This window comes from Zea mays, chromosome 9 (genome assembly GCF_902167145.1).
Source record: "Zea mays cultivar B73 chromosome 9, Zm-B73-REFERENCE-NAM-5.0, whole genome shotgun sequence".
NCBI classification, from domain to species: Eukaryota; Viridiplantae; Streptophyta; class Magnoliopsida; order Poales; family Poaceae; genus Zea; species Zea mays.
In genome coordinates, this window is record NC_050104.1 from 141,292,324 (window position 1) to 141,435,041 (window position 142,718).

At 48.6% G+C, this 142,718-nt stretch overlaps 7 protein-coding genes and 1 long non-coding RNA gene across 23 annotated transcripts; 3 read left to right on the forward strand and 5 right to left on the reverse strand.

The window, feature by feature from the left end:
• Nucleotides 1-25,617: 25,617 nt before the first annotated feature.
• Nucleotides 25,618-40,442, forward strand: LOC542659 (enhancer of zeste 2). Of its 15 annotated transcripts, none has more exons than XR_004852510.1 (17): nt 25,618-25,833; nt 25,953-26,066; nt 26,184-26,506; nt 26,996-27,157; nt 27,612-27,696; nt 27,807-27,944; nt 28,063-28,110; nt 28,185-28,256; nt 36,403-37,064; nt 37,193-37,343; nt 38,487-38,704; nt 38,890-39,016; nt 39,218-39,308; nt 39,402-39,449; nt 39,527-39,655; nt 39,742-39,819; nt 39,894-40,430. XR_004852510.1 is itself a non-coding variant. In XM_008660804.3 (17 exons), exons 1-17 carry the CDS (start codon nt 25,789-25,791, stop codon nt 40,080-40,082), a joined length of 2,676 nt encoding a protein of 891 aa, XP_008659026.1. In that variant the 5' UTR covers nt 25,618-25,788; the 3' UTR covers nt 40,083-40,442.
• LOC103639219 (protein trichome birefringence-like 6) lies at nt 40,379-43,218 on the reverse strand. The gene is made up of 5 exons (XM_008661991.4): nt 41,948-43,218; nt 41,653-41,845; nt 41,355-41,545; nt 41,063-41,221; nt 40,379-40,953 (listed from the first exon to the last, which is right to left on the reverse strand). Exons 1-5 carry the CDS (start codon nt 43,135-43,137, stop codon nt 40,623-40,625), a joined length of 2,064 nt encoding a protein of 687 aa, XP_008660213.1. The 5' UTR covers nt 43,138-43,218; the 3' UTR covers nt 40,379-40,622.
• A 2,028-nt stretch (nt 43,219-45,246) lies between these two features.
• LOC100277134 (uncharacterized) lies at nt 45,247-48,252 on the reverse strand. The gene is made up of 2 exons (NM_001371588.1): nt 47,669-48,252; nt 45,247-46,030 (listed from the first exon to the last, which is right to left on the reverse strand). Exons 1-2 carry the CDS (start codon nt 48,120-48,122, stop codon nt 45,471-45,473), a joined length of 1,014 nt encoding a protein of 337 aa, NP_001358517.1. The 5' UTR covers nt 48,123-48,252; the 3' UTR covers nt 45,247-45,470.
• Nucleotides 48,253-61,804: 13,552 nt separating this feature from the next.
• Nucleotides 61,805-62,276, forward strand: LOC109942343 (uncharacterized). Its single transcript, XR_002265107.2, has 2 exons — nt 61,805-61,843; nt 61,939-62,276. It is a non-coding gene; the product is annotated as an uncharacterized lncRNA (long non-coding RNA).
• A 527-nt stretch (nt 62,277-62,803) lies between these two features.
• Nucleotides 62,804-64,038, reverse strand: LOC100191831 (uncharacterized). The gene has a single exon (NM_001137255.1). The coding sequence runs from the start codon at nt 63,932-63,934 to the stop codon at nt 62,951-62,953; it is 984 nt and encodes a 327-aa protein (NP_001130727.1). The 5' UTR covers nt 63,935-64,038; the 3' UTR covers nt 62,804-62,950.
• Nucleotides 64,039-70,064: 6,026 nt separating this feature from the next.
• LOC110386945 (uncharacterized) lies at nt 70,065-71,360 on the reverse strand. The gene has a single exon (NM_001352128.1). The coding sequence runs from the start codon at nt 71,232-71,234 to the stop codon at nt 70,251-70,253; it is 984 nt and encodes a 327-aa protein (NP_001339057.1). The 5' UTR covers nt 71,235-71,360; the 3' UTR covers nt 70,065-70,250.
• A 1,439-nt stretch (nt 71,361-72,799) lies between these two features.
• On the reverse strand, nt 72,800-75,217 carry LOC100277228 (uncharacterized). The gene is given in 2 exon segments (NM_001150859.1): nt 72,800-73,790; nt 75,022-75,217. Coding segments are annotated over 2 exon segments (759 nt in total). The 5' UTR covers nt 75,095-75,217; the 3' UTR covers nt 72,800-73,104.
• Nucleotides 75,218-111,531: 36,314 nt separating this feature from the next.
• On the forward strand, nt 111,532-113,445 carry TENA2 (Bifunctional TENA2 protein). Of its 2 annotated transcripts, NM_001137979.2 has the most exons (3): nt 111,532-111,760; nt 112,532-112,746; nt 112,835-113,445. In NM_001137979.2, the coding sequence occupies exons 1-3, from the start codon at nt 111,617-111,619 to the stop codon at nt 113,148-113,150; spliced, it is 675 nt and encodes a 224-aa protein (NP_001131451.1). In that variant the 5' UTR covers nt 111,532-111,616; the 3' UTR covers nt 113,151-113,445. The 2 variants fall into 2 exon arrangements, 1 of the variants encoding a protein (NP_001131451.1); NR_183710.1 differs by lacking the exons at nt 112,532-112,746; nt 112,835-113,445 and adding an exon at nt 111,844-112,501.
• Nucleotides 113,446-142,718: the final 29,273 nt, after the last annotated feature.

A 142,718-nucleotide genomic window follows, 5' to 3' on the forward strand; every position in this document is an offset into this window, starting at 1 on the left:
TATGTGCTTTGTGCGGCTGTGTTCAACAGGATTTTCCGCTATTCGGATAGCACTCTCATTATCACATAGGAGTGGGACTTTGCTCAGATTGTAGCCAAAGTCCTTGAGGGTTTGCCTCATCCATAGTAGTTGTGCACAACACTGTCCTGCAGCAACGTACTCGGCCTCAGCGGTGGATAGGACAACGGAGGTTTGTTTCTTAGAGTTCCATGACACCAGGGACCTTCCTAAGAATTGGCACGTCCCCGATGTACTCTTCCTATCGACCTTACATCCAGCATAGTCGGAATCTGAGTACCCAATCAAGTCAAAGGTAGACCCCTTTGGATACCAGAGCCCGAAGCAAGGCGTAGCAACCAAAAATCTAAGAATTCGCTTCACCGCCACTAAGTGACACTCCTTAGGATCGGATTGAAATCTAGCACACATGCATACACTAAGCATAATATCCGGTCTACTAGCACATAAATAAAGTAAAGACCCTATCATTGACCGGTATGCTTTTTGATCAACGGACTTACCTCCTTTGTTGAGGTCGGTGTGTCCGTCGGTTCCCATCGGAGTCTTTGCGGGCTTGGCGTCCTTCATCCCAAACCGCTTTAGCAGATCTTGCGTGTACTTCGTTTGGGAGATGAAGGTGTCGTCCTTGAGTTGCTTCACTTGGAGCCCAAGGAAGTAGTTCAACTCGCCCATCATCGACATCTCGAATTTCTGCGTCATTACCCTGCTAAACTCTTCACAAGACTTTTGGTTAGTAGAACCAAATATTATGTCATCGACATAAATTTGGCACACAAACAAATCACCATCACATGTCTTTGTAAAAAGAGTTGGATCGGCCATTCTTGCCTTCTGTCATCGGGCTTAGGTTGCTTGGTGTACTTCTCTTAGGTTGGCACACAAACAAATCACCATCACCGGAATGCTCTTAGGTTGCTTGGTGTACTTCTCCATGTGCCTAGGGGTCCCTTTTATAGCCCCAAGGCAGCTAGGAGCCATTGAGAGCAAATCTGGAAGGCCATTCTTGCCTTCTGTCATCGGGCGCACCGGACAGTCCGGTGCACACCGGACACTGTCCGGTGCCCGATTTCCTTCCAAAAATGGCGCAGTCGACCGTTGCAGATCTGGGAGCCGTTGGCGCACCGGACATGTCCGGTGCACACCGGACAGTCCGGTGCCCCCTTCCGACCGTTGGCTCGGCCACGTGTCGCGCGCGGATTCCACGGCCGACCGTTGGCCCGGCCGACCGTTGGCTCACTGGACAGTCCGGTGCACACCGGACAGTCCGGTGAATTTTAGCCGTACGCCGTCGGTGAATTCCCGAGAGCGGCCACTTCGCTCGAGGCAGCCTGGCGCACCGGACACTGTCCGGTGCACCACCGGACAGTCCGGTGCCCCAGACCGAAACAGCCTTTTGGCTGTACACAACCAACTCTTCTCTTTTCCTCTTCTTTCTGTTTCTAATACTTAGACAAGTATATTAGTACACAAAACCAATGTACTAAGACTTAGAAACATACCTTTGCTCTTGTTTTGCACTTTGACCATCCATAATCATGAATTCACATTTAAGCACTTGTGTTGGCACTCAATCACCAAAATACTTAGAAATGGCCCAAGGGCACATTTCCCTTTCAGGGCCCTGGTCCTTCCTTTTATAGGCGTAAGGAGAGGATCCAGGTGTACAATGGGGGGTGTAGCAGAGTGCTACGTGTCTAGCGGGGGAGAGCTAGCGCCCTAAGTACATGTCGTCGTGGCAGCCGGAGAGATTTTGGCACCCAGCTGGTGTGATGTCGTGGCCATCGGAGGAGCGATGGAGCCTGGCGGAGGGACAACTGTCGTAGCGGTTGGGTCCTTGCTGACATCTTCTTGCTTCCGTAAGGGGGCTGAGAGCCGCCGTCGTCACGGAGCATGCAGGGCGCCATCATTGCCTATCTGGCGGAGCTAGCCAGATGGGACGCCGGTCTGGTTCCCTGTGGCCCGAGTCAGCTCGGGGTAGGGTGATGATGGCGCCTCCTGTTGACGTGGCTGGCCTGCGCTCTAGGTTGGGCGATGCGGAGGCTCCTCCGAAGCCGAGGTCGAGTCTGTCTTCCATGGCCGAGGCCGAGTCCGAGCCCCTGGGTCGGGCGAGGCGGAGGTCGTCGGCTGAGGCCAGGGCGGAGTCCGAGCCCTGGGGTCGGGCGAAGCGGAGTTCGTCGTCTTCTGGGACTTAGCCCGAGTCCGAGCCCGGGGTCGGGCGGAGCGGAGTTCGCCGTCTTCCGGGACTTAGCCCGAGTCCGAGCCCTGGGTCGAGCGGAGCGGAGTTCGCCGTCTTCCGGGACTTAGCCCGAGTCCGAGCCCGGGGTCGGGCGGAGCGGAGTTCGCCGTCTTCCGGGACTTAGCCCAAGTCCGAGCCCTGGGTCGGGCGGAGCGGAGTTCGCCGTCTTCCGGGACTTAGCCTGAGTCCAAGCCCTAGGTCGGGCGGAGCGGAGCTTCCTATGGTGCCTCCGGCGGGGCCTGACTGCCTGTCAGCCTCATTCTGTCAAATGGCACCGCAGTCGGATTGGCGCAGGCGGCGCTGTCGTTCTGTCAGGCCGGTCAGTGGAGCGGCGAAGTGATGGCGGTCACTTCGGCTCTGCCGGGGGGCGCGCGTCAGGATAAAGGTGTCAGGCCACCTTTGCATTAAATGCTCCTGCGACTTGGTCGGTCGGTGTGGCGATTTAGTCAGGGTTGCTTCTTAGCGAAGGCAGGGCCTCGGGCGAGCCGGAAATATGTTCGCCGTTGGAGGGGGGCCTTGGGCGAGACGGAAATCCTCCGGGTCGGCCGCCCTTGTCCGAGGCTAGGCTCGGGCGAAGCATGATCGAGTCGCTCGAATGGACTGATCCCTGACTTAGTCGCACCCATCAGGCCTTTGCAGCTTTATGCTGATGGGGGTTACCAGCTGAGAATTGGGAGTCTTGAGGGTACCCCTAATTATGGTCCCCGACAGTAGCCCCCGAGCCTCGAAGGGAGTGTTAGCACTCGCTTGGAGGCTTTCGTCGCACTTTTTGCAAGGGGACCAGCCTTTCTCGGTTGCGTTTTGTTCCGGTGGGTGCGCGCGAGCGCACCCGCCGGGTGTAGCCCCCGAGGCCTCGGAGGAGTGGTTTCACTCCGCCGAGGTCTTAATGCCTCGCGTAATGCTTCGGCTGGTCTGGTTGTTCCCTCATGCGAGCTGGTCGTAGCCCGGGTGTACGGTCGGGTCCCAAGTTCTCGGGCTGGTATGTTGACGTTGTCAACGGTTCGGCCGGAGCCGGGTTTGCGAGAGCAGCCCCCGAGCCTCTACACAGGGCGAGAGGGCGATCAAGGACAGACTCGGCTTTTTTACATACGCCCCTGCGTCGCCTTTCCGCAAGGAGGAGGGGGGAAAGCGCCATGTTGCCCTCGACGGGCGCCGAACATGGTGTCTCCGGTGAGCTGCAAGCGGGTAATCCGAGTGGATGTCCGTGCCCCGTTCGTTAGGGGTCGGCTAGGGGCCCAGAGGCACGCCCAAAAGTACCTACGGGTGATCTGCCGGACCCGGTCCCCTAGCGACGGGGTCCGAGGGCTCGATGCCTCCCTCTGATGGGATTCCGTTACAAGATCGCTCCCGCTGGTCTCGGAAATGTCCTAGGGTACCTCGGGAGCGCAGCCCGAGCCTTGGTTATGTATCGAACGTACCCATGGTCATCCCTCGCTCGGCGTCTGAGGCGGCTGTGAACCCTTCGGGGGCCAGCCTTCGAACCCCTGATCAGTAATGGGCACGGAGCCCGAGTAGCCTGAGGCGGCCGTGGAACCCTTCGGGGGGCCGACCTTCGAACCTCTGACCAGTAGTGGGTGTAGGGCCCACGCGATCTGAGGCGGCTGTTGAACCCTTAGGGGGGCCAGCCTTCGAACCTCTGATCAGTAGGGAGGCTCGGAGCCTGGTTCCTTCACGGGGAAGGACCCTTTTCGGGGTATCCCCCTTTCTCGGTCCCTGTTGCAAGAGAGAGAGAGAGAGAAAGAGGAAAAAAGGAAAAGGATACGAAATCGAACGACGCGGCGTACCTTTACTGGCGCGGTCATTATGGCGAAGGCGAAGCGTCGCCCGCTCCTCCTGCCAGAGGCGCCGCCTGTCCCGCCGCAGAGTTAATGCGACGGGGCGAGTGGTTGGCGGGGCGGCCGTTGTGCGTGCACGAGCCGTTCGAGGAACGGAACACGGGCGCGTTGTCTTTACGCCGTGAGAGAGGGTTCTCTCGCTGCCCGCGGATGGGACGTGAGCTTGGCCGATGATGTGACCGCTGCTCCCGCCCGCCTGCCACCGCCATTACTGCCGGCCCATTTTTGGCCGCACTGACCGCCGCGCCAGGCTGGCGCTGCTGGGTCGTGCGCTGGGTCGCCTCGAGTCGCGGTATTGGTTCCGCAGTCGAGGAGGCGTGGTGGTGGCGCAAGTGGCGGGGCAGTTGCATGCACGAAGCAGTCGGCGCGCCGGTTGTATGACGCGTGGGCCTGGGCCTCCAGGCTGGGCGTGTTGGGAGTCGGAGAAGCGCGCCCACTTGGCGCGGTTGCATGCCGCCTGCATGGCCGCCCACCCTTTCGCCCGCTGGTCTGGGCAAAAGTGGAGGGTCGCTTGTAACCGCTGGGCGGTTGTATGCACCGCGCGCGGCGGTTTGGCTTCTTCTGCCCTGAGTTGGCTTGCATGACGTGTGGGACCCAGTCCCCGTGTCGTAGGGGAGGACCTTAGAGTGTGTTGGAGAAGACTCAGCCCGTGATGGCTGGGGAGGCGAGTAGGGAGAACCGCCCTTAAAAGGAGGGTGACCCCCTTGGAAGGCGACCATGTCTTCGCGCTCCCTTATGCATCGTGTCTTTCCACCTCCCAAGCCCCCGGATGGGGGAGATCCGCCGTCTTTCCGCCTCGTCGTTGGAGGAACGCAACTCCGTGGGAGTTGGTACCTTTCAGCCATCGTTCGGCTTCAAGGATTTTCATCGTGCAGCCCGGTTGCACCCCTCCGCCGGCGGTCGCCCAAGATGGTGACCCCCAGCTTGATGGTGGGGGAAAGCGAGTCGGGCTGCGGCCTCTGCCCCTCCCTTAGCCTCAAGGATTTTCATCACCAGGGCTGGGGAGGGGAGAGTGCCGAGTTGGGGTCAGCCCCTGCGTGGGCGGTGGCCCGCTCCTTCACTCAGTGATCGAAGGGAAGGGCGGTCGTCGTCCGTGGCGCCGGCAGCTGCACCGTGCCTGGCTTTCGGACGCGAGTGGCTTCGGAGCCGCTCGCGGCGCCGGCGTCTGCCACGGCAGCTGGAAGAGGTTCTTCCGCCGACGAGATAGCCAGGGCCGGCCACAGACCGACCTCCAACTCTATGGCCTTCTGCCCGTCCTTGCCTCACGAGTTTGGGCATGGGCGGGGGCCTCTTGGCAGCAGCATCCGCCCTGAGGTCAGTGCTGCCGCTGTTCGACCCCCCGGAGCAGAAGTCATCGTCATCGCTGCCGCTGGAGCGGGCGACGGCGCGTCGTTCGTCGGTCTTCTGTTGCTCCGCAGGCCCTCCCCCATCGAGTGGGTTGTTCGTACCTGCGGAGGCGGAACCAGAGTTCCGTTTGTAATGGCACCTTGAGTGCCGGTGTTTTTGTTCATTGTGGCTGTCGGGGCCTGAACATGTATGTAGTGGAGCCGTGTTTTTTCCTCATTTTCGAGCACTAGGACTCGCCTGTTGGTTGTCTGAACCGCTTCACCAAGCGTGAGTCGCCCCGTGTCAAGGTGACGAGTGAGGTATCCGTATCCCGGAGGCGTAGGAGTCCCTCGGCTCGGTCGGCCTTGTTATCTGAGGCTTCTCTAGCTTAGTTAAAGGGACCCTCTAGGCCGCTCTTCGATGAGCCGAGGCTAGGGGTAGCGATATCAGCATGAACAGGGGCGGAGTAGGCTCGAAAATGAAACCTGGTTGGCCGGAGCCCAGCCGGGTCGTCCGTTAGCGGGACCGACGCCAGAGTTGACCAGCCGAAGCCTCGGGTCGGGCTGGCGCCCTTGGAAGATGGTTGGCCGAGGCCCCAGAGTGACCGGCCGAGCCGCCTGCTCGGGCCAGATTTCCGGAGAAGACCCTGGCAGCGATTGCCCGGGTGTGGCGATGACGTCGTCCTTTAGAGCGGAGATCCTTGGACCGCGTCGCCGTCCGAGGCTAGGTCGGACCTCGCCAAAAGTGTCGTCGATGCCGAGGGTGCTGCTATCCCCTTCCAGCGTCAAGACCCGAGCCTGCAGGATCAGATCGTCTTGTAGCGTGTGTCTCCTGCGGCCGCCGAGGCCAGAACACACACCCTCGCTGCGTTGTAAAGTTGCGTCTCTTTTCTTCTTGTTTCGAGTATCTGGACTTTTTTGTCGGCAACAGGGATGTTTGTGCGAGCGAGAGTTGCTTCTCGCGGAAGGTGATGAGTGAGGTATCCGTATCCCGGAGGCGTAGGAGTCCCTCGGCTCGGTCGGCCTTGCCGCTTACGCGCACTTTTACCCGTCCATGAGGCTCTGTTACCGACTCAGTCGAGAAGGCTCGAAGGATCACTTTGGCCGAAGAACTTCCGAACGTGAAGACTTGTTCGGTCCGCGGAACCACTTATCCGAACGCGAGTTACTTATCGCAGAAGGTGATGAGTGAGGTATCCGTATCCCGGAGGCGTAGGAGTCCCTCGGCTCGGTCAGCCTTGGCTGCTTACGTGTACTCCGTCGTTTTCAGGATCCACTTTTCGAAGTAGTCAAAAAGCACGAAAGACATTCTGGCAGAAGGGATCTCTTTTTTTTCGAGGAAAAAATTCGACGCAGAGGGGGTTCCCCCCCCCCTTTTAGCCCCCGAGGGAGGGTCGGGTTTTGCCGAGGCGAGGCCGACCCTTCCTTGATGACTAAACTTTGCGTGGGTGCGAGGTATATGAACAACTTGAAAACATCTTAAGGGTAGAAGCGACGTAGTTGTTGGATGTTCCAAGCGTTGCCATAGACTTCGCCTTGACTGTTGGCCAGCTTGTACGTTCCGGGCTTCAGAACTTTGGCGATGACGAAAGGCCCCTCCCAGGGGGGCGTGAGCTTGTGCCTCCCTCGGGCGTCTTGTCGCAGCCGAAGCACCAGGTCGCCCATCTGGAGGTCTCGGGATCGGACCCCTCGGGCGTGGTAGCGTCGCAGGGACTGCTGGTACCGCGCCGAGTGTAGTAAGGCCTTGTCCCGAGCCTCTTCCAGCTGGTCCAGCGAGTCTTCTCGGCTAGCTTGGTTGCTTTGGTCGGTGTAGGCCCTCGTCCTCGGGGAGCCGTATTCCAGGTCTGTGGGCAAGACAGCCTCGGCCCCGTAGACTAGGAAGAACAGCGTGAAACCCGTGGCTCGGCTCGGCGTCGTCCTCAGGCTCCAGACCACCGAGGGGAGTTCCTTCATCCATCGCTTGCCGAACTTGTTGAGGTCGTTGTAGATCCGAGGCTTGAGCCCTTGTAGAATCATGCCGTTGGCACGCTCCACCTGCCCATTCGTCATGGGATGAGCCACGGCGGCCCAGTCCACCCAGATGTGGTGATCCTCGCAGAAGTCCAGGAACTTTCTGCCGGTGAACTGGGTGCCGTTATCGGTGATGATGGAGTTCGGGACCCCGAAGCGATGGATGATGTTGGTGAAGAACGCCACCGCCTGCTCGGACCTGATGCTGTTCAGGGGTCGGACCTCGATCCACTTGGAGAATTTGTCGATTGCGACCAGCAGGTGCGTGTAGCCCCCGGGTGCCTTCTGCAAGGGGCCGACGAGGTCTAGACCCCACACCGCAAAAGGCCAGGTGATGGGTATCGTCTGCAGAGCCTGAGCGGGCAGGTGAGTCTGCCTCGCATAGAATTGACACCCTTCGCAGGTGCGGACAATTCTTGTGGCGTCGGCCACCGCCGTCGGCCAGTAGAAGCCTTGTCGGATGGCATTCCCGACAAGGGCTCGAGGCGCTGCGTGATGGTCGCAAGCCCCCGAGTGTATCTCTCGCAGGAGTTCCTGGCCTTCGGCGATGGAGATGCATCGCTGGAGGATGCCTAAGGGGCTGTAGTGGTAGAGCTCCTTCTCATCGCCCAGCAAGACGAACGACTTGGCGCGCCGCGCCACCCGCCGAGCCTCGGCTCGGTCGAGGGGTAGCTCTCCACGGTGGAGATATTGCAGGTATGGGGTCTGCCAGTTTCGATCGGGCGTGACCCCGCTTTGCTCCTCCTCGACGCGCAGTGCCTCACCCTCGGGGGCCGAGGGTACCTCGGACTGAACCGAGGGCGCCTCGGGCCGAGCCGAGGGTGCCTCGGGATGAGCCGAGGGTGCCTCGGACTGAGCCGAGGGTGCCTCGGACTGAGCCGAGGGCGCCTCGGGTTGAGCTGTGGGCGCCTCGGACTGGGCCGAGGGTACCTCGGGCTCGGGCGTGTCGTCGATCTTGACGGAGGGTTGACGCAGATCCCGGGAGAAGACGTCCGGGGGAACCGTTGTTCGCCCCGAGGCTATTTTAGCCAGCTCGTCCGCAGTCTCGTTGTAGCGCCGAGCGATGTGGTTAAGCTCGAGCCCGTAGAACTTGTCTTCCAGGCGCCGAACCTCATCGTAGTAGGCCTCCATCTTCGGGTCGCGGCAGTGGGAGTTCTTCATGACTTGGTCGATGACGAGCTGTGAGTCACCGCGAGCGTCCAGGCGCCGGACCCCTAGCTCGATGGCGATCCGCAACCCGTTGACCAGAGCCTCGTACTCAGCCACATGGTTGGACGCCGGGAAGTGGAGGCGTAGCACATAGCGTAGGTGTTTCCCGAGGGGCGAGATGAAGAGTAGGCCTGCGCCGGCTCCTGTCATCATCAACGACCCGTCGAAAAACATGGTCCAGAGCTCCGGTTGGACAGGAGTAGTCGGCAGCTAGGTGTCGACCCATTCGGCCATGAAGTCCGCCAAGACCTGGGACTTAATGGCTTTCCGGGGAGCGAACGAGATCGTCTCGCCCATGATCTCCACTGCCCACTTTGCAATCCTACCCGAGGCCTCTCGACACTGGATGATCTCTCCCAGGGGGAAGGATGACACCACAGTTACCGGATGAGACTCGAAGTAGTGTCGCAACTTCCGCCGGGTCAGGATCACTGCATATAGCAACTTCTGAACTTGTGGGTAGCGGATCTTGGTCTCGGACAGTACCTCGCTGACGAAGTAAACCGGCCTCTGAACGGGCAATGCATGCCCCTCTTCTTGCCTCTCGACCACAATCGCGGCGCTAACCACCTGAGTGGTCACGGCGACGTAGACCAGGAGGGCTTCTCCGGCAGCTGGGGGTACCAAGATAGGTGCCTTTGTGAGGAGTGCCTTCAGGTTCCCGAGGGCTTCCTCGGCCTCAGGGGTCCAAGTGAAGCACTCGGCCTTCCTTAAGAGGCGGTACAGAGGTAGACCTCTTTCGTCGAGGCGTGAGATGAAACGGCTCAGAGCCGCGAGGCATCCCATGACCCTCTGTACGCCTTTCAAGTCCTTGATGGGCCCCATGCTGGTGATGGCTGTGATCTTCTCCGGGTTGGCTTCGATGCACCGCTCGGAGACGATGAACCCCAAGAGCATGCCTCGGGGCACCCCCGAAGACACACTTTTCGGGATTGAGCTTGACGCCTTTCGCCTTGAGACATTGGAATGTCGTTTTAAGGTCAGAAAGGAGGTCGGAGGCCTTCCTTGTCTTGACTACAATGTCATCGACGTAGGCCTCGACCGTGCGGCCAATGTGTTCGCCGAACACATGGTTCATGCACCGCTGGTACGTCGCGCCCGCATTCCTCAAACCGAACGGCATGGTGACATAGCAGTACATGCCGAAGGGTGTGATGAAAGAAGTCGCGAGCTGGTCGGACTCTTTCATCTTGATTTGATGATACCCTGAGTAGGCATCGAGGAAAGACAGGGTTTCGCACCTAGCAGTGGAATCCACAATTTGGTCGATGCGAGGCAGAGGGTAGGGAACCTTCGGACATGCTTTGTTGAGACCAGTGTAGTCTACACACATCCGCCATTTCCCCCCTTTCTTTCTCACAAGCACAGGGTTGGCAAGCCATTCGGGATGGAATACCTCTTTGATGAACCTTGCCGCCATTAGCTTGTGAATCTCCTCGCCTATCGCTCTGCGCTTCTCCTCGTCGAATCGGCGCAGAGGCTGCTTGACGGGTCGGGCTCCGGCCCAAATATCCAGCGAGTGCTCGGCGACATCCCTCGGTATGCCGGGCATGTCCGAGGGACTCGACGCGAAGACGTCGGCGTTCGCGCGGAGGAAGTCGACGAACACTGCTTCCTATTTGGGATCGAGCCCGGAGCCGATCCGGATCTGCTTGGAGGCGTCGCCGCTGGGGTCGAGGGGGACGGCCTTAACCGTCTCCACTGGCTCGAAGTTGCCGTCATGACGTTTCACGTCTGGCACCTCCTTGGAGAGGCTCTCCAGGTCGGCGATGAGGGCCTCGGACTCGGCGAGGGCCTCGGCGTACTCCACGCACTCCACGTCGCATTCGAACGCGTGCTTGTACGTAGGGCCGACGGTGATGACCCTGTTGGGGCCCGGCATCTTGAGCTTCAGGTAGGTGTAGTTGGGGACGGCCATGAACTTCGCGTAGCATGGCCTCCCCAGTACCGCATGGTAGGTTCCTCGGAACCCGACCACCTCGAACGTCAGGGTCTCTCTTCGGAAGTTGGAGGGTGTTCCGAAGCAGACGGGAAGGTCGAGCTGTCCGAGGGGTTGGACGCGCTTCCCGGGGATGATCCCATGGAAGGGCGCAGCGCCTGCCCGGACAGAGGACAGATCAACACGCAGGAGCCCGAGGGTCTCGGCATAGATGATGTTGAGGCTGCTGCCTCCGTCCATGAGGACCTTGGTGAGCCTGACGTCGCCGATGACGGGGTCGACGGCGAGTGGGTATTTCCTCGAGGTCGGCACGTGGTCAGGGTGGTCAGCTTGGTCGAAAGTGATGGGCTTGTCGGACCAGTCTAGGTAGACTGGCGCCGCCACCTTCGCCGAGCAGACCTCCCGGCGCTCTTGCTTGTGGTGCCGAGCCGAGGCATTCGCCGCTTGTCCACCGTAGATCATAAAGCAGTCGCGGACCTCGGGGAACTCTCCTGCTTGGTGATCTTCCTTCTTGTCATCGTCGCGGGCCCTGCCACCCTCCGCGGGTGGCCCGGCCCTATGGAAGTGGCGCCGAAGCATGACGCACTCCTCAAGGGTGTGCTTGACGGGCCCCTGGTGATAGGGGTACGGCTCCTTGAGCATCTTGTCGAAGAGGTTGGCACCTCCGGGGGGTTTCCGAGGGTTCTTGTACTCGGCGGCGGCGACAAGGTCCGCGTCGGCGGCGTCGCGTTTCGCTTGCGACTTCTTCTTGCCTTTCTTCTTGGTGCCGCGCTGAGTTGACACCTCGGGAGTATCTTCTTACGGGCGGCCCTGGGGCTGCTTGTCCTTTCGGAAGATGGCCTCGACCGCCTCCTGGCCGGAGGCGAACTTGGTGGCGATGTCCATCAGCTCGCCCGCCCTGGTGGGGGTCTTGCGACCCAACTTGCTCACCAGGTCGCGACAGGTGGTGCCGGCGAGGAACGCGCCAATGACATCCGAGTCGGTGATGTTGGGCAGCTCGGTGCGCTGCTTCGAGAATCGCCGGATGTAGTCCCGGAGGGACTCTCCCGGCAGCTGCCGGCAGCTTCGGAGATCCCAGGAATTCCCGAGGTGCACGTATGTGCCCTGGAAATTGCTAGCGAAAGCTTGGACTAGGTCGTCCCAGTTGGAGATCTGCCCCGGGGGCAGGTGCTCCAACCAGGCGCGAGCGGAGTCGGAGAGGAACAGGGGGAGGTTGCGGATGATGAGGTTGTCATCGTCCGATCCACCCAGTTGGCAGGCCAGACGGTAGTCCGCGAGCCACAGTTCCGGTCTCGTCTCCCCCGAGTACTTTGTGATAGTAGTCGGGGGTCGGAACCGGGTCGGGAACGGCGCCCGTCGGATGGCCCGGCTGAAGGCCTGCGGACCGGGCGGTTCGGGCGAGGGACTCCGATCCTCCCCGCTGTCGTAGCGTCCCCCACGCCTGGGGTGGTAGCCTCGGCGCACCCTCTCGTCGAGGTGGGCCCGACGGTCGCGATGATGGTGCTCGTTGCCGAGGCGGCCCGGGGCCGCAGGCGCGGTGTTGCGCGTGCGTCCGGTGTAGACCGAGGCTTCCCGCATGAATCGGGAAGTCGCGGCATGAGGTTCCGAGGGGTATCCCTGCCTTCGGGAGACAGAGCTCTCGGCCCGTCGGACCGCGGCGCCTTCCAAGAGATTCTTGAGCTCCCCCTGGATTCGCCGGCCCTCGGTGGTTGATGGCTCCGGCATCGCGCGGAGAAGCATCGCTGCGGCAGCCAGGTTCTGGCCGATGCCACTAGATGCGGGTGGCGGCCTGACCCTGGCATCATCGGCGACGCGGTGCTGGAAACCCTGGGGCAGATGACGTATTTCTCTGGCCGGGGGTTGGCCCGCCCATGCCTGCCCGACGTCCCGGCGGATCGGCTCAAGCGCCCCTGCTTCCTCGTCGAACCTGGCCTGTGCCCCGCGGATTTGCTCGAGCTGTGGGTCATGGCCCCCCGCCTGAGCGGGGACCACATCTAGCTCCCGTGGGATGTCGACGCGGGGCACTGGCCTAGGGAGATCACCGTCCTCCGGCATGCCGAGATGATTGCCTTCGGAGGGACCCCCTAGATCGACGTGGAAACATTCGCGGCTTGGGCCGCAGTCCTCGTCGCCGAGGCTGCGGCTACCGTCGGAACAGTCGGAAAGGCAGTAGTCACATGCGGTCATGAAGTCCCGCATGGCACTGGGGTTGCCAAGTCCAGAGAAATCCCAACAGATGCTGGGCCCATCGTCTTCCTCGGACCCAGAGGGCCCGTAGGTCGAGACGTCCGTCAGCCGGTCCCAAGGCGACCGCATGCGAAACCCCAGAGGGTTTGGACTCGCCTTTACGAGAGTGTCCGCCAAAGCGAGGTCGCTAGGCGGGTTGAGGCTGAATCCAAATGACGTAGGATGGGAATCGGTCGGTACCTTTTGGTCGACGAGCGGCGATGAAGTCACGTCGGGGACTGACTGCACCGTCGTCTCAGGTGCGAGGGTGACGTCCAGCAAGCTCTCCGCGAGCGCGCTGGCGTCATCCGCTTGCTCGGGATTGGCGTGTCGCGGGGAGACAGCGCTCGCCTTCGTCTCAAACGCGAGGTCGACGCCCGGTGCGCCCCCCGTTGGGGTGCCAGGGCCGTCGGCTCGCTCGACAGCCGACGAGGCGCTGTCTCCTGCTTGGCCTTGGTTGCCCCGCCTCCTCCTCCGCCGGCGGGGGAGGGGACGGGGTGAGCTCGAAGGTTGCTCTCCCACCATGCGGGGAAGACGTCGCCGATTCCGCCGCCGGCGGGCGGGCTGCCAGCCGCCATTATCGTCGTCGCGCGGCGGTGGAAGGAGTATCATGTCGTAGCTGCCGTCGAGGGACATGAACTCAAGACTCCCGAAACGGAGCACCGTCCCGGGTTGGAGAGGTTGCTGGAGACTGCCCATCTGGAGCTTGACGGGAAGCTATTCGTCAACACGCAGCAGGCCCCTACCTGGCGCGCCAATTGTCGGCGTTTCGAGACCGGGGGGTCCCTGGGCCGACGAGTGAATGTCGACGCGTGCCCCAGCCCAGATGGGTCGAGCGCGAGGGCGAGCGCGAAGGGGGGAAGAGCGAGGCGGCCGGAGACCGGCGTGAGAGAGGTAGGAATCCCGTGGCCTTCGTGTTCGTCCCGCGCCCAGGTCGGGTGCGCTTGCAGTAGGGGGTTACAAGCGTCCACGCGGGAGAGGGAGCGAGCGGCCCCAAGTGAGCGCCTGTTCTCGTCCTCGTCCCCGCGCGGCCAACCCTCTCTAAGAGGGCCCTGGTCCTTCCTTTTATAGGCGTAAGGAGAGGATCCAGGTGTACAATGGGGGGTGTAGCAGAGTGCTACGTGTCTAGCGGGGGAGAGCTAGCGCCCTAAGTACATGCCGTCGTGGCAGCCGGAGAGATTTTGGCACCCAGCTGGTGTGATGTCGTGGCCGTCGGAGGAGCGATGGAGCCTGGCGGAGGGACAGCTGTCGGAGCGGTTGGGTCCTTGTTGACGTCTTCTTGCTTCCGTAAGGGGGCTGAGAGCCGCCGTCGTCACGGAGCATGCGGGGCGCCATCATTGCCTATCTGGCGGAGCTAGCCAGATGGGACGCCGGTCTGGTTCCCTGTGGCCCGAGTCAGCTCGGGGTAGGGTGATGATGGCGCCTCCTGTTGACGTGGCTGGCCTGCGCTCTAGGTTGGGCGATGCGGAGGCTCCTCCGAAGCCGAGGTCGAGTCTGTCTTCCGTGGCTGAGGCCGAGTCCGAGCCCCTGGGTCGGGCGAGGCGGAGGTCGTCGGCTGAGGCCAGGGCGGAGTCCGAGCCCTGGGGTCGGGCGAAGCAGAGTTCGTCGTCTTCTGGGACTTAGCCCGAGTCCGAGCCCGGGGTCGGGCGGAGCGGAGTTCGCCGTCTTCCGAGACTTAGCCTGAGTCCGAGCCCTGGGTCGGGCGGAGCGGAGTTCGCCGTCTTCCGGGACTTAGCCCGAGTCCGAGCCCGGGGTCGGGCGGAGCGGAGTTCGCCGTCTTCCGGGACTTAGCCCGAGTCCGAGCCCTGGGTCGGGCGGAGCGGAGTTCGCCATCTTCCGGGACTTAGCCCGAGTCCGAGCCCTGGGTCGGGCGGAGCGGAGCTTCCTATGGTGCCTCCGGCGGGGCCTGACTGCCTGTCAGCCTCACTCTGTCAAATGGCACCGCAGTCGGAGTGGCGCAGGCGGCGTTGTCCTTCTGTCAGGCCGGTCAGTGGAGCGGCGAAGTGACGGCGGTCACTTCGGCTCTGCCGGGGGGCACGCGTTAGGATAAAGGTGTCAGGCCACCTTTGCATTAAATGCTCCTGCAACTTGGTCGGTCGGTGTGGCGATTTAGTCAGGGTTGCTTCTTAGCGAAGGCAGGGCCTCGGGCGAGCCGGAAATATGTTCGCCGTTGAAGGGGGGCCTTGGGCGAGACAGAAATCCTCCGGGGTCGGCCGCCCTTGTCCGAGGCTAGGCTCGGGCGAAGCGTGATCGAGTCGCTCGAATGGACTGATCCCTGACTTAGTCGCACCCATCAGGCCTTTGCAGCTTTATGCTGATGGGGGTTACCAGCTGAGAATTAGGAGTCTTGAGGGTACCCCTAATTATGGTCCCCGACAAAGCTCCTAAGGGAGGCTTACAGCGAAAAATAAACGCTGATTCCGCTGAAAGTAAAAGGCGAAGAAGCTCCTAAGGGAGGCTTACAGCGAAAAATAAACGCTGATTCCGCTGAAGTAAAAGGCGAAGAAGCTCCTAAGGGAGGCTTACAGAGAAAAATTAATGTCAACCTTCGGCAAATATCATTTTGCACAACATTACATCATTACATCATTTGCATAACATAACATCATACATCATAGTGCATCAACAATGCAAGAAGGGGGGTCTCGATATTGGTATTCGAAGATTGTTTTGAAGAAATAGTGACAAGGCACAAAAAATAGTCGTTGAAAAGTTATACCATCGTCAAACTCTGAAATGGAAGGACCTATTGATTTTTGATTTTACAAGGATTGATCATTGATTTTTACGAAGCATGAAAAGAAGGGAAGGTGTTTTTTCGTCGAAGGCTCAAAAATGGTACGTATGTGATGTTTCATGCATCGTCAAAAATAGAATTATAAACAACTAAAATGCTATTTCCAAAGTTACACAATATTACACATGATACTCAGCAAGCATTACAATCTAAATGTTTTTACAGCAGCATTTAATCTTCCTTTAAGACTACTTCTGCAGCTTCATTTAGAAGCTGATCAACAACTCTATCCATGATGGCTTCGGCCATTTGTTTAATTTCGTCATCCCCCTTCGTGTGGGGGCCTGGTGATAGCTCAGCAGGTTCTGAGGGAAGAGAAGATACAGATATATTACTATTACAAACAATGAACAAGTTCGAAATCAAAAGGTTACAACGAAGAGTCAGTTATCACTAATTAATACCTATTTGCCCTTCGGGCTCTGCGCTTTTCTCAGCAGCCTCTGCTACCTTCCTAGCATCATGGATGCCTTTTTCACTTTTTTGAATGATTTCTTGGGCCATTTCTCGGCCGCCATTGTCCCAGATGTCGGTGAAAAATTTTCTACCAACCAGGCTTGCTTCGGCCGAGGGGTCTTTTATATCTTCGGAAGACAAGGCAGTTTCGGATTGTACTAAAGATTTCATATGATCGCAGCCTTTTCTTTCCAAAACAGTAGCAATCCCCCTGGCGCCTGAAAAAGCACATATGTCTCCGCGGCTATTCAAGATTTCCTCGAAGGCCTCGGCTTCGTGACTGATCCATTCAATCAGGCCTTCTGGATTCCCCCTTGTAAAATTTTCTTCGCTAGAGAATGCACCAACATTGGCGAAGCTGGATTTTATCTTTTTAACACACTCTATGGATTTGTCATAACACCTTTTCTTGGATGCACGAAGCTCTTCAACATTTATTTCCAAATGATTTGCCCATTGATCACTAAGCTCTCGTTTTGTTTCTTCAAGTATGCGTTCTTCTTTAGCTCTGGCCAGCTGTTTCCGGAGATCCTAAATTTCGCGTTTTTGGGCTTCAGCTTGAGCCTTAGAGGTAGCTTCGTCTTCCTTTATTTTATCCACCAATGTAAGCAGAATTTTATCTTTTTCCAAAGCTTCGTTCCTCAGCTTAATAACCTCTGTTCGTAGATTGTTGAAAGCAATATTATAGCTCTCGTCTTCGGCATTCTTTTGCGCTCTCAAAGCGTTGCTCAGTATTAAACCCTATATGAAAAAAGAATTAATATAAGAATAAAAGAATGATTCAAAAATTACAAATTTCCAAATATACAATTCTCATACCTTCAGACTATTATATGCAAGGCTATCCGCAAGATCGTCCTTCGTCATAGCACAGAGCCCAGCCTCAAGCTTCGGGAACCCCATACTTCTAGCCATCTCCCGGCAGACAGATAATTCTTTGTTGTCTGGGAGGCAGTATAAGAAGTCATCTTCATCTGTGTCGTTGAATACTAAGGCCCCTTTCGGATACTTCAGTTCTCGGGCATAGTGATTAGCTTCAAAAATTTCTTCTTCGGATAATTTTTTCCCCGAAGCATGTCGTACAATATAATCAAGTACTTTGGAAGATGCTTCGGGGGCAGCAGCGCCAGCTTCTTCAGCCAAAATTTGTTCTGCTATTTTTGTTTTTTCGGCTTCCAAGGATTTCACATTGGCAGGCTCTGAAGGCCCGGCTTCAATTTCAGACTGTTGCTTTGAAGCTTCGGCGACAAAGGCTTTAGTATGTACTTCGGAAGTTTTAACAATTTTCTTTGGAGGTGTGCTTGAAGATTTGATTGTCTCTAAAACATCTAGCACTTTAACCATCCTTCTTCTTTTAGGGGTCACTGCTGGACCCTTATGGCTTTTTGTCGTCTCAGTTTCTGCCGAAGGGCTCAAGATTTCTGATGTCTTTATTTCTTCAGCTCTCGGTTCTTCTATTTTTTCAGTCGCTGGCACTTCGGCCAGCACTTCAATATTTGGCAGGGGGGTTGGCTCTTTAGCTTCGGTGGCCGAAGAGGTCTCACCGGCAAATTCAGGCACTGTGGCCGGTTCAATATAACGTGGCCGGTGTGTGAGAACCTTTACCCTTTACCTCTTCGGCGCCGGCTCACTTGGAGCGGCTGAAACAGTTTCCTTCGCAGAGGATGGATTCTTTCTTTTTTGACCCCACGCTGGATAGCGGTAGTCGGGGTAGACAAACCCAATTGCATCAAATACTCGATTGAGCCTCTTCCTCTTTCGGCCTCCGAAGTCCGCTAATAATGCAGTATCTTCGGCCTTTGAGTATACACTAAGCAATTCATCACTGATGGCCTCAATACTTTTTAACCAGTCATCATCCGGCTCAACGAATTTATCTCCGTATTTAAATGTGTATTTCAGCCTGACTAGTCCGCCTTCGTCAGTTTCTTTAATGGTTTCCTTCGGCATTTCCCATTTTTCCACAAGTGGCCATACTCTGAAGGCAATGTGTTCTTGGACCAAATCCCTTGTCCCAATAAAAGAGCAAACAACACCGAAGGCTCTCTGGCATTCTTCGGCTGCTTCATTCATTTCCACCTTCGGCCTCCGTAGGCCGAAGCGTTGCCAGATGGGACGCATAATGATCCTTTTTATATCTTCCTGAGATTTCAAGTCATTCTTCACGTAAAACCATTCCATCATCCAGTCGTCGGGCCACCACTTTCGAAAGGTCGGCACGGGGCAGCTTGACCCAGACCGGGAGCCGAAGCTGTAGCAGCCGAAATTGTTGTGATACTGTTCTTTACCCTAGGGTTTTGTCTCGTACAATAATTCATGTATGTTGCAGAAACTTTTCGCATTAGGTTCCAAACCTTGGCTTCTCACGGCCCACACAAAGATATTCATCCTTATGATTGCTTCGGGGGTAAGTTGGTGAAGGTAGATTTCAAATATCTTCAGTATTTCTACAACAAAACTGCTTAAGGGAAATCGTCGGAATACCACGACTTCATTTTCCTCAGGAGTCGGACAAGTCTTCTCTCCTTCATCAGCCCTCACAACAGACAAGTCCCGGAAATATCTGCCCCTCATATTGACAAGATGATTTTCCTTAATACTTGATTTACCAAAAATCGCATGGCTTGGTCGCCAAGGTCGATCTTCGGAGTCTTCACCACCACTATCCACATCATAACTGTCACTGTCACCAGTATCTTCAGATAAACCCTCCAAAATTTCTTTAGTAATCTTCTCTGTATTAGTCTTCGACATTGATTGAAGAAAGCCCAGATGCATCTCCTCAGAAAGACTTAGCTTCGAATCACCAACAGCTTTTTTTATCTTCAGACATCCTTGCAAACGCTGAGAAAGTGCTCTCGAACCCGAAGCTTAAAAATCTAAAAAGCCAAGCAAGTGTTGTTGCGCGCAGGCTAAAAGTTGGGTGAGTAAAAGCAGTTGGCAAGGGAGCGTGCCAAATAAACTCGTGATGAGCTCTTATTTATACACCTAGTGCGTTGAAAACTGGAGGGTCCCGCTTGTCAAAGACTGTTGCTATTCTAGCAAAGAGAAGGTGTTTTTTCGGACCTTTGGCTTAAGGCCTTCATCCATATCGCAATATGAATTTATCATTACAGCAAATTAATATTACGAGGGGCTACTGTTGGGGGCCTTCGGCTTCCGAAGGTCCTCAAAAACATAATTTGACAATGTTTTCCAAATATGCGAGCAGGTATCTTCGGAATCAGGTTGCGGGTATACAAGAGCATGGTCAAGACGAAGCTTGACTGAAATGGAAGACGATTATGACGAAGGATGAAACGATCACGAAGCTATGTGCAGAAGAGCTTCGGCATGACAACAGAAAAGGGGAACCGACTTAAAGATGAAAAGCCAAATTAGACCTCAAAGAGTTACTATAGAGTTATTGATAAAAGTAAAGGGCATTAATGTAATTTTACACGGGCTGCGTCCCGTGCCTATAAATAGATGAACAGTACTCCCGTACTGTTCACGCTGACTTGGCATTTGCATCACGCTTGTACCCTTATTTTCCTTCAAGTCGAAGGTACATTTGTAATTTGTTGTTGTTTATATAAGTAAGATAAATAAAACTAAATTAATAATAATGTTCAAAGTAATCATGTTATTTTCCGTGTTTTGTGTATAAATCTCTCTTATCTTTTATTATGATTGCGAAGGTATGTCCTTCACAACCTTCGTCCGAAATTCATTATATCCGAAGGGAAATAATGTTCCGAAGGACGAAGGGCTTTGATATTTAACATTTTATGTTGCCTTGTTCTTAATTCATAGCATTTGAGAACAAGTCCCCAACACTTCTCCTTATCATTGACCACCATCCCCTTTCCCTTAGGATCCATCCCTTCGGGCGATTAGTCCCTTTCTTGAAGATAACGACTCTGATACCAATTGAGAGAACCTAGAGGGGGGGTGAATAGGTGATCTTGTAAAAACTTGAAACTTAATCCACAAAGCTTGATTAGGAGTTAGAACAGTAAAGCCAAGTGGCTAGAGAGGAGTTCTTGCAAAACACAATAACCACAAGAAGATCAACACAGATAGGCACAATGGTTTATCCTGTGGTTCGGCCAAGTCCAACACTTGCCTACTCCACGTTGTGGCGTCCCAACGGACGAGGGTTGCACTCAACCCCTCTCAAGCGGTCCAAAGACCCACTTGAATGCCACGATGTTTTGCTTTGTTTACTATATCCCGCTTGCGAGGAATCTCCACAACTTGGAGCCTCTCGCCCTTACAATTTGATGTTCACAAAGAAGCACGGAAGTAAGGATGGGATGAGCAACGCACTCAAGACACAAAATCAGAGCACAACACGCACACAAGTCACAACTTGAGCTCACAACACAACCCTAAGAGTTCTCTACTCAAATAGAGCTCTAGTTGCTATCACAAAGAATCAAATGCGCGGAATTGGAGTCTTGGTGCTTAGGAATGCTTAGAGAATGTTTGGTGTCCTCCTCCATGTGCCTAGGGGTCCCTTTTATAGCCCCAAGGCAGCTAGGAGCCGTTGAGAGCATTCCAGGAAGGCAAATCTTGCCTTCTGTCGACTGGCGCACCGGACAGTCCGGTGCACCACCGGACACTGTCCGATGCACCACCGGACACTGTCCGATGCGGATTTCCTTCCTATTCTGGCGCAGCCGACCGTTGAAGTCTTGGAGCCGTTGGCGCACCAGACAGTCCGATGCCCCCTTCTGACCGTTGGCTCGACCACGTGTCTCGCGCAGATTGCGCGGCCGACCGTTGGTCCGACCGACCGTTGGCTCACCGGACAGTCCGGTGCACCACCAGACAGTCCGGTTATTTATAGCCGTACGCTGTTGATCGCTTCCCGAGAGCGACGACTTCGCCTGTGAATGTCTCACCGGACAGTCCGGTGCACCACCGGACAGTCCGGTGATTTATAGCCGTACACCGCCATCGAAGTCCCGAGAGCAGCCAGTTGACAGACGCCAGCCTGGCGCACCGGACACTATCTGGTGCACCACCGGACAGTCCGGTGCTCCCAGACTGTTCAGAGTCTTGGCTGCTCAGCCAAGTCTTTTCCAAATTGGTCTTTTCCTGTTTCTAGACCTTAGACACAATACATTAGTCTCCAAAACAATGTACTAAGTCTTAGAAACATACCTTTACTCTTGATTTGCACTTCTTAAGTCTTTGGAACAAATATTACTCAAAGCATTTGTGTGGAGCACTTAATCACCAAAATCTTATAGAAATGTCCCAAGGGTACATTTCCCTTTCAGCCAGTGCCACCAGCTTCTGCTGTTACCACTGCTGTTTTGGCGGTGTCTATGACTTCTTCGGCTCCGGCAGCTCTGGCAGCACAACTTCCGTCTGAGTCAGTACCAGCTCCAGCTTCTACAACAGATCCTGGATCCGAGACTGACTCTGACCCACAGCTGGCGTTCGCTCTACTGCCTCGACCGTGACCGGATGCGTCCCCGCTGCCTCCTTCCTCTTCTGATATGTAGGTTCAGGTTCCCTTTTGGTGTTTGATGCCAAAGGGGGAGAGATATGATTTGTGAGAGCTATGGGGAGTTAGGGAGTTAGTAGAGAGTCATTTTGATGTAATATATGTGCTTGTTACACTCTGTACTAGCTTCACTTTTGTATGATGCTTTTGGCTCACAAACTCTATATATACTCTCGATGCTTATGTTGACTGTGTGTGTATTATGTTTTCACCTTATATGTTATCACTAGTCTTTTAGTTCTTGTTCATCGATTTGATTTCACTTTTATATGAACAAGAAACTTACGATGTCTATGCGCTCATTCTTATTATTTTTGGTACACACTCTTTCTATCAAAGATTACTGAGTATAACTAACCATCCTCTCTATTGACAGAAATTTCAAAACAAACTACTCTCACAAATCTTGTAAGGTTGCCATCAATCACCAAAAAGGGGGAGATTGAAAGCATCTAGGCCCCTGGTTGGTTTTAGTGATTAATGACAATGTAATGTTATATGTGACTAACGTGTGTTTTGTAGAGACAAATGGTAAGTTAGGTCGCATTACAGGTAGAAGTATTACAACGGTGAAAACAATCCTGGAGATAAGAACTCGAAGCGACGGCTAAAACGACGAAACAAAAGGTGAAGGACTACAAAGTCCAAGTGTCAAGGAGATGTGGACACTCGTCATTTAGTTAGATCTTTTATTCTCTTTTAGCCGTACTATAAAGAGGGGTTGTCGATGAGTAGTTTGACCAAGAGAGTTCTAGTGTAGTGTTGGTGCACATTCACACTCACATATAGTGCTAGGCGACACTCTAGAACATACACTCAAGTTAGAACGAAAACCGATTTGAAAAACAGCATATAACAAAAAAAATAGGGTTTCTGGCCTTGGGGCACCAGACTGTCCGGTGCACCCTCTGCCAGGTGGGGCCAAGCTAGCCCTGGTGAAGAGTTTTACCCCGAAGAAACCCGAGAGCGCCAAGTTCCCGAGTGGAATTTTAGTGGCGCACCGGACAGTGCACCGGACTGTCCAGTGTGCACCGGACAGTGACTGTTCACTGTCCGGTGTGCCATCTGCCCAACGGCTAGCTGTCAGAACTAGCTGTTGGAGTCGACCGTTGGCGCACCGGTGGCGCACCGGACTGTCCGGTGCGCCCATGCGCAGAACTTTGCTGGTAACGGCTAGTTGGTGGGTGAGGGCTATTTATACCCCTCCACCCACCATATTCAATGTCTTGCTGCCCACATTAATTCCAACACATTGGTAGAGCATTGCAAGCACCAAAAGCCTAGTGAGGAGATTAGAGAATCTTAATCCTGCATTAGTTCCTCATTAGCGCTAGCGAGAGCCACCTAGAGCACACACCACTTGCATTAGGCTTCTCTTGGTCAAGCAAAAGTCTACGACTTGTTACTCTTGGTGATTGGCATCACCTAGATGGCTTGGTGGCATTGGGAGCTTGGTGATCACCGTGGAGATCTTGTTGGTGACCCGACTCAAGTTTGTAAGCGGTCGTGAGGGATCCACCGTGCCGGAGTGGCAAAGGATCATCTCGTAGTGAGCACTTGGTTCTTGCGAGGACCAAGGGGGAGCGATACCCTTGCGCGGGTGCTCCAACGAGGACTAGTGGAGAGTGCCGACTCTTCGATACCTCGGAAAAAATTGGAGGAGTCTTCTAAACCTTGCTTTACATTCCGCACTTAATTCAAGCATTTTACATTATGTATTTGTTTAGCAAGTATTTGAAGTATTGTTCTAGCATTGTTGTATTTCTAGTATTATTCTCTTAGTGCTAGTTGTTGGGGTGAAGTTGGCCTCTTGCTTAGGTTTTAATTAGTGTTGATTTTTAGAAAAGCCCAATTCACCCCCTCTTGGGCATCGTGATCCTTTCAATGAGGACGCGTCAGGATTACGCTTCCGCTTGTGCCATTTGAGTCGTGAATATGGGAGTTAGGGCCACAAGCAATGACTATGGATGGGCAGTTCTGAGAAAGAAAGCAGAACACTCAAAGCAGGGGCGAATGGAACATACAGAAAAACAGATGTTGGAGGTTAACAAAAAATATAATGCTACTTAGCTTTCGCGTTGCGTCAATCGAACTAAAAAGGTTTTATATAAATTATCAATGACGCAAAGAGGTACAAAACCTGATATAATTAAGGCTCGCCCAATTCTTATACACTTCGGCGTAGAAATCTGTAGCTCCATATCGCCATTGGGTGTCAATTGTTGCGCGTGTGGTGGGGTAGTCGAATGATAGTGCACGCACGCTGCCGTTGAGCGGGGCAACATGGTGGAACCCATACACACAGAGCACTTGGTCGTCCATAAAACCCAGCGCGTGGCGCATCCCGCCCTCGTAGATCTCCCTTGAGTAGATCGAGTTCCACTCGCCGCCTCAAGGGTTGCACCCCGTGAAGCGTGTGACAAATAGGCGCCCCCACCACAGCTGTCCACCGCCACCTCGACTCCCTATGTCGGCAACAATGAGCCCATAGACAACCTTGCCATCAAGCACGACATGAACTCCAGTCGCCCCCTGCATGTCCATGTCCAACTGTGGCGTGTCCTTGGTTGCCAGTCGAGAGCCCAGGGGTGATCGTCTTGCTGCTCGTCGATGCTCTGTCCATCACGTCGTCGTAAGGAATTCATGCTTGGGAGAGGAAACATTGGATACGCTACCGATTGGGGCGGACAGTAGATCTTGATGCAATTGGTGGGAGAGGTTTTTCCAGACCACAAGCCATAATTGGATAAGCCACCTTTTTTCTTCACCTATCTAATAGAAAATAGAGAAGTGTTTTTACCAAAAAAAAACATCTGTCAAAATGTTGTTTGGTATGGCTTGTGGAAACAAACGCGAAGCCACAACAAAAGTCGGTGGCGAGAAGCCATGCCAAAGGGGTCTAAATATGGCTTCTGAGGCTAAAACCATGTTCTTAAGTTAGTGTAAGTTGATTTTGTTAGGCTTATAGAGAAAAATAATTATTTACAATAACAAATAAGTAGTCTATGTATATTTTATAATAAAGTCTAATCTTAATATTTTTTTTTGTATAAGTTTGAATAGCTTGGTTTAAGATACAACTAGAAATATATTTTTGATGTTGGATGGAGATATTATATCTATACCACTATATAATCTACCAGTTTAAACTTTGCAAAACCATACAAACCAAATCTGAAAGGAAAATGGGCAATTAAGCTATTTCTATAAGTTTTAGTGATTGAATGTATTTAAACTACATTTTATCTTAGCTAAAAGGTTAGGAAATGTATGAGCTAAAAATGAGACCTACCCTCCGCTCGACCTCTTTCAGCTATCGAGGTGATATTATTCGAAAGCGCTGCGTGTGGTTTTATATCATATTGAATTCAAATGTTTCCTATGCTCTATCTGAGACATAATGATCTACGCCACTTAACGACGCATGACGACAGTAAAACCGTGGAACTGTTCAGCCGGTGCTCCGTACAAGTTGTATGAGACGATCAGAAAATGTGGCTAGTTTAGAATATGACGTACCGATTGACGGACCATAGAACAGCCCCGCCGCAAACCGACACACGGCGCCCAACAGGCAGCTACGGATGCATCAGGATACTTATTCAGATGTTAAAATTTTGAGTTTCTTTCTTCAATTGTGAACAAATAACATATAGAATTTGCTATATAAATTTATATTCTTATTTTTAGCATTGAGGCTATTAATCTTCACAAAAAGCAAACATTAAATCCGTTCTATATTTTTTAAATAATTGATATAAAATTTAGATGTCTATCCCAATACGAATTCGAATGTTTTTTACTATCTTTACTGTAGGGAGAAAATGACGTACATAAAATTATACAAAAATTTATTTAAATACTTCATAATATTTTTAATAACATTTATGTCTATATTAAAATATTAGGTTTGTTATATAAATGAGATTTTTTAGGAACATCCCAGCAAGCTCGCCGCGGAGCCACGTGAGCCGTGAGCGCACCGAAACGCCCGCGCTAAAAACGGCCGCACGCATCCGAAGGCCACCTTGTGTCTCTGACAGCTGGACCCGTCCTCCCGATCGTCCCCACTTGTCACTGACACATAAACAGAGCCAGCGTCGGGGACCTTTACTGCCACAGAACGGAACAGAACAGAGGGGTGGGGGTCTTTCGCAACGCAAGTAGTGCTGGAGATTGGAGAGTGGAGACAGAAGGCAAGGGGGCCGTCGCAGAATTCGCGCCACCGCCCGCGATGGCTTCGTCCTCGAAGGCCTCCGATTCCTCCCAACGATCCAAGGTGCGCGTGGCCTTTAGATTCCATGCGTCCTGGTTCACCGGCCCGATCTCCCCAATCTGATTGGTTTCGATTATCTTCCCACTTCCGCTTCATGTTTCCCTGTTTCGTGTGCCCTGCAGCGGTCGGATCAGGGGATGGGCAAGGACGCCGCTGCCGCCTCTGTTGTCCCGATCCACGCGAACCTGACGCAGCTGATACGGCAAGTCCAATCGGGGCGCCTCGCGTACATCAAGGTGAGCGACTGCGCCCGTCCCCATCATCATGCAACTGAAATTTCGGGGGGAGTAGCGGCGGGTTTAGTTTTCTCAATCGGATGCGGCGGTGGATTGGGTGTTTGGCTCTCTTTGCAGGAGAAATTGGAGGTGAACAGGAAAACGCTGCAGAGGCACTCCTGCTCGCTGTTCGACGTGGCAGCGGCGGCGGAGGTGGCGTCGAGGGGCACCGATGGCGGCAACGCGCTGTCACAGCGCGCGGCGGAGAGACAGTGTGGGTCAGACCTGGCAAACGGGATAGGGGAGAGGGACGTGGTTTCCGTTCAGGAGGAGAACCTGGCTACCGGTACGCTCGCGCTCTCCAGCTCGGGCGCTACCGCGCAGCGGACAATTGTGCGGTTCGTGAAGCTGCCGCTGGTTGAGAAGATCCCTCCGTACACCACTTGGATCTTCCTGGACAAGTATGGTGCTGTTGCCTAACTTCTTCCTCCTTTCATCCTTTGATTACGTCCACTGGATAACCGATAATGCTTGCGCTTATACGATGTTCCAGACTAACATTGGAGTATTATAGTCATATGATAAAATATAAAACTTTTTAAAAGAACAGCAAATTTCCATACCCACTTTAGCTGTTAAAGCTCTATCAGCATCTGTCGTATTCGTTTTATATCTTTATCGTTGCACAAGTTATTGGTATTCTTGTGACCTTGTGTTCATATGTTTTCCAATGGGATGACCAAGGGCACTACTTTGTGATATTCATGGTCATTGTAAGGAGATTGGACTGTATGCGTGATGGGTCATGCAAGTACACTTGAGTTTATTTGCTTGATTAATTCTGTGAGTACTCATGTGATGCAACATTGTAGATATAACTTCTTAGAATAACTATTGCATCCTTTTTTTTCTTTTTGATATTTTACTATCTTTTAAATAACACAGCGCAGAAACCAAAGAATGGCTGACGATCAGTCAGTTGTTGGTAGGAGAAGGATATACTATGATACAGTTGGAAACGAGGCTCTGATCTGCAGTGACAGTGATGAAGAAATTCCAGAACCAGAGGAAGAGAAACACTTTTTCACAAAGGGAGAAGATCATTTGATATGGTAATATCCTCATTACAAATAATATGGTAAACTAAAGTAGAAAATATTTCAAATTTTAAGTAGATTATAAGCCCCCCCCCCCCCCCACCACACACACACACACAAAGTTATAACTTTAAGGTAAGATCCATGTATCAAAACAAGGCCACTACATCCACTGAAAGAAACCAGATGTGCGTTGCCTTAGTAAATTGGGTGGAAGGTTAGTTGCGAGGCCTGCTTGATATGCCAAATTTCCATATGTTTTTTCAACTCGAACATTATACATACCCTATAGGATTATGAAATATGCAGCATAGTATACTGAAAGTACAGTGGTTTAACACAAGCTCTACTGTACAGTTCACATTGTGTCTAAAACATGGAATTTAGCTAATTTTGCATACTGAAATGATAAATTCACCTTTATTTTTCTATATGAGTTCATGTTTATATGATTTTATGTAACTTACAGGAGAGCTACTCAAGACCATGGGTTAAACCAAGAGGTTGTTAATGTCCTTTGCCAGTTTATTGGTGCAACCCCATCAGAAATTGAGGTTCTCTACCTGTTTAATAAGATTTTTAAGTTAGTGTGCCCCTCCTTTTGTTGAACTTATAAGATGCCCAAAATTTGATAGAGACTCTGCTCTTTTCCTTAAAATGACAGGAAAGATCTGAAGTCCTATTTGAGAAAAATGAGAAGCACTCAGGATCTTCAGATAAGATAGAGAGCCGACTTTCTCTTGACAAAACTATGGATGCCGTTCTGGATTCTTTTGATAATCTCTTCTGCCGCAGATGCTTGGTACATTTCCACTTCTGGAATTCTGTTGCTTTTATTCCTGTTTTTAAGGCTGTGTTTTGCCTATTGGTTCAATTAAAATTTCAAGATTGAGATTTACCTGGTACATTTGTTCACTCAGGTTTTTGATTGCCGCCTTCATGGTTGTTCACAGAATTTGGTATTTCCAGTGAGTAACAGATCATTTTCATTTGAAATTTCTATTTTCCCCTGCCAAGTAAATGAAAATATTTTATTTGTCAGTGTGAGAAGCAACCCTACAGCTTTGACCCTGATGAAAACAAGAAGCCATGTGGTCATTTGTGCTACCTTCGAGTATGTCACCTCATGAATCAAATTTACTACCATATTGGATGCTCCTCCAATTCTAAATACTTGTTGCTTTAGCCTCTTTCACAATCGTCAAAATTCCTTTTTTTCTACAAGTATAACCGTGCTTATAAGAAAGAAGATGTGTTTATAATGTCTGCAACTTGCTGGGGATACCAGCTCATCACATGCTCTAGTGGTGGCACTGGCGGCGGCGGACACAGGCGTACTCGTCGGGGGCATAGACGGCGAAGACCCACTGGTGCGGCTGGTGTTGTGGACACCAGCGTCCCTCCCGAGGTGCTACCCCAACCCCCACCGGAGGCTGTTCGCGCCATTTCTCTGCCCCCTCCCCCGTTCCGGCGCTGCTTCTTCAAACGTTCTAGGAGGATTGCCCAGGCTGAGGATGACCTGCAGAGCGCTATTGTCATCTCCGTTGTGGGCATGGGGCGTTCTGGCTGTGCCGCGGAGGTCTCCGATGCGCTCGCTTCGAGATTTGATCTCGAGGGTAATGCGCTCGACCTTCGCCGGGTTGCACCGAACACTTTCATCGCCTTGCTTCCCAACGTGGAGATGGCTGATCGGTGGCTCAGTGGAGGTCAGTCACTCTACGTTCCTCCCCTTCGGATGCACATCAAGAGGTGGTCCCGTCAATTCATGGCTAATGGGGGAGGGACGCTGCCTCATCGGCTTGATATTGAGCTCCGTGGACTTCCGTTTCATTTGTGGGGTTTGCATACAGCCGAGCAGCTTCTCGATGGACATTGCCTTGTTCATGAACTACACCTTGACTCTGTTGGCGGTTCTGATCTGTCTACGTTCAAATTGAGTGTTTGGTGTGATAATCCTGAAGACCTGCCTTCATTATTGGATCTTCACGTGGAGGAGCCTTCGGTCCTGATTGGCGACGACCCGTCTCCCCCACGCACGGTGGTTTACCCAATTTCAATCCTTATTTCCCGCCCCGGGAACTCGCCGGAAGTGCTTCCTCCTCTCCATTTTTCGCCAACGCCACCAGATCCAGAGCGTCAGAATGAAGAAAGTGACCAGAATTCCAGAGGTCTGCAGAAGCGGCGTTTCAATTCCCAGTCTTCATCGGACCGCGCACCGGTTCACGCTCGCCTGGGGCCGCGCGTCCAACACTGCTCGGCGGCTGGCCGCGTTTTCCCTGCTGATACGGTTACTGCTCTGGTGACGCCTGCAATCCAGTCGGTCTCTTCCTTAATGGCAGTTGATGCCTCGCTTCCGACGCGGATTGACCCAGCTGATGATGCCTCGTTTCCGACGCTGAGTGCTCCAGTTGATGCGCCAGCTCTCCCTGTTACTTCGGTTGTAGGGCTGGCGGCGCCTGGACCTGCCTCGTTTCCTGCGATGGAGGGGCCAGCTAATGTGTCAATGCTATTGGATGCTTCGGGTGTTGTGCCAGCGGCGTCTGGCCCTGTTCTCGTTGCTGTTAATGCTGCGGATTATCCCCATGAAGACTGTTCGGAGTCCCAAGAATCTGCTTCTGCGCCTATTCAAGAGAAGTGCGGCCATTTATGCTCGGCGGCTGGCAGACCAGATATTGTCCCAATTGATGTTGGGGTTAATGCGTTGGTGGCACCTGCTAAATCCTCGGTTTCTTCCTTAATGACGGTGGATGACTCGTTTTCGAGGTTGGGGGGACCAGTTGATGCGCCAGCTCTCCCTGATGCTTCGGTTGTAGAGCTGGTGGCGCCTGGGACTACCTCGTTTCCTGCTGAGGGATTGTCAGCTGCTGTGCCAACACTCCCTGTGGCCTCGGGGGCAGGGTCGGATGTTGGTCTGGATTCTGCGGATTATTCACGTTTGGATTGTTCGGCCATGATGAATTGCTCCCGCATGGGGTCTGCTGCGCCATTGGTTCGGCCTGATATCCTTCCTGGACCCTCTTGCCCTCGATACTGCAAGCCCATTCTGGTTTATTCTAGGAGGGACCAGAGTCTGCAACATGATTTTGATTCATTGGCTGATAAGTCTGCCCCTACCAGTGGTAATGTCAATGTCTGTGATGTTGTTAATTCCATGTCTTCGGAACTGCATTCCCCTGGCACGCTCAGATCCTCTTTCAGTAACAAGGTCGTGAAGGCAGCTGCCCACATTTTACCTGCTCCTCTGGAAGTCAGACCTGGGAACCCAATTTCTCCAGCTGTGCCTCCACGTCGTAGTAGGCGCATTGCTGGGATTGGTGTTGAATTCCAGTCTGCCTTCAGTGATAGTCAATTCAAATTTAAGAAGAAAATAATGAGAGCGCTGCAGGTGATTGATGAAAACGAAGGCATCAGTCAGGAGGCCCTGGATAATTATTGTAGGCTTTTTGAGCAGCCCCTCCCTCCATCTCATGTCCAGGCCCTTGCTGCCCTTTTCGGATGGACACCCCCTGGATTGGCGGTGTGTTGAGCGGCTGTTCATGCCTCTATCCTGTTGGTCGGGTTCTTCTTATATTTGTTATCATGAATCCTTCAAATATTGTGTGTTGGAATGTACGAGGCCTAAATTCTAGAGCTCGGCAAGACTCTGTTCGTAATTTGGTAAACTCCTTTAATGCTAATGTGGTGTGTATCCAAGAAACCAAGATGGCTGAAATTTCTATGCATACCTCCCTGTCTGCTCTTGGGAGTAATTTTGTGCACAAATTGTGTCTTCCCTCAGTTGGAAATAGTGGTGGGATTCTTGTGGCCTGGAGGAATGAAATTGGTTCAGCCAGCGCTTCTCGGGTGGATCAGCACAGCGTGTCAATTCAGTTTAGTCCAAGTGATCATCCTCCTTGGTGGCTGACTTGCGTGTATGGACCTCAAGGCGACAGTAACAAAATTCAGTTTATGCAAGAACTTCGGGATGTGAGATCTGCGTGTCCTGGCCCCTGGATTCTTATGGGGGATTTTAATCTCATCTACAGAGATGAAGACAAGAGCTCTGGCAATTTTAACAGACAGCTTATGGAGAGATTCAGAAGGTTTATTAATGATCTGGGTTTAAAAGAATTGGCTCTGCATGGTCGGAAATTCACTTGGTCTAATCGCCAAGATACGCCTACTCTCGTCAAGCTTGACAGAATGTTTTGCTCATCAGATTGGGAGCAGCTGTTTCCTAATTGCCTTCTGCAGAGTGCTAGCACCGATGGTTCGGATCATTGCCCTTTGCTCCTTGGGCTCCAGGTTTTAACACATGGTCGCAGCAGATTTCACTTTGAATCTCACTGGACAAAATTGCCTGATTTTATTACAACAGTGGAGGCTGCTTGGAATTCTGTTCCCTCCTCCCCTTGCCCTTTTGGAACCCTTTCCAAGAAGTTTGGAGCCACCGTCAGGCGTCTCCAAAGCTGGTCCCAAAAAAGGGTGGGTCATATCTCCTCTCAGCTTGGGATGGCACGAGAAATTATGCACAAGCTGCAGTCTGCTCAAGATCTCAGACCCTTGTCAGGGCTGGAAAATTGGCTGTTGAAGCAGCTTGATGGTCATGTTGTGGCCCTTTCAACCTTGCAACGTTCTATGGCTCGGAGCCGTTCTAGGATTACCTGGCTGGCTGAGGGGGATGCTAACACTGCCTTCTTCCACCTCCACGCTAAATACCGCAAGGGCAAGAATTTTATTGGTAATCTGTTATCCGACGATGGTTTAATAAAGTCAAGGCATGAGGACAAGGAGGAAACTATAAGTGATTTTTTTCACAAGTTGCTGGGCTGTTCGTCTGATCGAGCTCATACTATTGATTTGGATCATCTCCAAATTCCTTCCCATGATCTCTCTTCGCTGGACAGCCCTTTCACGGAAGATGAAATCTGGAAAACAGTCCTTTCTCTACCTTCAAACAAGGCTCCTGGCCCGGATGGTTTTACTGGGAAGTTTTATAAGTCGTGCTGGCATATTATTAAAGGTGATATTATGGCGGCTGCTATGGCTGTTTGGAATGGAAATCGGGGAAATCTGGAACTTCTCAATTCAGCATACATTATTCTTCTACCCAAAAAAGAGGATGTATGTCATGTCAAAGATTTTCGGCTTATAAGCTTGGTCCACTCCTTTGCTAAGCTTATTACAAAGCTTTTGGCAAATAGGCTGGCCCAACACCTGGATAATATGGTTTCGCAGAATCAGAGTGCGTTTATTAAAGGCAGATCCATTCTGGATAATTTCATGCTTGTGCAACAGACAGCAAAGTTGTTTCACCAGAAAAAGTGTGCAAGGATCCTCCTTAAGTTGGATATCACCAAAGCTTTTGATTCTGTCTCATGGCCCTTCCTCCTGGAGGTTTTAAAGCATTTGGGTTTCGGGCAAATTTGGTGTGATATTGTTAGCATTCTTCTTGCTTCTGCCTCTTCCCAAGTAATGCTTAATGGTAAACCAGGTAGGAGAATTATTCATAGACGTGGTCTTCGGCAAGGGGACCCTCTTTCCCCCATGTTGTTCATACTGGTTATGGATGTGCTAGGCTATTTAATTAAGGAGGCTGCTAATGATGGTTTGATGGTGCCTCTGTTAGAAAGTTCAGTTCATAACCGTATCTCTATTTATGCTGATGATGTGGTGATTTTCCTCCACCCGGTGCCTCTTGAATTAGTAATCACCATGGACATTATCAGGATTTTTGGGGAGGCAGCTGGGCTCAAAGTGAATTTGGCAAAGAGCAGCGTTTTCCCCATCCACTGTACTGCTGAAAATCTGGATACCATTCATAATCTGCTGCCATGCGTTGTTGCCAACTTCCCCTGCAAATATTTGGGGGTGCCTCTATCCTTAAAGAAGCTCGGCAGACAACACTTTCAGCCATTCATTGATAAAATTGCAGATCGTCTTCCCTGCTGGAAAGCTGACCTGTTGACTAGAGCTGGAAGACTGATTATTGTCCAGACTGTCCTGTCTTCAATGAATATCTACTTAATGATGGCCATGGACCTTCCTTCTTGGGTTTTCAAAGCAATTGACAAGATCAGAAGGAATTTCTTGTGGAGAGGGAGGAAAGAAGCTTTGGGAGGACATTGCTTGGTAGCTTGGAACAAGGTTACAAGGCCAAAAGAATTTGGAGGCTTGGGTATATTAAATCTGCGATTGATGAATTGGGCTCTTAGATTACGCTGGCTCTGGCTGGAAAAAACCGATACTGACAGACCTTGGGCATCCTTTAAAATAAATGCTCATCCTTCAGTAAAGGCCTTCTTCTCGGTAGCAATCTCCTCGGTGGTGGGCAACGGCAGAAACACTTTGTTTTGGACAGATAATTGGATCGATGGACAAAGTCTATGTCAGCTGGCCCCTCATTTGGTCCAGATGGTCTCTTCTAGGGCTAGAATGAGGAATGTCCACGATGCCCTCATCTCAAGGAGTTGGGTCCATGATATTAGAGGAGCTATCACTGTAAATGTTTTGTCTGACTTCCTCAAGGTTTGGGACCTCACTACAGACTGGGTCTTAACACCAGATCAGGAGGATAAACATTGCTGGAGGCTTTCAAGCTCAGGATTATATTCGGCCAAATCAGCATATACCGGTTTCTTTCTTGGAGCAACAACTTTTAAACCCTGGAAAAGGATTTGGAAATCATGGGCTCCAAATAAATGCAAGTTCTTCATGTGGCTCGTGGCCCACGATCGCTGCTGGACAGCAGATCGACTTGCAAAAAGAGGACTGCCTCACCCTCAATTTTGTATACTTTGTGATCAAGAGGAAGAAACGATAAACCACTTGCTGGTTTCCTGTGTTTTTTCTCGGGCTGTCTGGTTTCAGATGATGAAATCTGTTGGGTTGCAGCATCTTGCTCCTAACCCTGCGTGCTCCTCCTTTGAAGATTGGTGGGAAGGGGTTGCTGCATTTTCTGCTGGTCCAGTAAACACAGGGCTGCACAAGGGCTTGAACTCTTTGATCATTATTGGTGCTTGGGCCATCTGGAATCACCGCAATAGCTGTGTTTTTAATGGTGTGCAGCCTAGTCAAAGCATGGTCATCAATTGGGTCAAGGAGGAGGCTCATCTCTGGTATAGGGCTGGAGCCAGGGATTTATCTAACATCCTTATGCTCCAGTAATTTCAGTAATTTCAGTGGGTATTCTTTAATTTTAGTCTCCATGGTCACGGGAGTAGATGTCTTTTGTTGTTGTTGATGTTAATTCTCTCCTTCTCCCTATAGCCTAGTGTTTGTGGGTTCGTGTGGAGTTGTACGAGGTTTCCTTGCCTCACCCTTTCTTCTTAATATATTGATACGCAGCTCTCCTGCGTTTTCGAAAAAAAAAAAAGAAAGCATGAGAAAATCACTAGTAGAAAGATTCTAGACTCAAAAGCAAACATGACACAGGCCACTGGACAAGATTGGAAAAGGAAAGGGGCTGTCTCCTCTCGCGCAACCTTTACATCAGCTCCTCTATATCTTGAGGCTTCTTTGTTCTTCAGGTAGTACACTAGTACTCCATTCCTGCCCATCTGTTCCACTTCCACCTTTGATATCTCGGCCAGCCCCAGTAAAATCTTCCATCTCTGCAAGTAGCTGCATAATTTGAATAACACTTCAGTTGGCGATTTTTTTTTCTCAACCTTTATTTTATTTTGAGTTGTCGACAATGCTCAAGTAATCACCGAAAAGAGAACAACTTCAGGTTATAATCTTTTTCCCCTAGTGTTTCATCTAGGAAATATTGCATGTTTGTAGGTGTCCTATCCTATCATAGTGTGTATTTGATGACCACCCAGCAGAATTTAGCTAAAACACAAAGGGAAAATACGACTTACAATTTCTGGCAATTACAGATGATGCATTTAGCATCCCCCTTTCCATTTTTTGTTCCAGAACTTTCAGCTTTAGGGTCATCCTATTGCTCCACAATTTCTTTCTTTTGCATAGAACCGCCTCATAAGGTCTTTCACCTATACATGGATTTGTTGAGTAAATCCCAGATTACTCCATCTTCCATAAGACACTATCTTCGTCAACATTCATTACCACTTCCTGTATTTTTTCAGCGCTCTGTAACTTCCTCTGCCCCAAAGGTTTCTCATAGAATCAAAAGGTGGAATAGTCATTTTATTCCCTCAACTATCTCCTCCCGAACTTCCATAACGACTGTTAGTCCTCAGTTTTCTTTTGGGCTCAGTTTCATCTTGGACTATCAAAGTGATCATTTCAGTTCTCAAACTTTGCATTTCTTGAAACAAGCAATCTGTTTTTTCTCTCCTGGGTTGATTCCTGTGTATAGTGGTTCTTAGTTTTTCTTGTTCCAGCCTCGCTCCGTCTTAGCTGGAGTGTTTCCTTCTCTTTTGTACATAAAATCTAACAGTGGGGGCTTCCCTTGCTGTTTTCCTGGTTAAAAAAAGGTTCAAAAAATCATCCATGAACTATCAAAGTGTGTTTCAGTCCTCATACTTTTCTTTTCAGCTCGACATCACACCTCGTCCTACGTGGAACACTGCACCATCATGTCTAGTCAGCTCCAGCACTTCCCGTGATTGGAGATAGAATAAAACAATATTCAAATAAAAACATCATTACCTTGTCAGCATAGATATAATTACCAAATAAATTAGATTAGTGATCTAGGATTTCATTACTATAAACGGTGAGCGCTGCTCTACTATCCTACTGTATGGAGTGGATGACGACGATGACAAGTGACAGTGTATTATGGTAAAAAAAACAAGTGACAATACATGTGAAATCAAGAGCCATTGGAGTGGAGAGTTGGCATATTGGATGGAGCAGCTATGCTTTTGAATGCAGCATAGATGGCCGTTATGTGCCAAGATGTGGTGGTGGTGAGCGGGCAGGTGCAGTGGATGCCTAGGGTTTCACAAAGGCAAGCAGAGCGAGGTGAACAGCCACAAGTTGGGCATCGACTGAACGGGGTGTGGTGTCTGTTAGCGGTATTGTGTGTATATAACTAAAAGTTATTATGGCATAATGCTACTCTCATGACACATGGTTTACCAGGACAATTGGACCTAGAACCCATGGGCCATGGTTGATGTAGCCAGAAGGCAGGCACACATCTCCACCTATATGTTTTTCTAAGGAATAGAAATGCTTTAAATAGACCCAAGTGCCTAATACCTTCTCAATTATTTAGTGCATTTATCCCATTGAGCTTGTATATTTCCATAAAGATTAGAGGCAATTACTTCACTGTGTGCCAGGGCTAACTTAGATTTTAGTTTCCCCAGTGGAGAGAAGGATTTAAAGAGATGCATGATGATGGTCTTGCTGGTGGTGCAACATATACTATGGAATCGGGAACTGCCTCACAGAGAGTTGATGTTAATGTTATGTATGAATCAGAAGATTCAAACCGACAGAAAGGCAACATTAGGTCCATGACACTAGTTGGAACCAGTGGATCAAAAATAATTTCTTCTGTCAGTGCGGAAGAAAGCACTACTACTCCTTCAGCAGATATCTCTGAAACAGAGAATGTATCCTCTGATTTGCCTCCCAGTAGTTTAAGGAAACACAAGATTTCAAAACATGGACCTAGGTACAGGGAGCATTCTCCTGGCAAAAGGCAGAAGGTTTTCACTTCTGACATTTCTTTTGAAGGCAATATAATGAATAAACTTTCCATTCCGGAGATTCGTGACACAAGACTAGAGTCCAGAGAATCTGGTGGTGATAAACTACGAATTCTTGACGAGTCCACTAAGAAGACTTCAAGGAAAGATATGTGTGGGGAAAGCCCAGCTACTACCATGGAAAATGTGGGAAGACAGAGTAATAAAGTGTCTTCAACAAAGAATTTCTTGGAGTCCACTCTTTCTTGTTGGAGTGCCTTAGAGCGAGATCTATACTTGAAGGGCATAGAGATATTTGGAAAGAACAGGTAATTATATGTTGTATGTAATGATTTTTTATATATTTTTAGTTTCCCTAGGCTTGTTGAAAAAGGAGTTCCATTATTAGTTTAATTTGATTCCCTAGTTGTATGACCTTTGTGTGCATTGGTCACAGCTGTCTCATCGCCAGAAACTTACTATCTGGTCTTAAGACCTGCATAGAAGTGGCAAACTACATGTATAACAATGGTGCAGCGATGGCGAAGAGACCTCTCTTGAATAAATCCATCTCAGGCGACTTTGCAGAAAATGAACAAGACTACATGGTATGCACTTGTCCTGCTAGATTGTGTGCTTTACCTCATCGTTTGGTATTCACTCAGCTCAGAAAAGTTAACAGTATGTAAACTGTTGGTAGCCCACATTGTTCTGAATTCAGCCTATTGCTATGCTGTTGTGATTATGTTTGTTATGATTGAGTAGGGGACAAGGTATCGCATACAATGACTTTTTAGTCATTGCATGATATTTTACGAGGGTTACAGATCAGGGTATTTTACGAGGATAGATTTTTTTTATCCTTTTGGGAATAACTTTGTAATATTATTGAGCCAACAGGAGAAAAGCCAACGATTTGCTACTTCGTACAGGTTCCAGAAAACAGCTAAAATATGCTACTACGGGGGTATGTAAATTGTAAAACAGCTTCCCTTTTGGGATCAGACCTGTTGGCTGTTGCCACCCATGTTACTAGATCCAAACTGGGGTCATTAGATCAATGGTTGGTATGTGAGTTTTGTTTTGGAGTATATAATAAATAAATAGACGAGAACAAACGAGGTGGCAATAGCCATGCATGCAGGTTCTAAGGCCTTATAGGCTGCTCTTCCCTAGTGAACACATAACAACATAAACTCATGTGCTTAGTTGGCTGGTTTCATCAACTGGATGTGCTTGTTTTGAACCCCATCTCCGGATGCTTTTGTGAAGCAATAATCAGCACCATCTTCTTGGGCTGGATCATTCTTGGTCTCAGTAGTTTTCTCCAGCAGCAGTTGGATGAAGTTCCTTGTCCACTTTCTTTTTCCCTGACTGAACCACCTGGTGGCCTGGACCAAAACTCTAGGTACCAGTGTACCACCATGCCAGAGGTCAGCTTTTAAGACCCTGGCTCGACAAATGAAGTGACTAATATATGGCCTCACTACCCACGCCACAGTCAAAACTGACAAGTAAAAAAATAAATAGATAACCAGCTGGAGTCTTTTCTTAGATTGGCTTGCCACCCTGTTAATTTTTCCTCTCTGTTTCATATGGTTTTCTTTTCTTTTTTATAAGTATTTGTACAATCCTTTTTGTATTTAAATATATTTCTTTCACTTACTATTATTACAGCTCAAAAAACTTTTTTTTTCTGTTGGCATTGTTATACTAGTAAAATAATATGATTGTTTGTCCTTGACTTCTAGGAGCAAGACATGGCTGCCAGAACAAGAATCTATCGTCGGAGGGGCCGCAATCGAAAGCTGAAATATACTTGGAAATCTGCAGGGCATCCAACTGTTAGAAAAAGAACTGATGACGGGAAGCAATGTTACACACAATATAGCCCATGTGCGTGCCAGCAAATGTGTGGTAAAGATTGCCCCTGTGCGGACAAGGGAACTTGCTGTGAGAAGTACTGTGGGTGCGTCTCAAGTTATGCTTTCATTTTTTATTGAGCAGATACATTTCTGTTGTTCCTTTACCCCTGTTCTCCTAGTGATTAAGTATGAATTGACAATTATTTAGTATATGTTTTACTAATGATGAAAATGCAGAGTAAAAAAATGATACTAATTTCATTTCTGAATCCTCATGTGCAACCAATAGGTGTTCGAAGAGCTGCAAAAACAAGTTTAGAGGCTGTCATTGTGCAAAAAGCCAATGCAGAAGCAGACAGTGCCCCTGTTTTGCAGCCAGTCGTGAATGTGATCCAGATGTTTGTAGGAATTGCTGGGTGAGGTAATCAGCACTGGTCTAATTAACAACCGACCTTTATGCATTCATGAACCAGTTAAAATAAATCATACAGCAGGGTCAAGACTCAAGAAACTGTAATTTTTGTTGACTGCCTATCTTGTTCTATTGTTGCATATTCAGATTACCGATTTGTACTATTATAGTTTGTCACAAATAACATGATGTATATTGTCTTCAGCTGTGGAGATGGTTCACTAGGTGAGCCACTTGCAAGAGGTGATGGTTATCAGTGTGGAAATATGAAGCTCCTTTTGAAACAACAGCAAAGGGTGAGACTGAGTATATATTCGCCGTGCTATTTGTCCCTTTGTATCACTGTGCTCTACTAATTCTAGCTGCATTAATTGTTTACCATGGACCAGATTTTGTTAGGAAGATCTGATGTTGCAGGTTGGGGTGCATTCATTAAGGTCAGATAACCGAACAAAATACCTCTGAGTGCGATACTTCCTTTCTTGTTCTGGCTAATTTTCCTTGCAATATGTAGAATCCTGTAAATAAAAATGATTATCTTGGAGAATATACTGGTGAATTGATCTCTCACAAGGAAGCAGACAAACGCGGCAAAATTTATGACCGGGCAAACTCATCTTTTCTGTTCGATTTAAATGACCAGGTGCTTCTTGCCCCTCCTCTCTTTCTTCATTGGATTGGAATATTTAATTCAAATCAGTAAGCTTGAATCCAATACTTTTTACACAGTATGTGTTGGATGCTTATCGCAAGGGGGACAAATTGAAGTTCGCAAATCACTCATCTAACCCCAACTGCTATGCAAAGGCAAGAATCGCAATTACTGAATAACATTTAGTTCTTGATTACCTTGCCCATCTTAAATTCATTCTACCTTCCAGGTGATGCTGGTGGCTGGCGACCATCGGGTTGGTATATATGCGAAGGAGCATATTGAGGCTAGCGAGGAACTCTTTTATGATTATCGTTATGGACCTGACCAGGCTCCAGCTTGGGCTAGGAGACCCGAAGGATCAAAGAAGGACGAGGCATCCGTCTCTCACCGTCGAGCACACAAAGTGGCTCGATAGCTGAAGAGTCGCTCCGGATGATACAATATGCAGTAAACTTAATACTTAATACATGATTCAGTCCTAGTTCATTGGTAGATAAACATGCTATATACTATCCATTAGTAAATAAACTCTCATTCATCGAGTTGGAGAATAAATGCGTATAAACATATGTGGACCTCAGGTCGGGAAGGTGGCAACCTTGTTAGTTTGAGCACCAACAGGTTCTCAAACTTGAGTGGCTATTGCTAGAGTATCAAATAATGGCTGCGACTATAGCCTTGTTTGTATATTTTCTTGGTGAGATGAAATAATTTGTCAAACACTCAAATGTACACTTTATTCCTGAAAGTATTTGATGATTCATTAGTAGTGTTACTAGAGAGCCTGATAGTAGGGTATTTGCATGTCACATTATTGGCTGCAGACTTCCGAGACAAACGTGATTGGCTGATTGTGCACTTGCGCCCTCTTTTCAAACTAAATTAACATTTACAAGGCAAGACTAATAAATATCCCGACCCAACAAAAAAAAAGAGCGGGCAAATAATTCAGTCGCTAACTTGTTACATCCTTTTCTTGCGGCGACAGTAGATGGTAGAATAACAGTTCATTCCATGTATCTGGGACTCCAGGAAGGCACCAGTGGCTGCAGTCCTGCTGGACGCTCGACGCGGTTAAACCTACCGTCTTCCGGCCATATACAGATGGGTGACCATCTATCCTGACCCCAGACAGATTAGTAACGTTCAGAACTGTCACAGGAGTCTTCATTTGCTTCGTGACCTGTTCCAAGATCAAGTTTCTCTCAGGCACCGGCCTAGCACGGGTGTCATTGAGGGGCAGCATGCTCTCCCTGCAGTGTCCCCCTGAATTCCACTCCCCACCACTGAAATTGACAACAACTAGTTACATAGACCTGCTTGCGCAGAGATAGCAACAGCTGCAGCAGCAGCTCTAATGACACTCGTGTTAGATTGATTAATCAAAGACCAAACCTGAAATGTGACGGGGATGAGCTTCGGAAGAACACTCGAGTTAGCTGTGGATTGATGTGACTGTCGACCCAGGATGCCCAGGTGGTTAGTGCTCTTTGGAAAGCGGTAGAGGCATCGAGATGGGGATGGACATGATCTCCCTCTTGATAATAGTTCACTCTGCAGAGTATATGTAATAACCAGATCTTTACTAACATGATTTAGTTATTCTTTTTCCTACAAGCTCTAGTTTTTTTTAAAAAAAATTAAGAAATAATAGTGTCAATGGTTCCAAACATTAATCAACACTCACCCAGACTGTGTTTTGTGATGTGACCACCAATGGGCAGTGTTGAACACAAGCACGTCAGCACCTTTCCATCTCGATGAGCTCCGATGGATGGTATCGATCCGTAGCGTCTTCATGCGCTTCTGCCCAATTCTCGCCTTGCTTTCGTGCACCAAGAAGTGCGTCACATGATACTCCACACTACAGTTGTAGTCCTGCACCAACCATACCAAGATGATTTACCAACTACAGTGCAAGCCTAGGTATCGATGAATGGACTACTCATAGTCAGATCAGATACAGCCATACATGAGATACTAACCAAGAACTTGAAGTTGTAGTCACCCTTCTCTTTAGTGATCCTGCGGCCACGGGTTTCATGAATCCTTCCAGGATCTGGGACAGCCGTTCTCAGCAAGCACATCATGGACTCCCACTGGTTCCTGTTGATGGAGTCCCCGACAAACACCAGTCGCTTTCCTCGCAGCGTCTCAAGCATTTTCCTAGCATCAAACCTAAGTTTTGTCGCAAGAAGTTAGCAAATAGCAAAATTGTTGTGGCCGACCCACCTCCAAACTCCTAAAGAACTAACGAATTGCAGTAGTGCAAACAAATACCTTGGTATATTGCAATGGTTAGGTCGCCACCTCCACTTCATGTATCTTTGATCCGTTCTCCCATTTGCTCCACAGCTGAATCCTTCGTCTATAAAAGGGCATGAGTCACTCGTGTAGAGTGGATAGGTCTCGTCATCAAACACCCAACTTCCATCATAAACATCACAACGTTTGGTATCGCTTCGTGTAGAATCCATTTTGCTCGTGACCGCTTCTTCCTCAATCAGATTAGGATCTTGCTTATTTTGATTGGCTGGAGCTGGAGCTGCCAAGGAACTATTGTTCCCCGCTGAAAGATGCGAGCTTTCCAGCTGCTCCACTTGCTCAGAAGCATAAGCTGCTGCTTGTACAGAGGAATAGCGCTTATCCCCCACAACCACAACATCGTCTTGCACGACGGATTCACCTCTCACCTGCATTGCAGCTTCATCATCCATGGACAAATTGACGGCTGTCAAAGACTCTGCTCCCTCCGGTCTCACCATTGACGCATCTACTTCCTGTGACGAAGAAGCACTGCCAGCATTTAGCTGCGTCTTTGTTTCCCAACCAACGTGTTGCCTGCTACCCTCGGCCAAGTTTTCCTTCCGAACAGGAAATTTCCCCAACTTGTCGGCATCTCCTCCCACACCGGTTACTTCTTTTTCTTTAGCATGCATAGCCAAATCCGAGGTTCCAGTAGAGTTATTCCCAGCTCCTGCAACCTCTTGCGCCTCCAAAACCTTACCAGTCGCCGGTGCTCCACCATTTCCTCCTCCAGTAACCGCTCCTTCCACCTCCATTGGCGGGCCCACGCCCCGAGCGGACAGGTCTCCGGTAACCGCGCGGCGGGCTCCATCCGCCACTGAATCTCCACTCCCGTGCCCACGGACCGCATAACCGGCCTCTGCTGCCAGCGCCACCGCGCCGCCCATGGAACCCCCACCGTTCCCAGGAGGCGGCAACGGTGCAAGGGCCGCGGTGGAGGTGTTGGGCATGGCGAACGAGGATGAGGTGTTGGGCATGGCGAATGAGTATGAGGTGTTGGGCGTGGTGAATGGGAGGTTGAGGGGGCGGCCGTGGCGGATGGCGAAGAGCGCGAAGAGGAAGGAGAAGAGGAGGGAGGAGGAGGCGAAGGACAGTAGGAGGAGGCTCTTGGGACTAAGAAACTGATACGGGGAGGAGGAGGAGGAGCTCCTCTGCCTCTCCATTGCTCTGTGCGGCGGGGAGGAAGCAATGGGACGGCTAGTGCGGCAATGGCTAGCCGTGCTTGCGGCTTCCGTGTAATAATAAAGGTGAATGAAGGAGTTGGAGTCGGGAGTCTGTGTAACGGAAACGGAACGGGAACTTCGGGTGTTGTGGAGTAAGTGTAATTGTCTGCCCCCACTCCCCAGCCAAACCACTTTCCTTGGACATTCGAAGACAGTCAAGGCAGTCGGCATCGCTGCTCACATTTTAGCCACCCCACGTCAGCAATAATCTATACAACCAGGGTTCACAATTTCGTTTGGACTGTTCCGAATTTTATTTTGTTAATCGAAATTTGACTTTTGTATTTTTATATTTTAGATCGAAATCCATCTAAAACCGGACCAAAATTCATTTTTTGTTAATAGAGAAAACAAAAAAAATCCCAAAATTCGATGATCTGGCACCGAGAAAGTAAACCGTGACTGCAAACACTGTTACGGTCTAGAATTTCATTTTATGATAATACCATAAAAAAGATTATATACAACTCAATAAAATCATTTGATAGTTCGGTAATATTTGTTAAGATTCGCAACAGAATTTGATATATATGCACTAAATAACACGGTACATTCAAAAATTAAATTTGAAGATTATGTTAAATTTTTTGCAATTTATATTATAAATAGTTCAAATCGTTATATTAATATATAATATAGGCATAAAAGTGACTTAGGATACTATTTATCTAGCTTTTTAGCCATCTTGTTTTAAAAGTTGTAAATGACTCGGTTATATCCTTATTATCTACTACAAAGAGAATATGTTGTTTAATGAATAGTACACGACAATTATTAAAAATCATCATCCATCACATATCTTAAGTTTTTTTTTGCTCAAATTATTATAGAAAACACTAATTTTGTTATTTTAATGGGGTTGTCAACTTGTCACGGGTGTTTGGATATAAGGACGTCACGTCTGATATTTGGATGCTAGTTAGAAGTATTAAATATATTCTAATTATAAAATTAATTAACATATGAGGACTCTTAAACAGTAAGACAAACCTATTAAGGCTAATTATTCCATGATTCTTCCTTGTGATGCTACAGTAAATATTTAATAATTATAGATTAATTAGGCTTAATAAATTTGTCTCGCCATTTAGTCTTTACATGTGTTGATCTTTAGGGTCATCTATTTTCATTCGTCCAAGTCCATTTGTGCTTGTTTTGAACTATATCTAAAACACTAACATATAATGTTAGTTCAAATGATTCTGTCGGTCGTCAAACATCAAAACATAATTATCATTTGGCATTGTCCATTTTGCTTATAATGGCGACATAGAGGGCGTGGAAACTCAAGGAAGTTGTGTATGAGTTGAGGCTTGCTCTAAACACCAAATTGTTTAAAGAATCCTGCAGTGATTTGGGTAGGTGCTTTTTGCAAACTGCATAGGTGATCTGCATATGTTCTTTGTGAAGTGCTCAAGGTTCAAGCCTAGTGTTTAGTGAAATTTGCATATCTATAACACTCGGTGCTTGCATGCACTATTATTGGACACGATAGACCTTGTGATCCTGTGAGGTCATGCCAATTGTGCTTGTGGTGTAGCCACCACCGTTGTACTAGAGGGGATGAGATCTATGATGTTTTGACTGGAAGCTCGATAATGACAGTAGTGAAAAGAGATATAGAAGAGACCGTCTTGAAGACCTACTTACGCATAAGAAAGTCTCGATAGTGACGATGGCAAAAGAGATCTGTCACTACAAGATGGCCTCTCCTAGATCTCTCGCTGCCATATTCATTATTGATTTTCATTAAGGTCTGCCATGTAATTTAAAGTGGTCTCATTATTGCTAAAATATTTTTTTAGCAATGTGTTATTAATAAGTTGTACTAGAGGCATTAAATTCCTCTGCTCACTCTCAATCACTAAAAGCCATGCGTTATTATATTATATACTGTATGAGGCAACCTTTGCTACTGTTAACATGTATCAATATAATTGTCCATAGTGGCACTAATAAATTCCTTGGCCCTGAAGCTTTGTTTAGCTGCAAAAGCTGCCGTGGTTGATGTAGTGGCTAAAACGGCAGTTGTGGAATACGAACTGAAAATTGATCGAAACCATGTAGTACATGTTTTGCTTGCATCAAACAGAAGAAGCGTGCAGCTTCGAGCAACGTGTCAATACAAAAGCATAAGCATCTATATATCACAGAATCACACCGAAATACGTATATATAGCCTGTAACTCTCATGGAGTTGAGTGGAACTATGAACTGCCGTTTAAGCAAAAAGCGATTGGTGATCCCGCGACGGAGGGTCCGGCCGGCCGCCGTCAACTCTCTGCGGCCAACGGCGAGAACACCGCCCTCGCAAGGACATGCGTCTTCTTCTTGCCGAGCCCAAACCCGACAATGTGGTTGATGTACACGTCCCCGTCCTTCACCGTCGCCGACGACCCGACCCGGTGGACCGGCCCGACGTACTGCCCGGTGACGCGCGCGGTCTCCCAGTCGTCGGAGCTCTCCACCAGCCGGCTACTCGGCGTGCCGGCGACGACCAGCCTCGTCGGGGAGAGCAGCTCCATCCCGTCCCCTCGGCCCAGCGACCCCTGCACCTTGACGGCGTGCACGGCCTCCGTCTTCGGGTCGACCTTGAAGAGGTCGCCGCCGAAGGTGTGGACGACGAGGAGGTAGCCGTTCGGGTGGTACACGATGCCGTTGAGGCCGACGAGGTTGTGCCGCAGCCCTGGTCGCTGCACGAACGTGGAGTTCTTGATGACGCCCAGCAGCACGCCGCTCGGGCTGACCTTCCAGATCTTGTTTCCACTGGCGTCGGTCACGTAGGCGTTGCCTTCCTCGTCGGCGGCGACGTCGTCGGGGAACGTTGACTCGCCTGCGAACCGCTCGTGAAGGCAGGTGAGTGACGGAACGGAAGCAATTTGTAAGTCCGTGCAGGCTGAATCAAACAGCCAAATTTTTACTAGGATTCTGCGGTGGCTAGGGAGAGCTGTTACAGGTTGCTTATCTCCAAAAAGGAAGTTAATTCTGTAAACCAGAGACTTAATATTGCTATCGAAAAGGTTAAAGAACATTGTAGACAACCTAATATTCTTGCGGAATATATAGCTTTTCAATTTAAAAATAGAGTTTCATTAGAAAAGCAATGAAAAAAGCTACTGAATTAACTAAAAATCGGAGATAAAGGGAATAAAAATCCAAATTACGGGTCGTCTAGTAGGAAAAGAAATTACACGTGCCGAATGTATCAAAAAGGGTAGACTACCACTCCAAACATTTCGCGCTAAAATTGATTATTGCTGCTATCCAATTCGAACTATCTATGGAGTATTAGGTGTCAAAATTTAGATATTCGTAGAAGAAGAATAACTAACCATGTCTTCCTATTCGCTGTCTCCAGCAACATACTCTATATATCCTTTATATCCGTCCTTTACAGTCTTCACTAAAAAATTTCATTCTCTATATCTTCTTGCTCTCCAATAACGTCCTCTAAATCACGTCCTCTATACTCAAATACCAACATTAGAGACATTTTTTATTTTTATTTTTTGTACATACGTATTTGTCACACTCTCAATATATTGTACATATTTTAGTTTTGTTAAACCGGTTATTTAAAGTATTCAAATAGATAGAGGATTGTTTAGAGAAACTTTATATATAGAGAATCTAGCAGCGTCATCTAAATTTAGAGGACCGTTTAAAGGATGCTGCTAGAGAGCGTAGAAGATCGTTTGATCCTCTATGTTTAGGTTAAAGGACCCTTTAGAAACTCATGGAGCGTCGCCATTCTCCTAAAGTATTATTATAATGCCTGGAGCGGCACTGGAGCTTCCTAGCAGCCGTACATGAAACGGAAGTCGTTCACGTAATCACGTGGTCTAACTATCTGATGGGAACTTGGACTTTTTTTTGTATACCGAATAAAATTTTAGCGTAGCAGTTGTAGCTAAAAATAAAAATAAACCTACTAGCGTAAACAAAAATTGTACAGGAAATGGAAGTCGTTCACGTGGGCTGACCGTCTGAATTGGGGCTTAGATGCGAATTTTAGCATACCAGAAGAAGTAGCTGAAACCCAGCGCGAACAGTATCATTCATAATTCTGCGAAATCGTATGAGGACTTCTTGAAACTTTCGAAATTTATACTGATCACGTCACCACGTGAACGACTTCCGCTATGAAGTTCTGAACTTCTGATGTTGCCGTTTGGCGTTCTATCTCTCACTCTCTTGGCTACGTACGACTTGTCCAGCATGAACATGTCGAACTCTTGCACCGGACCGTAGTGCGGCCCTGTACCGAACTACGGATTGCAGGTACCGTCATGGAAGTCAATGCCATCCATGAAATGAAACATTCCAGAACAAATCTACTGCACGTATGATCGAAACCAACGTATTGTTTGAGGTGGTGTCTCCCTTTGGCCAAACAAACAAAAAAAACAAACAGGGCAGGCACGCGATAATAAGCAAACAGCGAGGCTAATCGTGCGGCCAAGAGACCCACCTGGCACGTCGAGGCGTGTGAGGAAGAGGCGGCGCCACGATCCGAGGTCGTAGGCGGCGAGCGCGGCGTATCCGAAGCGCGGTGGGCGATCGCAGTACACCAGGAGCAGGCGGCGCCTGGGCGCGTCGACCGCGAGCCCCAGCGCGACCCGGCCGGCCGCGTCGGGGTCCGCCACGACCACCCGCTCCTCGCCCTCGCCGGCGCGCACCTCCGCCACGCCGCCGCCGAAGAAGGTGGACGCCAGGAACCGGCCGCCCTCGGCGTCCCACTTGGCGCACTCGTGCAGCCAGCCGTCCCCCGTGTACGAGACCCCGCCGGCCGTGCTCTCCAGGAACGCGACCACCGCGGCGGCCGCCAGGGCCAGCACGGCGAGCACGGCCCCGCAGCCCCTGCGGCGGCGGCGGCCGCCGTCGACGGGCGTCCCGTCGGGGCCGCGTTGGCGGCGGCAGCACATGGCGAGGTGCAGGGGGCGGAGGCTGGACAGTGGAGACGAGACGAGACGACCCGGCCGGCCGGTGGTGCACGGTGTGTGCGAGTGCGAGGCAGAGCAGAGGGCTTCCTTGGTTTGTTTGACCAAAATGAAACAAAACGAGCAGTTTAGGTAGGGAGTGGTTTTGGCCAGACCAGCAGCACCGGGCGCGGCTTTGGAACGGAATCTTGGGGATTTGTCAGTACTAGCGCGGTTCTGGGCGATCGATGGCATGGCATATCGTACGAGTACGATGTGGTCCGGTAAATTGCCGCGGCCTTTCCAGCCTAGGGCGCGCAGCTTCCCGTGACGCTGGGATCGCGGCGGGCGGCTTGGGAGGGACAGAAAAGCATACTAAATTGCAATTATAGAACTGTGACGTCACGTCTTTAACGCACGTTAGCGTGCTGTGTGACTGTGTCCCTTTGTTCTCCGGTGGGGTCCGGGCCCATGACTCCATGAGAGACCCTCGGCGTCGATCAAAAGATTAAGCACAAGGATAGGGAGACCCGGAGCACCAGGCCACCAGCCCATAGCCGCCTTTGTTCTTCCGGTTCTATTGAAAACGGTTGGGACCGTATTCTTTTCTTTTACGTATTTGCGGGAGAAAGGGAATGGACGGAAACGAGACAATATATTGTACGAATGGGAGCGAAAATAGTTTAGTATTTTTCCGTCCGTATTTTCCGGAATCCCGTTTTATTGAGATATTCCCTTTTTTGCCCATTTTTTGGTGCAACCGGGATAGACATAACATAAAACATCGGACAAAAAAGAAAAAAAAGTACATCTTAGCTCTAGCCTCTATGGCATGTTTGCTTAATATATGTGTTGAGCACCAAATTGAGCAAGCGGACGGTCCGGCCCTGAGGCCGGACGGTCCGCGGTCCGGACGGTCCGCGCCTGTGGGCCGGACGGTCCGCGCGTGCGCAGAACAGATTAGGGTTCCGAGTTTTGTGCTACGGTTGTTAGCTAAAATCATGGAAAAAGCTCGGAAATTAGTTTGTAAAGGGTCCAGCCCCCCTCCTCTATAAATAGAGAGGTATAAGGCCGATTTGTAATCAACAATCGAATCAATACAACTTCTATTTCGCATTTTATCTTAGGAGTAGTTCTAGTTTAGCCCTAGTTTAGCCTTCCAATCCCCAAATTTTCCGCCTCTCCTCGACTCTACGTCGATTAGAGGAGTCTAGGTCGGTCTACCCGAGCCTAGACAACTCCTAGGATCTCTCCTCCCCGACGGGGTCCCTCCCGAGAGCGAGATCCAGGCGCCGCCGGCGATCTTCCGCCGCCCCTGCGCACGCGCGGACCGTCCGGCCGTCAGGCAGGGAACCCGAGCTCCTGCACCAGGTCGCGGACCGTCCGGCCCTGTGCCGCGGACCGTCCGCGCCTGACCAGAGAGCGCCGCCGCCTCGCGCCAGGCCGCGGACCGTCCGGCCCCGCGCCCGGACCGTCCGCCCCTGTGCAGAGAGCACCGCCGCTGGTTCTGTTGAAGTGATTGGCGCCTCCAAAAAGGTGTCAACATACTTTTTGGCGACTCCGCTGGGGACAATACATCTAGGCTCATCAAATCGGCCCTCAATGGCCGGTTCAAAAGATAGCTCTGAGGTTTCCACCAGCAATATCATCACACCGACATGGGAAGCCTTGTCGGCTGAAGAACAGCTCCTGCTCGAGGAGCGCCAGGAGCAGCTGATCCAAGAAGCAAAGGCGAAGTTCCTGGCTGACTTCAAAGTGGACAGGAACAACAAAGTCGTTCGGCAACGGGCGACAGATCTGGCTTCGCTCCGACCTACTATGATTACCCCAAATGTAAGTAGCACCAACGAACTCCAATCTCTTAAAGCTTACATAGACGAACAACGAGAACATATGCAAAATATCATAGGGGTTATGCAAAACGATTGTAGGAGACTAGTACGTGCATTTGATAAATCTAGTATAGCAAATTTTCCTTCACACGAGGTTGAATTAGGAGATAATACACGTAATACATCGGTTAGAGGTTGTCACGACTAGTCACAACCCCCTTATGGGATGTCGATGGACACGTATCCTGAGCAAACGCAAATCGGCAGTAAACCAGCCGATCTACACATGTTCGGACCGTCCGCTCGCAAGCGCGGACCGTCCGGGTCAGCCACAGCCGGGCCCATTTTTAATGAGTTACCTAGACACGCACCCGAGCCACCACATAGGGCACCGAATTTAAACTATCCAGTCGGACGGTCCGCATACAACGACGGACGGTCCGCATATAATCACGAACGGTCCGGGTACGTATCAGGACAGTCCGCGCTTGAGTCTTTTGAGGGGGATTATTACCTGAATACTCGCCCGTCCCAGCAACACTTCCCATCACATTATGCAATGCACCAGCCCATTAATTCAGGATCCAGAGCCCAGGAAAGCTTTCCGGCCCCACCTAGAAGGCCGGAAAGAAACGATCAAACATATGAGCCATATAGGGCAAATAGAAATGCACCACGTAGCTCAAACCAATGGAGGAAACGACAACATACTAACATGCAACCAACCCCACCTATGTTTGACCAGAGAGCCGGTGGTCTTGCACCAGTTGCCATTGATATAGTGAGGGAAGAAATAGCCGGGGCGCTCCGAGATAAGCTCGGAGTAAGCATGATCCCTGGGGGGCAATCATATCGGAAGCCTTATGACAGCCGATTTGATCACCACCCATACCCACAGGGAACCAGGATACCCGAGTTTGCAAAGTTTTCGGGTGACCAAGGAAAGAGCACGCGTGAGCACATAGGCCAGTTCCTAGCACAATTAGGAGAATTGGCCGACACTGAAGCATTCCGTGTGTGTTTATTTTCATTATCCTTAACAGGGACTGCATTCACATGGTATGCCACGCTCCCTCCTAATTCCATTTTGTCATGGGGAGACTTAGAGCAAAAATTTCATGAACATTTCTTCTCTGGTGATTATGAGCTAGATTTAGTAGACTTAGTGACCCTACGACAAGAAAAGGATGAATCGGTTAGTGATTATATCCGGAGATTCCAGGATACGAGAAACCGATGCTTTCAAATTCATTTAACAGATAAACAACTGGCGGGAATAGCCTTTGATGGATTGCGCTATTATTTAAAAGAGAGATTAGAAGGCATCCAGTTCTTTACTCTAGCACAATTACATCAGAGAGCTTCGGCTTGTGAAAGCCGAAGCAAAGAACTAGTCAGAACGGTTCATCATAATGTCCCTATAATAGAACACAATCAAAGTAGTTCGGACGATGAACCAAAGAAAGTTTACACTGCCGAAATAGTTTGGCCCGAGCAGGCCAAATCTTCAGCTTGCTCCTCCTTGCAGTCAGTTCAAAAGGAACGACATGAGGAGGTTAAGTTTACATTTAATGTCGGCAAATGTGATAAGATATTCGATGAATTACTAAAAAATGGTAACATTAAAATTGATTATATCGTTCCACCTGCCGACGAACTAAAGCGTCGCGCGTACTGCAAGTGGCACAACTCATTTTCCATGCCACTAATGATTGTAATGTGTTCCGACGACAAATTCAATCGGCCATTAACGAGGGACGATTGAAATTTCAGGAGGACACGGAGCCCTTCCCAATGAATGTGATCGACTTTAATGGCAAAAAGGTCCTAATTCGGCCCAACACAGCCGATAAGGGCAAAGACAAAGAAGTCATCATCGGCAACGCACGGGAGGTCGATGGAAACAACAAAAGTTCTTGCAGGAAAGTGATGACCGAGAAGACTCCTGATGGAGGAGAGACACTGAAAGTAACCATCACAAACTCCGGCACTGGGGGGCAAGCGCAGACCAGGGGATATGTGCGAGAACCCATACTACGCATCGCGGACGGTCCGGTGTCCAGGCGCGGACGGTCCATAACATCACCGGACGGTCCGGAGCGTTCCAGCGGACGGTCCGGCAACGCCGAAGAGCCGCGACGACCACGTGCCTTCGAACCACGACGACCAGAAATAGGTACGTGGAGAACTAACACGTTCAAGGCAACTGGTCGGTTGGTAAAATCTAGCCCGACCTTTGATCAATTATTGTCTAAATATGTGAAAAAGAAGGCTGACCCCAGCGACCGGCCACCAAAGGGACCTCGCTTACCCACCCAGGTGCGACGGCAGGTTAGACCGATTGGACCACCACACCAATCGGAAAGGACGGGAGGTCATAATGTTCAATTAAGACCTAACGTACCTGCATGGACACCTCCACCACCATATCCAACTATGCCATATCCATATACATACATACCTCCACCATATGTCCCAAATCAAATGTGGGGCATGCCACCATACCCATTTGGGGTGCCACAGTACCCCGCTTGGGGGGCACCCCAAACATCTGTATTCAATAGGTTGACACCTCCAGTACAAGATCGATTGAGAACCCCTCAATCTGGTCCACGAGCACAGGCCCAGCAAGATTGCCGAACAACTCGGCCCCAAAGGCTGACTAATCCGGCAGGGGGGCATACAGCTACAACCTCCAACAGTACGAAAAAGGGAGATGTCATTAAAATAGGAACGACAGATGTCGTCGTACAAAAAAATAACGAAGGGCCGATGATTTTTGGTGAATCGGCCAACACAAACAAAAAAGAAAGTACGACTGTCAATAAAATAGCTAATCCAAAATACTCCATGCCCCGATGGTGCCCATCGGGACTGACACGATCGCAAAAGCGAAAATTACAGCGCCTCAGAGCAAAGGAGAATCAGGAAAAAGAGGCAGAAAGAATATTCAATGACACGCATCCGCAGTATCCGCCACCACAAAAGAGATGGAGACCAAAGGCCGTTGAGAAAAGTCAAACGACCACAAAGATAGTAAATAAAACGACAACTGTGCATCTCTCTGCAGGTATGGTAGACTGTCCGGCTATAAAGGCCGGATCATCTGCACAGGACGCGGACCATCCGACCCCTGAGGCCGAACCATCCGCACTACACCAAGACACCTCCGACGATGTACCGACGCCCATGGAGGAAGACGACCTGCAAGGAGAAGACCTGGTCGACTACGGAGCTACGCCAGAACACTTAGAGAATTAGGAAGGCAAGGTGACGAATTGGTCAGGACCAGTATGACGCTCGGCGATGTTGGGACTGACAGTTCGATCAAATCTAAAGGGATCACGTCCGTTGAGTCAACCATCGAGACCAAGGCCACTGCGTACCATCCTAGTAAGTGGCAAGATGCCTAAGAAAACCGATGTGATAACATCGAGTTAGTTGCTTTTGGTTCGCTCAGCTCCACCAAAAGGCAGGGGGGCATATGTTGAGCACCAAATTGAGCAAGCGGACGGTCCGGCCCTGAGGCCGGACGGTCCGCGGTCCGGACGGTCCGCGCCTGTGGGCCGGACGGTCCGCGCGTGCGCAGAACAGATTAGGGTTCCGAGTTTTGTGCTACGGTTGTTAGCTAAAATCATGGGAAAAGCTCGGAAATTAGTTTGTAAAGGGTCCAGCCCCCCTCCTCTATAAATAGAGAGGTATACGGCCGATTTGTAATCAACAATCGAATCAATACAACTTCTATTTCGCATTTTATCTTAGGAGTAGTTCTAGTTTAGCCCTAGTTTAGCCTTCCAATCCCCAAATTTTCCGCCTCTCCTCGACTCTACGTCGATTAGAGGAGTCTAGGTCGGTCTACCCGAGCCTAGACAACTCCTAGGATCTCTCCTCCCCGACGGGGTCCCTCCCGGGAGCGAGATCCAGGCGCCGCCGGCGATCTTCCGCCGCCCCTGCGCACGCGCGGACCGTCCGGCCCTAGGGTGCGGACCGTCCGGCCGTCAGGCAGGGAACCCGAGCTCCTGCACCAGGTCGCGGACCGTCCGGCCCTGTGCCGCGGACCGTCCGCGCTTGACTAGAGAGCACCGCCGCCTCGCGCCAGGCCGCGGACCGTCCGGCCCCGCGCCCGGACCGTCCGCCCCTGTGCAGAGGGCACCGCCGCTGGTTCTGTTGAAGTGATTGGCGCCTCCAAAAAGGTGTCAACAATATGATTCTCTGTTTTTTTGTTTAATATGACCTAGTTTTGGTTGATAGTTCTGCTGTGGTAACTTTAGTAGACTATCTTGGGTAACTTGTGATGGATATTTATACTGTTTTTTGTTTTTTATGTGAAATGTGATGCTGGTGACAAAAAATCGGTTTGATCGAATTGTGTGTGTTCTCAATTGGTCATACCCCTTCATATATTAGGGAGTCTGGACCTGTTCGTAAGTGAGATCCAACAATTTTCCGCGAGTTTGTTGGGATAACCACACACAAGATAAGGACCATCGGTTGAGTGAATCTAATCACATACCGTCCAGGCTACACTCGTGGACCGTCTGGCCGTCCGGTTGCCAAATCTAATGCTCAACACCTTCTCCAATCTCTTAATTTGACCTTCAATTTGGAATTGATCCATAGATCTTCAAGAGCAACATATTCTTCCCCTCCTTAATTTGTACATGTTGATTTGGTCTATGTTTGATGTATTTTTGAAAACCATAGTTATCTAGGGGCTTAGGGTTTGAAGCAATTTTTTGGTTGATATGCAAAGTTGTCTATGTAGAGCAGTCACTACAGTAAACTAACAAACATCCGACGGCCGCCTTATCTCCGACGGCGGCCTACGAGGCCGTCGGAGATAAGGTTATGTCCGACGGCCACAACGGGCGCTCGGAAATAAGATTATGTCCGACGACGTCGTAGGCAGCCGTCGGAGATAAGATTATGTCCGACGGCTGGCAGCGTAGCCGTCGGAGGTAAGATTTTTTAATCCCGCAGGAACCGGCGCGCGGTTCATTTCCACGCGCGAGCTCTTCTCTTCTCTTCTCTGTCTCTGCCCGTCGCTGCCCACGCGCCGCCGCCGTCCGCTGCCCGGCGCCGTCGCCCACTGCGCCGCCGCGCCGCCGACCCGCCTCCCACTGCCCCGCCGCCCCGCCTCCCAAAGCCCCGCCGCCGTCGACGCAACCCCGCCCACACGCCGCCCCGCCCACCCGCCGTCGCCGCCGGCCGCCGGTCGCCGCCCCGCTCGCCCCGTCGCTCACATCAACAGGGGTGCCCCGTCGCTGCCGGCTACATCTCCGCCCGCCATATTATCAAAGTAAGTATTTTTAGATTTATTTTGTATATATTAATATTGTTTTGTAGTTTCTAATGTTGTTATTAAATAATTAGTATGTTAAATAATGTTTATCTTATTATATCCGATGGCCTAAATTTGATTATTTGGCGAAATTTGATTATATGGCCTAAATTTGATTACGTAATTAAATTACCTTGTTTTAGTTTATTTAGTGGTGCTTTAGATAATTTAAATTTTTAATTTCCGAGGGTAATTATTATGCCCTCGGAAATAAGGTCATTTTATATGATTTGTCATTCATAGCAATGTTATTTCGTATGTAATATTGTATTGTGGTTTATTAGTTTAATTATTTAATAATGCACGATGATTCTAGTTAATCATAGTGTATCGTAGTGTGAACAAACGAAACTTAGGCGTCACCCGTTTCGGCCCAACACACCTTACAAGCGACGCATGTGAGGTATGTTGGGCCGGAATTGTCCCTTTATTGGACAGCCTCGGGGTGACCGACAGAGTCCGTGTTTATGACAAAAGCATGTGCTCCTGCTTAGTTTCGGCAGCATAACCCCTCTGTTCTCCAATTGCACCATTTTTAGGCGTGCGATTGGAGAACAGCGGGGTTATGCTGCCGAAATTTCGCACGACCATATGTCTTGTCATAAACACGGCCTCGTCGGTCACTCCTGGGTGGGTTTAGGACCTATCCTTTCCTACAGATGTAGGGGCGTGATTTCTTCATAAAAACGGATGGTCCGTGCATTACTTATCTAATTAAGTTAACGTCTCGTATCTAGTATGGAGGAGAATCGTCGATGGATGTATGAAGGTTGGAAGAAAAGAGGTGCTCTATCAAGTGAGTGGGTGGCCAAGACTGACGCTTTTCTCGACCATGCTTTTGCTCGGTCAGAGACTGGAACCGATGTTAGGTGCCCTTGTAGCAAGTGTCGGAACATTAATTTCCTTGACAGGAGGACTATGTCGATACATATTTGCAAGAACGGTTATATGCCAGGCTATGAGGTGTGGGTGCACCACGGTGAGGACCCACCTCCTCGTATTGTATCGGAAGTTCAGTCACATGAAGAGGAGGACTACGATAGGATGGAAGAGATGCTTGACGATGTACGCCATGAGTTTCTAACTGTCGATTCGGAGAACCCCGGTCAACCCACCGAGTTTGAGGATCCAGCTACACCTGAGGTTCAGAAGTTCTTCGAGCTCCTTAAAGCTGCCGAAGAGCCGTTGCATGAGCACACAAAAGTGATCGTCCTTGTATTTGTGACTCGACTTATGGCTATTAAGTCTAAGTTTGCATTCTCAAACAACTGTTACAAGGAACTTTTGAACTTGATCAGTGATGTACTTCCGGAGAATCACAAGATGCCAAAGGACATGTATCAGTCTAAAAAGCTGTTATCTGGCCTCGGTATGGACTACGAAAAAATCGATGTCTGTGAAAATAATTGTATGCTTTTCTGGAAGGAGACCGCAGGTGAGAAGAAGTGTACTGTATGTGGTGAGCGTAGATTCGTTGAGGTTGAAAACGACGATGGTTTGACCGTGACTATGAAGATTGCACGTAAGCAGCTTCGTTACATGCCTCTCATACCTCGGTTGAAACGTTTGTTCATCTCCAAGAATACAGCCAGACACATGAGGTGGCACAAAGAAGGGGTACGTGAGAATCCAAATGTCATGGTGCACCCAGCTGATATAGATGCATGGAAGGCACTAGATGCTTTTGATTCCAGCTTTGCTGATGAAGTGCGGAATGTCCGCTTCGGTTTGGCAACAGATGGTTTCTCGCCATTCAATCTAACTGCAACGTCGTACTCATGTTGGCCCGTCTTTGCTGTTCCATACAACCTTCCACCAGCTCTTTGCATGAAATATGAATTTATTTTCTTGTGTCTTATAATACCTGGTTCGGATCATCCTGGAACAAAGATCGATGTGATGATGAGACCCCTGATTGAAGAATTGAAAATTTTGTGGGAAGGAGTCGAGGCGTACGATTGTTACAAGAAACAGAAGTTCAACCTGAGAGCCGCGTTTTTATGGTCTATTCATGATTTTATGGCTTATGGTATCTTTGCTGGATGGAGTTGTCATGGGATTTTGACATGTCCTATATGCGTTGAAGACACTTTATGCTTTCGACTAAAGTTTGGTGGAAAGATATGTTACTTCGATTGCCATAGATGTTTTTTGCCAGAGGATCACCCGTTCAGGTTCGATAGGAACGCTTTTAAAAAGGACACGATTGTGACGAGGGGACCACCCAAGCGTCTAAGTGGTCCAGAGATTCTCGCGAGACTTAATGATTTGAAACTAAACGAACATGGAAATCGTTTTGAAGGTTATGGAACCGAGCATAATTGGACTCACAAATGTGGTCTATGGGAACTCCCTTGTATGAAAGCCTTGATTCTAATGCATAACATTGATGTCATGCACCAGGAACGAAATATGGGTGAAAGCATTATCAGCACTTGCATGAATATCACCGACAAAACAAAAGACAACCCTAAGGCAAGGAAAGACTTGGCCTTAATCTGTAGAAGACCAACTATGGAGATAGGAGAGAATCAGAAGAAGCCACGTGCTCCTTTCAGTATTAAACCTAAAAGGAAGAAACAATTGATGAAATGGTTGAAAAACTTAAAGTTCCCAGATGGTTACGCCGCGGGCTTTAGAAGGTCTGTGAATTTGAAGACGGGCAAGTTTTCTGGGTTGAAGAGTCATGACTACCACATAATAATGGAAAGACTCCTTCCTGTTATGTTTCGTGGTTTTGTAAAAAATGATGTCTGGAAAGCATTAGCGGAGCTAAGCTACTTTTATAGACATCTTTGTGCCAAAGAAATAAAGAAAGAGATGATGGAGAAGCTTGAGCAAGAAATACCGATTTTGGTATGCAAACTTGAAAAAAATATTTCCACCAGGTTTCTTCAATCCGATGCAACATCTACTTGTTCACCTACCATACGAAGCTAAGGTAGGAGGTCCTGTGCAATATAGATGGATGTATCACATCGAAAGGACACTAAAGAAGCTACGTGCAATGGTTGGTAATAAGAGACGAGTTGAAGGGTGCATCGCTGAAGAATTCAAATACAAAGAGATAGCATCGTTCACGGGCCTGTACTTTGCAGAGGAACACAATGTCAATGCCCATACGTTGCGGTATCATGTCGACGAGCCCCCTATTAGTGATATTGAAATTTTTCAATGGAGGGGCAAAACTGTAGGACCCAGCACAACATACTGTTTCACCAACGACGAATGGAAGACTGCTTTACTCTACATGTATAACAACATGGAAGAGATGAGTCAATTTCTCCTGTAAGTGTAAACTTTATTTTAGTCATTGCCGCTAGAATTTTTGTTGTGATACTAAAAGGTTTGTTTCCTTGTACTAACAGGGAATTTGATTCTCAAAATTGCATCTCTGGCTGTGAACGTGACCAGATTCGTCGAGAGGGAAAAGATGGGGGACTTAATTTCTTGTGTTGGTTTCGAGATTATGTAGATAAAAATGACAATATACACCCGGACATTCGACAATTATCCCTAGGAGCAGTAACTGGCAGACGTTATGGTCGGTATGATGTCAATGGTTTTAGATTCCGTTCCACAAGGTTCGAAGATGATCATCCTCTAGCAGCCACGACAAACTCCGGAGTTGTAACTAGAGCTGTCGATGATGAAGGGAAGGTAACTAATTATTATGGAGTCATTAATGATATAATCGAGTACAAGTTTTTTGGAGATAAACAACTCAAAGTGGTGTTCTTCGATTGTGATTGGTTTTCTCCAAATACAACGCGAGAAAATCAATATGGCATGGTGGAAGTCAAACACAACGATAGATTAAAAGGCCACGACACTATAATCCTTGCCCACCAATGCGAGCAGGTGTATTATATGACATATCCATCTAAGAAAAACAGTTTGGTTGATTGGAGGGTAGTGTACAAAGTTAATCCGCGTGAACGACTATATGCTCCTGGTGATGCTGGTTATGTTGAAAGTCAAATCGAGCAGGAAGTGGGGGCTGCTGAGATTTTCCAAGACGAAGAACTTACAAGCACGTTTAATGTACAAACTGAAATGTTGGAAGAATCTTTATTAGGCGATCAAAATGATGTAGAGGTTCCTCCAAAAAGAAAACGAGTGACGAGAAAGAAGAAAGCTACTTGGCGTCCATTAAATCGACGAAAGCAACTAGATCCTGATTTTGATTACGATTACGATTGACGAGTATGGATCATGATTTTATTGCATATTTTATGATTTTATTGCATATTTTATTATTTTATTGTCGATTTATGTACTAACTTGTTTTTTGTTAAAATAGGATGTCAAAGAAAATGAAGTCTTTAGCTCGTAGTTTGCTTGGGTCGAGGAGTAGCTCGAGGAGCAGCTCGAGGGGTGAGGATTCAGTTTTTCAGGGCACAGGTTCTACCATGAGCAGACGGAGAGCGTTGGCAGAACATTTGCCTCCACAAGATGTAAGTTAGTTGTTAAATTACATTATTTGAGTTACTTAATATTGTATGATGTAAGTTATTTGTTTCATAGGATGCTGAAATTGAGGAACCAGTGGTAGAGGATCATGCAAGAGATGATGTTGAAGATGATGGTGGAGATAATGTGGGAGATGATGCTGGAGACGACGCTGGTGGGGATTCTGGGGCTGGGGATTCTGGGGCTGGTGGAGATTCTGCAGCTGGGTCTGGAACTTCTCGAGTTAAGAGAACGAGGAAGCTGCATTTTGTTGGACCACCTCCAGAGCTTCCACCCGAATCTCGGGTTGTGATAAAGCCTAGTGGAAAGTGAGTGACATATCTTTGCTTAAATGTTATTGAAAGTTATGTTTTAATTTCTACATTGATTTTTGTTTGCAGGACTTGGATCGACGACTCGTTCACAGGCACAGGACACTACAGGCAGGTGAACATGGTTCTTGGTAATCTTGTTCGTCTGCACTGGCCTGGTCTTGTGACTTTGCCTACTGGCGAGTCTGTCCCCGCCACCACTTGGGAGCATTATCGCTATGGTGTCTGTAGAACGTTTGGCAACACACAGGCACTAGTTTGGGATGCATTCTGGGTATGACTTGTTTATACTATTTTAGTTATTCCATATATGTTTGCTTTTATGATAACACTATGGTTTTTGCAGAAACGGTACAAGTTGCCGGACGATGGATCATATGATATGAACGCTCGTTACGTGTTTGAGTATAACGCGAACGATGTCGTTGCAGATGCAATGTACTATGCACGAATTCAGGCTATAAAGGCATGGTACAGAGCAAATGCTGATGATCGACCGATGCCAAATACAAAGGCCGAGTGGTCATCAATTTACTTGACGGAGGAGCAATACCTAGAGGTAAACAGGTTGTTGCCTCTCATATCGCACAAAGCCATGTATTTGCTTGCTTTATTTAAAAAATTTCATGTAGGTGTCGGTGCCGTGGATGGCCACCCGATCAGACGGTTATCGGGCATTGTGCAGATGGTGGGCTTCCCCTGAGTTTCGTGCCATTTCCGAAAGGAACAGGGGAAACCGTGGAACTGAGTCGTTCCACAACTACGGCGGTGATGGTCATGTGCGCTTGGCTAAGCGAATGGTAAGTCTCAGTTTGTCGTAACTTTGAATTACATAGAAATGTGTCAATATAACTTTTATGTACAGGAAGTCAAATCCGGCCGTACGCCCACGGATGTGGAGGTGTATATGCAAGGCCATAGGGGTTCTGATCCTCAGAATCCTGATGTGTTATGCACTCAGACGGCCACCGACCGTCTAGTGAGTTTTTCATACTCTATTATGTGTTTGATATTGTTTGCAATGGCATAGGAGTTATGCACTTATATTTGATATTGTTTGCCTCCAGGCTTCGTATGGGCAGGAGATGGTTCAACGCCATGGGGACGAGTACGATTGGAGGAGCCAGCCAATCGACCCTCAGGCATCATATGCTAGTGCAGGAGGACAAGCCCATGGACGGTGAGATTATTTGATTTGGTTTTCAAAATTGTCATCATATGCTTGCGATTCAACTGAGCCATGAGTTACTATACTAAGTGCATGGTTCACTCTTGTAGGTTGGGTATTTTTGATTCTACGATTGATTCCAGAGAGCTGAGACGCCGTGGACGACAATCCACATCGTCGTCTTCACAGTTGTCCCGTTCACGATCAGCAGCCCATGAGATAGAGCTTGCGGTGTTGCGTCAACAGGCAGAGTACCATCAATCAGTCTTGAGGGAACAATTGGAGTACCAGAGGCAACAATCTGAATACTAGAGACAACAAGCCGAGTACCAGAAGAAGAGGGACGAGTATTATGCAAGCCTCCAGGCCCAAAATCAAGCTCTTCTCTCGGTAAGTTGAAGTAACATTTTGTAGCTTATTTTGCAAAACACTTGATGTGTATCTTGTTTGCTCAACAATGACTTGTATATAATTTGTAGCAACTAGCCCAACAAGCGGGCGTCCCGATGCCGACATATGGGATGCCGCCTCCGGACTTTGCACTGCCAATGCCAATGTTGGCGCCTCCACCACCGCCTCCGCCTCCGTCACAATTCCCTATGGTATGTACACATATGCGTGTGTGACATGTTCATAGATGTCTTATGTGTTTAAATGAACAACTGAGTGGTTACTATTTCATGTGCTTGTGTTATAGGGATTTCAGACACCACCCGCTTCAGTTGCCGCACCTGGAGATGGGTCTGGTCAGGACGACACAACACATTCGTGGGTGAACAATCTTTTTAGCACGCATAGTCCAGCCGGAGGAGGTGGCGATGGATATGAGTGATAATGATGTAAAACACTTGTTGAAACCTTTCATGTGAAAGCCTACCCGTCGAATAATGTTCATTTTGGAGTTTGGACAACTATGTTTATGTAAACACTTATTGCAACCATTTGGAACTATGTTGTTATGTTAAATTTTGTGAATGTGAATGCTTATGTGATTATATTTGTGAATGTGTATACTTATGTGAGTATATTTGTTAATGTGAATGTGTATATGTGTATGAAATCTGTTTTGTATTTGCAAATGTCAGATTTTTTAAATTTCAGATTTTTGTGCAATTTCTGAAAAACGTTATGTCCGACGGCTTAGTGTAGGCCGTCGGACATAAGGTATGTTATGTCCGACGGCTTTAAACCGTCGGACATACGCTATATGTTATGTCTGACGGCTTTAAACCGTCGGACATAACAGCTGTGGGCCCAGGCGGCGGGTAAAACGGTTACGCCGCCTTATCTCCGACGGTTCGATGGGGCCGTCGGACATAGCGTATGTCCGACGGCCGCCGTCGGACATAAGGCTATTTCCGACGCATTATCCACGACGGCTTAAAACCGTCGGAGATAAGTTAATGCCGTCGGACATAGCGTATCTCTGACGGCTTAGTTCTTATGTCCGACGGTTTTAGCCGTCGGAAATTTCCTCGTTTACTGTAGTGAGTTATGTTCACAAACCCAGGTTTAAGTTTCCCCTCGATTTGTATGAGCACATATAGGTGCATGTGTTTTATATAGGAAGAACACATTCTTATTAAACACTTCACAGTGCATGACATCAAATAAAGAAGTGCAAACAAACAGTTACATGGGAGATTCAAAGACGCAACAACGATTTGCAACTACGGTTACCACACACAATTCCTCAAACGTTCCTTGCATCAGATGGACAGCTCCGTCATCGTCGCCATCTCCTCCCTCTTTTGGAGGGTGTTGGCCTCCATCTTGCAGCACTTGCACGGCGGACTCACTATCGGCACCGTGCCGCGTGCATGCGCGTGTCCATTCTGAAGCCCCTTAGCGTGGGCGTCCATCTTACGCGCGATGATGACGGAGTTGACGACCTCGTTGTCTGGGTGGTACACGGCAAGCACGTCGAAGCCGCCGCGACGGATGTCCTCAGGATCGACGATCGGGTAGAGAAAGGCACGAGCCCCGTGGGCGCTGCGCACGACGAGAGCCGCTCCGTCAGCCATGTGCCTGCCAAGATGCGCCACCACCTTGGCCTTGTCCTCGGCTGCCATGCCTACGAGCGCGGCAAGGAAGACCACGTCGTACTTGCCGAGCTCGTCCGTCATGTTGGCGACATCGACCGTATGGAAGGACATGCGTGCGTTCAGGTCCTTGTCCGCATGGACCAGCTTTCGCGCACGGTCGTTGGCGGCGCCGCACCGATCGTAGTTGTCGAACAGTGTGTTGGGCAGGTGGCGTGCGGCGAGCACGAGCGAGCTGAACGGCAAGGGACCGGACCCGACGAAGGCGACACGGGAAGGCGCGAGCCCTGGGATGTAGCGGACCAGGAGGTCGAACTCCAGCTTGCTCAGGTCGATGTAGTTGCTGAAGTAGGGAAAGCGGCCGAGGTGGTCGAGCGGGTTGTCGAACGCGGCAAGCATGTCGGCGTAGTGCGCCTCGAGGTGGCCCTCGGCGTCGGAGCAGAGGCGGATGAGCTCCTCCCGCATCCTCTGGCCATCTGGGCTGAGCTTGGTCACGTCGACAGGGCTCGGCGGGACGCAGGCCATGACGAGGCTGGTGAACAGCGCGTTGACGTCGGGGGACGGGCTCAGCGACGGCAGCTTGGCGATGGCGGCGTGGAGGCCCGCGATCTTCTGCACCAGGGCAGCAACCTCCCCGTTCTGTGCCTCCATGGAAGTTGTGGTTGCTACGGTTGCAGTTGGGAAGCTGTTGCTGTGCGCAAGACGCAGCTGATGATAGCTTGATCGAGCTCAAGAGCAGGCAAGTGTTCGACAACTTGGTGCTGCAAGCTTGACGAGAACTGGAACAGGGACTGAGGGTATATATAGAATAGAATGTTACGGCAGTTCGCTCATCAGTGTCTCTCTGATCTGATCTTCAGAAGTTCGGATGCAGCATGTCCAATGCATGGCGCGCTTCACGCGTCCATGGCCATGTGGCCAGTTTCATGCCTCGTTAGTACCATGACGTGGGAATGTGCTGGATCTTCAACACGTCCATGTCACGCCCTTTAACTGATGAAAGTGGTAACCCTGTTTCTTTTTTGTCCCCTCGTGAAGTGGGCTTGCAACGTCCATATCATGACCTTGGTCGGGGTCGGGCACGATCTCCACCGGAGAATAATTAATCTTCTTTCTTTATAACTAATGATAGAACTATTAAAATCAAAATACAAGTTTTTTTTTAAAAAAAACTTAATCAAGAAAACTGCTCCCTCAATCACAACAAAGAAGTAGAGCAAACCAGTATCTTGTCTTTTTCTCTCTAACGTTGACATGGTCTACGTCACATAGCTGCAACAATCAATATATACTATACCTTTGTAGTTGATAATATTATATCTAAATTTATTTATAGGTCTAATTATTTATTTTAAATTCTTTAAAAAGAATTCAAACATAAAAATAGATCTATAAATGGTCTTTAATAAAAATTTGCCAATTAGAAAATTATAGATTATGTTGAGAGATATAACTTTGGTGTATACCAAGTCAACATCAGAGGTCGTGTGAAAAAAATAACAAAAAATAAATTAGAAAAATATAAAAACTTTAAAAGAATATTTAGGTCTCCCTTAGATCAAAAAAAGTTATCGAGTACAAGGTATAAACTATGTCAACATTTGAGGCTATTTAAAAAAATATTTTTATATTAAATTTGGTAACTTAAACGCATATTTGAGTCTCTAAAATATATTAAATAAAAAAACTATCAGCTATAAAGTTGTGGATAATGTCAAACTCTACATATCTATATAAAATTTATATTTAATACAACTTCATATAGAAAAGCTATGATTTTTATATAAGAGAAAGAGATCAAATAATATGTGGGCTCCACTGCGACTTCTGCAAAAACACCCAACAAACCACTTTGAAATGGTCAGTGGGGCATTCTGTCTCATTTTAAAAGAAGTTGTTGGACCATCTTGATGAAGAGATCAGTCCAACAACAGTTGGATCTGGCCAGGCTCTCCAGATTCGCAAACCAAACAGACGGAGCGTGCACAAAGCCGTTCCTTGAGTTCTAGGACACGGGTGGTCCATACAATCTTTTAGATTTGATCGATATATCAGGTACGAATTGAATCCTATGGGCAAATATTTGTGGCTTGGAACTTCCACGTCTGTTGCACAAAGTCAATAACTTCAGTTAGCATACCCTTTAGAATAGTCTTTAGTAACTGAAAAGATGGCCATATGTCAAGTTGCATATGATAAAATGTACATAGCATCAAGTAGTCAAAAGTATTAGCAAACAAAGCACAAACCAAACATTAGAGACAATCTTCCTAGCATTTTTTAACAATAATAAACTCACAACTTTATATAAGTGGTTCACTATTGTTGTCGTTTGTGGTGCATTCTGCCAACCTCAAGAGTCGATACATATGTTTTATATACATGGTAGACAAAACAATAATTACAATGAAGAATCACACCTAATCTAGGTAACCATACAAAATGAAGTTGAACCTTCAGAAATGTACAACAAAACAAGCTAATTGTTTCATGCTCCAGTAGCGAAGTAGTGTTGAGTATAATTGCCTCATGAGTGCATATATGGTGGACTTTTGGTGAAAGACATTGTTTTCACATTTTTAGGGGGGTGCAACAATCTAGCTACTACCTAGCTCCGCCCTTGAGTTTACGACAGAACACTTCGGTTCATAGATTTAGAACAAACCAAACCATTTTGATTCTTCTTGATTTTCCTTTGATGGTTCATAGTATGTTGGCTCCTCTTGGTTTGTATATCTTTTTGCGTATTCTGGACCATCTTCTGATGCATATGACGATGATTCATACTTAGGTTGGACATGCATGAACATATATTTCAGTCCGCTTATGACATCATAGATCATGAATCCAATTCTTCCTCCACCCTAGCTTTCGACATGGCTTCCTGCAAGATACCCCAGCTTCCCAAACTGCTCCTCACCAAGGAAACCACCCACATAAGTTCCAAACAAGGCACCAGTGCCCCGAAGAAAACCTCCCATCATGCTTCCGCCAGAGTACATTGCTTCGAAGAAGTCCCAACCACAAGAAATTATTGGCCCCAATATCCTATTTGCTTGAGGAGCGGCAATATTTGTCGCTTTTGCACAAACCTTATGAGCTTGTTTGGTTGCTTCACTTGTTAGGCCTTCTGCCACATCATCAGCTAAAGCTTTCCCCATGGTTCGTTGTCGCACCATTTCCAAGTGTGCACTTCGAATGTTGTTGACGTACAACTTGACACCCTCCTTTGATGTGGATGCAAGTCTGCTAGAGCCCTTGTCAAAGCAGTTCATGAATGTGGATTGACCACTCTTTGATGCAGCCTCCTTTCCAACAAGTTCTCTGGACTTCTCAACTATAAAGTAGAAGCCAATGGGGGTCATTCCAAGGATATAATAATGTTTGCTTTAATATGAAACGATGAATATATAGAAGCAGTCAATTTGGAGATGAAAAAGGAACTAATATCAATGCAATAATGGCTTTCAATATTGAATTATCAATGTGTTGTATTCAAATGTGGCTATTAACACATGGAGTGTGGCTCTACTAAGCAAGAGTTCTTTATATAGGGTACCCCTTTAAATAGACCCATTGGGTCAGTAGTACGATAAAACTTTAGATCTCATAAAGCAAACTGGTAAACTTGTGCAATTAAAATTTCATCATATCCAACATGATTTACAATCTAGCAAATTATCAGCCATTACTGACCCAGTTGAAACACAATGCATTGTCACTTACTCCTAGGTTTTTAGTGAAGTGTACATATCATGCTATGCTACCGCCAATACTAAGACTTCTGATTGTGTTGTTTGACATATGCATACAAAATATCTGCTTGTGAATCCGTAACTTAAGGCGAGTCATAGTAAAACGAACAATGCTCGATAAGAAGCTGACAACAGGAGAACTTGTAACACTGAAACTCACTGGTTTTCTACAAAACTTATAAGCTACCTAGTTATTTCTCTTCACTATGGAAACCCTATTTGAACAGGTGGCAATTGGCCCAAGTCCTGTAGGATATGGATCTCAAAAGCCCTAGAATGCAGAGTCAGGGATGAATGTGGGTACGTCCGTACATGACCGAGGCTCATGCTACACTCCTGAGGTACCTTAGGACATGTCCGAGACCTATAGGAACGATTTATAATGGTATCCCACCGGAGGGAGGCATCGAGCCATCAGATCCTATCAAATGGGTCTGGGTCCAGCGAATCACTTGCATGTACATTGGGGTGCGTCTCCGGACCAGTAGCCGACCCCTATCGAACCTGGCTCAGGCCTCCACTCGGACTACCCACTAATAGCTGACCCAGGAAACGTCGTGCTCGTTACCCACCGAGGGTAGCATGACACTTTCCCCTCTTCCTCCTTGCGGAAAGGCGACGTAAGAGGCGTATCATCAAAAGTCAAGACATTCTCTGATCGTTCTCTTGCCCTGTGTAGAGGCTCGGGGGCTGCCCTTGCACCTAAACTTTGGCCAAGTTGTTTGTAGAATCAACAGGTCAACAAAGCCCATAGAAGAGAACATAAAGACCTAGAATAACTAACCACTCCTCTGAGGCCTCGAGGGCTACACCCTACGGGTGCGCTCGCGTGCACCCATCAAAAAAATCTACCAACTCTCAAAAATCCGGCAAAACGCCTAGAAGGTTCAGCAGAACCTCCAAGCGAGTGCCTACACTCCCTTGAAGGTTCGAGGGCTACTATCGGGTACCATAATTAGAGGTACCCAGAGCACCCCTTAAGTGCCCAGATGCTTGAGTAAGAAGGGATCATAAGCAAATACGCCCCAAACCTTACCAAGGCACGAGGGACCTAAGTCACGACTTGCCCGAGGCCAACCCCAGGCGGGAGACATAGTCACGACTCGCCTGAGGCCAACCTCGGGCGGGAGATGTAGTCACGGCTCGTTCGAGGCCAACCTCGGGTGGGAGACGTAGTCACGACTCGCCCAAGGCCAACCCCAGATGTGCAGCACATTTTTTACTCGCCCGAGGGCGTCTCAGGCGATGCTCCGGAAGGTGCCCACATTGGCCAGCCACTCTTTGCGTCTGTACGTTCACCTGCCCCGCTAAAGGTGCCAAAGTCAACAAAGGACAACACGACTACGGTCTAATCTACCTTTACCGCCCACTACGACGGTCAGGGCGCGAATATGGGGCATCGTTCCCCCATTCTGACCTCTGTTTCAACCACTCTGAGCGTGACTACATGTAACATCTAATCTCGGCCTCTGCCTCCAGAGAAATCTTCACCTCACCCGAGCTCGACCTCAGCCAACTGCCCAGTAGGAGAGCACGCGCATTAATTGCCACCTACTCTCCCGCGAACCTCACAAAAGACCATGCCAAGCACTATTTCAACCACTCCGACTCGACACACTTGGAAAATGTCTCATCCGCACCCTGTACAAGCTAGGGTTCGGGCGTCTGCCCATGCCCCCGAACCCAGCCTTGGCTCTCTACCAAGTCAAAGGAACATGCTATAGGGATCGGGCGTGCTTCTCCTGACCAAAAGACGACACAAGGACGAGGGCGATCCCATCGACCATGCCGCTACTGGGCTCGGACACATCTCCTCTGACCACAACAACAACATAACAACCATGTACTCCTGGGCCTCCTCCTTGCGACTATAAAAGGAGGAGCCCGGGGCCTTCTATGGGGACTTCACGGCTCACGACTCACCTCACTCCTGATATTGGTGCTCGCCTCAATCATACTCAGAGGCTAGGGATTCACTCCCTCTCTTGACTACTTGTATCCTCTACTATGAGCACTTAGGTGCGAGATAATACAAGTCTCCCTTCCCTGGAAGTAGAGTCTTCTCTTGCCCGAACCAGGATAAATCTTATGTGTCTTCTTGCATCAACTATCCGAGACAAAGACACGCAACACAAATTTACTAGTTGGTTAGGACCATCGGGTCAAAACACCGACATAAGTAAATGCACCTTTTTTCTTTTAAAATCAGTATTGGTACATACAAAAATACTTATGTATCTTCTGATGCAGCACGAATACTGGAAGTGTCAATTCAATGAGTGGTTCTATGGATCTAGATCTCATTGGCTAGAGTCAAAGCAGAAGGAGAAAGAGAAGGAGCATCTGCAAGCCCTTCTGTAAACGGCAGTCCTATTGGATAGATTTGAAGTTAAGGATATGATGAGGCAGAGGTTCTGCTTGTCTACAAGTTTAGATGTGGATCTTACTCCTCGATTACTACCTTAAGACCACAAGAAGGAGGAGCGTTGTTTCACAATGCAATTGGGTTTACATTACCTGATACATCTATGTATCCTAGAATGGTTTGCACAGGAGAAGTGAAAGCGGTTGTCTATCGTGAAAATGAAGAGCAGAGAGCAACGAAGGTAGAAAAAGTTCAAATGCAAATCATGTTTAGGCAACAAAACTTGATGAAACTATACAAGCTTCTAAAGCAAAATTTTGCAACTTAAAATCTTCTTAGGCATATTCTTGTTTGGTGGAACTAAGGACATAATCTTGACTTCGCCACTTGCATATTTTCTTATTATGTAACGTGCATTGAAAGCAAAATGAGTAGTATGCTTGGGCAATGGACTTTTTGGAGTTTTAGTGGTGGAGCATTGTAATTATGAGCAGAGTGTCCTTCTGACGAGAATACATTTACCATTTTTGAACAAAGGGAGTAGTTTGTAAGGCATGTTTTGAAGATGGACCAACTAATTCCTGTAAAACAAAATTGATATGACTGAGAAGATGATAAATCCACCCCTTCCTCAAACTTAGTTGGCACATCAGTCATGTAAAAAGTGCTGGCAACATGGCATAATCATCACATAGGAAGAACACGTTCTTATTAAACACTTCACAACACATGACATCAAATAAAGAAGTGCAGACGAACAGTTACACGAGAGATTCAGAGACACAAGTCACGCAACAACGATTTGTAACTATTGTTACCATGCGCAGGTCCTCAAAAGTTCCTTACATCAGATGGACAACTCGGTCGTGGTCGTCATCTCCTGCCTCTTCTGGAGCGTATTGGCCTCCATCTTGCAGCACTTGCACGGCGGGCTCACTATCGGCACCGTGCCGCGTGCATGCGCGTGTCCATTCTGAAGCCCCTTGGCGTGGGCGTCCATCTTACGCGCGATGATGACGGAGTTGACGACCTCGTTGTCCGGGTGGTACACGGCAAGCACGTCGAACCCGCCGCGACGGATGTCCTCAGGATCGACGATCGGGTAGAGGAAGGCGCGAGCCCCGTGGGCGCTGCGCACGACGAGAGCCGCTCCATCAGTCATGTGCCTGCCAAGATGCGCCACCACCTTAGCCTTGTCCTCGGCCGCCATGCCTACGAGCGCGGCAAGGAAGACCACGTCGTACTTGTCGAGCTCGTCCGTCATGTTGGCGACATCGACCGTATGGAAGGACATGCGTGCGTTCAGGTCCTTGTCCGCACGGACCAGCTTCCGCGCACGGTCGTTAGCGGCGCCGCACCGATCGTAGTTGTCGAACAGTGTGTTGGGCAGGTGGCGTGCGGCGAGCACGAGCGAGCTGAACGGTAAGGGACCGGACCCAACGAAGGCGACACGGGAAGGTGCGAGCCCTAGGATGTAGCGGACCAGGAGGTCGAACTCCAGCTTGCTCAGGTCGATGTAGTTGCTGAAGTATGGAAAGCGGCCGAGGTGATCGAGCGGGTTGTCGAACGCGGCAAGCATGTCGGCGTAGTGCGCCTCGAGGTGGCCCTCAGCATCGGAGCAGAGGCGGATGAGCTCCTCCCGCATCCTCTGGCCGTCTGGGCTGAGCTTGGTCACGTCGACAGGGCTCGGCGGGACGCAGGCCATGACGAGGCTGGTGAACAGCGCGTTGACGTCAGGGGACGGGCTCAACGACGGCAGCTTAGCGATGGCGGCGTGGAGGGCCGCGATCTTCTGCACCAGGGCAGCAACCTCCACGTTCTGTGCCTCCATGGAAGTTGTGGCTGCTACGGTTGCAGTTGGGAAGCTGTTGCTGTGCGCAAGACGCAGCTGATGATAGCTTGATCGAGCTCAAGAGCAGGCAAGTGTTCGACAACTTGGTGCTGCTAGCTTGACGATAACTGGAACAAGGACTGAGGGTATATATAGAATGTTACGGCAGTTCGCTCATCAGTGTCTCTGTGATCTGATCTTCAGAAGTTCGGATGCAGCATGTCCAATGCATGGCGCGCTTCACGCGTCCATGGCCATGTGGCCAGTTTCATGCCTCGTTAGTACCATGACGTGTACATTTCGCAGGGAATGTGCCGGATCTTCAACACGTCCATGTCACGCCCTTTAAGACCTTGTTCGGTTACCTGGGATATAATCCCACCATGGATTTAATCCGGGTATGGATTGGGTGAATCCATATCTCACACCCAATCCCACGGTGGGATTAAATCCATCAACAAATCCATGTGACTTTCAAAGCTAGTTATTCTTTTGATCCATGGATTCTAATGTAAACTTGTGCAATATCTCATGGATTTGTTCCATACCTAATGGGCTATGGATAGAATCCATGTCTTCCATAGTTTAAAAAATTCCCAAATCTTTGGGTTATATTCCATGATGGGTTTAACCGAATAAAAAAAATTAAGTAGTCATGGATTATTTTGGGGCATGGATTGAGGCATGAATTTAATTTCAATCCATGCTAATCCAGAGCGGGATTGGTGTAAACGAACAAAGCCTAACTGATGAAAGTGGTAACCCTGTTTCTTTTTTGTCCCCTCGTGAAGTGGGTTTGCAACGTCCATATCATGACCTTGGTCGGGCTCGGGCACGATCTCCACCACAGAATAATTAATCTTCTTTCTTTATAACTAATGATAGAACTATTAAAAACAAAATACAAGTTCTTTTTTTAAAAAAAAACTTAATCAAGAAAACTGCTCCCTCAATCACAACAAAGAAGTAGAGCAAACCAGTCTCTTATTTTATTTTAAATTTGGTAACTTAAAACGCATATTTGAGTATCTAAAATATATTAAATAAAAAACTATCAGCTATAAAGTTGTGGATAATGTCAAACTCTGCATATTGATATAAAATTTATATTTAATGCAACTTCATATAGAAAAGTTATGATTTTTATATAAGAGAAAGAGATCAAATAACATGTGGGCTCCACTGCGACTTCTGCAAAAACACCCAACAAACCACTTTGAAATGGTTAATGGGGTATTCTGTCTCGTTTTAAAAGAAGTCGTTAGACCATCTTGATGAAGAAATTAGTCCAACAACAGTTGGATCCGGCCAGGCTCTCCAGATTCGCAAACCAAACAGACGGAGCGTGCACAAAGCCGTTCCCTGAGTTCTAGGACACGTGTGGTCCATACAGTCTTTCAGATTTGATCGATCTATCAGGTACAAATTGAATCCTATGGGCAAATATTTGTGGCTTGGAACTTTAGGGACAATCTTCCTAGCATTTTTTAACAAGAATACACTCACAACTTTATATAAGTGGTTCACTATTGTTGTTGTTTGTGGTGCATTCTGCCAACCTCAAGAGTCGATACATATGTTTTATATACATGGTAGCCAAAACAAGAATTACAATGAAGAATCACACCTAATCTAGGTAACCATACAAAATGAAGCTGAACATTCAGAAATGTACAACAAAACAAGCTAATTGTTTCATGCTCCAGTAGCGAAGCAGTGATGAGTACAATTGCCTCATGGGTGCATATATGGTGGACTTTTGGTGAAAGACACCATTTTCACATTTTTAGGGGGGGGGGGGGGGTGCAACAATCTAGCTACTACCTAGCTCCGCCCTTGAGTTTAAGACGGAACACTTCGGTTCATAGATTTAGAACAAACCAAACCATTTTGATTCTTCTTGCTTTTCCTTTGATGGTTCATAGTATGTTGGCTCCTCTTGATTTGTATATCTTTTTGCGTATTCTGGACCATCTTCTGATGCATATGACGATGATTCATACTTAGGTTGGACAGACATGAACATATATTTCAGTCCGCTTATGACATCATAAATCATCAATCCAATTCTTCCTCCACCCCAGCTTCCGACATGGCTTCCTGCAAGATACCCCAGCTTCCCAAACCGCTCCTCACCATGGAAACCACCCACATAAGTTCCAAACAAGGTGCCAGTGCCCCGAAGAAAACCTTCCATCATGCTTCCGCCAGAGTACATTGCTTCGAAGAAGTCCCAACCACAAGAAATTATTGGCCCCAATATCCTATTTGCTTGACGAGCGGCAATTTTTGTCGCTTTTGCACTAACCTTCTGAGCTTGTTTGGCTGCTTCGCTAGGTGTTAGGCCTTCTGCCACAGCATCAGCTAAAGCTTTCCCCATGGCTCGCTGTCGCACCATTTCCAAGTGTGCACTTCGAATGTTGTTGACGTACAACTTGACACCCTCCTTTGATGTGCATGCAAGGCTGCCAGAGCCCTTGTCAAAGCAGTTCATGAATGTGGATTGACCACTCTTTGATGCAGCCTCCTTTCCAACAAGTTCTCTGGACTTCTCAGCTATAAAGTAGAAGCCAATGGGGGTCATTCCAAGGATATAATAAGGTTTGCTTTAATATGAAACGATGAATATATAGAAGCAGTTATTTTGGAGATGAAAAAGGAACTAATATCAATGCAATAATGGCTTTCAATATTGAATTATCAATATCTCGTATTCAACCGTGGCTATGAAAACATGGAAGTGTGACTCTTCTAAGCAAGAGTTCTTTATATATGATACCCCTTTAAATAGACCCGTTGGGTCAGTAGTACGATGAAACTTGAGATCTCATAAAGCAAACTGGTAAACTTTTGCAATTAACATTTCATCATATCCAACAGGATTCACAATCTAGCAAATTATCAGCCATTACTGACCTAGTTGAAACACGATGCATTGTCAATCACTCCTAGGTTTTCAGTGAAGTGTACCTATGATGCTGTGCTACGGCCAATGCTAAGACTTCTGATTGTGTTGTTTGACATATGCATACAAAATGTCTGCTTGTGAATCCATAACTTAAGGCCAGTCATCGTAAAACGAACAATGCTTGATAAGAAGCTACCAACAGGAGAACTTGTAACACTGAAAGCTCACTGGTTTTCTACAAAACTTATAAAGCTACCTAGTTATTTCTCTTCACTATGGAAACCCTATTTGAACAGGTGGCAATTGGCCCAAGTCCTGTAGGATATGGAGCTCAGAAGCTCTAACTTCTCTGAATCAAAAGCAAAGTTAGTGGAGTGTTTCATACTTTCTCATATAACTACACCCTACAACTTCCGCACTGAGCTGCTGACATATGTAGTAAGCTTCCGAATTTAAGTAATTCTGCTGGATTGCAGAAAAATGTATTATGAGTGAAAATAATCAGATCTTTCTGATAAATTTTTATGACTTCCTGAATAACTAACTGTACATAGAACTTCTTTGCAAGATTGCATCCCCACAATCACAAGTACGTAAGGCAATAAAAACTTGGCAAAAGGAAATTTAAGTTTCACCGTCCACATCAATCTAAACCACTCTGACGGAAGAAATTATCCCTTGGTACAAATTACCGACCAACATGCCTAAACGCATACCCACAACAAAAATCAAGCAAATCTACATTTTTATCACAATAAAAAAATCAACCATTCCCGGTCTCGAACAATAGACATTGAAAAACAGTGCATACAGATCTCCGTCGGAAACTAGCACGCGAAATTGCACAGGAATAAAAAGATTTTGCCACCTGAAACTAACCGGTCATGCTGAGCGCCAGAATGCCCGTGATGAAGAGCAGCAGCCGCACGCGCCGCTTCTGCATGTCCAACATCTTCGCCCACCACCGTCAGGATCGAGCGTCGCGAGGATCTAACCCTGCCTACAGACCAACCTTCCGCTCTCTCACGTCGACCGGAGGAATAGGGGAGGCCGGAAGCGAGGGAGAAATAAAGAGAGAGAAGGCGACCGAAAGAGAAGAGGGATGGTCGCAGCGTTCTCTTCGTTGCCGCCGCGTGTCAGAGCGTGATAGATTTTTATTAACATGAAAGACGCTATTTTATTAAAATAAAAATACATACAGTTATATAATTAAACAAATAAAATTGTATAATTCATAAAATAATATAAAATAAAATAATTTAAATAAAAATAAAAATTACATAAACCATAAATATAATTAATTAATTCATCTCTCTATCTTGTTAAGCAGCACTAGTCAGTTGCCCGTGCGTTGCGACGGTTTACAACAATACCCATGTAAATTGTCTACCAAAAAAATTTCAAGATTTTTTTATTGATTGTCTCCGCTCTCCGTATAATATTTTTTTGATTTGGCTAATTTATGTTATTGTTTACTCCATTCAATATGTCTTGGTACAACACGATCAATGAAGTGAGCGATTAGAAGGGAGTTCACAACGACTGACCGAACGAATAGAGATTATAAAATGACATAATTCCACCATACAGAGACCAAATCAGAGAAAGTTTGTGAGCTCAAGTTTCTAAAATAAGTTACATAAACTCAAACTTATAGATCAAAATATGGAGTGATTGATAAAGTCAGGCATCAATAAAAATTGGATGCGCTCCATATAAATTATGCTACTTTGTAGCAATTTACTAACGTTTAAAACCAACAAATAACCTTTCATTTTTTACTGTTAGTGTGACAAATCATTGTTGCTTCATCCAATTCAGCAACCTCAAACACCATGGAGTCCATTGCGCCAATGTGGTCTCAGAAACAACTAAATGATTGCAAGAGCCAAGAACGTCGTGTCGTGCTTGGACTGTAGCCTCGGTCCGCAGTGTTGGCCCAACATGTTTTTTTTTATTTAAAAAAACATATATACAATTTATACTATGTGGTCTCAGAAACGACTTAATGCTTGCAAGAGCCAAGAACGACGTGTCGTGCTTGGGCTGTAGCCTCAACCCGTTGTGCTGGCCCGGCCCGACACGATTATATATTTTTTATTTAAAAAACATATATACAATTTATATTCAATATTTAAAACATCTGAGCATAATAATTTACTGGTTAGACAGCTTCATCCAATATCTCGTCCTCTTCTATTAGGGCATGGGTTCAAACCACACATTCTACACTGTTTTTTTACATTTTATGTTGATTTAATCAAATGAGCCGATGGGCTAATAGGCTGGCTCGACACATTCAGCATACGCATGCAAGCCTCCAGCGCATACGCATGCAAGTAACCCAGCATCACACTCAAGTAGTGCTGGGAATATGGGTCGGGCTTTTCGGGCCAGCATGAGCATGGCCCGAAAATAGGAGCCCAAAGCACGACACGACACGAAATAATACGGCCCGAAGGCGGGCCGGGCCTTAATTTTCGGCACGTCGGGCCCCCGGCACGGCCCGCATAGATGGGCCGGCACGGCCCAATTAAGCCCAATCTATTTAATTTCTTTAATTTAGTAAGATATTGACTTTATATTGTTGTTATATTTAGAGTTTATGTGGTCAAATGATGCTAGAATTGTTTAATATCTTTAATTTAGTAAGATATGAACTTTATATAGTTGTAATATTTTAACTTTATGTGGTCAAATATACGGGCCGGGCTTGGGCCGGCACGGCCCAACGAAGGCACGACGTGGTTTACGGTCGGGCTGGACCACTGTTTTTACACTTCGGCCTGACACGACACGGCCCAAAAGTTTTTTGAGCTTTACTGGTCCGAACCTGTTTGGCACGAAGCACGATGGGCTTGGGCCGGGCTGGCCCGGCCCAGCCCAATTCCCAGCAATAGACGCAAGTGCCCGCACTGACCAGCGCATACGCATACAACAGGCCCAGCGAGCAGATGCAATTAGAGATGGCAACCTGTCGGCTAGTACCAATCCATACCTGTACCTATAAAATTCTATCCATCGGATTAACCATATATATACTTGTGGATATAAAATCTTATCCATACCCATATCCGCATGGGTATTTTTACCCGTCGAGTAACCCGTACCCGTTAGAAAAGTCTTAAATTCAATATACAAATTACTCAAAATATTAAATAAACATACAAAAACAACTTCAACTTCACATATAACAAATCATATAATTACATAACTTGGTATCTAAACAAATGATAGCTAGAGAAGGGTTTTATTTTAGCTAAGATAGGCTCTATTAGATGGTTATAGTGGTATTGATGCGGATATATTTTACCCATGAGTAGACGGGTATGGGTAGTACCAACCCGTACCCATACCCATTGTCGGGTACCATAATTAGGGGTACCCCAAATGCTCCTTAATCCGGCTAGAAAGCATCTTCAGAACAAACCATACGCGGCTGATAAAGCGCAGTTCAAGTCAAGGCCACGCCTACCAAGGGACGCGACCTCATCCGAGCCCAGCCTCGGGCGGGAACAGTAGTCTCGGACGGATTCACGCCTCGCCCGAGGGTCCCCTCAGGCGATGAGCGCACCCTCGGCTCGCCTGAAGCCTAGCTTGGACAGACTTTGTCGTGCAGCGACCTTGGCCAAATTGCCTTACCAATCGACCGTATTGCGTGCGCATTTAATGCGAGGATCGCCTGACACCTTATCCTGACACGCGTGCCTCAGTCGGCAAGGTCGAAGTGACCGCAGTCACTTGGCCCCTTTGCTGACCGATCTGACAGGAAAACAACGCCGTTCACCCCGCTCCGGCTACCGTGCCAACCACCAGGATAAAACTGAGTCACAATCTCCCACGAGTTCGGCCTCGGGCGCAACAAGGAGCTCCGCCTCGTCCGACCTCAGGCCGCGGCCTCAGCCTCAGCCTCGGCCTCGGAAGAAGAGTCTCCGCCTCGCCCGACCTCAGGCCTCGGCCTCGGAAGAAGATCTCCGCCTCGCCCGACCCCGGGCCTCGGCCTCGGCCTCGGGAGGAGTCACAACCCCGCCCGAGCCCAGCCTCGGCCTCAGGAGAAGTCTCCGCCTCGCCCGACCTGGGCCTCGGACCGCTACGCTACAGGAGATACATCATTACCCTACTCCTAGCTAGCTGCCTCAGGCTATGAAGGAACAAGACCGATGTCCCATCTAAGGTTACTCCGGTAACAGGTAATGATGGTTCCCAGCGTGCGCCCATGACGTCGGATTGCTCTCAACCTCCTACGGAAGCAAGACAACATCAGCAGGATCCATGCCACGCCGACAGTTGTGCTTCTACAGGGCTCAAGGCACTTCTTCGACGGCCATGTTAGCTCGTGTACAGGGCTCAAGGCGCTTCTCCGACGACCACGTTAGCTCGCAGCTACACCCCATTGTACAGCTGGGCATCTCCTTGTATCTATAAAAGGGGATGTCCAGGGCCTTCCTAAGGCACGTCGCGGACACACGTTCAAGTCGCAGACAGACGTTGCAACACTGACAACGTTGGACGGCGCCCTCTCGCTCTCGCCCTCGCTGTCTCGTGACGCTTGTAACCCCTACTACGAGCACCCCGGTGCGAGATAACATAAGCCATATTTTCCTCTTGTGTTCCATCTTGCATCAACCCATCTGAGCAGGGACACGCAACAACAAATTTACTGGTCGGTTGACGGTCCCCGCATGTCCGAAACGCCAACAGTTGGCGCGCCAGGTAGGGGCTCGCTGCATGTTAACGAACACTTTCCCGTTGAGTTCCAGATGGGTAGCCTCCAGCAGCCTCTTCATCCGGGGACGCTGCTCCGCTTCGGGAGTCTCGAGTTCATGTCCCTCGACGGCAGCTACGACATGGTACTCCTCCCCCCGCAGCGCGACAACAACAACGACAGTCGGCTCGCCCGGCATCGGCGAACTCGACGACGACTTCCCACTGTGGCAGAAGAGGATGGGTTTGCCCCGCCACCCTTCTCACCGGAGGAGGAGGAGACGGGGCAACCGTGGCCATGCGGGAGGCGGCACCTCATCGGATGTCGGGTCAGAGCGAGTCGACAATGTCGGCACCCCTGCGGGGGCCATGTCGTATGTTGTCCTCGCACCTGAGACAACGACATGTGTCGCTTCCCCGCAATGTGCCAACCCCAAGCGGACTGATGACGCCAGCACCCTCGCAAAGGACTTGCTGGGCGTTAGCCTCATACCTGAGATAACGGTGCAGTCCGTCCCCAACGCGACTTCGCCACCGTCCATCGACCAAAAGGTACCATCCGTTTTCCACCCTGTCCCTTTTAGATTCAGCCTCGATCCACCAAGCGACCCCGCTTCGGTGAGCGCTTTCGCAAGGGCATACCCTGACCTTCCAGGGTATCCTATGCGGTCATCTTGGAATCGACTGACGGCCGTCTCAACCTCCGGACCTGCGGGTTCCGAGGAAGACGACGACTCCGACTTTGGTTGGGATTTCTCCGGACTCAGTGATCCCAGTGCCATGCGAGACTTCATGTCCGCATGTGACTACTGCCTCTCCGGCTGCTCTGACGATGGTCGTAGCCTCGGCGACGAGGGTTGCGACCCAAGCCGCGAGTGTTTCCACATCGATCAGGGGGATCACGGCGAGGACAACCACCTTGGCATGCTGCAAGATGACAACGCCCCTGTGCCTGCGTCTCGCGTTGACATCCCGCGGGAGCTAGCTGTGGTCCCAGTCCCTGCGGGGGGTCAGGACACACAGCTCGAGCAATTCTGCGAGATGCAGGCCAAGCTCGACGAAGAAGCGGGGCGGCTTGTGCAGCTCCGACAAAACATCGAGCAGGAGTGGGCAGGCCAAGCACTTGCCGGAGGAGCGCCTCATCGGGCCCAAGACGTCCAGCGCCGAATCGTTGACGATGCCAGGGCAAGGCTGCCCCCGGCCTTCAGCGGGGTCGGCCAGAATCTAGCTGCAGCAGCGATGCTACTCCGAGCGATGCCGGAGCCATCCACCACCGAGGGGCGGCGTATCTAGGGCGAACTCAAGGGTCTCCTGGAAAACGCAGCGGTTCGACGAGCTGAGAGCTCTGCCTCCCGAAGGCACAGGTGCCCCTCAGAGCATCGCGCAACGTCCTCCCGACTTATGCGGGAGGCCTCGGTCCGCACCGGGTGCACACGGGATGGGACGCCTGCTGCCCCGGATCGCCTCGGCGACGAGCACCACCACCGCGACCGTCGAGCCCGCCTCGAAGAAAAGGTGCACCGAGGCTACCACCCCAAGCGCGGAGGACGCTACGACAATGAGGAGGACCGGAGCCCCTCGCCCAAACCGCCGGGTCCAAGGGTCTTTAGCCGGGCCATACGACGGGCGCCATTCCCAGCCTGGTTCCGAGCCCCGACTACCATCACCAAGTACTCAGGGGAGACAAGGCCGGAGTTGTGGCTTGCGGATTACCGACTGGCATGCCAGCTGGGAGGGACGAATGACGACAACCTCATCATCCGCAACCTTCCCCTTTTCCTCTCCGACGCTGCTTGGGCATGGCTAGAGCATCTGCCTCCTGCGTAGATCTCTGACTGGGACGACCTGGTCAAAGCCTTCGCGGGAAACTTCCAAGGTACGTACGTGCGCCCTGGGAACTCATGGGACCTCCGAAGCTGCCGCCAGCAGTCAGGGGAATCCCTGCGAGAGTACATCCGGTGGTATTCAAAGCAGCGCACCGAGCTGCCCAACATCACCGACTCGGACGTCATCGGGGCCTTCCTCGCTGGCACCACATGCCGGGACCTGGTGAAAAAACTAGGGCGCAAGACTCTCACCAAGGCGAGCGAATTGATGGACATCGCCACCAAGTTCGCCTCTGGTCAGGAGGCGGTCGAAGCCATCTTCCGGAAGGACAAGCAGCCTCAAGGAAGACAGAAGGAGGACACCCCCGAGGCGTCCGTCCAGCGTGGCTCGAAAAAGAAGGCCAAGAAGAAGGCGCAAGCAAAGCGCGACGCCATTGACGCGGATCTCGTCGCTGCTGCCAAGCACAGGAATCCTCAGAAGCCTCCCAAAGGAGTCAACACGTTTGACAAGATGCTCAAGGAGTCGTGCCCCTATCACAGGGGTCCCATCAAGCACACCCTTGAGGAGTGCGACATGCTCCGGCGTTACTTCATCAAGGCGAGACCCTCAGCAGAAGGTGGCAAGGACCAAGGCAACAGCAAGAAGGGGGGCGACAAGGACGAGGAGTTCCCGGAGGTCCGCGACTGCTTCATGATCTACGGTGGGTAGGTGGCGAACGCCTCGGCTCGGCACCGCAAGCAGGAGCGTCGGGAGGTTTGCTCGGTGAAGGTAGTGGCGCCGGTCTACCTAGACTGGTCCGACAAGCCCATCACCTTCGACCAAGGCGACCACCCCGACTATGTGCCGAGCCTAGGAAGGTACCCGCTCGTCGTCGACCCCGTCATCGGCAACGCTAGGCTCACAAAGGTCCTCATGGATGGAGGCAGCAGCCTCAACATCATCTACGCCGAGACCCTTGGGCTCATGGGGATAGATCTATCCACGATCTGGGCCGGTGCAGCACCCTTTCACGGGATCATCCCCGGTAAGCGCGTCTTGCCCCTTGGGCAACTTGATTTGCCCGTCTGCTTCGGAACTCCCTCCAACTTCCGAAGGGAAACCCTCACGTTCGAGGTGGTCGGGTTCCAAGGAACCTATCATACGGTGCTGAGGAGACCGTGCTACGCCAAGTTCATGGCCGTCCCCAACTACATGTACCTCAAGATCAAGATGTCGGGCCCCAAGGGAATCATCACCGTCGGATCCACGTATCGCCACGCTTACGAGTGCGACGTGGAATGCGTGGAATACGCTGAGGCCATCGCCGAATCCGAGGCCCTCATCGCCGACCTGGATTACCTCTCCAAGGAGGCGCCTGATGTGAAGTGCTGAAAGTCGCCTAGAGGGGGGGTGAATAGGGCGAAACTGAAATTTACAAATATAAACACAACTACAAGCCGGGTTAGCGTTAGTAATAAAGAAACGAGTCCGCGAGAGAGGACGCAAAACAAATCCCAAGCGAATAAGCAAGTGAGACACGGAGATTTGTTTTACCGAGGTTCGGTTCTTGCAAACCTACTCCCCGTTGAGGAGGCCACAAAGGCCGGGTCTCTTTCAACCCTTCCCTCTCTCAAACGATCCCACGGACCGAGTGAGCTTTCTCTTCTCAATCACTTGGAACACAAAGTTCCCACAAGGACCACCACAAGTTTGGTGTCTCTTGTCTCAATTACAAGTGAGTTTGATCGCTATGAAAGAATCAAGAACGAAGAAAGCAATCCAAGCGCAAGAGCTCGAAAGAACACAAGCAAATCACTCTCTCTAGTCACTATTGTGTTGTGTGGAATTTGAAGAGGATTTGATCTCTTTGATGTGTCTAGAATTGAATGCTAGAGCTCTTGTAGTAGTTGGTAAGTGGAAAACTTGGATGCAATGAATGGTGGGGTGGTTGGGGTATTTATAGCCCCAACCACCAAACTTGACCGTTGGCTGGGTTGTCTGTTCGATGGCGCACCGGACAGTCCGGTGCACACCGGACAGTCCGGTGCCCCCTGCCACGTCATCACTGCCGTTGGATTCTGACCGTTGGAGCTTCTGACTTGTGGGCCCGCCTGGGTGTCCGGTGCACACCGGACAGGTACTGTTTGCTGTCCGGTGTGCTAGCATGGGCGTGCCTGCCATCTGCGCACGCAGAGCCCGCATTAAATGCGCGGCAGAGAGCCGTTGGCGCGAAGATAGCCGTTGCTCTGGAGTCGCACCGGACAGTCCGGTGCACACCGGACAGTCCGGTGAATTATAGTGGACGAGCCGTTGGCTTTTCCCGAAGCTGGCGAGTTCCTGAGGTCGACCTCCCTTGGCGCACCGGACACTGTCCGGTGTACACCGGACAGTCCGGTGAATTATAGCCGAGTCGCCTCCGGAAATTCCGAAGGTGGCGAGTTCGAGTCTGAGTCCCCCTGGTGCACCGGACATGTCCGGTGCTCCACACCAGGGGTGCCTTCGGTTGCCCCTTTGCTCCTTTGTTGAATCCAAAGCTTGGTCTTTTTATTGGCTGAGTGTGAACCTTTTACACCTGTATCATCTATACACTTGGGCAAACAAGTTAGTCCAAAGATTTGTGTTGGGCAATTCAACCACCAAAATTATATAGGAACTAGGTGTAAGCCTAATTCCCTTTCAATCTCCCCCTTTTTGGTGATTGATGCCAACACAAACCAAAGCAAATATAGAAGTGCATAATTGAACTAGTTTGCATGATGTAAGTGTAAAGGTTGCTTGGAATTTAGCCAATATTATTACTTACAAGATATGCATGGATTGTTTCTTATTTATAACATTTTGGACCACGCTTGCACCACATGTTTTGTTTTTTGCAAACTCTTTTGTAAATCATTTTCAAAGTTCTTTTGTAAATAGTCAAAGGTAAATGAATAAGATTTTTGCAAAGCATTTTCAAGATTTGAAATTTTCTCCCCCTGTTTCAAATGCTTTTCTTTTGACTAAACAAAAACTCCCCCTAAAGGAGATCCTCCTCTTAGTGTTCAAGAGGGTTTTGATATATCATTTTGAAATACTACTTTCTCCCCTTTTTGAACACAATAGGAAAATCAATTGATAAATATTCAACACTAAGTTTTTGAAATCGGTTGGTGGTGCGGTCCTTTTGCTTTGGGCTCCTTTCTCCCCCTTTTTGGCATGAATCGCCAAAAACGGAATCATTAGAGCCCGAGAAGTAGTTTCTTCCCCTTTGGTCATAAACAAATGAGTTTAAGATTATACCAAAGACGAAGTCCTTTTGCTTTCTCCCCCAAGGATGGAGAGTGGTATGTAGCGACGGCGAAGGTTGAGTTACGGAGTGGAAGCCTTTTTGTCTTTGCCGAAGACTCTAATTCCCTTTCAATATACCTATGACTTGGTTTGAAATAGACTTGAAAACGCATTAGTCATAGCATAGGAAGGGGATACGATCAAAGATATATAAATGAGCTATGTGTGCAATCTAACAAAAGAAATTGCGCGAATCAAGAATATTGAGCTCATGCCTAAGTTTGTTAAAAGATTGTTCATCAAGAGGCTTGGTAAAGATATCGGCTAATTGATCTTTAGTGTTAATGTAAGAAATCTCGATATCTCCCTTTTGTTGGTGATCCCTAAGAAAATGATACCGAATGGCTATGTGTTTAGTGCGGCTATGCTCGACGGGATTGTCAGCCATTTTGATTGCACTCTCATTGTCACATAGCAAAGGGACTTTGGTTAATTTGTAACCGTAGTCCCGCAGGGTTTGCCTCATCCAAAGCAATTGCGCGCAACAATGACCTGCGGCAATATACTCGGCTTCGGCGGTGGAAAGAGCGACCGAATTTTGCTTCTTTGAAGCCCAAGACACCAAGGATCTTCCCAAGAACTGGCAAGTCCCTGATGTGCTCTTTCTATTGATTTTGCACCCCGCCCAATCGGCATCGGAATAACCAATTAAATCAAAAGTGGATCCCTTAGGATACCAAAGCCCAAACTTAGGAGTATAAGCCAAATATCTCAAGATTCGTTTTACGGCCGTAAGGTGAGCTTCCTTAGGGTCGGCTTGGAATCTTGCACACATGCATACGGAAAGCATAATATCCGGTCGAGATGCACATAAATAGAGTAAAGAACCTATCATCGACCGGTATACCTTTTGATCCACGGACTTACCTCCCGTGTCGAGGTCGAGATGCCCATTAGTTCCCATGGGTGTCTTGATGGGTTTGGCATCCTTCATCCCAAACTTGGTTAGAATGTCTTGAGTGTACTTTGTTTGGCTGATGAAGGTGCCCTCTTGGAGTTGCTTCACTTGGAATCCTAGAAAATACTTCAACTCCCCCATCATAGACATCTCAAACTTCTGTGTCATGATCCTACTAAACTCTTCACATGTAGACTCGTTAGTAGACCCAAATATAATATCATCAACATAAATTTGGCATACAAACAAGTCATTTTCAAGAGTTTTAGTAAAGAGTGTAGGATCGGCTTTTCCGACTTTGAATCCATTTGCAATAAGAAAATCTCTAAGGCATTCATACCATGCTCTTGGGGCTTGCTTGAGCCCATAAAGCGCCTTAGAGAGCTTATAGACATGATTAGGATACTTACTGTCTTCAAAGCCGGGAGGTTGCTCAACATAGACCTCTTCTTTGATTGGTCCATTGAGGAAGGCACTTTTCACGTCCATTTGATAAAGCTTAAAGCCATGGTAAGTAGCATAGGCTAATAATATGCGAATTGACTCAAGCCTAGCTACGGGTGCATAGGTTTCACCGAAATCCAAACCTTCGACTTGGGAGTATCCCTTGGCCACAAGTCGAGCTTTGTTCCTTGTCACCACACCATGCTCGTCTTGCTTGTTGCGGAAGACCCATTTGGTTCCTACAACATTTTGATTAGGACGTGGAACTAAATGCCATACCTCATTTCTAGTGAAGTTGTTGAGCTCCTCTTGCATTGCCACCACCCAATCCGAATCTTGGAGTGCTTCCTCTATCCTGTGTGGCTCAATAGAGGAAACAAACGAGTAATGTTCACAAAAATGTGCAACCCGAGATCTTGTAGTTACCCCCTTATGAATGTCGCCGAGGATGGTGTCGACGGGGTGATCTCGTTGGATTGCTTGGTGGACTCTTGGGTGTGGCGGCCTCTGCTCTTCATCCTCCTTGTCTTCCTCATTTGTATCTCCCCCTTGATCATTGCTATCAACTTGAGGTGGCTCATTTGCTTGATCTTCTACTTCATCAACTTGAGCTTCATCCTCATTTTCAGTCGGTGGAGATGCTTGCATGGAGGAGGATGGTTGATCTTGTGCAATTGGAGGCTCTTCGGATTCCTTAGGACACACATCCCCAATGGACATGTTCCTTAGCGCGATGCATGGAGCCTCTTCTTCACCTATCTCATCAAGATCAACTTGCTCTATTTGAGAGCCATTAGTCTCATCAAACACAACGTCACATGAGACTTCAACTAGTCCAGTGGACTTGTTAAAGACCCTATATGCCCTTGTGTTTGAGTCATAACCAAGTAAAAAGCCTTCTACAGTCTTAGGAGCAAATTTAGATTTTCTACCTCTTTTAACAAGTATAAAGCATTTGCTACCAAAGACTCTAAAATATGAAATGTTGGGCTTTTTACCGATTAGGAGTTCATATGATGTCTTCTTGAGGATTCGGTGTAGATATAATCGGTTGATGGCGTAGCAGGCGGTGTTGACTGCCACGGCCCAAAACCGATCCGAAGTCTTATATTCATCAAGCATGGTCCTTGCCATGTCCAATAGAGTTCGATTCTTCCTCTCCACTACACCATTTTGTTGAGGTGTGTAGGGAGAAGAGAACTCATGCTTGATGCCCTCTTCCTCAAGAAAACCTTCGATTTGAGAGTTCTTGAACTCCGTCCCATTGTCGCTTCTTATTTTCTTGATCCTTAAGCCGAACTCATTTTGAGCCCGTCTCAAGAATCCCTTTAAGGTCTCTTGGGTTTGAGATTTTTCCTGTAAAAAGAATACCCAAGTGAAGCGAGAATAATCATCCACAATAACTAGACAGTACTTACTTCCGCCGATGCTTATGTAAGCGATCGGGCCGAATAGGTCCATGTGTAGGAGCTCCAGTGGCCTGTCACTAGTCATAATGTTCTTGTGTGGATGATGAGTGCCAACTTGCTTTCCTGCTTGGCATGCGCTACAAACCCTGTCTTTCTCAAAATGAACATTTGTTAATCCTAAAATGTGTTCTCCCTTTAGAAGTTTATGAAGATTCTTCATCCCAACATGGGCTAGTCGGCGGTGCTAGAGCCAACCCATGTTAGTCTTAGCAATTAAGCAAGTGTCGAGTTCAGCTCTATCAAAATCTACCAAGTATAGCTGACCCTCTAACACTCCCTTAAATGCTATTGAATCATCACTTCTTCTAAAGACAGTGACACCTATATCAGAGAAAAGACAGTTGTAGCCCATTTGACATAATTGGGATACGGAAAGCAAATTGTAGTCTAATGAATCTACAAGAAAAACATTGGAAATAGAATGGTCGGGTGATATAGCAATTTTACCAAGACCTTTGACCAAACCTTGATTTCCATCCCCAAATGTGATAGCTCGTTGGGGATCTTGGTTTTTCTCGTAGGAGGAGAACATCCTTTTCTCCCCTGTCATATGGTTTGTGCACCCGCTGTCGAGTATCCAACTTGAGCCCCCGGATGCATAAACCTACAAAACAATTTTAGTTCTTGACTTTAGGTACCCAAATGGTTTTGGGTCCTTTGGCATTAGACACAAGAACTTTGGGTACCCAAACACAAGTCTTGGAGCCCTTGTGCTTGCCCCCAACATATTTGGCAACTATCTTGCCGGATTTGTTAGTTAACACATAAGATGCATCAAAAGTTTTAAATGAAAGATTATGTTCATTTGATGCAGTAGGAATTTTCTTAGGCAACTTAGCACGGGTTGGTTGCCTAGAACTAGATGTCTCACCCTTATACATAAAAGCATGATTAGGGCCAGAGTGAGACTTCCTAGAGTGAATTCTCCTAATCTTGCTCTCAGGATAACCGGCAGGGTATAAAATGTAACCCTCGTTATCCTGAGGCATGGGAGCCTTGCCCTTAACAAAGTTGGACAATCTCTTAGGAGGGGCACTAATTTTGACATTGTCTCCCCTTTGGAAGCCAATGCCATCCTTAATGCCCGGGCGTCTCCCATTATAAAGCATGCTACGAGCAAATTTAAATTTTTCATTTTCCAAGTTGTGCTCGGCAATTTTAGCATCTAGTTTTGCTATATGATCATTTTGTTGTTTAATTAAAGCCATATGATCATGAATAGCATTAATATCAACATCTCTACATCTAGTACAAATAGATACATGCTCAACAATAGATGTAGAGGGTTTGCAAGAATTAAGTTCAACAATCTTAGCATGAAGAATATCATTTTTATCTCTAAGATCGGCAATTGTAACTTTGCAAACATCAAAATCTTTAGCCTTAGCAATCAAATTTTCATTCTCTAATCTAAGGCTAGTAAGAGAAATGTTTAATTCTTCAATCCTAGCAAGCAAATCATCATTATTATCTCTAGGATTGGGAATTGAAACATTACAAATATGAGAATCAACCTTAGCATTTAAACTAGCATTTTCATTTCTAAGGTTGTCAATCATCTCACGGCAAGTGCTTAGCTCACTAGACAATTTTTCACATTTTTCAACTTGTAGAGCGTAAGCATTTTTAACCTTAACATGTTTTTTATTTTCCTTGATTAGGAAATCCTCTTGGGAGTCCAAGAGATCATCCTTCTCATGGATGGCACTTATTAGTTCATTTAATTTCTCCTTTTGTTCCATGTTAAGGTTGGCAAAAAGAGTACGCAAATTATCTTCCTCACCACTAGCATTATCATCACTGGAAGACTCATATTTAGTGGAGGAGTTGGATTTGACCTTCTTCTTTTTACCGTCCTTTGCCATGAGGCACTTGTGGCCAACGTTGGGGAAGAGGAGTCCCTTGGTGACGGCGATGTTGGCGGCGTCCTCGTCGTCGGAGGAGTCGCTTGAGCTTTCGTCGGAGTCCCACTCCCGACAAACATGGGCATCACCGCCCTTCTTCTTGTAGTACCTCTTCTTCTCCTTTCGCCTCCCCTTCTTGTCGTCGCCTCGGTCACTGTCACTAGATATAGGACATTTAGCAATAAAATGACCGGGCTTACCACACTTGTAGCAAACCTTCTTGGAGCGGGACTTGTAATCCTTCCCCCTCCTTTGCTTGAGGATTTGGCGGAAGCTCTTGATGACGAGCGCCATTTCCTCATTGTCGAGCTTGGAGGCGTCTATTGGTTGTCGACTTGGTGTAGACTCCTCCTTCTTTTCTTCCGTCGCCTTGAATGCGACGGGTTGAGCCTCGGATGTAGATGGATCATCAAGCTCGTTGATCTTCCTCGAGCCTTCGATCATGCACTCAAAACTTACAAAATGCCCGATTACTTCCTCGGGGGTCATTTTAGTATATCTACGATTACCACGAATTAATTGAACTTGAGTAGGGTTAAGGAAAATAAGAGATCTTAGAATAACCTTAACCACTTCGTGGTCATCCCACTTTACACTCCCGAGGTTGCGCACTTGGTTCACCAAGGTCTTGAGCCGGTTGTACATGTGTTGCGGCTCTTCCCCTTTGCGAAGCCGGAACCGACCGAGCTCCCCCTCGATTGTTTCCCGCTTGGTGATCTTGGTGAGCTCATCTCCTTCGTGCGTGGTTTTGAGCACATCCCAAACCTCCTTGGCGCTCTTCAACCCTTGTACTTTGTTATACTCCTCTCTACTTAGAGAGGCGAGGAGTATTGTTGTTGCTTGAGAGTTGAAGTGCTCGATTTGGGCCACCTCATCCTCATCATAGTTCTCATCCCCTACCGACGGTACCTGTGCACCAAACTCAACAACATCCCATATACTTTTGTGGAGCGAGGTTAGATGAAATCGCATTAAATCGCTCCACCTAGCGTAATCTTCACCATCAAAAGTTGGTGGTTTGCCTAATGGGACGGAAAGTAAAGGTGTATGTTTGGAAGTGCGAGGGTATCGTAGGGGGATCTTACTATACTTCTTGCGCTCTTGGCGCTTAGAAGTGACGGAGGGCGCATCGGAGTCGGAGGTCGATGTTGATGAAGTGTCGGTCTCGTAGTAGACCACTTTCCTCATCCTCTTGTGCTTGTCGCCTTTCCGATGCGGCTTGTAGGAAGAAGATTTTTCCTTCTTCTCTTTGTGGTGAGAAGAGGAAGACTTTTTCTCCTTTCGTTTGGAGGAGTCCTTCTTCTTCTCCTTCCTCTTGGTGCGGGACTCTTCCGATGAAGTGCTCCCGTGGCTTGTAGTGGGCTTTTCGCCGGTCTCCATCTCCTTCTTGGCGTGATCTCCCGACATCACTTCGAGCGGTTAGGCTCTAATGAAGCACCGGGCTTTGATACCAATTGAAAGTCGCCTAGAGGGGGGTGAATAGGGCGAAACTGAAATTTACAAATATAAACACAACTACAAGCCGGGTTAGCGTTAGTAATAAAGAAACGAGTCCGCGAGAGAGGACGCAAAACAAATCCCAAGCGAATAAGCAAGTGAGACACGGAGATTTGTTTTACCGAGGTTCGGTTCTTGCAAACCTACTCCCCGTTGAGGAGGCCACAAAGGCCGGGTCTCTTTCAACCCTTCCCTCTCTCAAACGATCCCACGGACCGAGTGAGCTTTCTCTTCTCAATCACTTGGAACACAAAGTTCCCACAAGGACCACCACAAGTTTGGTGTCTCTTGTCTCAATTACAAGTGAGTTTGATCGCTATGAAAGAATCAAGAACGAAGAAAGCAATCCAAGCGCAAGAGCTCGAAAGAACACAAGCAAATCGCTCTCTCTAGTCACTATTGTGTTGTGTGGAATTTGAAGAGGATTTGATCTCTTTGATGTGTCTAGAATTGAATGCTAGAGCTCTTGTAGTAGTTGGTAAGTGGAAAACTTGGATGCAATGAATGGTGGGGTGGTTGGGGTATTTATAGCCCCAACCACCAAACTTGACCGTTGGCTGGGTTGTCTGTTCGATGGCGCACCGGACAGTCCGGTGCACACCGGACAGTCCGGTGCCCCCTGCCACGTCATCACTGCCGTTGGATTCTGACCGTTGGAGCTTCTGACTTGTGGGCCCGCCTGGGTGTCCGGTGCACACCGGACAGGTACTGTTTGCTGTCCGGTGTGCTAGCATGGGCGTGCCTGCCATCTGCGCACGCAGAGCCCGCATTAAATGCGCGGCAGAGAGCCGTTGGCGCGAAGATAGCCGTTGCTCTGGAGTCGCACCGGACAGTCCGGTGCACACCGGACAGTCCGGTGAATTATAGTGGACGAGCCGTTGGCTTTTCCCGAAGCTGGCGAGTTCCTGAGGTCGACCTCCCTTGGCGCACCGGACACTGTCCGGTGAATTATAGCCGAGTCGCCTCCGGAAATTCCGAAGGTGGCGAGTTCGAGTCTGAGTCCCCCTGGTGCACCGGACATGTCCGGTGGCACACCGGACAGTCCGGTGCTCCACACCAGGGGTGCCTTCGGTTGCCCCTTTGCTCCTTTGTTGAATCCAAAGCTTGGTCTTTTTATTGGCTGAGTGTGAACCTTTTACACCTGTATCATCTATACACCTGGGCAAACAAGTTAGTCCAAAGATTTGTGTTGGGCAATTCAACCACCAAAATTATATAGGAACTAGGTGTAAGCCTAATTCCCTTTCAAGTGCCACCCCGGCAACTTTGAACCGGCCGAGGCGGTTAAGACTGTCGCCCTCGACCCCAGCAACGACGTCTGCAAGAAAGTCAGGATCGGCTCCGAGCTCGACCCCAAATAGGAAGCAGTGCTCGTCGACTTTCTCCGCAAATACCGAAATTTTTGCGTGGAGTCCCTCATACATGCCAGGCATACCGAGGGATGTTGCCGAGCACTCGCTGGATATCCGAGCTGGAGCCTGACCCGTGAAGCAGCACCTGCACCGCTTTGACGAAGAGAAGAGCAGAGCCATAGGCAAGGAGGTCCACAAGCTGATGGCTGCAGGGTTCATCAAAAAGGTATTCCATCACGAATGGTTAGCTAACCCTGTGCTCGTGAAGAAAAAAGGTGGGAAGTGGAGGATGTGCATAGACTACACTGGTCTAAACAAGGCATGTCCGAAGGTTCCCTACCCTCTGCCTCGCATCGATCAAATTGTGGACTCCACTGCTGGGTGCGAAACCCTGTCATTCCTCGACGCCTATTCAGGTTATCACCAAATCAAGATGAAAGAATCCGACCAACTCGCGACTTCTTTCATCACACCCTTTGGCATGTATTGTTATATTACTATGCCATTTGGCTTGAGGAATGCAGGTGAAACCTACCAAAGGTGTATGAACCATGTGTTTGGAGAGCACATCGGCCGAACGGTCGAGGCTTACGTCGATGACATCATTGTCAAGACAAGAAAAGCCTCCGACCTCGAAGTGACTTTCGGGTGCCTGCGTGCAAAAGGCGTAAAACTCAATCCCGAGAAGTGTGTCTTCGGAGTCCCCCGAGGCATGCTCCTGGGGTTCATCGTCTCCGAAAGAGGCATCGAGGCCAACCCGGAGAAAATCGCAGCCATCACCAACATGGGACCCATCAAGGATCTAAAAGTAGTACAAAGGGTCATGGGATGCCTTGCGGCTCTCAGCCGCTGTCGGGGACCATAATTAGGGGTACCCTCAAGACGCCTAATTCTCAGCTGGTAACCCCCATCAGCATAAAGCTGCAGAGGCCTGATGGGTGCGATTAAGTCAGGGATCAGTCCATACGAGTGACTCGATCACGCTTCGCCCGAGCCTAGCCTCGGCCAAGGGCAGCCGACCTCGAGGGACTTCCGTCTCGCCCGAGGCCCCCCTTTTTAACGGTGGACGCATCTCCGGCTCGCCCGAGGCCTTGGCTTCGCTAAGAAGCAACCCTGACTAAATCGCCGCACCGACTGACCGAGTTGCAGGAGCATTTAACGCAAAGGTGGCCTGACACCTTTATCCTGACGCGCGCCCCCCGGTAGAGCCGAAGTGACCGCCGTCACTTCGCCGCACCACTGACCGGTCTGACAGAAGGACAATGCCGCCTGCGCCGCTCCGACTGCAGTGCCACTCGACAGAGTGAGTCTGACAGGAAGTCAGGCCTTGCCAAAGGCGCCATAGGAAGCTCCGCTCCGCCCGATCCCAGGGCTCGAACTCGGGCTAAGACCCGGAAGACGACGAACTCCGCTCCGCCCGACCCCAGGGCTCGGACTCGGGCTAAGACCCGGAAGACGACGAACTCCGCTCCGCCCGACCCCAGGGCTCGGACTCGGGCTAAGACCCGGAAGACGACGAACTCCGCTCCGCCCGACCCCAGGGCTCGGACTCGGGCTAAGACCCGGAAGACGGCGAACTCCGCTCCGCCCGACCCCAGGGCTCGGACTCGGGCTAAGACCCGGAAGACGACGAACTCCGCTTCGCCCGACCCTAGGGCTCGGACTCCGCCCGGGCCTCTGCCGAACGATCTCCGCCTCACCTGACCCGGGGGCTCGGGCTCGGGCTCGGCCACGGAAGACAGACTCGACCTCGGCTTCGGAGGAGCCCCCACGTCGCCCAACCTAGGGCACAGGCCCACCACGTCAACAGGAAGCGCCATCATCATCCTACCCCGAGCCGACTCGGGTCATGGAGAACAAGACCGGTGTCCCATCTGGCTAGCTCCGCCAGATGGGCAATGATGGCGCCCCACAAGCTCTGTGACGACGGCGACTCTCAGCTCTCTTACGGAAGCAGGTGGACGTCAGCAAGGACTCGACCGCTCCGACAGCTGTCCCTCCGCCAAGCTCCATTGCTCCTCCGACAGCCACGACATCACGCCAGCAGGGTGCCAAGATCTCTCCGGCTGCCACATTGGCATGTACTTAGGGCGCTAGCTCTCCCTCCGCTAGACACGTAGCACTCTGCTACACCCCCATTGTACACCTGGATCCTCTCCTTACGCCTATAAAAGGAAGGACCAGGGCCTTCTTAGAGAAGGTTGGCCGCGCGGGACGAGGACGGGACAGGCGCTCTCTTAGGGCCGCTCGCTTCCCTCACCCGCGTGGACGCTTGTAACCCCCCTACTGCAAGCGCACCCGACCTAGGCGCGGGACGAACACGAAGGCCGCGGGATCTCCACCTCTCTCACGCCCGTCTCCGGCCACCTCGCTTCTCCCCCCTTCGCGCTCGCCCACGCGCTCGACCCATCTGGGCTGGGGCACGTGGCACACTCACTCGTCGGCTCGGGGACCCCCCGGTCTCAAAACGCCGACAGTTGGCGCGCCAGGTAGGGGCCTGCTGCGTGCTGACGAACAGCTTCCCGTCAAGCTCCAGATGGGCAGTCTCCAGCAACCTCTCCGGCCCGGGACGGTGCTCCGTTTCGGGAGTCTGGAGTTCATGTAGTTCGACGGCGGCTACGACAGGATACTCCTTCCACCGTCGCGCGACAACGACAATGGCGGCCGACAACCCGCCCACCGGCGGCGGAACCGACGACATCTTCCCCGCGTGGTGGAAGAACAACGTTCGAGCTCGCCCCGTCCTCTCCCCCGCCAACGGAGGAGGAGGCGGGGCAACCAAGGCCAAGCGGGAGGCCGCGCTTCGTCGGCCGTCGAGCGAATCGACGTTCCCAGCGCCCCAACGGAGGGCATGCCGGGCGTTGACCTCGCGTTCGAGACGAAGGCAGGCGCCGTCCCCCCGCGACACGCTGATCCCGAGCAAGAAGACGACGTCGGCGCACTCGCGGAGAGCTTGCAGGACGTCGCCCTCGTACCTGAGACGACGGTGCAACCAGTCCCCGATGTGACTACGTCGCTCCTCGTCGACCAAAAGGTACTGACTAACTCCCATCTTACGTCATTTCGACTCGGCCTCAACCCGCCAAGCGACCTCGCTTTGGCGAGCGCTCTCATTGAGGCGAGTGCAACCCCACTGGGGTTTCGTATGCGGTCGCCTTGGGACCGATTGACGGACGTCTCGACCTACGGGCCCTCTGGGTCCGAGGAAGATGACGATCCCAGCATCTGTTGGGATTTCTCTGGATTTGGCAACCCCAGTGCCATGCGGGACTTCATGACCGCATGTGACTACTGCCTCTCCGACTGTTCCGACGGAAGCCGCAGCCTTGACGACGAGGACTGCGGCCCAAGCCGCGAATGTTTCCACGTCGAGCTAGGGGATCCCTCCGAAGGCAACCATCTTGGCATGCTGGAGGACGGTGATTTTCCTAGGCCGGTGCCTCGCGCCGACATCCCGCGGGAGCTAGCTGTGGTCCCCGTTCCGGCGGGGGGTCACGACCCACAGCTCGAGCAAGTCCGCGGGGCGCAGGCCAGGCTCGACGAGGGAACAGGGGCGCTTGAGACGATCCGCCAGGACGTCGGGCAGGTATGGGCGGGCCAACCCCCGGCCGGAGAAATACGTCACCTGCCCCAAGGTCTCCAGCACCGCGTCGCCAACGATGTCAGGCTCAGGCCGCCGCCCGCATCCAGCGGGGTTGGTCAGAACCTGGCAGCCGCAGCGATGCTCCTCCGCACGATGCCGGAGCCATCAACCACCAAGGGTCGGCGAATCCAGGGAGAGCTCAAGAATCTCCTGGAAGGCGCTGCGGCCCGACGGGCCGAGAGCACTGCCTCCCGAAGGCAGGGATACCCCTCGGAGCCTCACGCCGCGACTTCCCGATTTATGCGGGAAGCCTCGGTCTACACCGGGCGCACGCGCAACACCGCGCCTGCGGCCCCGGGCCACCTCGGCAACGAGCACCATCGACGCGACCGTCGGGCCCACCTCGACGAAAGGGTGCGCCGAGGCTACCACCCCAGGCGTGGGGGGCGCTACGACAGCGGGGAGGATCGGAGTCCCTCGCCCGAACCACCCAGTCCGCAGGCCTTCAGTCGGGCCATCCGACGGGCGCCGTTCCCGACCCGGTTCCGACCCCCGACTACTATCACAAAGTACTCGGGGGAAACGAGGCCGGAACTGTGGCTCGCGGACTACCGCCTGGCCTGCCAACTGGGTGGAACGGACGACGACAACCTCATCATCCGCAACCTTCCCCTGTTCCTCTCCGACACTGCTCGCGCCTGGTTGGAGCACCTGCCTCCGGGGCAGATCTCCAACTGGGACGACTTGCTCCAAGCCTTCGCCGGCAATTTCCAGGGCACGTACGTGCGCCCCGGAAATTCCTGGGACCTTCGGAGCTGCCGGCAACAGCCGGGAGAGTCGCTCCGGGACTACATCCGGCGATTCTCGAAGCAGCGCACCGAGCTGCCCAACATCACCGACTCGGATGTCATCGGCGCGTTCCTTGCCGGCACCACCTGCCGCGACCTGGTGAGTAAGTTGGGTCGCAAGACCCCCACCAGGGCGAGCGAGCTGATGGACATCGCCACCAAGTTCGCCTCTGGCCAGGAGGCGGTTGAGGCTATCTTCCGAAAGGACAAGCAGCCCCAGGGCCGCCCATCGGAAGAGGCTCCCGAGGCGTCTACTCCGTGCGGCGCCAAGAAGAAGGGCATGCATTGCCCGTTCAGAGGCCAGTCTACTTCGTCAGCGAAGTATTGTCCGAGACCAAGATCCGCTACCCGCAAGTTCAGAAGCTGCTGTATGCTGTGATCCTGACAAGGCGGAAGTTACGACACTACTTCGAGTCTCATCCGGTAACTGTGGTGTCATCCTTCCCCCTGGGGGAGATCATCCAGTGCCGAGAGGCCTCGGGCAGGATCGCAAAGTGGGCAGTGGAAATCGTGGGCGAAACGATCTCGTTCGCCCCTCGGAAAGCCATCAAGTCCCAGGTGTTGGCGGACTTCGTAGCTGAATGGGTCGACACCCAGCTGCCGACGGCTCCGATCCAACCGGAGCTCTGGACCATGTTTTTCGACGGGTCGCTGATGAAGACGGGAGCCGGCGCGGGCCTGATCTTCATCTCACCCCTCGGGAAGCACCTACGCTACGTGCTACGCCTCCATTTCCCGGCGTCCAACAATGTGGCCGAGTACGAAGCTCTGGTCAACGGGTTGCGGATCGCCATCGAGCTAGGGGTCAGGGCGCCTCGACGCCCGCGGTGACTCGCAGCTCGTCATCGACCAAGTCATGAAGAACTCCCACTGTCGCGACCCGAAGATGGAGGCCTACTGCGATGAGGTTCGGCGCCTGGAAGACAAGTTCTTCGGGCTCGAGCTCAACCACATCGCTCGGCGCTACAACGAGACTGCAGACGAGCTGGCTAAAATAGCCTCGGGGCGAACGACTGTCCCCCCGGACGTCTTCTCCTGGGATCTGCACCAACCCTCCGTCAAGGTCGACGACTCGCCCGAGCCCGAGGCACCCTCGGCTCAGCCCGAGGCACCCTCGGCTCAGCCCGAGGCGCCCTCGGTTCGGCCCAAGGTACCCTCGGCCCCAGGGGCCGAGGCACTGCACGTCGAGGAGGAGCAGAGCGGGGCCACGCCTGATCGAAATTGGCAGGCCCCGTACCTGCGATATCTCCGCCAGGGAGAGCTACCCCTCGACCAAGCCGAGGCTCGGCGGGTAGCTCGACGCGCCAAGTCGTTCGTCTTGCTGGGCGATGAGGAGGAGCTCTACCACCGGAGCCCCTCGGGCATCCTCCAGCGATGCATCCCCATCGCCGAAGGTCAGGAACTCCTGCAAGAAATACACTCGGGGGCTTGCGGCCATCATGCAGCGCCTCGAGCCCTTGTCGGGAATGCCTTCCGGCAAGGCTTCTACTGGCCAACGGCGGTGGCTGACGCCACTAGAATTGTCCGCACCTGCGAAGGGTGCCAATTCTATGCGAAGCAGGCCCACCTGCCCGCTCAGGCTCTGCAGACGATACCCATCACCTGGCCCTTCGCTGTATGGGGTCTGGACCTCGTCGGTCCCTTGCAGAAGGCGCCCGGGGGCTACACGCACCTGCTGGTCGCCATCGACAAATTCTCCAAGTGGATCGAGGTCCGACCCCTGAACAGCATCAGGTCCGAGCAGGCGGTGGCGTTCTTCACCAACATCATCCATCGCTTCGGGGTCCCAAACTCCATCATCACCGACAACGGTACCCAGTTCACCGGCAGAAAATTCTTGGATTTTTGCGAGGATCACCACATCCGGGTGGACTGGGCTGCCGTGGCTCATCCCATATCGAATGGGCAAGTAGAGCATGCCAACGGCATGATTCTACAAGGGCTCAAGCCTCAGATTTACAACGGCCTCAACAAGTTCGGCAAGCGATGGATGAAGGAACTCCCCTCGGTGGTCTGGAGCCTGAGGACGACGCCGAGCGGAGCCACGGGTTTCACGCCGTTCTTCCCGGTCTACGGGGCCGAGGCCATCTTACCCACTGACCTGGAATACGGCTCCCCGAGGACGAGGGCCTACAACGATCAAAGCAACCAAGCTAGCCGAGAAGAATCGCTGGACCAGCTGGAAGAGGCTCGGGACAAGGCCTTACTACACTCGGCGCGGTACCAGCAGTCCCTGTGACGCTACCACGCCCGAGGGGTCCGGTCCCGAGACCTCCAGGTGGGCGATCTGGTGCTTCGGCTGCGGCAAGACGCCCGAGGGAGGCACAAGCTCACGCCCCCCTGGGAGGGGCCATTCGTCATCGCCAAAGTCCTGAAGCCCGGAACATACAAGCTGGCCAACAATCAAGGCGAGATCTACGGCAACGCTTGGAACATCAAACAGCTATGTCGCTTCTACCCTTAAGATGTTTTCAAGTTGTTCATATACCTCGCACCCACGCAAAGTTTAGTCATCAAGGAAGGGTCGGCCTCGCCTCGGCAAAGCCCGACCCTCCCTCGGGGGCTAAAAGGGGGGAGACCCCCTCCGCGTCGAAATTTTCCTCGAAAAAGGATCTATTTTTAGCAGAATTTCTTTCGTGCTTTTTGACTACTTCGAAAAGCGGATCCTGGAAACGACGGAGTACACGTAAGCAGCCAAGGCTGACCGAGCCGAGGGACTCCTACGCCTCCGGGATACGGATACCTCACTCATCACCTTCTGCGATAAGTAACTCACGTTCGGATAAAGTGATTCCGCGGACCGAACAAGTCTTCACGTTCGGAAGCTCTTCTGCCGAGGCGGTCCTTCAAGCCTTCTCGACTGAATCGGTGACAGGGCCTCGTGGACGGGCGAAAGTACGCGTAAGCGGCAAGGCCGACCGAGCCGAGGGACTCCCACGCCTCTGGGATACGGATACCTCACTCATCATCTTCCGCGAGAAGCAACTCTCGCCCACACAAACATCCCTGTTACCGACGGAAAGTCCAGATGCTCGAAATAAGAGGAAAGGAGACGCGGCTTTACGACGCAGCGAGGGTGTGTTTTCTGGCCTCGGCGGCCGCAGAAGGCACACGCTACAAGATAATCTGATCCTGCAGGCTCGGATCTTCACGCTGGAAGGGGGCTGTAGCACCCTCGGCATCGACGACGCCTTCAGCGAGATCCGACCCAGCCTCGGACGGCGACGCGGTCCGGGGACTTCTCCGGGAATCCGGCCCGAGCAGGCGGCTCAGCCGGTTACCCCTGGGGCCTCGGCCAACCATCTTCCAAGGGCGCCAACCCGACCCGAGGCCTCGGCTGATCGACTCCGGCGTCAGCCCCGCTGACGGGCAACCCGGCTAGGCTCCGGCCAACCAGGTTCCCATTTTCGAGCAAACTCCGCCTCTGTTCGTACTGATATCGCTACCCCTGGCCTCGGCTCATCGAAGAGCGGCCAAGGGGTCCCTTTAACTGAGCTAGAGGAGCCTCAGACAACAAGGCCGATCGAGCCGAGGGACTCCTACGCCTCCGGGATACGGATACCTCACTCGTCACCTTGACACGGGGCGACTCATGCTTGGTGAAGCGGTTCAGATAATCGACAGGCGAGACTTAGTGCTCGAAAATAAAGAAAAAACACGGCTCCGTGCCGAAATTACATACATGTTCAGGCCTCGACAGCCACGATGAACAAAAACACTGGCATTCGAAGTGCCAATACAAACGGAACTCCGGTTCCCCCTCCGCAGGTACGAACAACCCCACTCCATGGGGAAGGCCTGCGGAGCAACAGAAGACTGACGAGCGGCTCGCCGCCGCCCGCTCTGACTACGACGACGACGACTCCCGCTCCGGATGGCCGAGCCGCAGCAGTGCAGGCCTCAGGGTGGGCGCTGCTGCAATCTTGCCCTCGCCCACGCCGACGCTCGAGGGGCGAGGACAAGTACGAAGAGCCGGAGGCGCGGGGCGCGGATGGTGGCGGTGATCCCGTCGGCGACGGGGACTTCTCGAGCCGCCTCCGCCTCGGCGCTGATGGCGGGGGCCACCAGCCCCCCGACAGTTTGGAGGCCCAGGCCCACGCGTCACGCAACCAGCGCGCCAGTTGCTGCATGCAAGCAACCGCACCGCCACTTGCACCACCGTCGCACCTCTTCGGTTGCGGAACCTATGCCGCGACTCGAGGCGACCCGGCGCACGACCCAGCAGCGCCAGCCTGGCGCGACGGTCAATGCGGCCGAAAGTGGGCCGGCAGTAATGACGGTGGCAGGCGGGCGGGAGCAGCAGTCACGTCGTCAGCCAGGCTCACGTCCCATCCAGGGACAGCAAGAGAGCCTCCTCCCACGGCGTGAAGACGGTGCGCCCGTGATCCGTTCCTCGAACGGCTCGCGCACGCGCAACGGCCGCCCCGCCAACCACTCGCCCCGTCGCATTAACTCCGCGGCGGGACAGGCGGCGCCTCTGGCAGGAGCAGCGGGCGACGCTTCGCCTTCGCCGTAATAACCGCGCCAAAAAAGGTACGCCACGTCGTTCGATTTCGTATCCTTTTCCTTTTTTCCTCTTTCTCTATCTCTTGCAACAGGGACCGGGAAAGGGGGATACCCCGAAAAGGATCCTTCTCTGTGAAGGTACCGGGCTCCGAGCCCCCCTACTGATCAGAGGTTCGAAGGCTGGCCCTCCGAAGGGTTCAACAGTCGCCTCAGATCACGTGGGCCCAACACCCACTACTGGTCAGGGGTTCGAAGGCCACCCCCCGAAGGGCTCCATGGCCGCCTCAGGCTACTCGGGCTCCGCGCCCATTACTGATCAAGGGTTCGAAGGCTGGCCCCCGAAGGGTTCACAGTCGCCTCAGACACCGAGCGAGGGATGACCAGGGGTACGTTCGATACATAACCGAGGCTCGGGCTGCGCTCCCGAGGTACCCTAGGACATTTCCGAGACCAGCGGGAATGATCTTGTAACGGAATCCCATCGGAGGGAGGCATCGAGCCCTCGGACCCCGTCGCCAGGGGACCGGGTCCGGCAGATCACCCGCAGCTACTTTTGGGCGTGCCTCTGGGCCCCTAGCCGACCCCCAACGAACGGGGCACGGACGTCCACTCGGATCACCCGCTTGCAGCTCACCGGAGACACCATGTTCGGTGCCCATCGAGGGTAACATGGCGCTCTCCCCCCCTCCTCCTTGCGGAAAGGCGACGCAGGGGCATATGTAAAAAAGTCGAGTCTGTCCCTGATCGTCCTCTCGCCCTGTGCGGAGGCTCGGGGGCTGCTCTCGCAAACCCGGCTCCGGCCAGACCGTTGACAGCGTCAACATACCAGCCCGAGAGCTTGGGCCCCGACCGTGCACCCGGGCTACGCCCAGTTCGCATGAGGGAACGACCAGACCAGCCGAAGCATTACGCAAGGCATTAAGACCTCGAAGGAGTGAAACCACTCCTCCGAGGCCTCGGGGGCTACACCCGGCGGGTGCGCTCGCGCGCACCCACCGGAACAAAATGCAACCGAGGAAGGCTGGTCCCCTTGCAAAAAAGTGCGACGAAAGCCTCCAAGCGAGTGCTAACACTCCCTTCGAGGCTCGGGGGCTACTGTCGGGGACCATAATTAGGGGTACCCTCAAGACGCCTAATTCTCAGCTGGTAACCCCCATCAGCATAAAGCTGCAGAGGCCTAATGGGTGCGATTAAGTCAGGGATCAGTCCATACGAGTGACTCGATCACGCTTCGCCCGAGCCTTGCCTCGGCCAAGGGCAGCCGACCTCGAGGGACTTCCGTCTCGCCCGAGGCCCCCCTTTTTAACGGCGGACGCATCTCCGGCTCGCCCGAGGCCTTGGCTTCGCTAAGAAGCAACCCTGACTAAATCGCCGCACCGACTGATCGAGTTGCAGGAGCATTTAACGCAAAGGTGGCCTGACACCTTTATCCTGACGCGCGCCCCCCGGTAGAGCCGAAGTGACCGCCGTCACTTCGCCGCACCACTGACCGGTCTGACAGAAGGACAGCGCCGCCTGCGCCGCTCCGACTGCAATGCCACTCGACAGAGTGAGTCTGACAGGAAGTCAGGCCTTGCCAAAGGCGCCATAGGAAGCTCCGCTCCGCCCGATCCCAGGGCTCGAACTCGGGCTAAGACCCGGAAGACGACGAACTCCGCTCCGCCCGACCCCAGGGCTCGGACTCGGGCTAAGACCCGGAAGACGACGAACTCCGCTCCACCCGACCCCAGGGCTCGGACTCGGGCTAAGACCCGGAAGACGACGAACTCCGCTCCGCCCGACCCCAGGGCTCGGACTCGGGCTAAGACCCGGAAGATGGAGAACTCCGCTCCGCCCGACCCCAGGGCTCGGACTCGGGCTAAGACCCGGAAGACGACGAACTCCGCTTCGCCCGACCCCAGGGCTCGGACTCCGCCCAGGCCTCTGCCGAACGATCTCCGCCTCGCCCAACCCGGGGGCTCGGGCTCGGCCTCGGCCACGGAAGACAGACTCGACCTCGGCTTCGGAGGAGCCCCCACGTCGCCCAACCTAGGGCACATGCCCGCCACGTCAACAGGAAGCGCCATCATCATCCTACCCCGAGCCGACTCGGGTCATGGAGAACAAGACCGGTGTCCCATCTGGCTAGCTCCGCCAGATGGGCAATGATGGCGCCCCACAAGCTCTGTGACGACGGCGACTCTCAGCTCTCTTACGGAAGCAGGTGGACGTCAGCAAGGACTCGACCGCTCCGACAGCTGTCCCTCCGCCAGGCTCCGTTGCTCCTCCGACAGCCACGACATCACGCCAGCAGGGTGCCAAGATCTCTCCGGCTACCACATTGGCATGTACTTAGGGCGCTAGCTCTCCCTCCGCTAGACACGTAGCACTCTGCTACACCCCCATTGTACACCTGGATCCTTTCCTTACACCTATAAAAGGAAGGACCAGGGCCTTCTTAGAGAAGGTTGGCCGCGCGGGACGAGGACGGGACAGGCGCTCTCTTAGGGCCGCTCGCTTCCCTCACCCGCGTGGACGCTTGTAACCCCCCTACTGCAAGCGCACCCGACCTGGGCGCGGAACGAACACGAAGGCCGCGGGATCTCCACCTCTCTCACGCCCGTCTCCGGCCACCTCGCTTCTCCCCCCTTCGCGCTCGCCCACGCGCTCGACCCATCTGGGCTGGGGCACGCGACACACTCACTCGTCGGCTCGGGGACCCCCCGGTCTCGAAACGCCGACAACCGTTTCATCTCGCGCCCCGGCGAGAGAGGATTGCCCTTGTACCGCCTCTTAAGGAAGGCCGAGTGCTTCACTTGGACCCCCGAGGCCGAGGAAGCCCTCAGGAACTTAAAGGCACTCCTTACTAATGCACCCATCTTGGTGCCCCCCGCTGCGGGAGAAGCCCTCTTGATCTACGTAGCCGCAACCACTCAGGTGGTCAGCGCCGCGATCGTAGTCGAGAGACGAGAAGAGGGGCATGCACTGCTCGTCCAGAGGCCGGTCTACTTCATCAGTGAAGTGCTGTCTGAGACCAAGATTCGCTACCCACAAATCCAGAAGCTACTATATGCATTAATTCTGACGCGGCGAAAGTTGCGACACTACTTCGAGTCTCATCCGGTGACTGTGGTGTCATCCTTCCCCCTGGGAGAGATCATCCAGTGCTGAGAGGCCTCAGGTAGGATAGAAAAATGGGCAGTGGAACTCATGGGCGAAACAATTTCATTTGCCCCTCGGAAGGCCATAAAATCCCAAGTCTTGGCGGACTTCCTGGCGGAATGGGTCGACACCCAATTGTCGATAGCTCCAATCCAGCCTGAACTTTGGACCATGTACTTCGATGGGTCGCTGATGAAAACAGGAGCAGGTGCTGGCTTGCTCTTCATCTCACCCCTCGAGAAACATGTGCGCTACGTGCCGCGCCTCCATTTTCCGGCGTCAAACAACGTGGCCGAGTACGAGGCTCTGGTTAATGGGTTGCGCATCGCCATCGAGCTAGGGGTTCGGCGCCTCGACGCTCGGGGCGATTCGTAGCTCGTCATTGACCAAGTCATGAAGAACTCCCACTGCCACGATCAAAAAATGGAGGCCTACTGTGACGAAGTTCGGTGCTTAGAGGATAAGTTCCACGGGCTGGAACTCAACCATTTTGCTCGACGGTACAACGAGACCGCAGATGAGCTGGCTAAAATAGCCTCGGGGCGAACGACGGTTCCCCCGGACGTCTTCTCCAGGGACATATATCAACCATCCGTGAAACTCGACGACGCGCTCGAGCCCGACGAGACCTCGGCCCAGCCCGAGGTACCCTCGTCCGCCGAGGGTGAGGCCTTGCGCATCGAGGGACAGCGGAATGGGGTCGCGCCAAACCAAAACTGGCAGACCTCGTACCTGCAATATCTCCTCCGAGGAGAGCTGCCCCTCGACAAGGCCGAAGCTCGGCGACTGGCTCGACGTGCCAAGTCGTTCGTTTTACTGGGTGACGAAAAAGAGTTGTACCACCGCAGCCCCTCAGGCATTCTCCAACGATGCATATCCATTGCCCAAGGACAAGAGTTGTTACAAGAAATACACTCGGGGGCTTGCGGTCACCATGCAGCACCTCGGACCCTCGTCGGGAACGCTTTCCAACAAGGTTTGTACTGGCCAACCGCAGTGGCCGACGCCACTAAGATTGTACGCTCCTGCAGAGGGTGTCAATTCTACGCGAGACAGACGCACCTGCCCGCTCAGACCCTGCAAACAATACCCATCACTAGGTCATTTGCCGTATGGGGTCTGGACCTCGTTGGTCCCTTGCATAAGGCACCCAGGGGCTTTAAGCACCTGCTGGTCACCATCGACAAATTCTCTAAGTGGATCGAGGTCCGACCCTTAACTGGCATCAGGTCCGAGCAGGCGGTGGCGTTCTTTACAAATATTATCCATCACTTTGGGGTCCCGAACTCCATCATCACCGACAATGGCACGCAGTTCACTAGGAAGAAGTTCCTGGACTTCTGCGAAGGCCACCACATCCGTGTGGACTGGGCCGTCGTAGCTCACCCAATGACAAATGGGCAGGTGGAGCGCGCCAACGGTATGATTTTGCAGGGACTAAAGCCGAGGATCTACAACGACCTCAATAAGTTCAGCAAGCGGTGGATAAAAGAGCTACCCTCGGTGGTTTGGAGTCTGAGGACGACGCCGAGCCGAGCCACGAGTTTCTCGCTGTTCTTTCTAGTCTATGGGGCCGAGGCCATCCTACCCACGGACTTAGAATACGGTTCCCCGAGGACAAAGGCTTACGACGACCAAAGCAACCAGACCAACCGAGAAGACTCGTTGGACCAGCTGGAAGAGGCTCGGGACGTGGCCTTACTACACTCAGCACGGTATCAGCAGTCCCTGTGACGCTACCACGCCCGAAGGGTTCGGCCCCGAGGCTTCGAAGTGGGAGACTTGGTACTTCGGCTGCGACAAGACGCCCGAGGGCGCCACAAGCTTACTCCTCCCTGGGAAGGGCCCTTCATCATCGCCAAGATTTTGAAGCCCGGAACATATAAGCTGGCCAACGATCAAGGCGAGGTCTACAGCAACGCTTGGAACATCCAACAGCTATGTCGCTTTTACCCTTAAAATGTTTCAAGTCATTTATGTACCTTGCTTTCTTTACATAAATAAAGTCTAACCATCAAGGAAGGATCAGCCTTGCCTCGGCAAAGCCCGACCCTCCCTCGGGGGCTAGAAGGGGGAAACCCCCTCTGCATCAAAATTTTCCTCGAAAAGGTCTTTTGCTAGAACGTCTTTTGCGCTTTTCAACTGCTTCGATAACAGAATCCTAAAGACGAGCGAGAGAGACCTTGAACGGCAAGGCCGATCGAGCCGAGGGACTCCTACGCCTCCGGGATACGGATACCTCACTCGTCACCTTTCGCGAAAAGTAGCTCACGCTCGGATAAGCGATTCTGCTACCGAAGGCGACACGGGCGGAAGGACCTCCACCTCGAAGGAGGAAGCCAGCGCCGCACTTGGACCCTCGACAGCCGCGTCAAGCCTCTGGACCTTGGCTAAGGCAGCCTCCTCATCGTTGGGTAAGAAGTACCTCTCGCTAACCCGCTCCAGATCCACGTCGTAGTGGGAAGCGAGCACGACGAAGGTCCGCCTAACGTCGTGGTGCAGCACCCCGCGGAGTCTGTTGCGCACATGACCGCCCAAGGCCCGCAGATGACTCTGGGGGGAGCTACCCGAGGGGACGCCGTCGAGGCCAAAGGCCTGGCAGAAAGCCGAGATAGCCTCGGACATGGCCACACGCTCGGCCTCCTTCTGCTCAGCCGCCTCGGCAAGCGCTTTGCAGTTCTTGATGGCCTCATCAAGAGCCGTCTCGAACCCTGCAGACGATAGGACAACTTTCTTCAGACGCAAGGTGAAGAATGGAGACAAAAACAAAGCCATAGAGCGGGCAAAACATACCCTCGGCCCGGGCACGCCGCTACGAGGCCATGCCTCGGGCAGCCCGGACAGACCCGACGACCACGGCTAGACCCTCCGCAAGGGTCCCGGCCCGAGCGGTCGCCTCGGGTCTAGAGAGGGGGAAGCCCCCTCTGCGCCAAAACTTTCCTCGGAAAAGTTTTTCGCCAAAACGACTTTCGTGCCTTTCGACTGCATCAATAGTGGAGTCCTAATGACGAGCAAGAGAGACATTGAACGGCAAGGCTGATCGAGCCGAGGGACTCCTACGCCTCCGGGATACGGATACCTCACTCGTCACCTTCCGCGAAAGGTAGCTCACGCTCGGATAAGTGATTCTGCTACCGACGAACAAGTCCTAATGCTCGAAACAAGAGAAAAGAAGCACGGCTTTATACCCAAATGTTCAGGCCTCAGCAGCCACAAAGAACAAACACACGTGCTTGGGGTAACAATGGTACCTAGACTCAGACGTCGGCAGCGCCCTCGGCGGTTGTCCCGACCTACGGCAGATGTCTTAGTACTTAAAGCTATTACATCTCGCTCTCAGGAGGGTACCATTACAAACGGGACTCCGGGTCCATTACCGCAGGAATGAGCAACCTCCACACCAGAAGGCCTGCGAGATAACAAACTCCAGGTGGCTCTCCGGCGACCACTACACCAGCAGCGCGACAACGACCTCCGTTTCGGGCGGCTAGACAGCAGCAGCGATGGCCTCAGGGCAAACGCTACCGCTGAAAGGCCCTCACCAGCCATTAAAGCCAAAGAGCTGGAGGCCCGGAGCGCAGGTGGCGCTGACGGTCTCATCGGCGGATGCAACCACCGCTGCGGTGGGAAGCATCACCAGTGGCGACCGCCGCTTCAGCACCGGCGACAGCGGCCGCCTGCGCACGGCATGACCGTCGTCCAGATGGAGGACGGATAGCTGCACCCTGGCCAGGCAGCAGCAGTTCACTTTCCCCCGCATGGCTGGAGGATGCCTCCTCCGCAGAGCTGGAGGATGCCCTTCTCCCCCGAATGCTGGAGGAAGAAGCGGGTCGCCGACCCACGTGGAGGCAGGCCCCAACTCGGTGCACCCTCCTCCCCAGCCCGGATGATGAACATCCTTGAAGCTGAGGGCGGGGCAGAGGCCGCAGCCCGACTTGCTTCTCCCCACCACAAGGCTGGTGATCATCCCTACGGATGACCATTGGTGAGGGACCGCAGCCGGGCTGCATGATGAAAATCCTTGAAGCCGAGCGGTGACTGAAGAGCGCCAACCCCCACGGGGTCGCGCTCCTCAAACAGCAGCAAAAAGAAGGCAACACAGGTGCACCCCATCTAGGGGCTCGGAAGGTGGAAGGGCGCGATGAATGAGAGGAGTGTGAAGGCATGGCTACTGCCCGGGGGATCGACCCCTTTTTAAAGGCAGATCTCTTCACCCCCACCCCCAAGCGTCTCAGGCAAAGTCTCCACTGACGTGTTCCAGGGTTCTCACCCTCCGATGCGGGGGTTGGGTCCCACACGTCATGCGGGCTAACCCAAAACGGAAGAAGCCAAATCGTCGCACACGAAGCATGTAACCGCCCCGCAGTTATAAGCGTTCCCCCATCCTCGCCGAAACCAGCGGTCGAAAAGGTGGACCGCCACGTGGGAAGCATGCAACCGCACCGCAGTTGTGCACCCTTTTCGGCCCCGTCGCATCCGGCGGACCAGCATGGAGGCCCAGGCCCACATGTCATGTAACCGGCGCAACGGTTACTGCGTGCAAGGAAACCGCACCGCCACTCGCGCCAATGACGCGTCTTCTCGACTGCGGAACCAGTACCGCGACTCGAGGCAGCCCTGCGCGTGACCCAACAGTGCCAATTGAGTGCAATGATCACGGGTCAGTCAGCCGCGGGGAGAGGCGCGACGGTCGATATGACTAGAGGCGGGCCGGCAGTAATTGCAGCAGCAGATGGGCAGAAGCAGCGGTCCAATCGCCTATAGGCTCGCATCCTCTCCTGAAACGGCAGGGGAGCCCCCTCCCACGGAGTAAAGACAATGCGCCCGTATTCCGTTCCTCGAACGGCTCACGCACGCGCAACAGATGCCCCGCGAATCGCCCGTCCCGTCACATTAACTCCTTGGCAGGGCAAGCGACACCTCCGGCAGGAGAAGCGGGCGCCGTTTTGTCTCCGTCATAATGACCGCGTCAAAAAAGGTGCGCCACCTTATTTAAATTCATGTCCTTTTTCTTTCCCTCTCTCTCTCTCTTGCCACAGGGACCGGGAAAGGGGGATATTTCGAAAAAGGATCCTTCCCAGCGAAGGAAATGGGCATCGACAGTTGGCCCTCCTACTGATCAGGGGTTCGAAGGTTGCGCCCTCCGGGGTTCGGCAACCACCCCAGAGCACTCGGGCTCCGTGCCCTTTTCTGATCAGGGGTTTGAAGGCTGGCCCCTCGGAAGGGTTCGACAGCCGCCCCAGAGCACGCAAGGTCAAGGATGATCCTGGGTACGTCTGTTACATGGCCGAGGCTCGGGCTACGCTCCCGATGTACCCTAGGACATTTCCGAGACCAGTGGGAACGATTTTGTAATTGAATCCCACCGGAGGGAGGCATCGAGCCCTCAGACCCTATCGAATGGGTCCGGGTCCGGCAAATCACCTACAGGTACTTTTGGAGCGCGCCTCTAGGCCACTAGACGACCCTTATCGAACGGGGCTTGGGCATCCACTCGGATCACCCGCTAGCAACTCACTGGAAACACCATGTTCGGTGCCCCCCGAGGGTAACATGGCGCTTTCCCCCTTCCTCCTTGCGGAAAGGCAACCAAGGGGCGTATAATAAAAGTCGAGACGGTCCTTGATCGTCCTCTCGCTCCGTGCAGAGGCTCGGGGGCTGCTCTCGCACCAGGCTACGGCCGAACCGTTGACCATGTCAACAAACCAGCGTGAAAACTCGAAGCCTGACCGTGCACCCAGGCTACGACCAGGCCGCATGAGGGAGTGACAAGGCCATCCGAGGCATCGCAAAAAATTAAGACCTCAGAGGAGTCAAATCACTCCTCCGAGGCCTTGGGGGCTACACCCGGCGGGTGCGCTCGCGCGCACCCACCGGAACAAAATTTAACCGAGAAGGGCTGGTCCCCTTGCAAAAAACCGGCAGAACCTCCAAGCGAGTGCCCGCACTCCCTTTGAGGCTCGGGGGCTACTGTCGGGTACCGTAATTAGGGGTACCCCCAATGCTCCTTAATCCGGCTGGAAAGCATCTTCAGAACAAACCATACGCGACTGATAAAGCGCGGTTCAAGTCAAGGCCACGCCTACCAAGGGACGCGACCTCATCCGAGCCCAGCCTCGGGCGGGAACAGTAGTCCCGGACGGATTCACGCCTCGCCCGAGGGTCCCCTCAGGCGATGAGCGCACCCTCAGCTCGCCTGAAGCCTAGCTTGGGCAGACTTTGTCGTGCAGCGACCTTGGCCAAATTGCCTTACCAGCCGACCGTATTGCGTGCGCATTTAATGCGAGGATTGCCTGACACCTTATCCTAACACGCGTGCCTCAGTCGGCAAGGTCGAAGTGACCGCAGTCACTTCGCCCCTTTACTGACCGATCTCATAGGAAAACAGCGCCGTTCACCCCGCTCCGGCTACCGTGCCAACCACCAGGATAAAACTGAGTCACGATCTCCCACGAGTTCGGCCTCGGGCGCAACAAGGAGCTCCGCCTCGCCCGACCTCAGGCCGCGGCCTCAGCCTCGGCCTCGGAAGAAGAGTCTCCGCCTCGCCCGACCTTAGGCCTCGGCCTCAGCCTCGGCCTCGGAAGAAGATCTCCGCCTCGCCCGACCCTGGGCCTCGGCCTCGGCCTCGGGAGGAGTCATAACCCCGCTCGAGCCCAGCCTCGGCCTCAGGAGAAGTCTCCGCCTCGCCCGACCTGGGCCTCGGACCAGCTACACTACAGGGGATACATCATTACCCTACTCCTAGCTAGCTGCCTCAGGCTATGAAGGAACAAGACCGGTGTCCCATCTAAGGTTACTCCGGTAACAGGTAATGATGGTTCCCCGCGTGCGCCCATGACGTCGGATTGCTCTCAACCTCCTACGGAAGCAAGACAACGTCAGCAGGATCCATGCCACACCGACAGTTGTGCTTCTACATGGCTCAAGAAACTTCTCCGACGGCCACGTTAGCTCGTGTACAGGGCTCAAGGCGCTTCTCCGACGGCCACGTTAGCTCGCAGATACACCCCATTGCACAGCTGGGCATCTCCTTGTATCTATAAAAGGGGATGCCTAGGGCCTTCCTAAGGCACGTCGCGGACACACGTTCAAGTCGCAGACAGACGTTGCAACGCTGACAACGTTAGACGACGCCCTCTCGCTCTCGCCCTCGCTGTCTCGCGACGTTTGTAACCCCTACTACGAGCACCCCTGTGCGAGATAACATAAGCCACATTTTCCTCTTGTGTTCTATCTTGCATCAACCCATCTGGGCAGGGACACGCAGCAACAAATTTACTGGTCGGTTGACGGTCCCCGCGGGTACGAAACGCCGACACCCATCTACCCAACGGGTATAGGTTTTTACCATTAACATACTCGTGGGTAGATAAATCATCTGTACCCACCTTCATATCGGGTAAAACCCGATGGGTATTCGGGTTTAGGGTACCCATTGCCATCTCTACATGCAATACAGTTCGTACGATTCCTCTAGAGTAGGGTTGGTGAATTTTGCCATCCAAAAAAAATTCCCTGCGGGAATCCCCACGGACACTTGAAGATAACATTTCTTCCCTATCCCCATCTTTATTTAAATTATAATTAGAACATACATTATTTGTTATTAATGTACAACATTGTCACTTATACACATTGTCATATCTTCTTTGTCAGTTACATTTTAATAACTTATGTGCCTTATTTTTAATAATATATAGCAATCAAAAGCAAGTAAGCAATAGTAAATAAAAAAATAAGAAACGGCTCTTAACGTAGAACATGTTTCTATACGAATTTTCATATATGTTGTCTTTTAACTATGTTTATATTTAGCTTCTAGGTTGTATTATACACCTTTTCAGCGGCCTTTTATACTTGAGTTGGAGGACTACAAGATAAAGTGTGGATATCTCAAAGGGCTCGGCTGCAGTTTTGCCTGTGGTCAATGGTCGTCGCTTCATTGGTCAAACCTTGAGAGCCCCGGTTCAGCAATCGCAGTTCCACAAGGCGGCGATGGACGGCGGCGGGGTCGATACGGCCACGACGGCGGCCTGGATGGAGAAGCACCGGCACATGTACGAGCGGGCCACCCGGCACCCGTTCACCGTCTCCATCCGCGACGGTACCGTCGACATGTCTGCCTTCAAGCGCTGGCTGGTCAGTCTCAATCCCTCTATTTTCCCCAACAACTGATGCAGTGATGTTCTCGTCGTGACGTCGTGTAACACCTTCAACTGCAGAAAATTGAAGTGGCTAAGCTTTGACCTTTTCATGTCTGATTCTTGGTTCGTGGTGTCGGGCATCGAGATCTGTACATCAATCTAAATACTACCAAGAAGTCTTGGAGTTGCTACCAAGTTAACAAAAATTAGTGTGCACGGCTATGAAATTGAGTGACTAGTTGCGTGATTCGAGTCAGAGGTGTTTCTGGGAGAACTGTGAATTTAAAATTGAACCTGAAAGCGTGAAGGCAAACGATCTTTATCGGCATATACTGATACTGCGTCTGTGAAGATCTTGTGTTTCCAGTGGACTAGTCACTCTGAATGTTGTTATTCTGCTGTTGCTTCCTGTTGACAAAAATAACTCCAGAATAGAATTGGCTCTTAGTTGACACTGTCCAATTATGATAGTATAAAGTGATGAAGGATCTTGTTCAGAGAACTGTGCAAAAAAGAACTCAACTGAGTCAACTCCTAGTTGAGCATAGTATTCTGTAATTTTTTTTTAAAAGTTACTCTATATGATCTTGGGTTCTTTTTCTAGTTGAAAGCATTTTGGTTGGTCATAATTACAGCTGTCTACACAATGATCAATATGTGCTGGCTAATTTTCTTTCCGTGATTTTCTTAAATAAATTTCATTTTGGTTATGAGTACCATGAGGGGAGAAAAAAAATAAACAGACTGGTTTCTTCGTCATATGCAGAGCCAGGACTATCTGTTTGTAAGGGAATTTGTTGCATTCATAGCAAGTGTACTGCTCAAATGCTGCAAGCAAGAAGACAGCTCGGACATGGAAATCATCCTGGGTGGAGTAGCGTCTATCAGCGACGAGATCTCTTGGTTCAAGAACGAAGCTACTGTATGGGGCGTCGATCTAGCAAGTGTTTCCCCCTTAAAAGCCAATCTAGAGTACCACAGGTTCGTCTTGTCCGTACGTTCGAAAAGTTCCCACACAGTAGCATGAGCATGACTGAAGATCTATAACCGGCAATGTCCTTGTTGCCAGGTTTCTCCGGAGCTTTACTGAGCCAGAGATTAGCTATGCTGTTGCTGTAACTACCTTCTGGACGATCGAAACCGTGTACCAGGACAGCTTTGGTTTCTGCATACAAGACGGCAACAAGACGCCGCCGGAGCTCCTGGGCACCTGCCAGAGATGGGGCAGCGCCGGGTTCAGACAGTACTGCCAGTCTCTGCAGAGCATCGTGGATCGTTGCTTGGCTAACGCACCGGCTGATGCTGTCCAGAGTGCTGAAGAGGCCTTCGTCCGGGTACTCGAGCTGGAAATTGGTTTCTGGGATATGAGCTCTTCTCGGTCCTAATTACCAGCGTGTTCTCTGAGTCCAAACATCTACGCAAATAATCGAACGAAATAAATGGTGCTTCGGGCTCAGACCCAGGTTTTCCCCATGTCACCTTATTCCTATCTTTGGTTTTCGCGTGACAGTACTTTCCGCTGCCGGTTCAGAAAGGACTGATATGATGCTGCCATGTGGGATCCGATCAGATTTGCTGCATGCACAGGTGAAACTCCATCTTACACTCAATTTTTGTAAGCATGCTATAACAAAAAAAACTAGACGTTGTAGAGAGATTCTACAAGTAGATTAAGGTAATTTGTTGTTGTTTGGATTGGCTCCATGTAGCACAAAGTGACTCTAAAAAGAAAAAAAAAATATGCTTAAATATTGAACCATCCGACTTTCTAAAATCTCTCGAACGGAGTCGCTCCCTGACATGGAGCCGGTCTATTCTAACTGACTCCGGAACCAAACACTACCTAAATGTGTTGTAACAAACGGAAAAACTTCTCTCCCATTTCTGTTCCCGCATTTTATCACCGTAAACAGGATCGGGTCCAGAACAGGATCGGGTCCAGAATAGTCGGAAAGGAAACGGGAGCGGGATAGACGGGTGTACGAAAACGAACGGTAGCGAAAATATTAAGCGGGAACTCATAATTTAATACAAGCACACATGATATTGAGACTGACTAGCACGTCAATAACATAAAACAAATAGATATAGAGAGACAACATTTTATTGTTGTTTGCTTGATAATGGTGTACACTTAGCTACGGTCGATGCCATTTAAGCCTTTAGACCACTTGTCATTGAGGAGAGCAGAGCAGGTGGCTAAAATGATCACTTATGCTATAATATATCACTTAAAAATATGAAGCTTTAGTTTGTGCACTAATACATATTGGGCTCAACCTAGATTTCTTAAATACGGAGTAAATACGGTTGAATTCGGAAAAAAATGATCCCGCAAAAACGGACAGAATCGACCCTCTTCTGTTTTCGTCCTATTTCTGATTTTTCCACAAATACGAAAACAGATAGGTCAAATATAGAAAACAGTATAAATCAGGATAAAATTTTTTCGTCCGTTTTCAACCCTACGAGTAGGGAATTCGTTCCGCACAATCGAATTATTAGTTACACCAATTCTACTTAGAAATTATACAAGAATAGTCACCTTATTAGAAAATTTTCACCATTACGTCTCCTACTCGATCTAACTTAGATGCTCAAGTTTTAACATTTTAGGGCTCGTTCTTACTAATACACTCTCGCTCTCATTTTATCCTGGATTGTCCCAATATTCGTTCCTCCTTTTCCATTTTGACGCGTGCATGCAAGTTTTCATTTTGTTGCCTCTATCATTTCATTTCCCTGCTGCTAATGTCCCAATCCCATCCACTTTTTTTTTGTTATTGTGTAAGGCGTCTACCCCTTTTATTTCCATACTACTGATGTACCAGCTGCAAGGTTTTTTTTTAAAATTTTTGTACGATGGCTAAGTATGAGATGATTTGACGTATAAGGCCCGTTTGGTTTATTTAGACAAAGACTAAAGTTTAGTTAGGAGACTAAAGTTTAGTCCCTACTCTGTTTGGTTCTAGGGACTAAAACTATTCAAAACACATTAAATAAATTATAAGAGTATTAAAATACCCCTTAGCATTCTCCCTCCATTAGTACAACTAAAATAAACAGGGGCAAAAGTGGAATTTATATGGTTTAGTCCCTTTTAGTCACCCATTGAGGGACTAAAGACTAAAACAATTTAGTCTCAGTTTTAGCCCCACCATTTGACAATTTAGAGACTAAATGTGACTAAAATGGATTAGTCTCTAAACCAAACGAGTCTAAAATGAAATATTAAACTATTCATAGTATTTTAGACAAAATAAAAGGAGTTATTGGAGTAAGGACTTTATTTTTGGTACTAAGACTTTTAAGAAGCTCCCAATACTCAGGTATAAGGAAATTTATTTTTAGAATATGTTGAAGATGCTCGTTGTTAAGTTATTCTATTATTTGATGGGCAAGTTTTACAGTACTAAGTACTCCTTCCGTTCAAAAGTAATAAATACATCTATAATTCTTTATGATAAACACATCTGACCATAGAAAAATAATAAAATTAATTTTAACCATAATTTTTTATTATAAGATATTGTTGATTGTTGAAAAATCAATATCACATTAGCGGCATTTTAAATGATATAAGTTATATACTTTTGTGCCCTAAATTAATTGCATTAAAATTTGTATAATTTATACTTTTTCATTTTGTATGAATGGAGGAGTAGAATGATTATAAGTGATACTCATGATGGCTAGATTTTGACATTAAAGCCACGTTTTGTGATTTGATACTTTGAAATATATAAGTTAATCTAAATTTGGCTTGTCTGCTTTGATCGAGTGTATGGATTGAACCTTTTATGTTTTTTATATTTGAACTACGAAATAAAATAAGGTCTTTTTTGAAAAATTAATCAAGGATAAGGGAATTAAGGCCACGTTGCTAGCGATCTGTATTTACAGATCTGCCCTTAACCTCTCGTCATTGTTCACCACTACTCGTACTACTATAGATTTTTTTGAGGTTTCATGATTTTTTTCCTTCTAGAAACAGTTTTTATTTTGACTATTAGGTGTGTGCTCATGCGTTGCAACAGGAGTACGCTGGGATGAACATCGACACATATCTAATCAGATCTTATATTTCCGTGGGGGTCTGGAGAAAATTTGCTCGGAAGCCAAACATGTTAAGACCTAAGCATGTGTTACCCTTGTGCCCCATCAGCACATTGTTCCGCGCTTGTATGAGTCTTGTTAATTTGCATGCCTTATGTCTCAGTAGCAGTATCAGATTCTTCAACCGTGGTCAAACCAACTGAAAGATTACAGAACAGTGGGAAAACGAACTCACTATAAGCCGAGACCTTTTTGTTCTACACTTGTCTTTTACATGAGCAACATATATTATCTTATCATCAACTGCTCTTATCACAACATGCTATCCAGAGTTCCAGACAACAACTCCAATAGAAATTTCAAATCCAAGAACAACAACCAGTGTAATTGTAACTATTAAGTTAGTATTGTAGACCGCCCCCGCCTCCGCCCGCAAACCCCGTCGCGCTTCCAAACACCTCCGCAAACCACGCCGCCAACGCTGCCAACGCCGCCGCAATCCGCCCACCTCCGCAAACCACGCTGCGAACAACGCAAACCCCGCCGCAATCCCCGACGGAAACCGCCCGCCTCGCTGTAATGCCCGCCCGCCTGCGCACACCACGCCGCGAGCTCGCCGCAATCTGCCCGCCCACAAACACCGCCGCAGTTCGTTGGCCGCGACCCCGCCACAATCCCGAGCAAGCCGTAGAAACACCCGCACATGTCGCGACCGCCGCAAACAACCACGCGCCCGCCCGCCGCAAACAACCGGACGCCCTCCGCGCGCCCGCCCACCGCAAACATCGCCGCAGTCCGTTGGCCGTGGGCCCGAGCAATCCGTCGTCGCAAGCACGAGCAAGCCGTTGATTGTCTATGGCAGAGGTTTGGTATGCTCTCAATCCTACTCCCCCCCGCCTCCCTCCACACTTGCCCTCCGCAAAAGCCGCGACCGCGCCAACCACTCGTGCATGCCGCAAACAACCGCGCCTGCCTGTCTCTAATCAAGCTGCGGCCTCCCCCTGCGCACATCACAGCGACAGCGCCAACATCCATTCTGCGCATGTCGCGAACAACCACGCTCGCTCGCCTCCAATCCAGCCGCGAACAACCTTATCGTCCACGGATTTTGCCGCTGGTTCCATCGCCAGAGCAAAGTCTCCACCTCCAACCAGTCATTCCTCACTCGCGAGGGTGAAGCAAACGGCGGCTGTGCGGGTAATACATTTCTCTCCTACTACATGGTAATGCTTTTGTATTTTCAATTTGCATCAACATGAGCACCATTAGAGAAACAAAGAAGTTTGCAGGGTGTCTCAGCTAATAACTTTGATGGATCATGGTCATTCTGCAAGAAAAGAAAGATTAATCAAAATTTTCTTATGTGATGTCGCCTGCTGAAGCAAACAACAGAACCCATTGTTAATGCAAGTGGTCATCTATGCTTCAATCATTCTATTTCTGATAACCACAACATCACCAAAATAATTCTAGAAAGGAATAATTAGTTATGACACAACAAAAGAAACCAAAGACAGACCTTGAATTGGAAGTGGTCATCTATGCTTCAGAATGCGAAAGTAAGTCCCAAATAGAGCAGAAACTGTTTCAGATAGAATGATTGAAGTGAATACAGTTTTTCGTATTCTTTTGTTTTCTGAAACATCATGTAAAAGTGAGCAGAGGTAGTAACACATTTTGGCCCAAAGAAAAAAGTGCAACTCTTTGCAGATAATACAGACTATATATAGAACAGTACCAATAATCAAATATAGAGTTTATCGAAGTACAATTTCATGTGCATATGAGGACCTTTGCAGGAACGATAAGTGCATAAAAATTTATACATATAAGCATATTATTGACTATTATTTTTATTCTCTAATAGGCAATTCATTTGACGCCACAACCACTCCACTGTATGTATCAGAAGTCACAAGTGAAGTTATAATAAGACAACCCACAAAAAAACAAATACTAATGTAAGTTCCATCAGTAGATTGAATATGCTGCTCATATCACATAAATAAATAAGAAAATTACAAGTTTATGAGTATTGAGTTCAGTGCTTTGCACTCCTGAATAATTTCATCCTCATCAAGAAGTTCTTTCAATGTAAAATTTTCTTTGTCCAGAATTGTATGCACCTGAAAAAAGCACTAAGTTAGCACAGTTAAGAACCTCTCTTTAACAATAAATGAGGAAGAAAAAAAACAAGGCCTCCATGGTTGAAGCTATTTGCAGTGACTACTGAAAGAATAAGAATGATTCATGTTGACAGTGCTCAAGTTTGGAAATCACTTCAAAAAAGAAATTAATTTCAGATACATATCAGTTGGACCCTGATGTACCATAAAGGTAAAGAATAAAATTAACAATTTGGTTGGTCGTTGACATGATTTTCAGTTGGATCATAGGGTCTGCTTTGTATTCATAGTGACAACATCCTGATCTAAATAAGTATCCACCATAAGAACTACTATTTCACATTGTGTAATTGGAAACGCATGGGCTTAGAGAAACATAGCATTCTCCAGGATGATTGATTGTACATGTATGGTAACAAAGCTTATGAATGACTGAATGAACACAATTTTCTAAACATGAGGCAAACCTGTTTGTGATTGATTGCAAGAGTGAAGAGAGCTGCAGCGATGAGCTCATTCCTCGACAGAACACCAGCAATTGCTCCAAGCGTAAGTCCAAGGCTAATGCAATTATACTGCAATACAACACCTAGTTGTCAGCCTACAAACAAAATGCAACACAAAGCACTCTGCTGGTCCACACACTTGCCCCACCTAAATCACACACATTATTAGTGCAGTAAAACTCACCTGAAAATGGCCATGATCGATCAATACCAAGCAAGGACTGATCAGGACCATGGCTAGCAGCCACATCGACCCCTCCCGTCTCTCCTCTCCACTAATACCGACTCCAAGTTTCATGTACGCCCACACAAACCACAAAGCAGCTAGGAAGAACACCAACAGATCTGATGACAGCACCGTCCACAGCATCAGCAGCCTCCTAGCAAAAAAACTTTCAAAATTTCCCTAATGTACCAAAATATTTAGATTTCTAGGCAAGGACAACATCATAGATTTATCATAAAAAATAACATTTCTGTGATTTTGACAATTTCAATCATATGGAATCAGATCAAATACATTAAACTACTACTTATGTGCTGCAATGATAAGCGATTCAGTATCAGTAGAAAAGGAAACAAGAACATGCAGTATAGAAACAAGAACATTCAGTAGAAAAGGAAACCGGACCATATCAGAATATTCAGTATCTACTTGCTGATTGGTACTGATTTTGGGGAATGAAGTGCTCCTTACTAACCAAATCACACAACTGGTCAATCTTGCTGATTGGTAATACTTATGTACTTGCTGATTGGTAATCAAGTGCGCCTTGATTAAACAAGAACATTTGGAAATCAAGTGCGCCTTGATTAAACTACTACTTATGTACTTCCTGATTGGTACTGATTTTTGGAAATCAAGCGCAAACTCCAGATTCTATAGTCCGTATGAAACCAAACGCGACCTTACTAACCAAGAACTGGCCTAATGTTTCTTACCTAATATTCTGAGATTATTTGGATCCTGCTGTGGCGATCAGATAGCCTTCAAAGTGTACGTTGTTAATAAAGATACGTTTTCCCACAACCAAACCACAAGGCATATAGAGAAGGTGGGGAAAAGCAAACCTCTTGAAAAGCGGCAAGGAACTCAACCAAATCCAGATAGGGCTGCGACAGTTCAGTGGTGGCAATGTAATCCTCGTCGTCGTCATCGATGTCTGCCCAAATGGGGGGATTGATAGATTTTTCGTTGAGCTCAACCTAGAAGATGGTGGAGACGTTCCCTTTGGATTAATATGTAGCACCGGCTAGATGGGGGATTGAAGGGCCACCGATGGGAAGAGGCTGCCGAGGATGGTAACAGAGCGCCTAGGATGTAAGGGGCCGATGGTTTCGGCTTGGATTTCGTCCACCTCCACGGCTTCCACCCTGGCCGCAGCCGAGGACGGAAGGTCGGGCGTGCGGGTGCAGGGGTGGGGGGTGGGGGAAGGGAGGTAGGTGCTGGGGCTATGACATGTGGACACGGCCTGGACATGGCCAGAGATGCGCGCAGGCACGACGAGATGTGCATGAGGGGAGGGCAGGAGGTGCCAGGGCTGCGGCCGTGGCGGGGGCATGGTGAGGCTACTGTGGACACCCATAGTACCGTCATATAGGGTAGTAGGGATATGTATTGTAACACCTAAATTTGGTGATGGAAGTTAATTTTATCCTTCTGAAAAATATTGATTGACTTTATTGCAAATGGTTTCTGGGTCAGACTTCTGATCATTTTGGTATGCAGGAAGTACAAAACAAAAAGTCATCTAGCCAACCAACACAAGTTTTCAATGCTGAAAAACCTTGAGGTTTCGTAAAATTCAAGCGAGAGGGGATCTCTTATATAGATGAAAATGAGCGTGTTAAAGAGTGGGATGAAGCTACAAATGAATTGGTTTCTGGGCCACTACTAAACACATAATCTGCTAGGTACATGGAATGTGGCACACCTTTCTGTCATCAGGTGATACTTAAAATTTTAAGTTATAGGCCTTTTGATGAAATGCTCCGCATTTATAATATAATGAAAGTGCATTCATCCCTTTCGTGAGTTTTGGTGAATTGGATAACAACATATTTAAAGGTCTAACAAGTTTGCTAAGTGTTGAACAGGAAATTCAGTATGATGAACATACTTGAATAGTGTATAATGATCAGTGAACAAGGTTCAACACAAGGTCAAATAACCAGTGAGACAATGCAAATGGATATAATATGGTATCTATATTGGTTTGAATATATGGACAAGTCCTGAGAAATCACTATGCATAAATATGATCATAATAGAGGTTGAAGTGATTAAGAGGATTGGTCAAGCCAAAGTGAATAAGATATGAGGAATCGTGAATTGGCTTGACCATATTACTATTAGTCCATATATGAATATATGAGAATCAAACTAGAGCTTGATTGATCTTAGCAGTTATATCTAGATGACATTCAAGCAAGGTTCACAATATTGAAGAAATGATTCTCTCAATGGATGCTCAATAGGATGTGACTCAAGAATGGCTTGATAGGGTGAAGATAGCAAGGAAAGGGCTTCGAGGAACTAAGCGAAGGTGAAGGCCAAGCGACGGCTTGTAGACCGAGGTACCATGGCTAAGGTGAAGAAGAGAGTACTTGCACTAAGTCGATGAACTAATCAGCTATGGAGAGTTACAACATGTTGATGCATCAGTAAGGTGACTTGAAGCCATGATTTGAACTCATATATGGTGAAATGGCACAAGTCACATGCTCGATTTGTGTTTTCTTCAAAAGGTGAGACAAATATGTTTGTGATCCTTATGAAGCAACATCATGGAGAAATCACACTTGAGACACCAATGACTCAAGGAGTTTACTTAATTATATTTTATTTGACTTGAGTATAGGAATCGTCGTACTATCAAGGGGGATCCATAAAGAAGGTTGGTGTTGGTACTAAAGCTCAAAATTCTTGATCTAAAACTTCCATTTTACCCTTGTTAATCCTTAGTGAAAGTATGTAGTACAACCTTTTTAAGTCTATCTTGGCCAAAATTGCTTTTTGGAAAAACAGGTTCAACCGGTTTTAAAACAGGTTCAACCGGTTTTTGCACTGTTCACCTTTTTGGAAAATACTGGTTCAGCCGGACACTCAACCGGACACTCAACCGGTTTTTGTCTGGTGGAAACAAGTTCAACCGGTTTTTGCACTGTTCACTTTTTTCTGCCAGTCTGCTGTGTCAGCCAAAAAGCTGTGCGCAGCTTTTTGAAAAACCGGTTCAACCGGTTTTGGGACCGGTTCAACCGGTTTTTGGGCAGAAAAGTCAAAAACGACTAGTTTTGGAGCCCCACCTATATATACTCACTCCCACCTCTCTCCTCCACAGAAGAGCACGACTTGGACTCCATTCCTAACCTGAGAAACACCTCCCACTTTCTCTCTCACACCTCTTGCCTCTCCCATTTCAAATATTTGGAGAGAAATCTTTGAGTGAGTTTGAGAGCTGCAGTTTTTGTGCTTCATCTCCAAATCTCTCTTGCTCTTCTTGATTCGAGCTTTGGTACTACATCGAGTTCTTTGTGGATTCATTACTCTTGGAGCTTCTAGCTCCTAGACGACTAGGTGTCTCTTGTGAGTCTCCAAATCTTGTGGAAGACCACAAGAAAGTTTGTATTACCCGCTCGTTTGAGCAAAGATTAGTGTGTGGGCTTGACTTTTGTGGTTGGCAAAGGGAGGATTAGGGTTGAAAGAGACCCGGCTCTTTGTGGGCGCCTCAACGAGGAAGTAGGGCACCTTGGTGGTGTGACCGAACCTCGGGATAAATCTCGTGTCTCTTGTGTTCTTGCTCATTGTGTTTGTTTGTGTTCTTCGTTCTCTCACCATTCCGTGAAAGATTTGTTTATATCTTTTTTGGTGTGTGGATTTTGAGAAGTGCCCTTCTCAGATCTACTACTTTGAACCCTGTGGATCATTTAGAACATCTCATTTCCAAAGTTAACTGGGTGAATTTCAAGATCAATTCAGTTTTACCTAGTTTGCTTCTAGTTTTTATTGAAAAAGTTTTAACTTGCCTATTCACCCCCCCTCTAGGCAACTTTCAATTGGTATCAGAGCCTAATCCTTGTTCTAACGCTTAACCGCGTGAGGAAAGATCATGTCGGGGGGACTAAGAAACAAAAGTGCTTCTAAGCTTGAAAAAGTTGAGGTTGCCTCGACTTCATCTTTTGGTGCAGATGTTGATCCTAGGGCAATAGATCTTGCCATGAGAATCGCCGAAAGGATGTTCCTCAAAATGAAGGAAGATGAGGTGAAGAACAAAATTGAAGAAGAAAATGATCGATGGAGACCAAACGACGAATCCACCTCTTCACAAGGTTCGTCTTTCAAATCCACTTCTCATATGTGCTTTGTTGCTAATGAGAGTGACAGTGAAAGCGAAAGTGAGGATGAGGAGGAGCATGCAAGTGATAGTGAAGATGAGGATGATCTTCAAAAATTCTTCGCTCAACTAAGCAAGAAGAACCGGATGAGCTTGTTCAAACTCATGAAAAGAGAAGAAGAACAAAAGGAAATGCGTCATAAGCAAGAAGATATCCTCATCGAAAAAATCAAAGACTTGGAGAAGTTGACCAAAGAGCATGAGAAGCTAAAATGCTCTCATGATGATTTGGTCCAAAGGTATGAAGACATTTCAATTGAGCAAATTAAAGTTGTTCATCATTCATCATATATTGCTCAATTAGAAAATAAAAATGCTATGCTCAAGAACACAATAGAAAAGATAAATATTGAAAATGTAGCTTTGCAAGAAAAACATGATATGCTTATGTACTCTCATAATAAATTTATGGATTCACATATCATGTTAGAAATGGCTCATGAGGTTGTGTTAACTAATTTGAAATCATACCAACCTCACATATGCACATGTACTCAAATAGAAACTATATTACCATGTGCTAACAATTGTTGTTATCAAGCAAGCCAATCTTCCATTGAGCTAGAAATTTCAGGAATTAGTGATATTTCTATCACACAAGAAAATAAAGAGCTCAAGGAAGAAAATGAGATGCTAAAAAGGAGCTTGACTCAATTGAAGGGAAAATGTCATGCTCAACCTTCTCAAGATAACCATGATAATATGGTGAAAAAGCTTGAGAAGGGGACAACTGTGGCATGCACAAAACCCCTTCAAAAGAATACCAAGCTTTCCAAGAAGGGCATGAGCAAAATCCATGGTGAGAAAATTAATGCTTATATGATTTGCTCTAACAATGTACCTATGTGCTTCAATAAAGAAAGATCAAAGAGAAGCGATAGGAGGTGCCATGGATGCAAGGAGAAGGGCCATGAAATTGATTCATGCCCCCACATGAAGAATCAAGACCTTGAACGATCAAGAAAGATGACCATCAAAAAGGATGAAAGCAAAAGGCAAATGCATTGCAAGGACAAGCATCGCATTTGCTACAATTGCCGTGAAAAAGGTCATCTATTCAAGGTTTGTCCAAAGGGTAAAACTCCTAAGCCTAACTTGTCAATACATTCAAATATGCTTAGGAGACCCAAATTTGACTCTTGTGCTAGAAAGGTGATGAGTTCACCATATTCTAGGACCAAGGCTATTTGGGTGCCTAAGTACTTATTGGCTAACCTTGATGTACCTATCATGAGATGGGTACCAAAATGTACTTAATAAGTTTTGCAGGTACCTAGAGATGATATGAAGCTTTGGGGTGCTTGAGCGGTTTAACTCAATTCTTATCTCAAGCTATCAATCTTACATTGTCTATCCTTTAAGATTGACCCAAAGATGAATTGAGTTATTATATCACTAACTTCATATTTATCTCTAGCAAGAACTTGTGTTATAGGGAATAAGGATTAACCTTTGTGGGAATCAAGCAAAAGGCCTACAACCAAGTGATATCCAAAGGATGGTAAGAGTTAATTCTTAAGTGCACATTGCTTTTAATTGGTATATTCCTTTGTGTCTTTTGTAGCCACATAGGAAAAATGAAGCACTTGAGAATGAACTTAAGAGATTTTACCTTGCTTTGGAAAGGATCTAATTATATGGTAGACTGCAAGTTCATATTTTTATATTGTGACAATCTACATGCTTTAAATTGATTATATGTATCTTGTGGCATATTTCAAATTAATTATCGTGTTATTGCCATGACCTAGACATAAAGAGGATTATCCCATGTTCTTAAATGAATAGAGTGCTAAGTAAGAAATTCAAATTCTTATAGCACTTACCAAATGGGGAATTCTCTATATGGCTAGAGTTGTGAGACTAATGTTTCTATCTAAGTGTTTATGTAGTCTCACAACATGAGAATGTGTTTCCCAAATGGAGTGTGCCATTCAACATTCAAAGAAGATCAAACCAATACTATGTGATGTATTCATTCTTGTTTAAATTGGTTTTGAGTCTTCTCCATTAATCACTCACCATGTTATGAATTAGAGTTGCCCTATAAACTTAATTAAATAATCATGCTACTTTCATCTTTTTTCAATTGATGTTATGCATGATGCTTGTAAGGGTAATTTAGTTCATATCATGAGGTTTCCTTATTTTAGTAACCTTCTTGTCATTCATATACTAGAGGTTGCTAAATAGAAAACTATTGCTTGTGTTACTAATGCAATCTCTTTTAAGCTATTTCATGAAATTCATAAGTAGAGATTGTGCTCTTTCAATTGGTAAAATCACAAGCTTTAAAGGTTAATCTTCACCTAAAAGAAAGATTAGGAATGCTCAAGGCAAAGGTATGTAACTAATTGCTTCAATTGGTAGTTGATCAATAGTAGTTCCTTTCAAGTGGCATACTTTCAATTAGTAATAATCTATTTTATGAAAAGAAATGTCAATATGAAGGTTAAATTCCTTTTGGATTAAATTTGTAAATTGGTGCATATTGTTAATTCACTCATCCATGTGCATTAACTTAAAAGGAATTTAATTTATGCCTTTATGCCTCATAAATGATGATTTATTTGACATTCATATATAAATATCATCATTCATTAAATACTTCATTGTACTACTAATACCTCTTTTCAAAGTGCTTTTTTTACTAATTTTAAAAGGAAAAGAGATAACAAGCTAAAGAAGGAAGTCTCCACAATTGAAGAAAAGAAGAATACTTAGATGACACCATATCATATAATAAGATCTTTCAATTGATATAACAAATGGTACATTCTATATGGTGGTAAGTATTCTTAGGCATAAGTTAATTCATTGCAAATTTTTCATGCCTTGACCAATATATGTAATGTACTCCTCTTGAGAATCTTCATTGAATTGAAAGTGCATTTGATAAGTCATTCAAATACTTGATGCACATATCTAGTGGGAGCACATTATATATATCTTGTGTCGTAGAGAATAAGTTTCTGTTGGGGACCTTCGGCATCCGAAGGTCCTCAAAAACAGGATTTAACAGTATTTCTGGAGTACAATGTGTGAACAGGTATCTTCGGACTAAAGTCGGCATTGCTGTAGACCGGAATAATACGAAGGTTGATACAGAGCCGAAGGTGCGAGCAGGAAAGCTTCGGCGTGACAGCAAAGAGTGGAACCGACTTAAAGATGAAAAGGCTATTCAGACCTCGATAGACTACTACAGAATTATTATCAAATGTAAAGGGCATGTATGTAATTTTGTAAGGGCTGTGTCCCGTGCCTATAAATAGGTGAACAGTATCCCCGTACTGTTCACGCTGACTGGGCATTCACCTTTTGCGTCACGCTTGTATTGTCATCTTCTCTCGATTGAAGGTACACTTATAATTCAATAATATTTCTATTTATGCCTGATAATAATATATAATCGTTCATATTGTCTTTTATATCCTTTACATTTTCTCCTTCGTCATCGTTTAATGATTTTATGAAGGTACGTCCTTCATAACCTTCGTCCGTAAATCATTATATCCTAAGGGAAATAATGCTTCGGAGGACGAAGGACTATAACGATTAACATTTTCTGTGTTGCCTTGTTCTTAACTCTTAGTACTTGAGAACAAGTCCCCAACATTGGCGCCCACCTCCGGTGAACTCACTTCCATTTCTTGAGCTTTTCAACACCTTCGGCAAGCATCACCTTCGTCATGCCGCCGAAGAAGGCTTCAGCACCAGGGGCTGGCACGCTGCAGCCGCTGGACCCCAATCAAGACGTCCTTTCTCTTAGAGAGGCACGAAGCCAGAAGAGGAAGGCTACCAGTCCAACACCTCCGGAGGATGATCTAGATCAGGAGATTCAAAATCTGGAAATCCTTCAGCAGCAGGTTCAACGCAAGAAGGAAAAGATGGCCAGGCTAGCTGAACTGCAGAGGCAGATAGACGAAGCCTCTGAAGAAGTTCGTCATCTTGCTCAGGATGAGCAACACCGAAGGCCTCAGCATCAAGACCTTCATCAGGAGGGTTTTCCCAACGAAGATGACTGGTATGACAATTTCCATCATGGGAATTTTGTTTTTGATGATGCTTCTCCTCTGTCCGCTGAGCTGCAGGCTACACCTTGGCCCCCGTCCTACAAGCCGCCTCAGCTCCCCGTATTCGATGGCCACTCAGACCCGAAGCAGTTTTTGATGAGCTACGAAGCAACAGTGTCTTCATATGGTGGCAATGCTTCAGTCATGGCCAAATCTTTCGTCATGGCTGTCAGAAGTGTTGCTCAAACCTGATATTCCTCCCTTCGACCAGGAACGATCACTTCATGGCAGAAGCTGAAGGATTTGTTGTTAACCAGCTTTCAAGGATTTCAGACGAAGCCGGTCACTGCTCAGGCTCTGTTCCAGTGCACTCAGGATCACGAAGAATACCTTCAGGCATATGTCCGAAGGTTCTTGCGTTTAAGGGCACAGGCACCAACGGTGCCCAATGAAATTGTCATCGAGGCCATGATCAAGGGGCTTCGGCCAGGTCCGTCAGCTCAGTACTTCGCCAGGAAGCCTCCTCAAACTTTGGAGAAGCTTCTCCAAAAAATGGATGAATACATTCGGGCCGACAATGATTTTCGCCAAAGAAGGGAGGAGGCTTTCAGGTTTTCTGAAATGACCAGGGGCTTCGGAGGGAGGTTTTACCCGAGGCATGTGAGATCAATTCACAATTCTACACAAAATGATGACAGAGGAAGCCAACAGCAAAGGCCACAATGCTCCTCACAGACTTCTGGACAACAGCAAAGCTCCTTCCGACCACCAGCTCCAAGAGGCAGAGGCGCCAGGGGCTTCGGAGGAAGATTTGGCGATCAACCGAGAAGAATCTTTTGCTTATTCTGCGGTGAGAACAAAGGCCATACTACCAGGATGTGCCATGTTACTATTCAGAAGCAAAAGGAAATAGCTGAAGCAGCAGCACAACAAGCCCAGCCGAAGCAGGTCATGCATACAGCTTCGTATCATTCGCCCTACATCCCAGAATATGTGGGCAACCATCCTGCAGTCTCTACTGCTTCGGCGAGTCAGCCTCAAGTTTCCTGGCAACAGCCTCCGCCTCCACCTCCGTTGCAACAAGGCCAGCAGCCAGAAGGGAGCCAATATGCTCCGCATCAAAGGGACTTCAGAGAACAGTCCGAAGCTCGCACGGTCAACAACACTGTGCCAGAATCAAAGCACATCTATTGACAAATATCCTACCTTGATAGTAATCTTTTTCATTCAGTTTTATTTTTTGTGTAATAAAGGACATTGTTTAGATTTCATGAAAATAGTTCCCACAAGGAAAATATATTTTCTTCACAGGCTTCAGTTGTTGAAGTTTAAGGATTTGTCATAATAAAGAGGACCTTCGGATTATCGAAAAAATTCTTCGAAGCAACGAAAAGTCGTTCCAAGGAACGCAGAGTAAGTTTGACGAAGTCACAAAAAGTCGTTCCGAAGGGAGCGCAGTGTAAGTTTTCTGCTCCAAAGTCATTCCAAAAGGAATGCAGAGCATACAGCGAAAAGTCAACGCTGATACCGCCTAAGTAAAAGGCGAAGAAGCTCCAAAGACGTTCCTAAGGGAATGCAGAGCTTACAGCGAAAAGTCAACGCTGATTCCGCTGAAGTAAAAGGCGAAGAAGCTCCTAAGGGAGGCTTATAGCGAAAAGTTAACGCTGATTCACAAAAAGATTGTGTTTTATCGCGCAGATATACGTGTATCTTCGGAATATCACCTTACATAGCATAACATCATCACATCATCTTTGCATAACATAAGCATCATACATCATACTGCATGTGGCATAAGAAAGAAATATGATATCAATCTTCGGGAAAACGCTTTGAAAAAGGGGCAAATCATGCCAAGTCACAAGGAGAAACAATATTGACCTCTGAAGTATAGCCTTGAAGAATGTTTCTACGAAGCTTCAACACTTTTCAGGATACTTCGGATATTATTGTGATAAATGGTAATTCTTCTTCACGAAGCATGAAAAGAAGGGAAGGTGTTTTTTCGCCAAAGACTCAAAAACGGTACGTATGTAAAGTTTCATGCATCGTAAAGAATTGAACCATAAAGAAAAATAAAACAAATATATTACATACAGGATTACAAGATATTACACATGCTACATTTAAAATGTTTTTACAATAGCATTTAGTCTTCCCTAAGTACCACTTCTGCAGCTTCGTTCAACAGTCGATCGACAACTTCATCCATAATAGCTTCAGCCATCTTTTTAATCTCATCGTCACCCTTAGGCCGTGCACCCGGAGATACTTCAGTAGGATCTGAGGAAGAACAGGACACGGCTACATTGCTATTACAAATCGCAAACAAATTTTAAAGCCTAAGATTACAACACGATAAAAACCATTATTTAATACCTAATTGACCTTCGGCCCCTGCGCTCTTTTCAGCAGCCTCAGCTACTTCTCTAGCATCATGAATCCCCTTTTCACTTCTTCGAATAATTTCTCCGGCCAATTCTCGGCCACCATTATCCCAGATATCGGTAAAAAACTTTCCACCAATTATGCTAGCTTCGGCCGAAGGATCTCTTGTATCTTCAAAAGACAAGGCAGCTTCGGACTGTGCTAAAATTTTTATATGTTCACAGCCCTTCTTCTCTAAGATGGTGGCAATCCCCCTGGCGCCAGAGAAGGCACATATATCTCCTCGGCTATTTAAAATTTCTTCGAAGGCTTCAGCTTCGTGGCCAATCCATTCGATAACACCTTCGGGATTGCCTCTCGAAAAGTTTTCCTCGCTTGAGAACGCTCCAACCTTGGCAAAGCTAGCCTTTAATTTCTTAACACAATCTATAGATTTGTTGTAGCATCTCTTTTTGGACGAACGAAGCTCTTCAACAGTCACTTCTAGGTGATCTGCCCATTGATCGCTGAGTTCACGTTTTGTTTCTTCAAGTATGCGTTCTTCCTTGGCTCTGGCCAGTTGTTTCCGAAGGTCTTCAATTTCGCGTTTCTGAACTTCAGCTTGACTTTTAAAAGCAGCTTCGTCTTCCTTTATTTTATTTATCAATGAGTATAATATTTTATCTTTTTCGAGACCTTCGTTCCTCAGTTCAATTACTTCGGAACGAAGGTTGCTCAGGGCTATAGTACATCCTTCGTCCTCAGCATCCTTCTGCGCCCTGAGGGCATTGCTGAGTATCAGGCCCTGCAAAGAGGAATATGTCTGTGTCAATAGGTTTAAACAAATGAAAAATTTTGAAAAAATACAAGAATTTCATTTGTCGCACCTTTAAGCTATTGTAAGCTAGGCTGTCAGCCAGATCGTTCTTTGACAGCACCGAAAGTCCGTCTTCTAAAGTTGGGAATCCGAAGCTCCTGCTCATCTCCCGACAGACAGAAATTTTCTTGCTGTCGGGAAGACAATACAAGAAGTCTTCTTCTCCACTGCCATTGAATATTAATGCCCCCTTTGGATATTTCAGTTTTTGGGCATAGTGCTGGGCCTCTTGTTCTTCTTTTTCTGATAGTTTTTTCCCCGAAGCATGACGAACAATATAATCATGAATTTTGGAGGATGCTTCGGGGGCAATAACACCGGTTTCTTCAACGAGAGTTGGCTTTGTTATTTTTTCTGTCTCACTTTCCAAGGGTTTTATCTTTGCGGGCTCTGAGGGCCCAGCTTCGGCTTCAGTCTCTTGCTCTGGAGTTTTGGAAACAGAAGTTTCAACTGTTGTTTCAGGACTGACAGCAGCCTTCTTCGGAGGTGTGCTTGAAGACTTGATCGTTTCCAGCACATCTAGTACATTAGCCATTCTCTTTCTTTTCGGAGTGACGGCTGGCACTTTTTCATTTTTTGCTGTCTCAATGATTGCTGCAGGACTCAAAACTTCCGATGTTTTGGAGCCCTCAGTTGCTTCCTTTACCTTTTCCATTTTTTCTGTGGATGGCGCTTCGGCCTTCTCTTTCGTTTCTGGCAACAAAATCTTTGATTGCTCTAATTTTGTCTTTTTTGGCACTTCGGCCGTTTCTGCGACTTCTGGCAGCACAGTTGGCTCGGTTGGTTGTTCAGCTTCGGTGGCCGAAGGAGTTTCTCTGGCAAACTCAGGCACCGAAGCTGGTTCAATATAACGCGGCCGATGCGTAAGGACCTTTATCTTCTTCCTTTTTGGTCCTGGCTCGCTAGGAGCAGCTACAGCTTCTTCTTTTGCAGAGATTGTGCTTTTTCTCTTCTGCCTTCGAACGGGATAACAATAGTCAGGGTAGACAAACCCGATGGCATCAAATACCCGATTCAGCCTTTTCTTTTTTCGGCCTCCGAAGGCTGCTGACATTGCAGTATCTTCGGCCTTCGAATAAGCCCCAAGCAGTTCATCGCTTAAATTTTCAATACTTTTCAACCAATCATCATCTGGCTCAACGAATTTATCTCCAAATTTAAAAGTGTACTTTAACCTGATAAGTCCACCTTCGTCGGTTTCTTTTACGGTTTCTTGTGGCATTTCCCATTTCTCCGCAAGTGGCCATACCCTGAAGGCAATATGCTCTTGAACTAAGTCTCTTGTTCCAATGAAAGAGCACACTGCGCCGAAGGCCCTCTGGCATTCTTCGGCAGCTTCATTCATTTCAACCTTCGGCCTCCGAAGGCCGAAGCTTTGCCAAATAGGGCGCATGATTATACCCTTGATATCTTCTCGTATTGTCAGATCATTCTTCACATAGAACCATTCTGTCATCCAGTCTCCAGGCCATCTCTTCCGAAAGGTTGGCACGGGGCAGCTTGACCCGGACCGAGAAACAAAACTGTAGCAGCCAAAATTGTTGTGATATTGTTCCTTACCCCAAGGTTTTGTTTCATATGATAATTCATGTATATTGCAGAAGCTTTTTGCATCAGGTTTCAGACCTTGGCTTCTCACGGCCCATACGAAGATATTTAGCCTTATAATTGCCTCGGGGGTAAGTTGATGGAGATAGACTTCGAATATTTTCAGTACCTCCACAACGAAGCTGCTCAAAGGAAATCGCAGTCCAGCTTTCAAAAAGCTTCGGTACACTACGACCTCATTTTCTTCAGGGTGTGGGCAAGTTTTTTCCCCTTCGTCGGCCCTCACAATGGACAAATCCCGGAAATACCTCCCTCTCATGTTGACAAGATGATTCTCTTTGATAGTTGATTTACCATAAACTGAATGACTTGGTCGCCATGGACGATCTTCGGAGTCCTCGCCACCACTGTCCACATCATAGCTGTCGCTGTCACCAGTATCTTCGGACAAACCTTCCAGAATCTCCTTGGTAATCTTTTCCGTGTTGGTCTTCGACATCGCTATAAGAAACCCCAAGTTTTTCTCTTCGTCGAGGCTCAGCTTCGTCTCAGCAACAGTCTTCTTATCCTCGGACATCTTCAGAAACACTAAAAAACTGTTTTCAAATCCGAAGCTTCAAAGCTAAAAGCTTAGCAAATCACAGTGCACAAGAGCTAAAAATTGAGTGAGCGGGAGTGGTTGGCAAGAAAGCGTGTCAAATGAGTTTGCGGTATGCCCGTATTTATACGCCAAGAGCGTTGAAAATTCAGAGACCCCGCTTGTCAGTGATTGTTGCTATTCTAGCAAAGGGAAGGTGTTTTTTCGGACCTTCGGCGTAAAGCCTTCGTCCAGGTCGCAATCTGAATTCGTTATTATAAACAAATTAATATTGCGAGGGGCTACTATTGGGGACCTTCGGCATCCGAAGGTCCTCAAAAACATGATTTAACAGTATTTCTGGAGTACAATGTGTGAACAGGTATCTTCGGACTAAAGTCGGCATTGCTGTAGACCGGAATAATACGAAGGTTGATACAGAGCCGAAGGTGCGAGCAGGAAAGCTTCGGCGTGACAGCAAAGAGTGGAACCGACTTAAAGATGAAAAGGCTATTCAGACCTCGATAGACTACTACAGAATTATTATCAAATGTAAAGGGCATGTATGTAATTTTGTAAGGGCTGTGTCCCGTGCCTATAAATAGGTGAACAGTATCCCCGTACTGTTCACGCTGACTGGGCATTCACCTTTTGCGTCACGCTTGTATTGTCATCTTCTCTCGATTGAAGGTACACTTATAATTCAATAATATTTCTATTTATGCCTGATAATAATATATAATCGTTCATATTGTCTTTTATATCCTTTACATTTTCTCCTTCGTCATCGTTTAATGATTTTATGAAGGTACGTCCTTCATAACCTTCGTCCGTAAATCATTATATCCTAAGGGAAATAATGCTTCGGAGGACGAAGGACTATAACGATTAACATTTTCTGTGTTGCCTTGTTCTTAACTCTTAGTACTTGAGAACAAGTCCCCAACAGTTTCCCTTGAGTAAGCTATACTAAGACAATCCAAAATGGTAAATTTGTATCTCATTCATATGGATTGTAATCTTTGTTTTCTAAATAGCTACTCTTGATGCAGTTTAAAATTCCCTTATCGTTAAATCTAAAAGTGCATAAGAATCTTTTTGTTGATATTCATGACATACATATGCACTAACATGGATATGATTTTTAAACTGTAAAAGGTACAATTAGTGATCCATACTCTCTAAAATTTGGAAACCCATATTTTCATATCTTAGAAATCTACTTAAATCGGTATCCATATGCTTCACATTGAATTGGATCACTAAGTTGTAAATTCCATGCATAACTTGTCTTCATGTTATGAATGCTTGTGCGACTAACCTTGATAAGCTAGGTACACCCAAGGTCAAGCTAGGTTCATCATCGAGAAGGCAACACAACGATGTATCAAGAAAAGGAGAAAAGGCTCCTATTCTTAACTCTTGCTTTTATCTGTGTGATTAAATATTGACTTGAAACCATGTAAGATGGTTGTCAAGTATATGTGGGTGCCTACACAAAGAGAAATACCACAATAAGGATTGTGTGGGTACTCAAGGCTCTTACCACTAATCTCAAAGGACCCAATTCAAATGGGGTACCAAGATATGAAGCTTAAACTTGTTTTACAGGATCACTCCTTCAATGGATCAAGTTGGGTGCTCGATAATGAATGTATAAATCATCTTTGGAGATAGTAGCTAGGGTGGTAACAACTGAATCTCAAGTGCATATTATTTTCAAATCTTATCTTTTTGTGACTTGTGTAGCCACTAAGGAAAAAGAAGCACTTGAGGATATACATCAGATGTTGATTATGAAATAAAGGTCTAATTGGAAGTTGAATGAATATTATCATATGGTGAACAATCCAAAATTATGTGATGTATTCTCTATCTAGTTAATTTGGATTTGATTCTTCTATATTAGACACTCACCATAATATGGATTAAGTCATCCCTTTAGACTTCATTGAATAACCATGCATATTATCCATATCGTTCAAAATATATTGTGCATGAGGGTTCAAGGAAATTTAGTCCATATTATGATGTTTCTCTATTTTAGCAACACACTTGTCTTCCACATATAAAGGGCTGCTAAATAAGAAACTAGTGCTTGTGCTACTAATGTCATCTCTTGTGCTGAGTTTATCCATAGAAAATCTATGTTAAGAGATGGTGCTTGTTTTAAATTGGATAAATCACAAGCTTAAAGGATACTATTAAACTAAAGTAAGAAGAAGTTGATAAGAGGCCAAGGTATGAAAACTTCCTCTCCTTCAGTTGTTTTAGTATTCTATCCTTAGTGGGATGTACCATAGTATAGGTTAAATTCATTGCATTATAAAATGTTCAATAGTGCATATAACTTTGACATCAACTATATGTGTGCACTAACTTAAAGGAATTTAGTCTATCCTTTTGGGTTTCAAGAATGATGGTTCATTTTCATCCACATATAAGGATCATCATTTGTGAAACCTTCCCATGTGTTTTTAATGCTCTCTTTTCTAAGTGTTTGAACAAGGTCCTTCCAAGTGCTTTCAAGATGGATTCAAAATCTACGGATATAAGAGTCTTGGTTATTTCAATCATTGAGTTTCAATGGGTCTCATATCATGTATGATTGAACCATGCCAAGATGAATGAAGTTCAAGATTGCCTGGTTGGATGAAATCATAAAGAGAAAAGAAATCATAGTGATTCAAGAAGGGAGTTACACTTTTTGTCAACCAAATAATGAAGATGTAGTGACATATTTATATGATATCCTTCATTATGAGGTTTGAGGTTCATATTAGCATGCTTTACCCTTCAGAATTTCAATTGATATACTTTCAATTCTTAAACTTTCAATTGGTTTAATTTTCATCATCTATGTAAAGCATGTTATGTTAAACCAAGATATAGTACAAACATCTTCTTTAACCTCGTATTGTTGATGTGCATAAGTGTACTTTGTGTACTCTTGCATGCACAAATTGAGGGAGAGTTTAGCCTATATCTTATGAGACTAATGATTTCTTTCAAGTTCATGTTGTGTAGTCTCACACCTTGGTGAAAGAAGAACATCAAATGAGGATGAGTGGTTCCAAAGAAATGATCAAATAATTACCACATGTCACCCCATGGATTAGTTCTTTTGGGGAACGATATGTGTTCTCTAGCATGATTTCAATTGTTGCAAATTTATTATGCCCTGGCCAAGATATATGATGAACCCCTCTAAGAATCTTAATTGAATCAAGTGCATGTTACAAGTAATTCGAGTACTTGATGCACACATTTAGGGGGAGCTCATTCTATATCCTGTGTCCTTAAATACTAACATTTTCTTTTAGTGAACTTGTGTAGTTCTTTGAAAAGAATGGGTTTCTCTTGATTTTTTTGAAGAGGATATGTTTGTCCTTGGCATGCTAAATTTACTCAATACATGTCATAATGAAGACTGATGGGCATGAATGAAAATCATCTTGCTTTGTGCAAAAATAATGTCAAGCCTATCAAAAGCTAAGATGGAAATTCATGATTATAATGGAGACCATGTGGCGTAGAACAAAGGTGTGTCACTCCATGAACTATTGTATTACATTTTTTGTATCTAGGCTCTTACATGCTAGTGTGTGCATGTATATGCAATATCTTAAGTCTCACCATAAGGTTGCACTAGTGGTGATGATTATAGAATCTCTAGATATTTGATTAATACCTCTTGTGGTGATGTCATAAGTTTGTCTTAAGTCATCTTAGTGAGGTATGAGTCAAACATGCTAACTTCTCAAGAATCTTGGCTTAAAATATTGCATATCATGTCTATTAGTATACCTTTTGATTATGAGTAATTCCTTCAATTGGTGCAATTTCATATTTTCATACTTTATTTGTACCAAGGTTCAAATTGTAGAACTTAATCCCCTGACCTCACAATTCCAAGTGCATAAGGTAAAACAAGTATTCATCACTTGTATGCACACATTTAGGGGGAGAATGGTCTATAATTTGAATCTTTGAAACTAACTTCATTTTCAAGTCTATTATGTGTGTAGCTTCAAATTAGAAAGGAATCTTCAAGCAAAGACAATCGCTTCCACTGCAAATTTTGATGGGTATCAAATATTCTTTGCTCCAATAAATGTATCTTCTATACATTTCATAAGAGAATGAGTTTCTCTTGTATATGCTACTCCAACGTCATCTAAAATTGGTAAATATGTAGCACATCTTTTTGGATTACAAATATTTGAAGTAGCATAGCTTATAGATTCTCCTGTCTAGAACTTAATTGATTAAATAGTGCACATGTTTCTTATGTTGCATGATTATGTTCAATTGATACTCCTTTTATGCCAATGGTACTTTAAGTTGCAAATAAGTACTCTCAACAGGTATCAATTGAATTCATATATATGTGTGCACTAAAACTTGAGTAGAACTTAGTGTAATATACAATTAGTGATCTGATTATCTATCAAATTGTATCAATTGGTGATTTTCAATTGATATTTTCTGTACATGATCACTAGTTGTATAATTCATACTTGTGTAATTTTCATGCTACCTCTTGTTATGATAAGAAAATGCTAGGTGACATCTAGACTCCAGGTATCAAGATTTATCTTTCAATTAGTATGACAATATTCATTTGATATCTTGGACCTATGTCACAATTATGCCAACAAGAGATTGCAAAATGAACTCTAAATACAACACAAGTGTGGAACACCCCTTTGAAAAGGTAAAACACAAAGGTACATCACTTATGACACTTCTCCATTACCTTTGTGCCGTATAAAGACCCTTTTCATGATAGTGTGTTCAAATCTTGATTAATCATAATTTTTACCCTTTATATTCTTTATATCTTTTTTTGGAGATTTATGACAAAGGGGGAGAAATTGTGCATTAAAGCTTACCTTTAGTCTTATGTAACTAAGTGTAAGAAGACTTTTGAAAAGGGGGAGAAATAATTGACAAAAGGGGGTTGAATCATAAGTAAAACATAAGATGAAGGAAATTGATGAGTGCATAATATGTCATGAGCATCACGTTTATTTATGACACAAAGCACCCTATGAATAGTATGATATAAGTTGTCTTCACTCTTTGACCCAAATATGTGGTTTTGGCATTTGAGTACAAAATTGGTATTTTCTGAAATGCACATATTTAGGGGGAGGAAACTATATCATAGGATTCAAAATCTTATTTATCAAATCTTATGTAAGCTTTAAATGTGTTGTCATCAATCACCAAAAAGGGGGAGATTGAAAGTGCATTCATCCCTTTTGTGAGTTTTGGTGATTTGGATAACAACATATTTAAAGGTCTAACAAGTTTGCTAAGTGTTGAACAAGAAATTCAGTATGATGAACATACTTGAATAGTGTATAATGATCAGTGAACAAGGTTCAACACAAGGTCAAATAACCAGTGAGACAATGCAAATGGATATAATATGGTCTCTATATTGGTTTGAATATATGGACAAGTCCTGAAAAATCACTATGCATAAATATGATCATAATAGAGGTTGAAGTGATTAAGAGGATTGGTCAAGCCAAAGTGAATAAGATATGAGGAATCGTGAATTGGCTTGACCATATTACTATTAGTCCATATATGAATATATGAGAATCAAACTAGAGCTTGATTGATCTTAGCAGTTATATCTAGATGACATTCAAGCAAGGTTCACAATATTGAAGAAATGATTCTCTCAATGGATGCTCAATAGGATGTGACTCAAGAATGGCTTGATAGGGTGAAGATAGCAAGGAAAGGGCTTCGAGGAACTAAGCGAAGGTGAAGGCCAAGCGACAGCTTGTAGACCGAGGTACCATGGCTAAGGTGAAGAAGAGAGTACTTGCACTAAGTCGATGAACTAATCAGCTATGAAGAGTTACAATATGTTGATGCATCAGTAAGGTGACTTGAATCCATGATTTGAACTCATATATGGTGAAATGGCACAAGTCACATGCTCGATTTGTGTTTGCTTCAAAAGGTGAGACAAATATGTTTGTGATCCTTATGAAGCAACATCATGGAGAAATCACACTTGAGACACCAATGACTCAAGGAGTTTACTTAATTATATTTTATTTGACTTGAGTATAGGAATCGTCGTACTATCAAGGGGGATCCATAAAGAAGGTTGGTGTTGGTACTAAAGCTCAAAATCCTTGATCTAAAACTTCCATTTTACCCTTGTTAATCCTTAGTGAAAGTATGTAGTACAACCTTTTTAAGTCTATCTTGGCCAAAATTGCTTTTTGGAAAAACAGGTTCAACCGGTTTTTGCACTGTTCACCTTTTTGGAAAATACTGGTTCAGCCGGACACTCAACCGGTTTTTGTCTGGTGGAAACAGGTTCAACTGGTTTTTTCACTATTCACTTTTTTCTGCCAGACTGCTGTGTCAGCCAAAAAGCTGTGCGCAGCTTTTTGAAAAACCGGTTCAACCGGTTTTTGGGCAGAAAAGTAAAAAACGGCTAGTTTTGGAGCCCCACCTATATATACTCACTCCCACCTCTCTCCTCCACAGAAGAGCACGACTTGGAGTCCATTCCTAACCTGAGAAACACCTCCCACTCTCTCTCTCACACCTCTTGCCTCTCCCATTTCAAATATTTGGAGAGAAATCTTTGAGTGAGTTTGAGAGCTGCAATTTTTGTGCTTCATCTCCAAATCTCTCTTGCTCTTCTTGATTCGAGCTTTGGTACTACATTGAGTTCTTTGTGGATTCATTACTCTTGGAGCTTCTAGCTCCTAGACGACTAGGTGTCTCTTGTGAGTCTCCAAATCTTGTGGAAGACCACAAGAAAGTTTGTATTACCCGCTCGTTTGAGCAAAGATTAGTGTGTGGGCTTGACCTTTGTGGTCGGCAAAGGGAGGATTAGGGTTGAAAGAGACCCGACTCTTTGTGGGCGCCTCAACGAGGAAGTAGGGCACCTTGGTGGTGTGACTGAACCTCGGGATAAATCTCGTGTCTCTTGTGTTCTTGCTCATTGTGTTTGTTTGTGTTCTTCGTTCTCTCACCATTCCGTGAAAGATTTGTTTATATCTTTTTGGTGTGTGGATTTTGAGAAGTGCCCTTCTCAGATCTACTACTTTGAACCCTGTGGATCATTTAGAACATCTCATTTCCAAAGTTAACTGAGTGAATTTCGAGATCAATTCAGTTTTACCTCGTTTGCTTCTAGTTTTTATTGAAAAAGTTTTAACTTGCCTATTCACGCCCCTCTAGGCAACTTTCATATAATTTAAGAAATTTGCTACTCTTAAAATATAATGCAAAAAATGAAAATATTACTTAAACCAACAACCCAAGTGTGTTGTCTAGGGTAGAAGTCATTTTTGTCAGAGACATATTTTCCCATCATTAGACATATTTTTTAAAAGTTATTATCTATGCTCACATAAAAAGAACCAATAATATTGTTTTGGTAGATACTCGATGATCGCTATTTGTTAGCATCAAGACAAATGTGTTACTATCCTGCTCTATTTATACGTACAAAAATGTTCAAAAGACTGGTTGAGTGTGCAGTGGTTGGTATGACTATACAACATAGGTAATGGCCTAAAGACTACCAGATTGTGCAATGGCTGAAATATCTAAACATTTGAACAAGACTCTTAAATGCTTGAGCAAGTTCATATTCAAAAAATTCTATATACATACAACAAAGCTCATTTTGTTATACATCAAAATCAATTCAGAGTTGATCTAAATCTAACCATCTAGCAGTCCAGTCAAGCCAAAAATAATAATAGCTCGAGGAGCTTGGATGTATAGTGTCGTAAACTTTGATAGAGCCTTTAATTCTTTGTGTTAAGGCGACACTTTGTGATGTTAGATGAAGTTATCTATAGACGCACATGTATGTTTTTAGAAGAGAGTATACCTTTCCTAGTTCCGTTTTATAAATTCTAGAGCCTCTAATTTCGAATGTAGAAGTTCAACCCTAATAGATGTATATATGTTTGTTGAACATAACAATTGGCGATTGCAATCTGCTAATTATTTATCAGTAAGGAAGTACATACCTGGGCTCATCAGGAGTGTCTTTACATTCAAGTTGACTTACAAACAGTTTCTTCATAGCCTTTTTATCGGCGATGATCGAGCTCTAACAGATCAAACGCTCTGGTATATAAGTATACAATGTCAAGGGAGTAAAATGAATTAACTTAATGCCGATTTAATAAGTTATACTAACCTTTTCTTGGTCGTGCATTGTTGTATGTCAGGGCCGACTTTAGGCGTATCTACACTGATTAATGAGGCTACATGCTTGGCTGCATTGTGTCCGTGTTCTGCAATATTGTCCTACACATATGAAACATAATAATAAGATATGACAGCTGCAAGTAGCACTCATTCAATTATATCATGGAAGGTGATGCACCTTACTGTCTCTCTAGAGGGCATGACAACCATCGGTGTAGCTAGTGGCTGTAAATCTGATTTAGAAGGCAATTGCAACTGTAAATACTTGTATCCTGCAGTTTCTTCACTTCTCCTACATTTATCCCCCGAAAAATCACTGCACCAAACAGATACATGTGCCACAAATTAGTTTGAACACAAGAATTATATATCCTGAAAACTCAAATTAATAGCATTGCATGACACAAATGGAAAATAAAACAATGTGGATACTGCTTCCTAAAAAATACAAAACAGTAGCACATAATGATTAAAACGGTCTAACCGCGCAACAGTCGTCGTGGAAGCCATGACGGCTGCCAGTCCCCACTTCATCTCTCCCCCCCTGCGGCGTGTAGTGGTTGGCAAAGTCGATTGAAGCGTATCATGTGTCGTCGATGACTGGCAGACTCCCAAGCTAAAATAGAACCATGTTCAATTCGTGCCCCAGACCTGCCCTGTGTTCGGATTTGGGCAAGCTGAAGGGGACGCCTAGTGGGAGTTCTAGCAAAGGGGAGGGGAGCAATCTCACCATATGGTCATGGAGGATGTCGGCAATGGCATCGATGTACCCCTTGATCGCGCGGACAATGCCGATGCGGCCACCGGTCTCCACTGCCTGTCTCACCGCGCTAAGACATCTCGATGACCTTAGGGGGCGGCTACAGCTAGGGCTTGGGTCTTTTGGATTTGGAAGGCGATGCGAAAACCAAATAGTGGAGAATGCGATGAGAGGGCGGAAGGAGCAGGTGTGGGGCGACAGGAGTAGCGAGTGGACCGGAGGGCATCGTCTCAGGCGAGCATCGCGCGCGGCATCTCAGACGGACGGGGGAAAGGCGTCGAGGACAGGGGCACAACGGGAGACGTGGGAGGGAGACAGAGGCGGAGCGGGGGCACGGAGCTGCGGCCCGAGGTGCGCTCCAGCATGGCGAGATCTGCGGCGGGGACAGAGTTGAGCGAGTCTATCTAGCGCGTGTGCGGAGGACGACAGGTCCCGCACGGCCGGGGCGATGGCCTCGCGGAGCACCTCGGTCTCACGGCGCAGGCTGGTGCCAAACTCAGCGAGGTCGCGGCGGTAGGCCTATGCCGTGCGCGAGGATGTCGGGGGCGGATTTGGGGCATGAGTTAGGGTTTTACCTGGTCAATTTGGGGGGCGAGAGGAGTAGCGAGCGGGCCGGAGGGCATCGTCTTAGGTGGGCATCGCGCGCCGGCATCTCAGGCGGACGGGGGAAAGGCGTCGAGGACAGGGGCACAACGGGAGATGTGGAAGGGAGACAGAGGCGGAGCGGGGGCACGGAGTTGCGGCCCGAGGTGCGCTCCAGCATGGCGAGATCTACGGTGGGGACGGAGTTGTGCGAGTCTGTCTAGCGCGTGCGCGGAGGACGACTGGTCCCGCGAGGCCTAGGCGACGGCCTCGCGGAGCACCTCGGTCTCGCGGAGCACCTCGGTCTCACGGCGCGGGCTGGTGCCAAACTCAGCGAGGTTGCGGCGGTAGGCCTACGCCGTGCGCGAGGATGTCGGGGGCGGATTTGGGGCATGAGTTAGGGTTTTACCTGGTCAATTTGGGGGCGAGAGGAGTAGCGAGCGGGCTGGAGGGCATCGTCTTAGGTGGGCATCGCGCGCCGGCATCTCAGGCGGACGGGGGAAAGGCGTCGAGGACAGGGGCACAACGGGAGATGTGGAAGGGAGACAGAGGCGGAGCGGGGGCACGGAGTTGCGGCCCGAGGTGCGCTCCAGCATGGCGAGATCTGCGGTGGGGACGGAGTTGTGCGAGTCTGTCTAGCGCGTGCGCGGAGGACGACTGGTCCCGCGCGGCCTAGGCGACGGCCTCGCGGAGCACCTCGGTCTCGCGGCGCAGGCCGGTGCCAAACTCGGCGAGGTCGCGGTGATAGGCCTACGCCGTGCGCGAGGATGTCGGGGCAGATTTAGGGCATGAGTTAGGGTTTTACCTGGTCAATTTGGGGGCGAGAGGAGCCCGACGCCATTGCAGAGATGCAACGAAGAAGGGGATGGGGGCGGGGGAGATTTGCATCGCAGGGGCGGGGACAGAGGGCGTCGGATCCACCTTCGCTTCCTA

Coding starts and splice junctions, on each gene's coding strand:
- LOC542659 (XM_020543849.2), top strand. CDS start 25,789: ATGGCTTCGTCCTCGAAGGCCTCCGATTCCTCCCAACGATCCAAG. Junction 27,158..27,611: donor GGAGAAGATCATTTGATATG/GTAATATCCTCA, acceptor TGTAACTTACAG/GAGAGCTACTCAAGACCATG. Junction 27,697..27,806: donor CAACCCCATCAGAAATTGAG/GTTCTCTACCTG, acceptor TTAAAATGACAG/GAAAGATCTGAAGTCCTATT.
- LOC103639219 (XM_008661991.4), bottom strand. CDS start 43,137: ATGGAGAGGCAGAGGAGCTCCTCCTCCTCCTCCCCGTATCAGTTTCTT. Junction 41,846..41,947: donor AACCATTGCAATATACCAAG/GTATTTGTTTGC, acceptor GACAAAACTTAG/GTTTGATGCTAGGAAAATGC. Junction 41,222..41,354: donor CATCACAAAACACAGTCTGG/GTGAGTGTTGAT, acceptor TATACTCTGCAG/AGTGAACTATTATCAAGAGG.
- LOC100277134 (NM_001371588.1), bottom strand. CDS start 48,122: ATGTGCTGCCGCCGCCAACGCGGCCCCGACGGGACGCCCGTCGACGGC. Junction 46,031..47,668: donor CACACGCCTCGACGTGCCAG/GTGGGTCTCTTG, acceptor AGCGGTTCGCAG/GCGAGTCAACGTTCCCCGAC.
- LOC100191831 (NM_001137255.1), bottom strand. CDS start 63,934: ATGGAGGCACAGAACGGGGAGGTTGCTGCCCTGGTGCAGAAGATCGCG.
- LOC110386945 (NM_001352128.1), bottom strand. CDS start 71,234: ATGGAGGCACAGAACGTGGAGGTTGCTGCCCTGGTGCAGAAGATCGCG.
- TENA2 (NM_001137979.2), top strand. CDS start 111,617: ATGGACGGCGGCGGGGTCGATACGGCCACGACGGCGGCCTGGATGGAG. Junction 111,761..112,531: donor CTGCCTTCAAGCGCTGGCTG/GTCAGTCTCAAT, acceptor CGTCATATGCAG/AGCCAGGACTATCTGTTTGT. Junction 112,747..112,834: donor GCCAATCTAGAGTACCACAG/GTTCGTCTTGTC, acceptor CCTTGTTGCCAG/GTTTCTCCGGAGCTTTACTG.